The sequence below is a fragment of the Stegostoma tigrinum genome, chromosome 22 (genome assembly GCF_030684315.1).
Source record: "Stegostoma tigrinum isolate sSteTig4 chromosome 22, sSteTig4.hap1, whole genome shotgun sequence".
Taxonomy (NCBI): domain Eukaryota; kingdom Metazoa; phylum Chordata; class Chondrichthyes; order Orectolobiformes; family Stegostomatidae; genus Stegostoma; species Stegostoma tigrinum.
The window spans coordinates 38,958,000-39,102,178 of NC_081375.1; the positions used below are offsets into that span (position 1 = coordinate 38,958,000).

Sequence of the window (144,179 nt, forward strand, 5' to 3'; positions counted from 1 at the left end):
GAAGCTGACTGCATAACTGTAATCAATTTTTCTAAGGGTCGGTATGGAGATAAAGGAGGACATACCATGCCTATAGTTAAGGCTCTCAATGCTATGGCAGGGACATAAAACTATTTTTTAATGTAAAATATTTATATCTCTAGATACCATTCAGAAGTTAACCAGCCTCAGCTTGCTGCAGTCCATGTGATAATGGGAACATTGTAAAAAAGGAATAGGAATTGGAATAGGCTATTCTTTCTCTTAAGTCCATGACAGCATTCAACAAAATCATCGCTGGTCTACCACCTCAACTTAATTTTCCCACATTTGCAGAAGGACTGACATAATCAACTGTTAAGCAGAGCACATTAATGAACAGTCAGGCAAGGCTTTGTTTTATGCTGAGAGATATTCTGAGCCAAATGGAACAACAGACTGGGGGAGGAAATAAAGGAAGAAGCAGTTTCAGAAAAGCCAGCTGAAAGAGCAAGGTCAGAGGACAGATGGTAAATATTGCAGAGGACATCTACCAAAAGAAAGCCTGCTGAGATACGGAAAGCAGTGATACAACTCCGGGAAGCTGAATCACTTTGCATGCAAGGAAAGAAGCAAAATGAGTCGAAAGAGATGGGTGCTGGAAAGATATCAGCTGATGATTCTAATGAATCACTTTACACCATCCATAACTTGGCATCATCAGTTCCAAAAGTGATTGTTCAAATAATGACTGCAGAAGTGAAGAAATAAACATTAGGTGTCACATAGGCACCAGTGGTTCCTGCAACATCATGAGTTTTACAGACCTGAAAGAAATGGTTCAGCGTCGACACCTGAAAATGAAGCGCAAAAGTAAATTTGTGGCAATAACGAAATGATACTCTTCCTAAGAGAGCCCGATGCAGTGAGGAGAGTGAGTGATCTGGTGTTCCAGGGAATAGGTGTTAAACACTATCTTAGGTTCCTTAACTTTCTGCATAGGGAGACTGCTCTCAACAGCAATATACATTGCTGTTGTATATAATGAAAGCTAATGAAAGTCTAAAGCTTGGACTGGTAGCAGTAAACATACCAGAAGAGATTTGCATCATTTTGTGCTCCACTAAGCCATTGTCTGCTAAACTGATCCTGAAAAATTCTAAAGATTTTTAAAAAGTCTTGGATGTCTTCCAAGTGAATATCATCTTGAATTAGATGAAAGCACGACATTAACACAACATCAGCTGAGGACAGTTCCAACTGCCCTCCATCCACTCTGAAATATGAGTCTGAAGTCTAGAAAAGAAGGGAGCAATCAAAAAAATGGGAACTCCCAAAGAATGGATTATCAGCATAGTGAAACAAACAAAAATTGAGAGCATGCTAAGATCCAACAGTTCTCAACAAAGCTTTGAAGACATGTCTCTACTCTATGTCAATTACTGAAGAAATTTTGCTGCAATGAATGTGAGGTGTTGGATTTTGATAAGGTAAGTCAAGGCAGGGCTTACATAGTTAGTGGTAGAGCCTTGGAGTATTGCTGAGGAGGCTGAGCAGTGGAGGTGCATAGCTCCTTGAAAGTAGAGTTGTAGGTAGACAAGGTGATGAAGGAGATAGTAGTAGGAATTGCAGATGCTGGAGAATCTGAGTTAACAAGGTATACAGCTGGAATGACACAGCAGGCCAAGCAGCATCATAGGAGCAGGAGACCTGACGTTTCGGGCGTAGACCCTTCTTCTAAATTTGGATTCACAAACTATCCAGCAAAACTGTTGCCGAATTTGTTGCCACAATGTCAATTGCTGTGCATGTTCACATGCCGTTGTTTTGGGACACACAACAAGATACAGTTTTCACTCGAATCAAACAGCACTGACCTTGTCATCACTAGTTGAAAGACCAGAAAAAATATGAACAGGAGTAGGCCGTTTGGCCCCTCATGCCCATTCAATCAGATAATGGCTGATCCAACATTCCTCACGTTCACTAGCTGGCATTTTCCCCCATAACCCTTGATTTCCTTACTGATCAGGAATCTATCTATCTCAGCTTTTAAATATACACAAGGACTGTTACTCTACAGATCTCTGTGGCAAGGAGTTCAAAAGATGAAATTCCTCCTCATCTCAGTCTTAAATTAGACCCCTTTATTCTGAGAATGTCTTCTGGTCTTAGACACTTCCCATGATGGGGTAACATCCTTACAGCGTTTATCTTGTTAAGCCCTTAGTAATCTTAAGTTTTAATGAGATCCCATCTCATTCTTCTAAATTCCAATGATTAGAATCCCACCCTGTTTAGCCTTTGCTCATAAGACAATCCCTCCGTATCAGGGATGAACTGTTTCCAATAGGATTATGTCTTTCTCAGCACTCCAAATGGGGTCTCACCAGCACCTTGTACAGATCCTACTCGTAAACTCTGCAACTCTCTAGATAATATTACGACATCAATGACAAAGCCACCGTAACAATGTGACGTCAGTGAAACAAGCTTGGAGCAATCCTTTTGCAGCAAGGACAGTAAATTGCATTTGAATCCAGGATGCTGGCACATTTTGAACGGTGCTATGCTTAGATAGAGAAAGAGTGTCAGATTATTGTCCTTGTTTGTGAGCATTTTAAACAATGCCTGTTTAAAAGAGACAAGGTGAGACAGTGGAATGTGGTTGCCAGCTGTTTCAAAGCATCTTCTTCAAACTGCTTCAATCTGCTGCAAAGAAGGGTACTTCATCTGCAGAGATACCACCGGGATGTGACATGCAAGCAAGAGACAGAGATGTATATTGCTGTTGAGAGCAGTCTCCCTATGCAGAAAGTTAAGGAACCTAAGATAGTGTTTGAAATCTTCCAGGTTCAACGAGATGCAATACCTTAACAAGCTCTAAAAGGCACGAACCCTGCGGATGTAGTGATGAAAGAATAACCTGAAAGCATCAAGAGCTCATCTGTTAAGACACTATTGGGTATACAGTGATAAATGACAGCCCAAGATGGAATATTGTACAAAGGGAATACAGCCATTAACCCTAATGAGATTAGAAAAGAGGTGCTGAAGCACATTTACTCAAGCCATCAAAGAACGAGTTTGGTCTGAGGAAAATGAGCATAGTGCTGAACTGGCCAAACATGAGCCATGAGATTAGAGACCACATTTCAGACTCTGAAATGCTTGTAACAAATACCAAGCAGCATTAAACAAACTGAAGAACCACTCTAGATTCATGATATCACAGATAAATCACAGGCAAAACTTGCAGTAGGCCTTTCACATTCACAGGAACCTGTTATCACTGAAAAATATTCTGATTTACTGGGAGCTTAACCAGATGACAACTGACTACGCTGTGATTGTAGAATATCTGAAAACAAGCTTCAGTTGATATAGCGATGGCTGTCATTTCGCAAGTGCTGCTCCTTAAAGAATTGGGGAATTCACCGTGATACATCATTTCCATACTATCCCCTGTCAAACAGAAAGCCCAAGACAGCAGCAAAAATCAGGGCATTCACAAGGAAGTTGAGCAAATCCAGCACAAATTTGTAGAAGACAATCCTAGAGTGGAGAATTATACCCAATGAAGGTGTGGAAAGTAGTTGAGTCCAAAGGTTAATGTCCTGCATACACCCAAACTACTATCCCAAGAGAAGAAATAAGTCTTGAAATAGAAGTATTAATGGCACAAGGCACAAAGTCAAGGTTAAATACAGAAAGCAAAATTTCTCTTTGATAAAACTGCCAAATCTTTGCCAGGGCTGAGTATTGGAGAGCATCAGAATATGAATGTCGACGCTTTTGCTAGAAGTCAGCCAACAAGTCACTTTGGGATCTACATTGATTGGTTCTCATCCTGATCATATGCAATGAATGTGAATGGCCAGATACGTCACACATGCAGACGTCTATGAACAACTGGAGAAGCTTTTTTTTACTGCAGGCAGTTGATCAGGAATATGTGATCTCACTACAAGCACAGAGCAGAGAACAACCATCAGTCCCACTGTTCCCTGACAATGGAAATTGACCAGTAACAACAGTTACTATAGCAACAGCACTCACCACTGTACACTCACCACAGAACGGCACTCCTGGAGAAGGAACATCACCCTGAGAATGAGCATATAGTAGATGAACAGTCAGTTTCAACATTCACACATTAGAAGGGAGTCACTGGTTAGACCAGCATTTTTTGCCCATCCCTAATTGCCCAGAGGATAGTTAAGAGTCAGCCACATTGCCGTGGGTCTGGAATCATGTGTAGGCCAGACCAGGTAAGGATGGCCTTTTTTTTTCATTCGTGAACCAGTTAGGGTTTTTCTGACAATTGACAATCGAATCAACATTAGACTTTCAGATTTTTAAAAAATTCAAATTCCACCATCTGCCATGGTGAGATTTGAACCTGGGTCATCAGAACACTATCTGGGTCTCTGGATTAACAGTGCTGTGATAATACTACTAGGCCATCATGTCCCCCATTAACAAATGATAATTTACTTTATGGCCACATATATTGTATAATTTGGATAATTTGTAATTGTAAATGATAATACGTGCAATTTTGCTTCGCTCTTAAAGAAAATGGAGATGTTTGGGAAAATGCAGTTGTATTTTGTGTACTGGCTGGCCTAGCATAGTCATGTGGCCTCTAAGCCTGCTGTAAGTGGCTATGTGCAGTCTGTGGCACCCATTAGACACAAATCACTTTGAACTTACTTGATGACTAGGCCTTCACATAACCTGGGACTTTCATGATTTTTACTCAACATTGATGATTATTTGATTGTATAGAACAAGGCCAGAATTTCCTGGAAAACTGAGTATGGATTTTGGAGAAGCTAATGCATTCAATGGCTTTGAAGAAGGAAAGGAAAGGAAACTTGGAGATGTGGGGCACTAAGTTTACAAGACCTGAGGAAACCTGAGGGTGAGGTTGATGACAGTGAATGGAAAAGGAAGGGAAAGTACCTGAGGAAAGTGATCTTTAATCAATAACAAGCCAACATGGCTGACAGGCATGAAGATTGGAAGGGTCACACATTTAGTGAGAATGGGATAAATCAAAGAGAGAAGGTGGTGGATCTTTTGGACAAGATAAGGCATAGTGTGAAGCAGAAAATAGAGAATCATGGGTTTCGGACTAGGGGAGGTGGGAAAGAAGAGGAAACTTGACAAAATGGCCTCAAGTTTACTGAGTCTGCGAGCTCTTCATACTTCTTGTTGATAAAGTAATGGAAGCAGTGGGAGGATTAGTGGAGATAGTTGATCATAGAGAAGAAAACCAATGGGTATCTTTTTTCTACATTATCATCCTGAAATAGTGGCTTTGATGTTGTGGAGTAAGGGCCAATCAGATTTGACACTATCCAGCTGATTTGATGGTGGATGGTTAAATCAGTTCTGTGCCAAATTCACTCAGGTCTGTGCCCTTGGACAATAGGAAGAAGAAGGGGATTGGGCCAAGGAAGATGGCTAGACTAGCGGTGAGTAACACTATTGGATACATGTGTGGCAGATTGAGGGGAAAGAGTGATTATCCAAAGTGATGTTGACAAGGTGAGAGAAAAAAAGGTGAAAGGAGATTCTGAAGGAGCATGAACACTTGTTGGGTCAAGTGGTCAATTTCTGTGCTCTTAATACTTTGCAAGAAATGACGCAAATATTAAACCTCTAGGCTATGACTGTGGCCTGGAATTTACTGAATATTTACTTCCCAAAATACATGTTAATAGAACGCTAATATGTGGTCTAAACAATCACAGAGGTTTGCTTATGAATTGCATGTGTAAAGACAATTAAGATAAATTTAGTCAAACTTTTAGGAACATCTTTTGACACTTCAACCTGAACACATCTAATCGAATTACAATGGCCCTGCTGACACCTAAAAGAGACTTCTTTGCAAATTTCCTGCAATTGTGCTTGCTCAGGCTCCTGAAATGATGACCAGATTTTCAGACACATCAGAAAACAATTTTAAAAATGTATTTCATTGCAATTTTATAGACCGTTTTTAAAACACCATCTCCTTTTCTGTTATGGTCTTTCACAGTGAGATTGCCGTCATTGCTTTTTCATTCTTTACTCCATTTCCTGCAAATAGTGACTTTCATCATCTCAGTGTGCAAAGTAATTTACAGACTCAAACATGTTGCAAAGAACAAAGTTCTCCTAGTAAGATATATATGAGGAATTGGGAAGCGAATGTGAAGAATCCAAACAAATTTAATTTGTATAATATATATGATTTATTGGCTATTAATATCTTATTAGGCAGTAAATTAATGTATATCGGTGCCACATATTACAATAATGCATTCCCATAATGTTTGTTTTAACATAGTTCAGGGGTGTTAATTTATCTCAAGCTGCCACGCTGGGAATGTAACTCATAAATAAAGGGCCGGTATTAATCATGGGGGTACAATTACGATCCTTGATTATCACACTAAATCAGCCTGCCAGTGACACTTATAGCGACTTTCAAAAAATAAATAAAACTGGCTGTGAAATGTACTGTGGGCTGATGGTTATTGGTTTTGAACAAATTAGTCAAATCAGAAAACATATGTGCTGTGCTGGCTGCGGTTCAGTTTAGAATCTAGCCAGCCTCGGTTAGTGCAAGCATGTGAAATAAATGTTGGATATTCTCAGAGGAACCAACAATCCTTGTCAAACACCATGATAAACATGAGAACAGTCCATACAGTAGTGGTCAATATACAGTAAGGTGCAGGTCAAGTGGTTGAACTGAATGGCGCTTGACCTGATTTTATATTTTTTTACTGTTTACAGACAGTCAAATGTGTTGTAAAGGATGCTTGCAGAAAGTGAGTTCCTTCACACTCTTTTTTTTCCTGGATCTCTGCCTTGCCTTTTCAAGTCAGAGTTCAGTTGCCAATAAGACTAATATTTAGTTAATGGATTAAATGACAACATTAATACAACCAGGTAATAAATTACAATGCTGTTGGGCATATTATAAATTTATTTTAAAGGAGTATCCTCATTCTTCCCAAATTGTTATTTTATATTCCCCTCCATACTTGAAACCAGTGATACACAGTTAGGTCCTCTAAGTTGTAGCATTTCTCAATTAATATTTTTAGGAAGCAGTTTGAGCTCTTGACCTCATTACAGCCATGGTTCAAACATGGACAAAAAAGCTAAGTTTCAGAGGTGAACTGTGATCACTGCTCTTGACGTCAATATCATATTTGACTGAGCATCAAGGAACATGAGCAAAACTGGGGTCAATGGGAATCCAGGGGTAAACTCTCTCATGTTTGGAGTCTTATATAGCTCAAAGGAAGATGGTGGGTTTTGGAGGTCAGTCATCTCAACTCTAGGACATCTCTGCAGGAGTTCGTAAGAGTAGAATCCTCAGCCCAACCATCTTCAGCCTCTTCATCAATGACTTTTCCTCTGACCTGAGATATCACCTCTGGTATACTGTTTAAAGCCTTAGTTATCTTGGGGTAGTGACTTGAAAGAAATTATGGGATTTGCATATTAATCAATCAAAACTTGCACCTCCTTTTTAACTGATTAAGTACTTAATAGTCATCTTAGGTTTGTTCAATACATTTGCGTCAGTTCTATGACCCTTTATTTCTTGAGATTATAAATTCTATGTCTGATGCCACCTCTCTCACTAACACCTGAAGAAGAGCAAGATTCCAAAAGCTTGTGTTTTGAAATAAACCTGTTGGACTATAACATGGTTTTATGTGATTTTTGATCTTGTCCACACCAGTCCCACACTGGCACCTCAACATCATGGCTTGTCCTCCATTGTAAGATTAGAATTGGGGATGTTTGTACAATCATCAGTACTGTTCAGTACCATTTGTGATTTCTCAGATTCTGAAACAGTTAACGTCCAAATGTAGATTGATCTGGATAACACCCAAGCTTAGGCTGATGAATTGGAAGGAATATTTGTGTCATACAAGTGCCAGGCAAAGACCACCTCCAAAGAGAGAGAGTCTAACTATTGCTGCTTGACATTCAATGGTATGATCATCACTGAATCCCCTACTCTCAACTGCCTGAGGGTTACCATTGTCCAGAAACTGAACTGGACCAGCCATATAAATACTCTGGATGAAATAGCTGGTCAGGGGCTCGGAATCCTGCAGTGAGTAACTCATCTACTGATTCCACAAAGTCTGTCCACCATCTACAAGATTCAAGTCTGGAATGAGAAGGAATACACTCCACTTGCCTGAAAGGACATAGCTCCAAGAACACTCAAGAAGCTTAAACATCCCATTTGATTGGCCCTAAATCACAAACATTCACTGTCTCCTCTGCTGATGCTCAGTAACAGCTGTGTGTACCATCTACAAGTAATCCAAGGTAAGTTGGAGTAGGAGATCGCCATACACTCAGGTCACTTGTTTTGAGACAGTGATTATGTCATGCTAATATCACTTAAAAGAATATTGACATACTAGCCATGAGACAATATATCATTTTCTGCACCGCAGAGATTCACCAAGGCACCGTAGGCAGCAGCCTTCAGCCTCACAAACAATACCATCCAGAAGGACAAGGGCATCAGACATATGGGAACACCACCTGCTGCAAGTTCTCTCTGAGCCTTTAATGATTCTGGCTTGGAAGTATATCATCATTCCCTCAGTGTCACTGGGTCAAAATACTGGAATTCCTTTTCTAACATTATTGTTGATGTATCTGCACTAAATAGATTGCAGTGGTTCAAGAAGGCAGCTCAGCTTTCAACTACTCAATGGCTATTAGTGATAGCCAATAAATGCTGGTTCTGCCAACAAAGTCCACATTTTGTGAATTAATAAAAGAACGAAACCATGTTGGTAATTCCTTCATTTAGTACTTGTAATAAATTTGGTCATTTCGGGTTTGTAGTTTCAGCTCAGGGAGTATAAGCATTACATCAATTTAAATTGTTTTTGTTGATACTAAGTAGCACAAATTGCATATCCATACCCTGTCCATACCAATTCTTTGAAGCTTGATAGCTATGTGACACAATCAGTGTTCATTTAGCATATCACAACCACCAGGGATGATACTACACAGCACCTGAAGTTGAACTAAACTTGCTTTCCATACAATAATTGGAACCATACTGGGCAATGGATCCAACACAGGCAACTTCCCTGTTAAATATGTGTTAACAGGGAGAGTGGTGCTGCACCCAACATTATTCTCAAACTTTTTACTACAATGTCAGTAACTTATGACTGGCAGCCTCCCTTCAGGTGTGGTCATAACTTTTTGCATTGATAAGTATCATTGATAAGTATCCTCTTCTGTATGACAAATGTTTCATGCTTATGATTTACAAATTTCTGCTCATTCAGAAGAACAATTAAATGACAGATTTACTGTGGTCAATGAAAACATGCGACTTACAATGAATTCCTACATCCTCTACCAGCCTGACACTAAGTTTCCCCCAAACCCCTTCAACTGATAATCTCAATGCAGTGTCGGAATATCTCTCTCCTCATTTCTTAGAACAAATCTAACCAAAAAGGCTGTTGGATGAAGAGATACATCACTGAATCAAATATGAGTTTCAGCTTAAGATAAGTTACATATGTAAGTTATTAAAGAAGCATGATACCAAGCTTGACACTAAACTCAAAACATTTCATACAGTCAGAGTTGTTACAGCATAGAAAGAGGTCTTTTGGCCCTTCGTGTTGGTGTCAGTTGGTCAGTGGTTCTCCCCTAACTTCTCCATTGTGCTGAAACTTGGACAACTTATAGCCTTAGTATCAAAGTCCTGAAATGACATTATCATCACTGTCTTGGGAACAGCTTCCAAATTCATATAAATTTTCCAAGATGCAGACATGCCAATTATAGAAGCTATGATAACCGCTTATCACCTAAAATGGACCGGACCTGTCATCAAAATGCCCAACTCCTGGCTGCCCATCAGGGGCTCTACTTGTAGCTACACCAAGGAACATGTTCCCACAGGAGCATGGTTAGTTTGCTAGCAGGCATTTAAGAAACTTTAGCATGACATAATCTCTGTGTCAATAGCATGTGACCTGAGGGCTTAGAGATCTCATGCACCATCCTACCTTAGATCACTTGAAACACAATACTCAATGGAAGCATGGTGGTCTTGTTGTAACGTGGAAGCTTAATATTATCCTAAACAATTGAGTGCCTGAGAAATGTAAATAGGAAGGTAACCTCACCACAGTTGTACCAGGCCATAGAGTAGGTGAGAAAGAGATGACTGGTGGTGCTTTCACCTGACAGTCACCATGTCCCAGAGAAAGAGAGAGGTTGAGAAAGAGAATCCTTCATGCTTACCTAATAAATGTAATGTTTATACATAATAGTTAGTTGCAACAATTATTTATTCTTCAAATGTACTAAATAATCAAGGGGAAGAAAGGGAGAAAACGAATACAAAGCCATCACTAGAAAAATATACTGGTGAAAATAATAGGACTAAAGGCCATAGGTCCCCTAGATCTGATGAATTATATTCTACGATATTAAAGAAATCAGCTACACAGATGAATGAAGCAATCTTCCAATAATCCTTGGATTCTGGAAAACTGCCAGTACATAAAATACACTATTGTTGCAACACATTTATTTCAACAAGCGAGTGAGACTTAAACTATAGGTTTGTAGCACAAAATCTGTCATTGGGAAAGTGCAAGAGTCTAATGTAAAGGACATAACAGCAGAGCATTCAAAAATACATAACCTAAACAATATGAGTCAACATGACTCATAAAGGTGAAATCATCTGACAATATTTTTCAGGAGGCAACAAGCAGCATAAATAAAGAGAAAGCAGTAGATGTGATATATTTGGATTTCCAAATGCAATCAATACAATACTATACATAAGGCTGTTTAATAAAATAAGTGCTCATGATGTTGGGGGTATTACATTAGCATGGATAGAGGATTGGCTAACTATTAGAGCACAAAGAGTTGGGATTATAGGTGCATTTTCAAGATGGCAACCTGTAACTGGTTCTCCTGGAATAAAAGAAAGGGAGGGATTGAGTGAGCTCAAGGATGGTGAGATGGCTGTTGCTGCAGCTGGAGGTGATGAGGTGTTAAGAGGGAGTGAGCAGGCAGTGCAGAGGCCATACGGGGTTCGCAGTTTGGGAGGTTGGAGGGAATGAGAAAAAGTGAGAGAAGATGTTGCAGGCAATAGTGCATGCTCCTTGGTGGGAGGTGGGTACAGCAGTAGAGAGAGTGAATGTGAGGCATTAGACCACTCCTGACCACTAGCTAGCAACTCTGATCGAAATTTACTTGTGATGTCAATTAGTACCGTCTAGGCTTAAACTATAGATTTGATCAGTTTGGGCAATACTGAAGGTGATAATTAACATGGCAGATGGAATTTTGTCCTTTATTGCTAGAGGGATCGAGTTTAAAAGCAGAGAGGTTATGTTACAGCTCTATAGGGTGCTGGTGAGGCCACAACTGGAGTGCTGCATGCAGTTTTGTTTCCCTTATTTGAGAAAGGATGTACTGGCACTGGAGGTGGTGCAGAGGTGATTCATCAGGTTGATTTGAGTTGGGAGGGTTGGCTTATGAAGAGAAACTGAGTAGACTGGGATTATATTCATTGAAATTTAGAAGAATGAGGTGAGATCATATACAAATGTATAATATTATGAAGGGAATAGATAAAATAGAAGCAGGGAGGATGTTTCTACTGGCGGATGAAACTAGAACAAGAGAGCATAGCCTCAAAATTAGGAGGACCAGATTTAGGAGTGAATTGAGGAGGAACTTCTTCACCCAAAGGGTTGTGAATCTGTGGAATTCCTTGCCTAGTGAAGTACTTGAGGCTTCCTCATTGAATGTTATTAAAACCAAGATGCATAGTTTTTGAACAATAAAGGAATTAAGGGTTACAGTGAGAGCGTAAGTAAGTGGAGGTAAGGCCATGAAAAGATCAGCCATGATCTTACTGAATGATGGAGCAGGCTCAAATGGCCAGATGGCCCACTTCTGCTCTTTGTTTCTTATGTTATTATGTGACTACGAGCCCCTAATAAAAAATATATCAATAGGACTTAAGAATTTATTTTTTCCGTTTAAGACTGATAATTCAGCTGTGAATTTTGATTGTATGTTTTAATTTGCAAATATTTAATGTTTCTATTTATCAATTTGTTTGGTGTGCCAGCTTGAAAACTGAAACTTGGAACAGAAAAACAATTTAATGTGCATGCTGAGATTTAGATCATAATATCGATATTACCCAACATGAAGAGGTTGAAGACAGTAAAGTAATGAAATCAAGACGTAAATATTATACATATTTTTCATTCAAGAACCCTAATTTTGTTTGAATGTTTCACAATGCATACATTCACCAGGGGCTGAATTTTAGCATGAAATTAGACAAGTGTCAGCTTAGGCGAGTTTCATGGAGGGTTGCTCTTCCCGAGCTTTAGCAAGTTTTCTCATCTAATCTTCCCAAAAGTCACCTTATTATCATGTATCATGCCTCTTTTTCACTCTGCTTCTTGCATTCTCGCGCACACCATCAGCTGACCTGCTGACTGCGCCAGATCTCCCAGGATGCCTGGTATGCTGCCATCTTTAAAGGCCAACTGTGCAGCCAGTCAAGTGCTGCCATCTGCAGCTGCCCTGCATAGCTACTGCCAACTGGCCCCAGACTATCAGGCACAATTAAATGCACACCCTGCATTGCTGATCAGGACATAGGGCATGCCCCATCATCCACCAGGATCCCAGAGATATTGGTGCCCCTGGTGTTCCAAGATGGAGGCCAGAGGAACAAGCAGCAAGCTGAAGTCAGCAGTTATAATGGGAAATGCAGATGCTGGAGAATCTGAGATAACAAAGTGTGGAGCTGGATGAACACAGCAGGCCAAGCAGCATCTTAGGGGCATAAAACCTGGCATTTCAGGCCTAGACCCTTCATCAGAAAAGCCTGAAATGACAGCTTTTGTGCTCCAAAGAAGCTGCTTGACCTGCTGTGTTCATCCAGCTCCACACTTTGTTATCTTGAAGACAGCAGGTCATTGCTTTGACTTGCGTGGTGGCTCAGTGGTTAGCACTGCTGCCTCAGAGCACCAGGAACCTGGGTTCGATTTTATCCTCGGGTGACTGTCTGTGTGGAGTTTGCATGTTCTCCCTGAGTCTGCCTGGGTGCTCCAGTTTTCTCCCACAGCCCAAAGGTGTGCAGACTAGGTGGATTAGCCATGCTAAATTGCATGTAATGTTCAGGGGTATGTAGATTAGGTGTGTCATAGGGTGATGGATCTGGGTGGGATGCCCTGAGGGTCAGTGTGGACTTGTTGGGCCGAAGGGCCTGCTTCCCCGTTGTAGGGATTCTGTGAATCGTTGTCAGTTGTGTTCTTATCCAGCAAATTGGAAACTGCACACAAGTAATATTTTGGATTTTAATTGATAGACCTTTCACTGCAAAGTTGCAAGAATCTCATCTTGCTATTAGCAGCTGGTTCATAAATAGACCTTCTTGACCTGAACACTGACAATCTCCTTCACCTCAAATGAATTTCCCAACTTTCTTAGCAAGGCTCAAATTGATCACTGGCTGGGAAATTCAGTCTCATGAATTTTATAAGGCCTCCAGACTAAAGAAATGATTTAGTCCTACCTACATTTTACGAAAGAAATAGTCCTGCAGATAATCCAATGCATGTTTCATGGAATAGAAATAGAAAGGTGAAAATTGGCACCAAGAATTTCTGTAGAGAAAATTGCGTCAAAATGGGTCAGGGCTGAATGGCAGAGTTCTGAAAGCATGGGTAACATGATAAATTTTAAGGAAGTCTTGAAGCTTGGGTGAGATATAACAAGATGTTGTGGGTTCAGAGGAGATTCTAGAAAATAGGTTAAATATGGCTGGAACTCTCACCTTCTTAGACACAACAATGGGTGGAAACCTCGGACTTAACAAAAGGAAGAGGCCGTTCGGCCCTTATTGAACCTGCCATTCAATAAGATCTTGGTGATCTGGTAATGAGCTCAACTCCACTTTTCCAACTGCCCACTATAATCCTTAACTCCCTTGTCTGTCAAAATCTACCTAAAATAGAACATAGAACAGTACAGCACGGTACAGGCTCTTTGGCCCACAAAGTTGTGCTGAGCTTTTACCCTAAACCTAAGGTCTATCTAACCTCCACCCCTACCTTATACTATCCAAGAAATTCAATGAACTGGCCTCCACTACTTTAGTTGAAGAAAATTCAGCAAACTGATAGTTTTCAAGTAAAATATATTCTCCTCTTCTTCATTAAAAGGGAATCTCAGTTTTGTAAATGTCTCATAATTCTAGTCACCCTCACTTCATCCTGGTATCCATGCCTTCAAAACTCTTCAGAACCTTATGTTTCAATAAGGTAATCTCTTTTGAAGATACCACAATATACTTTAATATGTAGAGGAGCTGGGAGAATAGATAGCATATACTGCTGTGCGAGATTAAAAACAAATATAAACACAGGAAGAAGCAAGGCAGTAGGAAACATAGAGTTGGACAAGGATATTGGGTTTAATAAACTGGGACAAGAAGATTGGAAAGTAGCAGTGATGGTGCCTTCGCAGGTCTTAGTGACAGACAGTGATGAATTGCTGGAGATGTACACTTGAAGTTTATTCATGCAAAGAAGGTGAATATAAAGACAAAAACATTATTTGATTTTAAATGGTTGCACAGAAAATGCAATCAGTGTTAAACTCCCACTTTGAAACCTCTTCATATCACAGCAGAAAGATTGTACCAATTGTACAAAGATTGTACATTAGATATTGGAATAATTTAAGCTCCAAACTGAAGTATATATTTAAAACTTAGAAAATAGAGTTTTTACTTCCACCACTGAAAGTTATTTTTGAATTCCAGTTAGCCTGCTTTTCTATTAAAAAAAGTCTCAGAAACTAATGGATGGATGGGATGTTACCTAAAACTGATTTGATTTGGAAAATGCAGAGCTAGATCTGTATCCAAGAATTTTTAAAAGGATCAGTTAGCATTGAGACAACGGAGGAACTGTCTTTTGTTTAAAATGGTGCTATGGGTTGCTTTATTTTGGATATTGTTGTTTGCTTTAGTATATGAACATATCTATTGGGGCAGGAATAGCCCATCAGTCCTACAGACCTGCTCCACCATTTAATAAGATTATGGCCTCAACTTCACTTTCCCGCCTACGCCTAGTACTCTTTGATAATCTTGTTACTCTAGAATTTATTACTGTCCTAAAAGTATTCAATGACCCAGCCTAGATAACAAGGTATGGAGCTGGATGAACACAGCAGGCCAAGCAGCATCTTAGGAGCACAAAAGCTGATGTTTCGGGCCTAGACCCTTTTTCTGATGAAGGGTCTAGGCCCGAAACATCAGCTTTCCTGCTCCTAAGATGCTGCTTGGCCTGCTGTGTTCATCCAGCTCCATACCTTGTTATCTCGGATTCTCCAGCATCTGCAGTTCCTATTATCAATGACCCAGCCTCCACGGTTCTCTGGTGAAGATTCTTTAGCGTCTGTGAATGATTTCTCCTTATCTCTGTCTAAAAATCCCTTTAGTTTAAACTGTGTTTAAGCAAAAATGAGCAGTAGTGGATAGCTTGCATTGCTGAAATAATAAGCCTCTTGCACTGCTGTGCAATACTCACAAGCATAAAAAGTTGTGTTCCCAGGTACCACATCCTTTACAGCATTTGAGAGTTTGAATCAGTTATGAAATGCTACATGCGATTTCTGCCAGTTAAGCAATAAGACAGATGTGTGAATTGTTATTTTCTTTTAATCATTTGAGATAATTATTGAAAATAATCATCACAACCACAGAGTTAATTTTCAAATGATGGAATCTACCTTGCTCACAACTCAAAAACTTAAGAGCCCAGAGAGGAAAAAGGCAAAGCTTCAGAAAGGCAACACTTTTCTCACATGGGGAATTGTCTGCCCACACAGCCTAAAATATTTAAGTTACATAAGTCAAATTTACTGTGTCCTTTTTCGTGGCCATTGAACTCTGCAAATCCAAGTAAGCTGAAAACAAGAAGTACCTTGTAAAATTCTAACAATTTGTAAGCACTTTCTTCGTTTCAATTTAACAGCTGTTTCTGCTTTATCGTTTACAAGCAGCAAAAAGCTTTTAAGAGCCACACAAGCTGCTATTTAGTTGCTTAAAAGGTTAATTGTAAGTCTAAGAATAAGACTATTGTTGAACACATGTTTTTAATCACTGGCCCCTGTACAGTTTACACTGCCCCGCTTCAAACTCTGTCACCTTGTATTTAGTCTCAATGGATCTGAGAAAGGCCGGCTGAAAGGTTACTGAGGGACAAAAATATTTCCGTCTCCCTTTAATGTCTTCAATATGACCAGTGCTCAACGTTAAGAGAAATTTAATCACCTGCAGCTGAGTGAGTGACACTTTTATTGAACTTCTGGCAAATCTCTGGTGTAACATGAGTTAACTGCATCTTTGAAATGTCAGATATAGTTCAATGAGTAACAACTTAAAACTAATTCTTCTCTTCAAATATAAATATGAAAAATACTAGTTTGCCCAAATTTGATAAGCTTCAGCAAGCAAAGTGGCTGTAAAAATTGCAACTGGTCGGTCCATTTCCAGGAGGGACAGTGTCACTTCTGTGCTGTTTCCTGTTCATACTCATAGATCATTCAAATATAAGATGATTCTCTATTTCAAAGTGTATATTGAGCTCATTACTTATTCTACAGGTACACTGTGTAATAATAAAGAAGTAAATGAGACTTTTCTTGACAAGTTTAATCTTAATGGCTCTGAATCCAGAACAAATCTGGTCCTCAAAAGGTTTTTCTTTAGGGGATAATCTGTCACAAATCCATTTTTTTGCATTGATCATGCTCTGTTCCAATCAAGTGCAAGAATGGGCAAACCTGTCAAAGTGAAAAATTTTCCAATAGGTATGTCAAATCCCTTGTTCGTTTTATTTTTCTCCAATGCTTTTATCATTGTATGGGTTATATTGAGCAAAGATTAGTTCAATAGGATTTGTGAATTTGAATTAGTTGAAACATTTTCTCAAAGTTATAATCTGAGATTTATACCCCACCCTTAAACTTACAAATTACACTTTTTATTATTTCTTAAACTGAATCAACCTTAACATGTGCTAACAGTTTAGGACGAAAGTAGAATCATTTATATCCACCTGATCCACATTATAAACAGTTGCTATGATAATATGGCCTGCTTAATAAGAACTCCCAGTACTATAATACATGATTTAATAGAGTATGAACATATAGTAATAATAGTTGTAGAGGGGATCCCTGGGGATTAAACATTACCCCTTCCCTAGGTTCAGGCGGAGCATGAGCATAGTAGCAGAAATTAAGCAGTTTATTTATAATAGGCAGCAGCAAACCTGATTTGCCCTTGACAGCTGACAATGTAGGCCTACCACTTTACAGAGCTCCAGTTCAACTGTACAATCATGAACTCTGGTCTTACGGATCCCATTGGACTTTTCCTATGTTTCTGTTCTGATTTCAACCACTGGACTTTAGCAAATAGTTTATTTAAAATCGTCATCATCAATTCTACAGAGCATTATTGCTCCACATACAGCAAACACCCTCTAGAAATTGATTTTAACTTGCAAAATCCTGAGCTCATCCCAGTAGAATTCTGCGATGTTCAGGTTGTAACAAGTGTCTTTACATTGTCCACTTGGAATTGTAAGAACATAATGATTTCATGTCCTTTCTACCTCACAAACATCAGGGATACAATTCGTCCTGTGCACCACTACTTAATTCTTTTTAATTAATAAAACAACAAGTCATTTTTCAAAGCCTGAGCACAACAAGCATTTTCAATACATTTGAGACACAGGCTGAGACAGTTAGAGTAAAGCATATTCTAATGCAATAGAGACTTATGTCAAGTATTGAACTCTTCATCATGCTGTTCTCATGAAGGACTTAAAACTTAAAACAGGATAATAGTCTAAGATCAAGTACATTAAAAGAGAATTACTCCTCTCCCTTCTAACTTGCCCAACTAGTGGTTGTAAATGTCTGTTCAAACAGCAGCAAATGAAATTTGCATCATTGAACTCCAGCCCAGAAAAGAACCAGCAATTCAGGGCAGGCTAAAGACCAAACCTCTCCAAGCTGGCATCTGTAATATCCGCTGTTGCGCTTTGAGTTTTTCAGTATGTTATTCCACATAACATATGCCAAATACACCCAGGTTCTTGTTGAGACAATGTCTTGAAGTTTATTTGCAACATTAACTCTAACTATTTGTGATAGTTCTACTGAACAAGTCAGATTCCAGAATGAAAATTTGCCTGATACTCCTTTTTAAGCATCGTAATCTATCACTGAAACATAAGTGCATGAGACTACAGAATTAGTTTCAATGACAAAATACAAGTTTATTACACACAATATAAATCAAAATAAAATAAATCAAGCCATATTATCTAAATATTTCACAGTTTGAGAGATATGAAAACACACAACAAAACAAAGCCCATGCAGCTCCCAACATCATCACTTTATAGTTATTCAAAAACTAGAGAAATGTCCCCTCCTTAAAAAATTCATTGGTTAGATTTAGCTGCTTGTCTTCAATTCCTGTCCATTTAGTGAAAAGCCTTTTCCTTGAATCCTCATGTAACTGGCATCATGGACTCTTTAAGCTTTGAATAACAAGTGCAGATTTCTAACCAAACATTTCTTGTTTGGGAATTTTCACAAATTATACTATTTTACTAAACTAACGTATTTCCTTAAAGGCCTGAAAGAATCTTTCTGTTCTCAGAGAAAATGTTCTTGCATTTGACTTCAAACCGGTTTGTCTACAAACTATCCATTAAATTTCCAATTTCTGGATGTTTAAAAGCTAAGTTCAATCCTGGACTATTCTAAACTCTATCTTTCAAAGTTTCTGTCTCCTGTCATAAACACCAAGCTATAAACAAAAAGATAACAAGGTGTAGAGCTGGATGAACAGAGCAGGCCAAGCAGCACCAGAGGAGCGGGAAAGCTGACGTATCGAGTCTGGACCCTTCTTCAGAAATGGGGGAGGGGAAGGGGATTCTGAAATAAACAAAGAGAGGGGGGAGGTGGATGGAAGATGTATAAAGGAGCAGATAGGTGGAGAGGAGGCAGACAGGTCAAGGAGGCAGGGATGGAGCCGGTAAAGGTGAGTGTAGGTGGGTAATTAGGGTGGGGGTTGGTCAGTCCAGGGGAAGACGGACAGGTCAAGGAGGTGGCTGGTTTAGGGATGCGGTCGGGCGCGGAGAGATTTTGAAGCTTGTGAAGTCCGCATTGATACCATTGGGCTGCAGGGTTCCCAAGCGAAATATGAGATGCTGTTCCTGCAACCTTCAGACGGCATCATTGTGGCCCTGGAGGAGGCCCAGGATGGACATGTCGTCCAAGGAGTGGGAGGGGGAGTTGAAGTGGTTCACGACCTGAGATGCAGCTGTGTGCCTTGAACCGAGCGTCGGTGTTCCACGAAGCGGTATCCAAGCTTCCTGTCGAGGAGGCCACATCAGAAACAGCGGATACAGTATGCCACTTTAGCGGATGTGCAGGTGAACATCTGTTTGATGTGGCATGTTTTCTTGGGGCCTGGGATGGGGGTGGAGGGGTGGTGTCGGGGCAGGTGTAACACTTCCTGCGGTTGCAGGGAAAAATGCTCGGGGTGGTGGGGCTGGAGGGGAGTGTGGAGCGAACAAGGGAGTCATGGAGAGAGTGGTCCTCCTGAAGGCAGATAAGGGTGGGGAGGGAAAAGTGTCTATGGTAGTGGGGTCAGGTTGCAGATGGCAGAAGTGCCGGAGGATGATGCTTTGGATCTGGAGGTACGTGAGGATAGGGGATTCTGTTTTGGTTGTTATTGCGTTGAGGGGGTGTGAAGGATGAGGTGCGGGAAATATGAGATACGTGTTCGAGGGCATTTTTGGCAACTGTGGAGGAGGATTTACGGTCCTTGAAAAACGAGAACACCAGGGATGTCCGGGAATGGAACGCCTCATCCTGGGAGCACATGGAGCAGAGGCGAAGGAATTGGAAATAGGGGATGACATTTTTGCAGGAAGGTGGGTGGGAGGAGGTGTACTGTTGGTAGCTGTGGTAGTCGGTAGGCTTGAAATGGATACCAGTTTCCAGGTGGCTGCCAGAGATGGAAACAAAGAGGCCCAGGAAGGAGGGACAGGTATCGGAGATGGTCAAGGTGAACTTAAGCTTGGGGTGGAAGGTGTTGGTGAAGTGGATGAACTGCTCGAGCTCCTTGTGGGAGCACAAGGTGGCGCCAATACAGTCACTGATGTAACAGAAGAAGAGGTGGGGCATAGTACCAGTGTAGTTTCAGAAGCTACATAGCATGGTGGCGCAATCTGCTGCCTCATATGACATGGACCCAGGTTCAACTCCAGCTTTTGGTGATTGTCTGTGTGGAATTGCAGGTTCTCCACATTTTTGCTGGATGCTCTGGTTTCCTCCCACAGTTCACAGATTTGCGGGTTAGGTGGATTGGCCGTGTTAAATTGCTCGATAGTGTGCAGGGACGTGCAGGTTAAGTGGATCAGGTAAATGTGAGGTTATGGGGATTGAGCCTGGATGAGATGCTGTTTGAAAAATTCGTGCAGACTTAATGGGTTTTGCGCTGCGGGGATTCTGTGAAGTATTTTTGACAGGTTAAAAAATATGTAAACAATTTTTTTTGCAATATGCTCACTGTGCTCTTGTGGAATATATCTCAAGGAGAAGTTATCTTGATTACAAAATTCAAAACCCACGGGCTTTAGAAGTTAATGAAACATTAACACCTTTTTAAGTCAAAACAAAAATGGAAAGAACTGCGGGTGCTGGAAATCAGAAACAAAAACAGAAATTGCTGGAAAAGCTCAGCAGATCTGGCAGCATCTGTGGAGAGAATTCAGAGTAAATATTTTGAGTCAAGTGAGCATTTCTCAGAATCTTTGTAAGTTGCTTTTGTCTTGCACTATAGGCATCTTCTGTATCTCAGATATGTTGGTATAATCAGAACTGATAAAATTGGCTGTAAAGTGGTGACCAATTACCCATGACAAAGGTCTCCTGCCCTTCAACAACTATGATTGGCTCCCGGGTGACCAATCAACTTTAGGGAGTGTGAATGTTCAATCAAATGTCTGGAAGGGAAGGAGCTGCTTTTTCTCTGAAGAGGAAAAAAACTCAACTTGAAGTTTGTTCCCCTCATCAGTTGCTGGAAATTATGACTTACTAATTAATAAGTGAGAAGTCTCTATACATGTAAACCAGTCACTCAGTGCCTCCTGCAAACAAATGAAAATATCTGGAGAAGACAGATCAAGAAACAATATTTCGATCAGCAAAAGATCATCTTAGCAAACATTGTGGATAGGGAATTCTGAACAGCCTTCCGAGGCTTTCCCCCAAAACATCCATTTTTGTGTGTTTGTATATGTTTGTACAGGAAGAGTTTATAAGTGGCTTTGAGTTATAATGAGTAGAGTCAACTCAAAATTGTCTATTTGTAGTTAGAACATATGTATTTGCAAAAACTAGTCATTCCTGTTAAATACAGAAACCTGGTCCATATGTGCTGTCAAATGAATCTAAATGACAGGTAAATTGAGGAATGCTTTTTAAAATCTTCAGCTTTTGTGATGCCACTGGGGATAGCACAGCTTGATTTCATAGAACAGGAGATTAATAAGACACATAACTGTTGAGCTGTGCACTGAATCAAACTCTTCAAACCCAACACCTTTGAACGTCAATGATTCTCATTTCAACTTCAGTTCAGAGTTTCTCCTGGGTGGGTCTGCAATCTACTGCATTACCTGACTTGCCGCTATTTGTGTGTTTTAACCTAAAAACCAAAAGCATAGCAAAGGTAGGGAGATTTCCCATATGAAAAATTCCTTCTTGTGTTTAATACAATTTTCTTTGGCTTGTACTTTTATTTGCACTACTTTTTCTTATTACATTCTCCCTTAACATTACTTTATTTTTGCCTAATATTTCACCTCATATCTGCAATATTTAATTTATTCCACATGTGCATCCTTTGTGGTTTTACAGTGATATTCTCACATAACTTGTTGCCTTTTTTTAATCTCTCAGTTCATTCTGGTTCATTATCAACACTTGGTTTGTATGTTTGTTAATGCATTGCCTTTCAATTTACATTCAGACAATGCTGTGGGCTGCCAAACTGACCACATAGATTATTCAATTTCTCCAACTTTTCTGTAATGCAATTGGAAAGGTCCTTTACGAGCAAAGCAGTACACACTTGTTGTAAGTTTGTTACTGACCCAATTTTCAAATGTTTGCAGCATTCAGCAGTGACATTCACAATTTGTATCATTTATATCACTTAAGTGAGTTATTAGTTGCTTGAGAAGTGTGACATAATAACAATTACTTACGATATGATTGGATCATTTTCCTTTCTTTGCACTTCCTTACACGTGATGTGAAACTGCCCACAACAAAATGGTACTCTCTACCACTTTGTGAGCTATTGCAATCAATAACAAATGCCACACAACTTTTTAACATAGAGAAAAATACAGCCTACATTGTGTTATAAAGTTCCTTTTTTCTCTATATGCTGAATACCAGTTTACACAGAAAAATATCTTACCTTTTCTATTGTCTGTTTCTGAGGTTCAATGTTATTCCTCAATAATTTTCTTTTTTCTCCTGTATTGGTTTGCTATTTAGTTCAAATACATATTCAAATTAAATTTCTTTTATTTTAAAATTTCATTGGTATAGTCTTCCTTTCCTTTCTCAACCTGCTTTACATCTGTTATTTATTTTCAAAACATGCTCACTTCCAAATTTATAATTTCTTACTGCCCTTTATCAAAGTTCAATCATGTCACATCCTCTCTGCTTATTGGGGTGTATCTGAAAAAGATTGTTCTGAGTAAAATTATTGACGGAAATAGTACATCTCATATATACTGTAGTTCACACTGTGTTCTAAACTCTGAAGGAGTGCAATTGATTTATTAAGGTTGTACACCTCCTGCTGGACCATTGCTTTTGTCAATATAAAAATGCACGCTCAATGGCCCACAGAACATGAAGTAGTCAGTCGTTTTGTGTGTGTGTGTGTGTGTGTGTGTGTGTGTGTGCGCGCGCGCGCGCGCGTGCCGTTGTGGAAAGGTGAATATCCGGAAATAACAATCAAAATGAGTTGTGAACAAAAGTTGGCATGCTGCATCAGCAAAGGGAACAGAGATTAAAATTAAATTGTACACAAGGATATGATAACCAGTTAAGTAACCATTTGATTTGTGTGCGGTCATTCCTGTCACGTTTGATTCTGTTAAATTATGCATGTCCTAAAGAGTCATTTTGTCTGACTAAATAAGTAAGATATTGAGAGCAAGTCTTTATGACAGGCCACCAAGAGCACAGCAACATCCACCCTAATAAAACTGGAATTTTCTAGAAGCAAGATATCAAGTGTATGTAAATAAAGAAATACGAATATCTAATGAGTCCCACTATTAACTTGTTTCTTTATTTTTTGGCAGAAGTGTCTCTATGAGGAGAACCTGAAGTAAAGAGTCATATTATCATTGGGTTTAGTTATGTGGCAGTTAGGTTACTTGATTGCAGTGTTGTGGGCTAACGATCCAGAGAAATTGAACTCGTATCCCAATTTCCACTGTTGGGTTAGGAAACAAACAGGGGAACTATGGATTAGGATAGCCAGGGATGTGGGGCCCTACAGGTCTGTGTCCTGTACAATGGCTTGGTCTCTGAGTCATGCTGTTTCACTCTCACATCAGTGAGTCTTATAACACCCCTTATAGCACCCTCCCCCTCAGGTCAGGTGACTCACACTGCACAATCCAAATGTAGGCATAGCCATTTTATCCCCCATTATGGCACGTTGGCTCAGTGGTGAGCACTGCTGCCTCACAGCGCCATGAACCTGGGTTTGATTCTACCCTGGGGTCACTCCCTATATTGAGTTGGCACATTCTCCCTGTATTTGTGTGGGTTTCCTCCAGGGGCTGTGGTGTCCTCCCACAGTCAAAAGATATGCAGGTTAGGTGGATTGGAACTCTAATTGTGCGTGCTGTTCAGGGATGCGTAGGCTATGGTGATTAGCCATGAGGATATGGGCAGGGAGCTGGGGCTGAATGGATGCTCTTCAGAGGGTTTGTGTTGACCCAATGGGTCAAATGGCCTCTTTCTGCACTGAAGGTGTTCTATGATTACACACTTTTCGATTTCCAGCGTGATGAAAGGCAGCAGTGAGTATTCTTCAGTCAGTGGATCCCAGCTTCTGTCTCTACATAATGGTGAAATTCCAAACATCCAAATTCCCTTCCTAGGAAGTCCTGGGCTTTGCACTTCCCCACGTCCCCATCCAATCTGCTTGCATGAGCCCTCCCACATTACTCCCACCCCAGCGCCTGTCATATGAGGTGACCATGCCAGGTGTGGCCGTACAACACACCCCCTTGAAGCCTTGCATGACTGCCTTCCTGTCCATGCTTTACCGTAGTCCCCTTGCAAATATCATTGCTGCCCTTCACAATAGGAATCCCCCATGCATTCCCTCATCTGCAGCCCCAAATCCTAAGGGATAGGTTGCCGAGTCTTCCTCTCCTGATAGCTCACAACACCCCGCCCTCTTGTCCCCAGCTCCACATTTCCCTCTTTCCTTAGCTACTGTGGATGGACTTGACAGACTGTGGCCTGGCCCCTGGAGCAGCCTAACTGGACAGACCCAGTTGAGAAGAGCTGAGATCCAAGACTAATGGCTGTACATTTCCCGATCTGTATTAACCCCTACCTCAGACTGACTGCAGTGAAGCCACAGGACTGACTGTGAGCCAGAGTCATAGACCTGTTGATCAAGAATGCCTGACTGGATATCCAGCAGAGTTCAATTCCCTGGAGACTTCCCCTGACTTACTGAGCTAGCGATCCCCACACTAGCAGAAGCCTACATGGTCTTCAGTGAGGACTACTCCCTTAAGATTTTGGGGCATTGTTGCTTGCTTGCTGCATGTGCAATTTGTTTGCTGCAAAAGCTGTTGGCACATGGTGTCGGGTTAAGACTGACATAGCACACTGTGATACAGCAACATATACAACCCAGTCTGAGAGCTGCTGAGCAGTACAGAGAGCTATATGGTGTGTCACTGCACTCATTGGTATTTCAAAGGCAAGGCGAAGCAAAGAAGCTGTGAGCATACAGGGAGGTGCTAGGTAACAGAATAGTAATACAGCAAGCAAACAGCCCTGAGATCCACCCTGGTCCAGTCTCTGAGCTGTCCCTCCTGCAGATGTCCTTGTCGTAGCTTTTCAAAGCTAGTTGCTTGAGTGATTAGCAGGTGTGTTAGAGAAATGCCATTGCAGTCATGAGAGTGGCAAGTGCCAGAAGGCAGCTTCCATGGATGAGGGCTGTGTAAGGTTCATCCTGCGGATCATACCTTGAGATACTGTTTGGTGCCGAGCATCATGAATTTTCATAGACAGAGTGAGCTGAAGTTGCTGGGTATCCACACTGAACTCCGTATACAGACTCTCCGATGTCTGGCTTATTCATTGGATCTAGTAAGATAGGAAGCTGAATATTAAAGAGTCGGGTTGGGCCTCTTAATATGATGCTTAATAAGCAAAAATTCCCCTTAATGGGCAGTTCATCATTGTCTAGCAAGAAACCCGCTTTGCTGCTTGGCAAAACGTAAAACACGGACTAAAATGCTCCTGATATCAAGTCATGCCTTGCCAGACATCTTATCTAATCCAACCACAAATCTCACCATTGTTCATGTCACTCAGACCTCTGCAGGAATTTGTCCCATATATTCAAGAGCAATGTCATGGCTTTGGGAAAACTTGAGGAAAGTTCATTTTGTGGAATTGCCTGACCTACGGTTGGCACAACTGACTCCAAGGAAAGATTACAGCTCTATAAGTGTATAACTGATTTTTTGATGCAGCACGTATTGTCAATTTGATACTTGACAATTTCAGAACTTTCAAAACTGCATTTGAAAATCAGTTGTGTATTTCATTGAAACGTTGACAGTTACTGCTCTTCTCTGCCCTGAGTGAAGGTAATATTTATACAGTTACCTATTACATCTTGCTACTGCAGGCGCGGTAATAAACTCCATGGAAATAAAGAGTGCAGTGAGCACGAACCTTGGGATTTCAAGCTTGTAATGGTCTTAACATGAAATTGACTGGTTGTGAGAACTTGACAGATATACTGAGGGCTCTTTACAGATGATATTTTCTCACACAAAGTATACTGTGTTTAATAAAGTTGGCTCCTGAAGAGCAAAAGCCTTTAAGTAGCTCAACTTTGGAGTCCACGCATATATTTTACATTTATTTCTTTTTTCAGTGGGTTCCCCAGCAATAACACATCATAATTTTACATGGAAAAGTTTGTGGAACTTTATTGCTCCCTTTATTTATGCAGTTTCCTCCCAGTTTGTAAAAGTCTGTCCTTTGTTTGCAATGTCTGAATTTTTTCTGAAGAAGTTAGACTAGAAATCCAGTTCCTTGTTAAAATGAATCAGAATAGATGTTGAACAGTTAGATTTGAAATTGACAAATTAACAAATGACTTCAAAATCCTAACAAATAGAAATTTGAAGAAGAGTTTACACCATTTCGCAACAGAGATTCTGTCTAGAGTAGCAGAGCCACACCATGATTTAAAACTAAAAAAAATGCAAATATGAAATATTATGCATGCATTGTCTTTCAATCAATAAATATTGTGCAACAAATTCAAATCACTCAGTGTAATAAGCAATGTTTTATAGCACAGTGGCCAAATTGATTGTCTGGCATCATGAAGACATACACCAAGCTCTACCTTTCTGCAATTTTTCTTCATCTATCCAATGCTGGCCTCTAAGTGGTCAGGCTGCTTGGTTGATATCCAGTCTGAGATAAGATGATTTCTTGCAGTTAGATTTTGGGAAAACCAATGCCAGTATCTTCATTCCCCTTGCCAATCTTCTCTCTGGTTTGGTTTGTTCCAGACCATCCCAATCAATCTCATGTACTCAACATTTTCATCTTTCTTGGCTTCCCATCTCTTTAACTTTCTCCACCTTTGTAAAAGCTTCCAAATCCAGAAGTTTGTCTTCGGTAATGTCTCACTAGTGGAGGCCACTGTAGGCCTGAGATACTGACATTCAATTTCTAAACTTCTCTGTCTCTCTCCCTCTCTCCCTTTAACAGATGTCCAGAAGTCGACTTCTTGATCAAACTCTTGGCCACTCATCACAATGTCACCACCTTCATGTCGGTGTCCATATTTTTAACAACATTTCTGAGAAACGTGAAACATTTTCCTATGTTCCAGCACTACCTAAAAAAATTCCAAGTTATTGTTGTATGTTATTTCTAATCCTTTCAGTCACTAGTAACAATTTATCATTATCCAGTCTTTCCCACCACTACATTATTTTAATCATCCATATCAAAATACCCTTACTGTCCTCTCTTTCAATTTTTAAGTCTTTCTTCAGATTTCTGTTTCCTTAAACTGCACAATTAAACATTCTAAAAGCAACAATTCTGAGTCTTCATGTCATATCAAAGATAAAACAAACCATGTGCCCAGGAAATTCAGATGATGGCCTCAAAAGGAATTAGTTACATTCCTCCAATAAACACCCAAGTAAATCAGGCAGGTGCCTGCTGAAGGAACACAGGGAGAAATAAATATTTGTGAAATATTATGACATGTATTGACGCCAACTCTAAAGAAATGTGGAAATGTCTTAGTCAGATTACTCTTTAGAGCATGTATACAGAAAATGAACAAATCAAATTGAATAAAGAAATGAATTTCTTTGTGGCCCCCAACATATTCAGTGATGATATATTTTGATTATTGAATTTTGTTTCATATTCAGTACGGAGCCTTTTTGTCTTCTGCCTCTTTCAGAGGTATGACAACCGTATTTAACAAAATCATATGTCTATTTATAAAAGTGTATTTGGTGCAACCTAAGTCCCAGGGGATTTGTCCTACTTTGGTCAATGTATGATACTTGATTTCCAGAAAATCAAAATGTCACAAACTACTGATGAAAGCCAAGAGAAGTTGGTTGGAGAGGAAAGTGGAAGATACTCAAAGCAGGCCGAAGTCAGGTGAACAGAGAGTTGAAATTAAGTTACAGAAATTGGAAAGGTGGTGTCCAGGAAGGAACTTAGGCAGCAGAGAATTTTTACTCTGAGGTGTTGGGGAACTGGGATTGGGTAAAAGGGCAATGTTTAAGTAATGCTCCTGATCTTAAAATTTCTGACTGTATTTGCGTGACATGGCTAGTATTACATACATCAGAATAAAAGAAAAATCACCAGTCTTACCAGACAATAGGGCTGCTCTTTCATCACAGAGAGATGACTGGTGGTGGTTTAACCTGAGGGTCACCATGTCTCAGGCAAGGGGAGACCTTGGAAAGGTGAATCCTTTATGATAGCCTCAGCCAGTGTGGGAAATGAACCCACACTGCTGGCATCACTATTTATTGCAAACCAGCCATCCAGCCAACTGAGCTAACTGGCAGCTTAGCTGAATTACCCCATCAGCAGAATGCTATGGACTGTACACACATTTTGTTGTAAGTGCCATATTTGTAAACATGGCTGATTTCATCAAATGAACGGGGTTCCAATCCATAAACATGCAGATCATCCCTAATTATCACTACTACATCCTAGAAGTATGCACCAAGTACCTTGGACCTTGATAACTCTCAGGTTGCTGCTTCATTTCATGGGCTGGATGCCTTAAAAGGATGATGGCCGGGAGACAATAGTTACCCTCTGTAACCATGGCTGATGGCTCAACCCCTGACTAAGGCTGAGAATAAGCACTGTGCAGCCTATTCTTCCACTAGCACTATCACAGAACAGATCATAAACCTCCTGAAGGTAAAGTTCCAATGCATGGATTGGTCTGGAGGGGAACCTTGCAGTGCACTTCCAACAATGTGCTGATAAACCCATGCATTCTGAAGTAGGAAAAGAGTGGATGTAATGGATGCTGAAGAGAGCAACAGCAGTTTTCTGAAGAGGAAGATGAGGAAACTGAGCAGGAGAGTTTGACCTGGGCCACAGCTAGACTTTAAATATGGTATCTGTGTTGTGGTTGAGTGTACCATAGTGTAAGCATAGCACTACAGAGGTCCGATGCATACATAATGAGGTCATCAGCAGAGAATTGTGTGAGAACTCATTAGAGCCCACAGTGAGAAACTCTCCATGAAACTCTCGGAAATTGACACCCAACAGGTAAATTTCAGCTTTTTGCAACTGAGCCCAAGCTAATGCTTGAGTATTAGCTGAATAAAGTGACTAAAGGAAAGAGTCAATGACTAGGATACAAATTTAAATTCCCACCTCTAGATAATTGCATGGTGGGGCACCTATGTTTTCCCCTTTGAAAAAGTAAATAAGCAGATTGCAATTCACATAATGCGGGCACATCTACTGGCATGACATCAAATAGAAATAGATTTTATCATTTTATAGACATATTTGACTTGGAGGGAAGGATTTTTTATTTGTTTATTTGGAGAGCAGGAAAACTGAGTGTAAATTGCTTCACTGAGTTCCTGCAGGCACCAACAATAGGAAATGATGTTTATGTTAAAGAATACAAAGGCATTTTTATAAGAGGCTGCTTCCTAATGTTACTTATGTTCACAAGTTATCTAAAGGTCAGGGTGCTAACAGTTAATGAACACCAGACACTACACTGATAGCTGGCCACTAAAAGCAGTGCTTGAGATTTTATAGTACCGGATCAATGTGCCATATCATTAGGTTTATGAGATTGAAACATTTTTAGTCGAAGGCCATGCAGAAGTCCTGGTCCATTAACAGGCAGGTTGTTAGCAAATCCAATGAACATCAATATGGGTTCCAGGAGATGAGTGACAACTCTCCAAAAGCATCCAAGGAGAGACAAGATAATGGAAGATTAGGGACGGACAGAAAGATGATTCAATAATCTTCATTGTTCGGGTTTATAGCTGATATTTTGTTGTCCATCAGCGAAGTATTTTTGAAATCAAAAAACTAGCTGGTTGGATCCCTGAATTGAGATTCAAGTTGTGAAAACCTTGTTAAGGACTAGATGTGGGATCTGCCATTTCTTTGTGCCATTCAAAAGATGATCTGCTGTGTGGGAAAAAAACCTGTTGTCTTTCTCATGGGGCTGCTGGATCATTGCAACAGACAGTGACAGATACGCACACACGTGCGATTTGGATGATAAAAGCTTTACGTTTTGGACAGGCGGATTTTCATTGATTCATCTGTGAGACTATGAAGAGTTGTAATTTCCAAACTCTGGGTTAAATTGTCCAGAGTTCTTATTCATGTCCTCAATCCAGTGACCCATGCTGGAAAGTACACAGTCGTAGCATAAAGTGAGAGGTTCAGGCTTAGCCTTTAGCAAATAGCTGGACAACATGTATTTTCAAATTACATGACACAATTTCTTGGCCAGTGCCAGCATTTAAGTGTAGGCTTCCCAACTTTTCATTCACCACTAAAGTATTTCAGAAAACTTTTTCCTGCAAGCTTCTGATATGACTGGCAGTAGGGAACAACCCAGTGGTAGCAGTGTTAATGTCATATCACAGCAAAAGTAACGATTAAGTTAGCTCACATCATTAAAATCTAGTTGTAAACAATGTCTACGGTCCTCAAATAATTATACTTCTCTATTAATCTTCCTATGGCTGGTGTCTTGAAATACACAAAATTTTTTCTTCCTGCTGTAGTATCCATTAAAGCGAGTATGCAACACCAGTCAGCTCTGAATGAGTTAGATTCAGCACATCATTTTCCAGGAAGGATTTCACACATATCAAGGTATCAGCAATATGTGAGCAATTTGATGCAATTGAATTAAGGCAGTTGGGGCCATAAGTATACTTATGCTCAAATATTTTTGCTGGAGCAGTGTTTGAAGTTGGATGGGTTCTGGCAGGAAAATGAATGAGACAACTAAATAGTAATGCTCATTTATCAATTTCACCGCTGCAGCTGTACCCACAGAGCCTTTAAACCTCTTCAAATATCTTTTTGATGACTTTTTACAAGCATTCTTAGTATTATTGAGGACTCCATTTTCTGCAAATCTTATCCATTACATACCCATCGTTTGAATGTATATACACACAGGAGTCACTTGGACAGCTTCTTAGCCAGAAGCTCCAGGTTCAAGTTACACTCCGGTATGCAACGGTCACGGAGAGTGTACTCATTTTGTGGCCAAACAGGTTGATTGTCAACATGTAAATACTCCAAATTGCCTACGGTAGGCAGCATGAGTATAGGAGTCTCATGGTCAGCCATGCTTATTTGGAATGGCGCTTATTAAGCTGTAGCCTCTGGTGTTAGGCAGGTGGCCTATTCCAGGAAAATCTAACTATGGAATCAGAAGCAAGTATGTGCTCTTGTGTCTTAAGCTACTAGACATGAAAAAGTTGTAAGTGTATTTTTCTTTTTCTGTCATGAAATATATGCATATAGGTACACAGACACACACACATTCTCAAAAGTACACAATAACAAGCGATTCACCAGAATGGGGCACAACAGCTATATAACCAAGGTTCTGTGGTGCTGACAAGATGTAGCAGAGGTTACATTTATATGGCACTTCATCACCTCTCTCTAAAATGGGTTCCCAGATGATGAATGACACTTGTTGTGAAGGTCAACTCTGCAGCCATCTTCCACACATAACCTATAAACAGCAAAATGGTGTATTTTAGCTCATTTGTCTTCAATGGTAGTCGTTGAGGAAGAGCTATTGTTTAACAATGTACTCTTCTTTGAAAAGTGCAATGGAATCTTTAACTTCTGCTTGAATCATTGTGATAGCCTCATGGTTACTCAATTTAACAACTCATTAAAATGTCAATACATAAGAATGTATAATGCACTCAATACTGCACTGAAGTGTCAACCTGGTTTATGCATTTAAATCTTACATTTGGATTTGAACTCATGAAGTGTTAACTCAAAGTCAAGAACTGACATGAACTAAGGTAAACTGCCCCTCCAGAATGGCAGGAAGAGGAAATAAGCAGAACAAAGTGCAAATTAGCCAGGTAAGTACTTCCAAAATAAAAAAGATTACATTGCGATACAACATAAGACCCAATCAAAGGAGCTCCGAGGTGACTCAGGATAGGGTGTAAAAGAAAATTACTAAGAAAAACAGTCAAGTGGCCAGGATTCAGATGAGAAGTGATCCTTATGCAAAAAAAAGTTATGATTAGTAACAAAACACGACCTCGTTTTGATATGAATTTTATTGTTCAACTCATAACTATTTCTGTCTTCAGGGTTATAGTCAGATTCAAAATGCTGTTGGTTTAAGTAGAAATGCCATAGGCCCATCTGTAGTGCTTAAAAGATCAAAGTATGGATCAGTCCAATGTAGCCTTTAGCAGCAACTCTGGAGAATCAGGAACAAAATACAACATTCAGCAGAACAATTTCAATGAAGGTTTTGGAAGAGATCTAAAATCTGATACATCTTTCTTTCGACATATTAAAAAAAACTCACCTGTGGTGTTCCAAGTACTATGATTAAAAGCTTGCAAAAAATCATAAACTTTATAATTCCATTACTTCATCAGTACAAGCCTGTTCAGGTCAGGACAGAATATCTTCTGAACACCGTTAACTTCTGTCAGTATGTGCTGCTAACTGGAATTTTCACTCGTGTTTGGTACGGGCAGTCTGTAACATGAATGGAATGCAATACATCTTTATTTTTCCTGTTGCAATTATATTTATTAACAAATTTTGATAGTTTGCTGTAATACAAATTATGCAATTCTTTTAATGCCTGTACTGAAGGCAATTGAAATACAGAAAGTTGCAGATTTGTTTTCACCAAAATATTTTGCTTTGAGAAAATTGCTTTAAGGTTTTACTTGCAGATGCTTCAGAAAAATTTTAACCTGTTCAGGCAATTTCAGTTCCTCATAGATGTTTTACAATGTTTGTGTTATTTTACAGAACTAATCTTTAGGGGTGATTTAATCACAAAATTATGTAAGCAGCATTCCATCTGTGTGTTCTCTGCATTATTTTCCTTTTAACTACTTCAGGTTTAAATCGTCTTATTTCCCGATGATTTGTCAATATTACTTTGTAACAAACCTCTGGAATGCACATTAAAATTACAGGCATTAAACGTGAATCTATAGTATTTCGGGGTAGAATTCCATCTCTCTTGGCATGTTTCAAGGCGGAAAGTCATTTAATCATATGAGAGGGTTGCATGACTGAACCCCACTTCTTTTCTATCTCCATCAGAATTGGGAAGGTCAATGCTCAGACTTCATGCCCCATCAGCAGGTAAAGTCTGAAAGTGGCAATTAATGACTGCTTCAGGGTCTCATTCTGCCACCACTAGTATTTTTATACACACATCTAAGGGTTTAGGTAAAAGACAGACTGGTCAAGAACTGTCTTAAGGCTTAGGCTTCTTTAGAACTCTATTTAGTGCATATTAACATAGAATACAATTGTAGATGGTTACCTGAAACATGCTGGACTGTTGCTTTATTAAGACTATTCCCTATATATGTTTTTTTCACTTTCACTTAACTCTACTCTCATCTCTGCCCTTTATGCGAGTGGGGAGAAACTCTATGATATCTTTGCAAGGTTGCTCTAGACCTTACACAACTGTGTAACATCCTCTCAACCTGTGGCATGCAACTCAGAAAAACTTGTACGGCCTACTTGTGGTCGGTCAGAACTAGGACTCTCATTGAAAGATGTTCAATGCCCATACAGTGGGTGCAACAATCAGGGTTTGAGGTGGCACTGGAAGACAACTGATGCTTCCATAAAATTCAGCCCTCATTGTTGTAGGGAATTAGGCACTTTGCTTTCTCACTATGCCTCTGGCTAGTTCTTTTGGATTTATGCATTGAATATCTGGAATTCAATTGGTGGTACCAAACTTGTCTATTGCTCAAAAGAGACATGTTGCCAAAACTTTTCATCACACAGTCATCAGGACACCTGCAAGAATTTCAATTTTCAGACTATCTCAACAATTTGTACCACAGAAGAAAAGGACGCTGGCAAGTTAACTTTGATTGGCTGGAGTATTGTCATGGAGATAGCACAAGGAACTATAGACTACCCAAGTTCCTGGATAATGCAAAAAAGTACAAGACTTAGATATATTACTTCTGTTGCAGAGAACAGATCTCTGCATTTCCTCATCAAATCTAAAGTTGCAGGCATTGAATAATCCGCTTTTCCTCACCTTCACAGCACAGCTAAATGTATAAAAAATATTTTAAATGTTTCAACTTATTTGTCCAAGACAATTGGAACCAGCTCCTGCTGACAATCTTGGAAAAAAATAATTCCATCAGATATGAGTTGGGCCTTTAGTGAAAGAATTACAGCTTAGTATTTCAGATTACCCTCAAGTATCCATTCAGTCATTCCAATAGATGGACAATCACAGACTGTGTGTAAAATATTTCCAATTTTTTTTTAATCAACCCATTCAGAGATAGTATTACACAGTTCTGGAAGAAGTGGGTCTTGAACCCATGCCCCTAGCTCAGAGGTAAGAACACTACCATTGTACTACATACTTCAGCAAACAAGACTGAGAGTCAAGAATACTTAAGCCTAATCCATTAATTTCCCAATACAAAAATGCTGAACATATTCAAACAAAATAATCCAAAAAATCTGCAAAAGGGCAAGTTTTGAGTTGCCCCCAGCCTCTCAGCCTAGGAAGGTTTTAAAAAAAATGGAGTAGTCTATAATACAGTGGCATTACTTGATTTGCTCAAAGCCACCTGTATGTCCTGCCTTAGTGTAACTGATTAGTTCCAATTGTTTTGCCAACGGACAAACTGTAATATTCTAATGACCTATAATCTCCTTTCACTGGCCTGTTTCTATAAGGGGCCTATTGTATTTGAAAGGTGTATTTTTCTACCACCCCTGCCTGGTCGTCCATATACACCCCAAGTCTCCATTTTCTGACCTGGTGGACCCAGATTCCTAAGGCTATTTAGTGGTACATCTGAGCCAGGAGACCCGGGCTCAAGTCCCACCTGCTCTAGATGTGTGTAATAACATTGCTGAACAACTTGCATAGAAAATGTCTGCATTTAGTGATGTCACGTCCTTTTGAGGGTTGGAGACATGGAAAGTTCCATCAAAGGGAGTCCCCAATCATTCCAACTCAACCTATTCCAATGGCCACGTCCAGCGTGGATTTTGTCCCTACAAAGTTTGAAAGTAATGCCAACTTAAAGGATAGGACTAGATTGAACTGAATTCCAATGCAATTTCAGAATTTACAAGTGTATTTCCACAAGAATTCTCATTAGTGTGTCAGAATTAATATAAATGTTTGGCCCCAACCTTTCCAGCACAATACATTCTCACAGAGTATAATATCAGATGTGCAGAATTAGTAATCATATTTATATTCACTTCAGCAATTGATTTTCTTGCTAGCTCAAATAGAACATCCAAAATAACCTCTACTAGCACAATGAAGTGGATTTACACAGTTGGCTCCTCCGTTTGTTTCAGTATTCTACAGCTCTTCCCTGTCACATGAAACTTCAACATTAAAGTTTATATCAGCAGCATCAGATGTTGCTAATGGCACAGATTCAGTTTCAGAATTAAATTTTGAGTCACTCGGAGTTCCAGCACAGCTCAAGGCATATTGCTGCACTGATCTGTATCTGAGCTATTTCTTTCCAATAAAGCTTCAAAGTAACGGCTTGCATCATGTTGCATCAATTCTACACTTTAACTCTTACTGTCCTCAGGTTACTCTGTTAGCCATGAGAATTAGTCTCTTCACCTTGAACTCTCAGTTTCTTCCACTTTTATCAAGACAAACATTTGGACAGCTTCTCCATCAATCCAGGAGAGAAATGAATCTGAATCACTGCACTTCTATGCAATACATTCTCTTCACCTGCTGTTGCATGAATCATTCTGTATACTGGAGTATGAGTGTGCCTCTGATTTATGGTTGCACAGAGACTTTAGGAACTTAAATTTGTTGGAAAATAGAATCATTGCAGTTTATGTGGCCACCATTCAGCCCATTGTGTCCCTATGCTGGTTTCTTGTAACAGCAACTCAGCAACCCCACTTCACTGCTTTTTTTAACGTAGCCCTGCTTTTTGTTTATGGGTATTGATTCAATTTCCTTTCGGAACCATGGTTGAAGCCCTCTTCACCAAGATTCTCGGCTGGTGCCTTCCAGATCCTCCCACAGGCGAGTAAAAGGAAAAGCTTTTTGTCACACTGCCTCTTATTCTGCCAATTGCCCTAAATGTGTAAAAAGTGAAAGAACTGTGAATCCTCTACTGAAACAAAAACAGTAGTTGCTGGAGAAGCTCAACAGGTCTGGCAGCATCTGTGAAGAGAAATCAGAGTTAATGTTTAGGGTCTGGTGACCCTTCCTCAGAACTGGACCCAAAATGTTAACTCTGATTTCTCTTCACGGATGCTGCCAGATCTGCTGAGCTTTTTCAGAAAATTCTGTTTTTGATGCCCCTAAATATGTGTCCTCCAATTCTCGACTGTTACACCATCAAGAACACTTCCTCTCCACCTACTCTTGTTTAGATGTCCTCAAGGTTTTGAACACCTTTATCAAATCTCCTCTCAACTTTCTTTTCTCTGAGGAGAAAAGTCCCAGTTTTTCTCTTCTTTCTAACATTCTACAACTGGCTCTCATCTTTAGAAGCATCCTTGTTCAGTTGTCAGCGCCCTCTCAATATCTTTATGTCCTTCCTGAAGTATAATGCTTACAAATGAACATAACACTTCTGGCAAAACCAAATGATGCTTTATAAATGTTCACAATAATCTCCTTACTTTTGTATGCCATTTATAAATTCCAGTAATGTATATGAGCTATGTAGATAGATTGGAGAACCTTGGATTGTTCTCCTTGGTGCAGATACAACTGGGTGGAGATTTAAAACTATGAAAAATTGAAGGATTTGGGGTAAGTTTTGAGATGGTGTTTTCACTGGTGGCATGGTCAGTAACCAAAGGAAACTGATTAAAAATAAATGCCAAAATAGCCAGAGGAAAACGAGGAGAAATGTTTTTACAAACTGGAAAGTATTACAATAGAAGGACAGTGGAATAATGTTCAGAAGTAACTTTCAAATGTGAAATAGATGAACACACTGACCTGAGTCCCAGCACTCCTGAGGAATCAAAACAAAGGTGGGTATCATGGATTGGGAACAGGGGTAAGCTGGTGAGGGGTCATTGAGGAGGACAGGGAATCACATTCAGTACATCCTTGCCCTGATGCCAGGTCCCTCATTCAGGCACTGAGTGCCTTTGAATGAGGAATGCCATCTGGCAGCTTGCAAGCTTTCCTGACAGGAATTTGATTTTTGGCCTTTCCCCAAGGTCCCACGTCCAGTTGATTTAGTAACAGTATCAGAGGTACAATACCCTCAATTGGGCATTAATTGCTCAAAAGAGCCTCAGTTGGTTGTAGGGTAGGAAGAATGTCTATGAGTGTTTCCACCTTGGACTTAACTGGGACAATCATTGAAAGGTGGGCAGGGTCCCTACTCACTATCCTCTCACCTGGTTAAATGCCCCTAATGACCAACCTTCTAACAGGAGAGGGGATCAAATTCTACTCTGGTAGTGAGACTGAAATTAATAGCCTTCTAACTCAGAAGTGTGAATGAGTAGTTGCTCTTTGAAATTGGTGTAGTTCTTGATAGTGAGGAGGATGGTCTTAGGCTCCAATCTGATATTAGTCAGCTGGTACATTGGCTGGAGGGCAAATGCACTTGGAATTTAATCCTGATAAGTGCAACGTGATGGATTTTGGGAAGACAAACATGGGAAGGATATACACAATGTTTAATTCTGTGACAAAATGAAATCTTGGAAATAGAGTCATAAGTCTCTAGGGAGTATTGAGGAACAAAGGGACCTTGGTGTACAAGTCGATAGATCCCTGAAGGTGTCAGTGCAGGTAGATAGGATGTTGAAGAAGGCATATGGGATGCTTGCCTTCATTAGCAGGGCATAGAATATAGGAGCAGGGAAGTCTTGCTTCACCTTTGTAAAACACAGGTTCGGCCACGGATGGAATATTGTGTCCAGTTCTGGTTGCCACACTATCAGAAGGATGTGATTGCGGTGGAGATGGCACAAAAGAGATTTACCAGGATTTTGCCTGGGATGAAAAGTCTCAGCTATGAGAGAGACTGGATAGGCTGGGTTTGTTTTTCTTGGAGCAGAGGAGGAAGGATGTGATTGAGATATACATAATTATCAGAGACATGGAGTAGATTGTGAGAATCTCTTCTCCATGACAGATGGGTCTAAGATCAGAGGGCACAAGTTTAAGGCAAGGAGCAAGTGGTTTTGAGGAGATCAGAGGAAAACTTGATTCACCCAGAGGGAGGTAGAAATATGGAAAATGCTGAGAATGAGTTTGAGTTTGATTCATTGTTGTCATGTGTCCCAAGATATAGTGAGAAGTGTGGTTTTCTATGCCATGGAGGCAGATCATGCCATACAAAGTGCATCAGGGTAGCAGAACAGAGTGTAGAATACACTGTTACAGCTGCAAAGAGAGAAATCACAGATCAGATCTGCTGCCTGGTAGAATAATGAAGGGCAGCACTTTCACAACATTGAAGCACCTGGATGAGTACTTATAATGTCAGGGCATAGTAGGTTATCGATCAAGTGCAAATAAATGGCATTAATATGATTTAGTGTTTGTTGGTCAGAGCATCCCTGGTGGACTGAAGGACCCGTGTGATTCTATGACTCTATTTCCAAGACTCCATTTTGTCTCAGAATTAAACATTTATACAACATCTTTTTTAAATACTGACACAGGCCTGTCCATTAAATATCTTGTGAGATGTGTTAATTGGTGATTTTATTGAGTTTATAACAACATTAATCAACAAGCTTTACATCCACCACTTAATAAATTAATTCTATGTGGTGCAAAAACCATGCAGGGTGGTTTGGAAATTGCACGGCAGTCACTACATTTTCTGACTGTAGTATAAATACTGGGTATAATATTTTGAATAGAAGTTATTTCGAAACATAAATTTTGACTAGAAATATTCCAATATGGTGGCAATGCGATTTAAACTATTGACATTAACCTAATCTTAATGAGACTGCACAAAATTATGTTTTTCGTACTATTTCCTCATCTTTCAAACGTATCTGCAGCCATCGTTATCTGGGATAAGTTGAATATGGCAAAGTAAGTGACAGTCTGAAGAATCAATACAACACTTCTGCTACTTAAAAAAATTGACATAGAGTGGATACATTAAAAGCCCCATTATGCAGAAAGGCAGCTGTTAGGGATTTGCTTCAATTTGATGAAAATAAACTTCACTTAAAGAAACTGCACCCATCTGGGGCTGGTACATTGAAGTCACTTCACACTGAGATAGCAGTTAAACCAAGCATGCACCACATAACCTCTGACCTATAATTTCTCACAACTGTTTTTTTTAAAAGAGAAATCATCCCTTGCCAGTTATTTGTACGTAGCTTTCTGTTTCTCTGAATTTAGGTCATTAGAATTTTATACCACACCATGAGAGATATGGTTGATCTACTCATATTTTTTAAATGCTAACTAATTCTGGTATCCAGCGACATCTTTCTGTTGAAATACAAGCAGAGATGGAAAAGTAAACATTTGCAGCCAATCTTCACGTCCAAACCATCAGACTCAAATGTGTGGCTGATGTAACATCTATGTAACTGTAGAATTTTTGAAAGGTTACAGCACAGAAGGAAGTTATTCTGCCTGTCAAGTCTGCATCAGCTCTCTGCAACATCAATTTAACTGGTTCCTTCCCTTTCCCTATAGTCATCATTTTTTTCCTCAAATCTATGCCCACCGGTTCTCAACTCTTTCACCAATGGGAAATTTGTCTGGATTCCACTTGATTTTGAACACCTCTATCAAATCGTCTCTCAGCTTTCTTTTTAAAAGAGAACAATGTCAGTTTCTTCACATCTATCTATATAGCTGAAATCCCTCAACCTGAAACCATTTTCATGAATCTCTTCTGCACCATCTCAAAAACCTTCATGTCATTTCTAAGGTACGGGTACCCAGAGGCTGAATCGGTATTTTGAAAGAGTTCGCCACAAATGGACATGAATTGCCCAAATTAGGGATATTAATTGGGTCACGTATAGGTGGCCTACCTGATGCTTCCTCAATGTCTGTAAAATCATGGGATTTTGGGGTAGGTTGATGGTGTAAGGCACTCATTTATGGGTCCACCCGGCAGCTTCCTTGTTGGTGGGGGGCCTGTAAAATATAGTCCCATACGTATTGCACAGAATCTTAGGTATCACACATCCCTCAGTGTTTAACAATATTATTGGTTAAAGACAACACAAAGGCTTAAAATGTCATGTGTTTGTTCAAACTAAGGCTGGAGTTAAGCATATACATAGACACCAAGGGACAGTGCTCCTCCCTTTCAAACAGATTAGCAAGAATTAAGAAAATAGTTCCTCACAGTTAACTAGGCTATGATCCCACTCCATATTTAGAATGAAATGGACAGATGGCTGCTATAATGCTTCGAGTGTTCTGTCTACGAAGACAATTAACTTGTGGAAAAGCAAGCATTGCTCAGAAAGACTGTACACCTGAGCACATATGAATGGATATTGTATTCAAAAGGACCTGCACCCTCTGTATGACTCCTGGTAAACTTGGATTGTTCTGACTTCTAAAAAGAAATTTATTTTAAACTGGGTAAGATTCCTGAATTAAACTGATGGTTTTTCCCATTCTTTGAGGATCAAAGCAAAACAATGATGCACTTTTCTTAATTTGAACTGAGGCTCCTCCCAAGCAATTACAGAGCAACATTATCAAGGAGTCCCAGAGGTGTTTGCAGTCTAACCTCTGGAGCTGGAACAAGTTACAGGCTGGCAAACTGTCTGGAAAAGGGTGAGAGTATAATAAAACTGAGATTAAAAATTAGTAGGAAAAGAAACTGCTTGTTTCAATTGTGAGGTAAGGGATAATGAATAAGGCAAATAATAGTAAAGAAACAAAAACCCTTGAACGATTTACTTATATGTCAATCTTAAAGTGATCTCAAACTATGGCAGAAGAATCTCACTGCTGTTTAATTCTTACTGCCTAGAAATATCTACCTTGAATATGTTCAGCACAGCTGCTGTAGGATTTGAATATGAATAAAATGCATGATGACAGATCAATAATAAATGTATACATGCATATTTCTAGTTAGTCAGCGGGAATATATCAAGCCTCATTTTAAAAATTAACTAACAATCAATATCCTTGTCTTTTGCTTCATTCATCTCTTTTACTTTTTGTTGTTTTGGTAAACACTGAGAATTGATGACGTAACTGAGGAATATCTGATTCCGAAAGGCGTTTAAGGGACTAAAGCTCTCACTAGCTGAGATATCTCAGCAATGAACTGTGCGCGAATTCAACTACCTCAAAAACAATTTTCATTCAGGTAAGGAATTAACATTGTCTCAACGGTTTGCAGAGTTCAAGATGGGTGTGGAAGGCAAATGGGTTTTCTGCAGAATTATTAAAGGGAAGAGACATGAACAATGAGAAGTATTTATGGAAGTTATTTTAGAGTAAATCTCTGTAGTCTGGTAAGTGGGCCAAACAGTTTGAAGAGTCATGGAAGATAGTTGGTCTAGTCACTCTTCATACAGGACCATCTGGCTACCTTACTCAAGAGGTGGGCTCTGGTCAGTCCTGGGATTTTGTCCATTAAACATCAAGGGGGATTTATCAGCGGCATCTGCAGCAGAATATAAGCTGGGAAACTTACATGTGAGGTTTGGAGTCTAAATGTTGGGATGGAAAGGGGAATACAATATTGAGAGGGGAGATAACAGAGCATGGAAGGGAAAGGGATCATTTGGAAAGGGGGAAAAGTCTTCAACAGCCTACAGCAGCTTCAATTGGGGCAGTTTAATGACTGTACCTGGCACATTTACTAGATATGCCTGGAGCTGGGAGATGTAATATGAGAAAGTGAAGATTTAGATCTATGCATTCGGTGAAGACATATGTAAGTTCAAAGCCTATAGGGTAGACGGGAAGGGTTACCAACAGGAAATGTGTACATTTGGGTATTCATCAAGATGTCGAGACGTGATCACTGTTGCCTTCCATTGTGCTGTATAAAACAAGTGGGCAAATGGAAATAAAAATGGCTGGTACCACATCCAGAATTGGATGGCTAAGTGTTTCCTCCCATAAGGAAGGAACCTTCCATTCTAAACAATGATTGGCCTTTTAAAATAAAAGGTGCTTCTCTAAATGAACAGAGAATAGCAACTTTTCTGTAGCAGTGTATACTTTTACACAAAACTAGCAAGTTAAACATTGAGACAAAAATAGAAATTGCTGGAAAACCACAACAGGTCTGGCAGTGTGTGTGGAAAGCAATCAGAATTAATGTTTTGGGTCGAGAGACCCTTCCTCAGAAGATAAACACCGAAATTGCCTAGATGACCCATAATTCTTCACTGAATTAATCACAACATACAAATCTCACACTAAAGAAGTTTTAGACCAGTCTTTTCAAAAAAGTTGGACCAATATGAACATGTAAAAATTGAGGTTTTGATAAATTATTCAGTATGGATTATTGAGTTATGATGAACAGGTGATTTGAAGATATAGATCTACAATGAGCTAACTGAATGATTGAACAACACAAGGATCTGAATGGTCCATTCTGGCCCATTCTGTTTAGGGCTTCTCACTGAATTAAAAAAATTAAAATATTTGTAGGTTCTTGAAAATGTCATATTTACTGTTGTATTTTGCATCAACAAATATTTTGCAAATCTACCCTTTGTCCTCCTTCATGATTTCTCCTACAACTTCTAAAACTGTGTTTTCTCTACTATTACTTTTCCCTCATCGTATCAACTCATGCGACATACATCTGTCTGAGCTTCGCAGCAGCTAGAACTTCCATCCTTTCATTTGCTACTCCTGAATTAATTTTTCTAATACTTCTTCGTCAGAAAACTCCCTTCCTGAAAACTTCACGTTATGTGTAAATCTGACGTTTTTATTGTAAGCCACACACATACGACCACCCTGCTAATGGACTAAGCTGTTTGCATTGCCTGCACCAGTGCTAACCCCCGCACTTAGTGAACTCTATCGAGTTCCATGTTAGTACTTTCTTAATTTTAATGATCACATCCTTCTTTTCAAATTCCTCCAAGACCATGTTGTAAAAGGGTGTGAGGGTCTGAACAGGTTAATGTTGAAGGGTGCCTTGAGAACGATCCACTACAATCATGTCAAACAGACTTCAGTACAGAATAGCTTAAGATCTCAAAGGAGGAAAATTTCTTCTTCCTAGTCTCCACAACAATGTCTATGGAATAAATGTAACTTGTACTTAGTTGCTGTGATTATTAACAACCTGAGCCTCTTCTTGATAGGCGACAGAATGTTTCTTCCTCCACCACTTGAGATTAAGAATTGCCTGTAGGGACCCACCAGGAAAGAGGGCTATTGGCAGCTAATCTACCAGCTAACTCATACATGAAGCAGCACGATGGTCAACAGACATCACCTCTCCTCAATCCTCCAGTTCCTACAAATCTCAAAATTCTCCACATTCCTCCAATTCTTGCTCATCTCTGATTTTCGCCACTCTACCCTTAGCAGCCATGCCTTCAATTTTCTGAGCCCTCTACTACGAAAATTGCCCTACTGTCTCTAGCTATCCCTCTTTTAAGATGGTCTTCTATGACTGAGTTTCAAGCCTTTTGTTTTGCACACATCCCTGTAAAGCATTTTGTGACATTTCACCACATTAAAAGCATTATATAATGACGTTGGAAAGTCAAGTTAGTAATCATTTATAAAACAAAATGATAACAAATGAAACTATTTTCACAATGTATTCAATTTCAGTACCTTAAAGGTCCATGCATAAGGTATAAATTAAATTAATCTCAGTAATAGTGGTTATGAAATTATTATTGATAATCGTAAAAACTCATCCTGATTCAGTAGTGTTCCTTGGGGAAGGAAATCTGCTGTTCTTACCTAGTTTGGCCTAAAAGTGACATTAGACCAATATCTGCATAGATGACTCTTAACTGCCAGCTAGCCATTCCATTCAAGAGCAATTAGAGATGGGCAACAAATATTGACTTTCCTAGTGACACCCATATCCCATGAAAGAATAAAGATTTTTTTTTAAAAAAAAGAGTTAATTACTACACCAGTAATTGTTTTTAATCCTGGGTGCAGAGATGCCCAAGTACACCAAGAATGATTTTTTCTGAAGAACAGGGAACATTAGTTCAGCATGAGGGCATTGAGATTTTAACTCACAGTTTCAGGTACTGAGTACTAAAAAATATACTGAATTCAGTACAATTGGTTTTTGATTTTGAAATTGCCTTAAACATACAGGACTAGAAATTCCATTTAGCCTATGTATGTGCTCCAACCTATATCTCAAGTCAAAATTAACTACATAACATGGATGGACAACTGTGCTATTTTTTGTCATACATTTCTGTCAGCAGAAAAGATTTTACTGTGTGACTATAGAACTAGACAAAATAGCTGTGCCTGCTAAAGATCTGCAGGAGTTTGTTTTAATGTCCATTTGTGAACATAGTCCGTTAGTGTTTGTGGATTGCTCAGTTGCAGATGGTTCATTCTCACCTGAAGTCCACAAGCATAAAATAGGGCAGTGACCCTCTGCTGGAAACATGGCTAATTCTTCCTTCCTTACTCCAGCTTCTCTGACAGCAATTCAAGCGTATCTACTCCCTTGCCAGAAATCACCGTAGTAAGCATATGCTGGGGATCAGTCTTGTGATTTTTCAAATCTAGTCGGTTGACTTACTCCCTATTTCAATACACTAAACTGAAAATCCTTCTTTAAAATAAAGTGAACCAATAACTTCACATGCATTTTGCTTAATGGATCACACACTAAAGTCTGAGCTGGCTCTCATTCAGTTTTGGAATCCAGACACAGTGGTTGAGTTTAGGACAGAATTTTGAGTCCACCTTGGAGTTACGAATATGTTGCATGACCTTCCAACATTGATTTGTTAACAGAGAAAACTTTCAATTTATTAGATGGTAGTGGATTGCATCCACATGAATAAGTGTGAGCGAAGGACTGACTTGCATTTCAATTGGTCTTTTTATAATACCAGGATGCCCCACAACTTCTTACCACCAATTAAGTACTCCCAAAATGTAGTCACTGCTGTAATTCAGGAAATAGACCATGAAATCTGTATACAGCAGGGTCCCATCAACAGTAATGTGATAATTAGCAGATACATCTGTTCAACCAATTTGGGTTGAGAGATAAACATTCACCAAGATACTGGGAAGATATCCCTTACTCTTCAAATAATTCCATGGAGCTTTTATATCGAACTGGGAAGACAGATGGGAAAGATAGAAGGGTAATAGAACATCCCAGACTTCTATGCCACACAGTCCTTCTTCTGGAATGATTGTTGCCTTTTGTATTTAAAAATCTTCCACTGTCTGTTGTGCAGTATCATTCACTTGATCACTCAGAAATGACTTATTCTTTGATGGTATGCTATGATTACTATGGAGTTGAAATGATGAAAACTGGTCTCAAATCTGCAAGTTTGGCACCTAAAACAATTTATACACATGCTATTTGGTAAAAACAATAAGATATGGGTGTAACACGTCTCACAGGTATCCATAGTTAGTTATACAATGACATTGCATTTATTTCACGTGCAGGTCCAACTTATGAAGTCCACATCTCCTGAATGTATAAACTAAAACTCTTGTACATTTCTTAAAGGTGTCATGTGACTTAGCATTTACATTCATTTACAGGGTGCTAGAATAAGCTTTTAATCACTTGCTATCTTATGTAATAAATTGAAAAAGCAAAGTATATACTATGTGTCCCCATACTGTGCTATACAGCTTTTAAAAGAATCAACAAACTTTGGTGAATATCATTCCTAGTACCGTCTACAAGACATGTAAAATGTTAAAAAGATGAAGTGATTGCTGAAAAGAAGTACACGGGGTAAGGATTTTAAGGCTTTTGGCTATGTGATTATCTAAAATGGATATATATATATATATATATATCCATTTTAGATACATAAATAACGTCAAACTGGAATTAAAACCAACTCACTGTAAGAATGAATTAGGAAAGTTCATGTAAATAGGCAGAGAGCCATACCATATCATAATAATCAACAGTGCAAATTCCTTTGATTTTAAATAAAGTGGAACAATTCTTTAAGCTTTGGGCTTGATTTAGATAAAATCTGAAATGTTTCTCATTCAGTTTTGGATTTCAGGCAAATCAATTGAGTTTAAGACTCCATCCCATTTTAATTACCCGCATTGAGATTCTCCTCTGTCCCAAAAAGCTGGAGTTAAGAAAAAGAATATCTCAACAATACAAAGTTTCCAAGCATATAATCAGTAAATAAAACCTTCATTAACTGAATAATAAGGTGCTGTGCTGAACTAATTAAACTGAATGGATGTGCTGATTAATTACAACAGGAAGTTTTGTAAAACCATTGGCCAACTGCTGGGACGATTGCTGTCAGATGGCCTGGGAACTGTTCCTGAGATAGACCTGAAACCCACATCATTCTGTGCAAATGTCCAGCTTCAATTAGCCTCTGTGATGCAAAATGAAAACAATCCCCCATTTTCTCATTAAAAGATGAAAGTGTTTTCTTTATATACTAGTGGTAATTCCATTGCTGTGAAGAAGCCAATTTCCATTCATGGGGACTGATCAGGAGCAAGACAATAGGATTGTTTGGAATGGAACAGCAGGACATAGCTACCCTCTACCAGCTAAATTGTGGATGAAAGAGGATAATGGGAGATTGATTAGGGTTAATAGACTTATTTTTACAGGTCATGCAGCTCAGCACTACCTCACACTGTGGGTTGCTGTAGTCAAACGCATTGTATCACAGGCAATAAATCAAACAGTGTAGGGAGATTTTGTATTCTTTCCCAAAATTGCTGGCCACAATTGGTTTTTGTTTCAGAGTTGCTACTGCCTTTCCAGCTGAATAGTTTTCTATTTTCACTGACATTTAATTGCCACAGTCAAGCTGTACACAAAAATACTGCTCTTAACTTGCCAGAAAAGTTAATTGTTTCTGGTAAATAACTATTATATAGTCTCATGGTCAATTAATCTGCATCAGTATTTATTTGTTGATCTGACAACAGTATTTGTAGCTTCCTTTCCAACACTTTTAGCATTTATACAATAGGCTTAATTTGAAGATCAGTGCATGTTACAAATCTAAAGAAATAGTATAATAGAGTCTGAGGGACTTGTTGACAGAAATGCATAAAGTAACAGACGGGAGGTACTGATTTGTTGCCATTGAAATTTGTACCAAAATAGAGGACCATTTTCAAAGATAATGAGATCCAGGTATTGTTGTGGGAGTAGTGAAGAGTTTTACCAACTGGAGGAATTAGAAATATGAAGAGCAAATGTAAAAGGAACTGTATCAAGATTTTCAATGCACTATCTTCCCTAAGGAATCTGAGATCATGATCATTTTTGTCATTTAAAAAAAAAGCAATGCTTCATCAGTGGACTTGAAGTTAACACAAGAATAATATAACAGCAGAAGTCCTCCTGTTGCAGTGACTAGAAATGGATAATACAAGTCAGGAGGCTTTTTTTTAATGTGGAGACAGGCCATCATTTTGAGAATGCAGCTTACAAAAGAAGAACAATATTTTAGTCATGACATTGCTTTCAATTTATATTCGGAGCAAGATATAACTTAGAATGTGATGGACTCATGTATTACTCATTAATTGGAATGTTACCTTGAACCACTTCATTCTGGATGCTGAGATAGTAGGATTTGCCGATGCTGGAGAATCTGAGATATCAAGGTGTAGAGCTGGATGAACACAGCAGGCCAATCAGCATCAGATGTGTTCATTCTGGATGCTGTTTACAATAGTCATCATGTGATTTTGTAAGTATCCAAGAATATGATTCAGAATCTTTTAACTGTGAAATATGGTGAGAAAGCCTATTCCTAAACAATTGTATATATTTTCTACATAGACACATGCAAACTTTTTTTTTAATCACAACAACATTGCAACAGTAAAATAAGCCCATGGTTCAATCTAAAGAAACAAATCAATCTGTATGTTGGCTGATCAGTAATTCACCTTCTTTTTCTCCAGAACCTTTACTGTTGAAGAATCCACGATCTTGGTCTACATTGTGGCTTAACATACTGGCAAGTATTGACTGTTAAAGCAAAGTGCATGAACTTCTTTTTCATAAACCTGCAGATTTTATTTTCCTTTTGAATGAAATGGATAATTGTTTTGAAAATGATTTATTTAGACTTGTGTGAGAAACAAATAAAATGTATATTACCCAACATCCTCAACCAGCCCGAAGGTTTGCGCTTAGGTATCATTGAATACATGTTGCCTCTACATTTCCCATCTCAGTCACGGGTTTGTGCACAATATTTTAAAAAATGAACACACAAGGGTGGAGCAGTTTACCTAGCCTACCTCGCCAGCAAGACTCATTTCTGATGTTCTGGTGATCAGTTCTCCTCTCGATGCTGAGTCCCTTTATGGGCTAATAAAGTAGAATTGCCATTCTAGGAGACTCCCACGCTGACTTGGAACTTCCCTTCCCCCACTTAAATGGCTTTCAAAGATGTCAATCTCTGCCTCTAAAAGGGTGAGCAAGAATTTCCAGTTAAGTAAGGGACCATCTGTCCGTATTCCAAGTCACTACAGTAGTAAAACAATCAAGAACATTCAGTCACATTTAATACAAAATGGGAAAGCTAGGACAAAAGAACAGTAGGGAAAGAGGACTTCATTGCAAAGAAATTAGAAAGAGTCCAGCTTCATCCAACTGCTAAAATCAGCATTCTTTGCATTGGTTTTATATCCAAAAAAAACCCCCATATTTTCTAATTCTCGGTCTTTTTAGCAAGTTAATATTAACCTCAGCTAAGTCCTTTTTGGCATTTAGCAAGCAATAAAAATGTGTTTTTCCCCCACAATGTCACAATGATAAGCTGAAGGTAAATAGAATAAGCAGGAAGTTCCCCACAAGCTGCTGGCAAAAATCAGGTTAAATTATTGTTTCAGTCAGTAAATATGAATTTGAATAATTGTTCCAACCAACTTTCCACTCATAACAAAGTAATCGTGAGGAAATATAGTTAGTCCTATAGGATATAATTAGTGGGTATCAACAACAGTAGAAATTCTGAATAATTTATTATTTCTTCCCATGTGTCTCTATAGGACTTCCTCCAAAAGCTCTAATATTTCCTTTGTGGAGCACTTCATTTGAGTTTGAAATATTGTGATAGGATTCCATTGGGAGAAACACAGTGCAACGGTATTCTAATAAGATCAGCTGCATTTGAAGAGGAGCTTGACTTTTGGAAGGAACTAGACCTCAACAAAGCCTATTTTAAATGTGCTCAAGTGTAAATAGCTATGCCTCAAATTTTTGAACTTTATATATGTATACTATTGAAAAAAAAAGTGCAGAACAAATCGTAAAATACCTGAACTGCACATTGCAGCCTCTAACAAGAAATGTGACAGAATGAAAGGGGTAAAATTTATAACCTTGCATTAAATTTAAAATTAAACATTTGAATGCACTTGGCAACAAAATGAGACAATAAAAGGCAGGAATCACAAATCAGTAATGTTGAAATGGGATCTATTTGAAGCATAGGAAATGAGCCGACATTTAAATAGCCATTAACCTCAGCCTTTTTTTATGTACATGCAACAATGGAGCTTGCTTAATTTAGAGATTTTCAAATGTCCATTCCACGATCATTATCTTTTCCACTTCAGTTAAGCTTTCCCTTTTTAAAGAGGTTTGGTTGGCAATTTTTTTTTCATTACTATAGGACCATTACAAGGCTGTTGGAACAAGTTAAACAGTTGAATATCAGTGAGCAGAAATGGACAGACACTTTAAAAATTATTAATACATAATGTTTTACTACATTTTCATTTTTCTGTGAATTCAGATTTCTGACACTATATAACTCTTTTCTTCAGTCAGATTGAAGTTACCTGTTAGGCACTGCAGTGTAAATCCACTGATAAGTAAAAAATTAATGAACAAAGCCAACCTTCATAGTTGCTATGAGGAAAGTGAAATCAAATCTTTGCACAAAATATAACTTTGAAAATCAATGGCAGTTCTCAGGGCTCACTCCATTATATGTGCACTTAAAGTGTTGTAAAATAAAGTGGCATCCTAACTTATAGATTTTCATTGAATCTGCCTGTCAGCTGTGAGGAGATGGAACTTTTGCTTACCACTTGGTAAACCACCTGCAGAAGGGATGATGATCCTCCCTTCTCCACTTCTGGTCTTTTAGACTCTCACTGAGGTCTGGACCCCTGATGGAAGAGAGAGGGTGTTCTCAGATATTCCAGTGTCTGCTCCTTAGAAAAGCATTGAGGAACTTTGGTGTCAGTCTTGTGTTGCTGCAGTGGTATTGAGGGTATAGTAAGTAGGTCAAGGGTTTGGGGAATCTGGCGTAGAAACTAGGAGCATGAGGAAGCCATTCAGCCCTTTGAGCATGCTTTTCCATTCAGAAGCATCATGGTTGATTCTACATCTCAATGCCACTTTTCTGTTTTTTCCTCATGCTCCAGGATGCCTTTAAAATCTAAACATTTATCTGTCTCTTGAATATATTCGGTGACATGGCCTCCACAGCCTTCTGTGCTGGAGAATTCCACAAGTTCATTATCCTTCAAGTGAATAAACCTTTCCTTATCTTGTTCCTAAATACATTGTATCCTGAGCCGGTTCCCACTCTCCCCTCCTCACTTGTTCACCCCATCCCAGTTCCAGGTGTCCTCAGACAAGGAACATACCTTTCCTGCACATGGCCTATCTAACCACTGATCCACATGCTACCCAACGAATCACTGCCTGCCACATGGAAGATTCTTGATTCATTCTTAATATATCACCCAACGCTTTAACTGTACCTGCTGACTTCTTCAGAGGGCCCTTATCAAAAGCTTTCCAAAACTCCAAATACACCACATCCATTGATTTTTCCTTTATCTGTTCTAATAATTACATCCTCAAGCAACTCTGGTAAATTTTTAATCATTATTTGTCTTTCATAAACTCATGCTGGCTTTGACTATTCCGTTAATGATTTTCTCATGTTCTTATTTATAATAGATCTCAGCATTTCCCCAGTACTGATGTTAGACTAACTAATCTGCAATTAGATTAGATTAGATTATATTCCCTACAGTGTCCCTTCAGCCCAACAAGTCCACACCGCCCCTTGCAGCATCCCACCCAGACCCATCCCCCTATAACCTGAACTCTATTGTCTGTTTTCTTTTTTTCTCTTCCTACTTTTTTTAAATAGTAGTGTTAGATTTGTCAATTTTCGAAGTTGACCGCTAATTCAACTAATATACCTGGAGCTACTTCCTTCATTACTATGGTATGTGCATTCGTACCCTGATATGTAATGTTACGAAATTGGGTAGGAGAATTATAAGGTGGAAGGCAGGAAGGTAAAATGTGTGGTTCCCTCAAGAGATTTGAGATTTGTGCGTACTCAGGAATTTTAAAAAATTGTATGTATGTGAGCAGCAGCTGAAGTTGCTAGTAGAAAGCATCAAACAATAAAACAAGTGTATCAAGAAAGCCTTTCAGAGGCAGTAGGAACTGCAGATGCTGGAGAATCTGAGATAACAAGGTATTGAGCTGGATGAACACAGCAGGCCAAGCAGCATCAGAGGAGCAGGAAGGCTGGGCCTAGACCCTTCTATAGAAAATATTCCATCAAAAAAAGCCTTATAAGTAGCAGGCAAAACAGCAATCTTGTTTTGATGGTGTGACATTGAGTTTGATTATGGCCAATTAATTTAAAAGCAAACTCAACAATTCAAAGCCAGTTGAATTTAAAACCTGATGGTGTTGACAACCTGAAACTGGTTGTTTTACAAGAATTTGATTATGTTATTACAGGTATTTAAGATGAGGGCATTTGGATTTTTTAACTCATTTACAGGATGAAGACATTGCTGACCAGGCAACATTTATTGCCCATCAGAAGGTTCAGAGTCAACCACATTGCTTTGGGTATGGAGTCACATGTAGGTCAGAGCAGTTACCTTCCCTAAAGGATATTAGTGAATGAGATTGTTTTTTCCTGACAATTGATTCATGGTCATCAAGAGACTCTTAATTCTAGATATTTATTGAATTCAAATAACATTATCTGCCATGGTGGGATTTGAACCTGGGCCCCTAGAATGTTATCTGAGTCGCTGGATTAACATCCCAGTGATAAACCACTCGGCTGTTGCTTCCTCTTAGGAAGGGATCAACTGCCATTTGAAAGAGAGAGTCATCTGCACTTGCCAGAGTTAGTACCCTTAGCTCTCAGAGAAAGCCTGTCTAATGAGACAAAGGTACCACGGTATTTTAACTCAAATTCCTCATTGAAGAAATTATAGAGATAAAACATCCCAGACAGCAGAATTAATGGAAGAAAGGTGTTTGTGAAGAGAGTGGAGATGACAGAAGATTTTAGATGGCAGTCTGCATGAACTTGGAGTGATTAAATTGTAATTTATTGCTTCTTATTAATTGGGTTTATATTAGTGGGACTTGTCTTTAATCAAACAGAATTCTAGTAGAATTTAGGCCAATTAGGAAGTAGTTAGTAGTCGAGGGAGGAATTGTCAGCTTGTTAGTAATTGTGTTAATTTGTTCATTATTGAGTTAAATAAATAAATTGTTTCTTGTTACTTATGAAGTGGAGATCAGGGATTTTCTTTTTTAACCAATCTTTTAACAGATTATCGATGGCAAAGGAGATGGGTGTTTAGGGGGGTAATTATTAGAGGGGAACCCATACTCCTGTCGTAACAGTTTAATTATCAGAGTCAGACATGTTCCCTGGTGTAACAGTAAACACTATTTCCCAAGCCTGGTTGCTTGACCTGCTGGGGCTTTTTTTTTAAATGGTGGATGAGCTGTTTCAGCCAAAGACATTCCAGGCACTCACAATTTACAAGTAACTGAGGGAACCACTGCAGAGCAAGTCTTGGAATTCTCAGAATCTATTTCCCACTCCACATCCCACACTAAGGATTTTGGGAGGCAAAATTTAGGTCAGATTTGAGCAAATATGACTACAATCAATCTTAAATTGTAGAGTGAACAAGCCTGTCATTTCAATGCTAATCTTTATTATTCTGAAGATGGCAGTGGCAGAGTAGATAGCGTTACATCTCCTCGGCTCAGGGCTTGTCTATCCATCTGGTTTTTCTCCCTTTTTTCTTCATCTCTCTTCTTTTTCAAAGATTTTAACGTTTTTTTCTTCAATAAGAACATTTACCTTGGAGCAGCTGAGAGCTGGAACGGTGTGGGTGGAGGCATGGAGCGGTGTGGAACAGCTGAGAGCCGGAGTGGAGCAGGGACAGTTGTTGGACTGGGGTCTGGTGTGGGTGGTCGGCCGCTGGCGAGGCTGGTCAGACCTCGTGTGGAAACCCCTGTGCTGAGCTACTGCAGTGTAATGTTTATCTGTATTTTTTTTTATTTCACTGTAATGTTTATCCTTTTAACTATGTCTTATTTCAAACACAGTATGAATCAATTTAAGGTAATGCAACTTTTTTTATTCCTCTTTTGTATCTAAGATGCATACATAGATACTTTGTACCTAAGCTGGTGCCATGAGCCACGACATTGTAAACTTTTCACAGTTCTCCTGTACTTCTGTACTTGAGTACATATGGCAATAAAGGATGTTCTATTCTATTTTATATAATAGATACTAAATTGCACTCACCAATTCTCTGGTATTATCGCCAATGTGTCAGGTAAGAGGAGGTGGTTTTCAGTGGTATTATTTGCACTGAGGAGTTTGGTTTGAGGAATATTTGATATAGTTTAAATCTGATGTGACTGTCCTATCTGTGGTTGCTACATTATGTTGTAACTATCAAATAAAACAAAGAAATGTAGAAGTTGGAGATCTAAAACAACAAAGACAGAAATTGCTGGAGAAACTCAGCAAGTCTGGAACCATCTGTGAAGAGAAAACAGAGTTAAAATTGAGTCTGGTGATTCCTCTTCAGACTGCTCTGAAACAATTTCTCTTTTTTATGTGATAACTATATTTGGAGTCAACTATGGCTCCAGCAATGATGGTCCACTTAAAGCATTCCTTTGCATGTTCCCTCACGACTTCTCTTTTTACTTAGTTGGATTTTTTACAGTTCACCATGTCTGCAGTGGCCTTTATTAAAGGGCATTTATTGATGTGTGATCTATTTCAAAACTGAAGCTGGAAATACAATGAAATCTTTCTGTACTCGGATAATGCAAGTAATTACAGCCTTCACTGTCCCACATATGCAACATAGCAATGTCATGTCATTAGCTACGCATTGAGTCATTGAGTCGTAGAGTCCTTCAGCCCAAACTAGTCCATCCACAATAACCCCATTTCCTTGCACTTAGTCTATATTCTTCTAAATCTTTTATAACCATGTATTTGTCCAGATGTCTTTTAAATGTTGTTAATGTACTCACCTTAACCACTTCTGTTTTCAACTCATTCCGTATGCATACCACCCTCTGTGTGAAAAGGCTGCCCTTAGGTCCCCATGTATTCTTGCCCCCTTACATTAGGCTGATACCTTCTAGTCCTCGATTCCCCAACCTTGGGAAAAAGACTGAGTACAGTGACCCTATCCATACCTCTCATGATTTAATACAATTCTATAAGATCCAGGTTCCCCCACCACCTCAGTCCCCTATGCTCTAAAGAAAAATCCTAGCTTGTCCAACCTCTCCCTATAACTCAGTCGCTTGCGTCTTGGCAACATTGTTGTAAATTTCTTCTGCACTCTTTCCAGTTTAATAACATCTTTCCTATAGCAAGATGACTAAAACTGGACACAATACACCAAGTACAGCTTCACCAATGTCCTGTACAAGTGCATCATAACATCCCAACTTCTACACTCAATACCGCGACTGATCAAGGCTAGTGTACCAAATGCTTTTTTCACTGCCCAATCTACCAGTGACTCCACTTTCCAAGAACTGTGTACCTGAACTCCAAGGTTCCACTATATTGCTGAAGGACCTACCATTCACCAGGAAACTCCAACCATGATTTGACTTTCCAAATTGCAACACCTCTCACTTAACTGTATTAAACTCCATTTGTCATTTCTTGGCCCACTTCCCTGCTGATCAAGACCATGCTGCAATTTCTGATAGCCTTCCTTACTGTCCATGATACTGCCTATTTTAGTGTTATCTGCAAACCTACTAATCATGCCTTGTACATTCTCATTCAAATCATTGATTTAGATAACAAATAGGAATGGGCCCAGTACCGAACCTTGAGGCATACCACTAGTTAAAGGCCTCCAGTCCAACAGGCATCCTTCCACTATTACTCTCTGCTTCCTACCTTCAAGCCAAATGTGTATCCAGTTTGCCTGCTTTCCCTGGATTCCATACGTTCTAACCTTCCAGAGCAGTCTAACATGTGGAACGTTATCAAAGGCCTTACTGAAATCCATATAGACGATGTTTACCACCCTGCCCTCATCAGCCTTCCTGGTCAGTTCGTCAAAGAACTCTAATATATTTGTGAGCCACGCACAAAGCCATGCTGACTACTCCTACTCAGACCCTATCTTTCCAAATGCATCTATACCTTATCCCTCAGAATCTTCTCAAGTAATTTACCTGTCAAGATGTTTCACTTACTGGTCTATAATTTCCAGGTTTTTTTCTTAGCAGCCTTTCTTGAATAAGGTCACAACATTCGCTACCCTCCGGACTACTGGGCCTCACCCGTGGCTAACAATGACACACATCTAGCAGCCAGGGCCCCTGCAATTTCTTCTCTAGCTTCTTGCAGGGTTCTTGGATATATCTGATCAGGACCAGGAGATTTATCTACTTTCATACATTCTCATCCTTCCAACACCACCTCTACTGTGATGTGGAGTGTCCCTGAGATATCACCACAAACTTCCCCAAGTTCCCAAGTCTTCATGTCTTTCTCCACGGTAAACACAAAGGAGAAATATTTATTGAGGACCTTGCCCATCTCCTGCGGTTCCGGATAGAGAATAGGACCCCTCATGGACCAAAGTGGACATGTACATGTGGTCTAGAGTCACATATAGGCCAGACCAGGTATGGATACTGGTTTCCTTCCCTAAAGGACGTTAGTGAACGAGATGGGTTTTCCCAACAATCGACAATGTGTTCATGGTCATCATTAGATCCTTAATTCTAGATCCCACCCCTGGCCAATCTAGTTTAAACCCTTCCTTAGAGCACTAGCAAATGAACTTGACAGGCTATTGGTCCCCTCCAGTTCAAGTGTAACCCATCCCTCTTGGACAGGTCATCCCCATCCCAGGAAAGATTCCAATGATCCAGGAATCTGAACCCCTGCCTCCTGCACCAATTCTTTAGCCACACATTCATTTGCTATGTTCTTACCCTCACTAGCACTTGGCACTAGAGATCACCACTGTCGAGGTCCTGGTTTTTATCATTTTTCCTAGCTCTCCATAATCACTCCGTGGGGCGTCATTGCTATTTCTGCCTATGTCAGTTGTGCCAGAGTACACAATTACTTCTGTATGCTCAGCTTATCCCTTGAAAATGTTTTCTGCAACTGTTCCGAGACATCCTGGACCCTGGCACCCGAGAGGCAACGCACCATCCTGGATTCCCATTTGTGGCTATAGAATCTCCTGTCCGTTTCCCCTAACTTTCAAGTCTTCTATCACTAAGGTCCTGTTTATCTTTACCCTTTCCCATTGTGGCCCAGAGCCAGTCGTAATATCCCTGACCTGGCTACTGCTGCTTTCCCGTGAACATTTATTTCAGCGACACCCCCACACCCCAACACCCATCCAACAGTATCCAAAACGATACACTTGTTTTCAAGGGGAATGACCACAGGGGATTCCTGCACTCTGTGCCTACTCCCTTGTCCATAAATGATACCATAACAAACAAGTCAGCTGATCATCATCTTGCTATGCTCAAACTGACTGTAACAGTTACTTCCATAACAACCAGAAATACACTGAAAAAGTAAATTGAATAGTTTTGAAACACTTCAGGATTCCAAAAGATATTAAATGTTTATCATTGCAAGCTCTTTGCTCTTCTTTTTCTCTTATTAAGGCTTATTTCAAAAGTCACCTTAGCAACTTATTTTGGGCTGAAATATTCATGAATATAAAGCTGTTAACACAAAATCCCAACTGTGCTTGGTTTATTTAATTATCGTTATCATCACAAAGTATGTACCCTCATCCTTCAATAGACACTTATGTTTACTTCTCTCCACCAAGCAAGGAGATCATTTTAATTTCTTAATGGACAACCCTCCTTTCTCCTGCTACTTTTCACTCCTTCCTTCACCTTTCCCTTTGGTGATAGTTCATGGGGTTGGTATCACAGATGATGGATATCTCTGGAAGAATCCAGGTGAACCATTATCAATAAATGAGCTGCAATAAGCTTTCAAAAGTCTGAAAAACAGCAAAGCTTGCCAATGAAATTACATTCCAGCTAAGGTCTTCAAAGTTGGTGGACTTTTGTTGACATTAAGATTCCATGCACAAATCCTATGGATTCTGGAGTATAAAGCACCCTTTATCCCCATCACTGACTTCAGGAGTATGGTGATCATTACTATGAGCATTGCTGAGAAAACACATATTTTTCAAAGTCTCTTGTCTTGCACTTATTGAACAAATCACAAAAAAACAACTCAAGGAGGAAAAGTAACATCTACAATGCATTAAAGGAGAGTACTGATTGTTGATGGATGGAGTCCGATTGGTAGATGCATTGATGTGGAGAATACACCCATTAATGATAATTGACAGGTAGCTCAGAGGGTTTGCTTTAGTTTTAAATATGCAAGTTGACTCTGATTGGTTAAGGTATTGCCCTGACAAATGAACTATGAGAAATAATCACCTTACCTGAGAAGTGAACACCGCTTCAAAAGCTTGTGATTTCAAATAAATCTGTTAGCCTATAACCTTTTATTGAGTCTACAATTGCCAATCTCCACAAGTGTATCGGATTGTCGCTGGATGGAAAACTGATCATACAAGTGACAAGGACAAAATAATATTCTGAAAATAACTAAGCTATTCTTGTGATTTCAAATAAACCTGTTGGACTATAACCTGGTGTCGAGTGATTTCTGACCTTATCCACCCCAGTCCAACATTGGCACCGCCTAATCATGTACTATTTCACATCGAGAAATAAAGTATTACAGCAAAGAACTTTACAGCCTTGTAGCCTGCCAGTATAAATACTGGGGACAGAGTGTTAGTATTTTTTATAGTTCTAATTTCCCCAGCATAATCTTTGGTTCAATTAACATTAATAAGAGGCTTTTTAATTTCATTTTAGACTCAAGTATCTTCTTGAAACTTAGTTCATTAAGTTCACATATTTGATGTATAGTGTAGGGAAGTGTCAAATGAACTAATAATTGGCTTTCCAACTGTTCAATTTAATGCTTTGTTTCTTCCATATGTCAATGGAGAGTTGTGCAAGGTTCTAGTCAGTGATTAACAGCTTCAGGCCCTTGATATAACCTTACTAATATTATCAGTTTTATGAATAACTTCAAAGAAGCTCTGAAAAATTCCTCATCATTATCAATGCTAACAAATCCCACTAAACGGAAACAAAATGGACCATTAGGTATTTTGTGACGAAAAAGAATGAAGGCTAGCCACCCCTTAGATAGCATAAGAAAATTATAACAAGGTCACAGATGGAGTAACGGAACTGAGTGGCATAAATTGGGCTGTAAAATAGCCTTGCATTTAATTTGTACTTTATTGTGTTTTGCCAGCCTTCACTTTAACTAACAACCTGATTAGACAATATTGTTATCTGTTTGATTCTAAGTCAAGGTTTGGACTTCAATTATCCATGATGAATATTTCTTCAATTGTGATTTCTCACTATCAAAAGTATGCCACATAATTACAATCACTTAGGATTAATTCAGGGTTTTATGCTGCACAGTTAGAACATAGACGATACGACTATATGGCAGATCCATGAGCCGACTAAGTTAAAACATTGTACATTATTATTTGATTTAATCTTTAACTACTTCTCTTATTAGTGAGGTGATACAAAGTAATATGGAATTTATGTAATTGGGTAGTCATGATTCATTGTTTAACTTGCTTGAATATTTTAAATGAGTGGTCATTTGTGACTGGATTTGGTTAGCTGGAAAAGCAGTGATGTAAATACAAAGACAAACACTGAGTGTTATATCACTTCTTTCTCCCTAGAATGATTCAATGACTCACAGATTTCCATTTGCAGAATTCATTGTGTTTATATTAAGTTGACATATCTGCTCTGTAACAAATCGGTTTATGCAGCTAACTACTGCCATGTAAATTGGTCATTAAAACTGAAAACGGAGGAATATATTGAAATTTCTGGGTGTTTATATGAGTTTTGCACTTTCTAATTTTTGTTTTCTAAATGGCCATGTTTGGAACTTTTCAGAACATTCATTATGGACAGACTCTAATGCACTTAATTTGTAACCTCGAAATTAGTTTGTGAATGTACTGTTCACAACTTAGTTGTGAATGATACTCCCGAATCTGGACATACCTTGCCTGGCCAAACCTTTCCGATATAGTTGAAGAAGCTGGCAACTTAATATTACGTTTTCATCAGTATCATTCTAGTTCTGTGGTTGGTTTTATCTTCAAACTATTTTTTTGTTTCATATTATTCTTCTAACTAAATAGCTTCCCCGCTCCCGACTTTTGTACAAAGGGTGGCACGGTGGCTCAGTGGTTAGCTCTGCTGCCTCCCAGCACCAGGGACCCACTGCTTTGTCAACTGTTTGTGTAGAGTTTGCACAATCTCCCTGTGTCCGTGTGGGTTTCCTTCGGGTGCTCTAGTTTCCTCCCACAGTCCAAAGATGTGCAGGCTAGGTGGATTGTCCATGCTAAAGAGCTCATAGTGTCCAGGGATTGTGCAGGTTAGGTGGATTGGCTGTGGGAAATCCAGGGTCATAGGGATAGGGTTGGGGGATGGGTCTGGGCAGGATACACTTCAGAGGATCAGTGTGTTCTCTGTGGATCGAATGGCCTGCTTCCACATTGTTAGGGATTCTATGATTCTTCACATTGGCCCTGATTTTGCAATGAGAAAGACTGCAAGACTATTAGCATTGATCATCATTGTGACTGTGAAACAGAGAGCAACTTCAGTTTTTAACTGACAAAACTCCACTTTTATGCTGCAACATCATTATTTAGCAAATGCAAAATTTTTAGATGTATTTAATGAGTAAATAATGCCCAGAATCTTCCTCCTGAGACAGGTACATGGAGTCGGAGAATCCCATTACTTGGAATGCCTGCCTTAAAGGTCAGTGAGGTGGGAGGAGTGGACAGGTGGGGGGGAAGATGGACAGGTCAAGGAGGCGGGGATAAGAGGGGCTGAATCATTCTGCAACATACATCTACGTAAGGTAACGGAGCTCAGCACTCCTTATCTAAGCATGGTATTGGTCTCATTGTGAAGGCAAGCCTCCAATCCACAATGTGTGAGATATCTTGTGACTGATGTGAGGGAGTACCATTACTAGTCTACATTTTCAATCTTCTCCACGGATCACCTGACAGCTCATCTGAGGTGGAGCCAGTGCTTGGAGGATTCCTAGTGGCATTGTTGACCGTGAGACGATAGCAGAGTGAACATCAATTAAACCATTGTCAGTGAGCTCAGCAAAAACTGGAATCTTCAGCAGCTGCCAACAGCCTTCAGTGGGAGAACCAATAGCTGAAGTTCTTCCTGCTTTGTCCAAACAGGAGGAGGATAATGACCAGATTCTGGAAATATCAGACTCACTGTCATTATCTATAGCTATTAGAGATCCAGTATATAGGTGCAAATTTCGGATGTCCTGGGCCATCAACAGTGAAATGGGATAATCTGCTGGAGCAGGAATTGTGCTCGGAAGGATCAGGAGGTAATTTATATCTTTCCCCTATGACGAGAATTGTCAAACAGCACAGGCAGTGAGATTCTCCAGCATTGCTGGTCTGCCTGGGGTCAAGTCTGTTATAACACCCATGGTGTCTTGCTTGCCCTGCCTCAAAGGGGTTCTTTCACCGAAACTCCCTCATCAAGTCTGTCTCATCCTGCAGCACCAAATCCAGAACTGCCTGTTCACTAACAGGCTCTACCACAAGCTGCTCTAAAGAAAACAACCTTGGAAACATTCCATGAATTCCTTTTCTTGGTATTTGCTACCAAGCTGATTTTCCCAGTCTGTCTACATACTGAAGTCCCCATGATTAGTATAATAGTGCTTTTCCTACATGCCTTTTTTATCTCCTGATTTATTTTCTGTCCCACAGCCTGACTATTGCTAAGAGGCCTGGACATAACTCCCATCAGGGTATTTTATCCTTTGCAATGCCTTTGGTCAATCCTCAGTATTTGTGCATCTGTTAACTTCTGCAATCCTTGAACCATCTTGGATCAATAAGTGTTTTGTTGTCTGTTTGATTCTGTGTATGGCATTTTCAGCTGATCCCACTGTAAAGAGTATGCACTTTATAGGCTCTCGTTGCCATTGAGGAGACAGCAGCAGTCAGTGAGACAGAGCAATAACATAGTATGGTACTGAGGTCAGATGGTTTTTTTTGGAGATCTCAACCACCTATGAAATCAGTGCTGTGAAATGTAGTCCTTCAGGCTGCAGCACGTTGTGAGCAGTCATAAGGTATCTCTTGACACTTTTCTATTATTCCATTTCAGAGTTTACCTCCTGGCCTTGAATGGCAGTAGCCTCCTTGTAAAGCTGAAAGACAGAATGCGATATTGCTTGTGGAGATGAGTGGACTCAAAGGTTTTGGAGTAGATTTGTAGCTCAGGTTGTGGGTGTTGAGGTTGGTTGTCTCGCCGAGCTGGTTTGTTGTTCCGCAGACGTTTCATTACCGTGCTTGGTAACATCCTCAGTGCAGCCTCTGATGAAGCGTTGGTGTGTTTTCCCGCCTGGTTTTTAAACTCTGGGGTCTTTTGTGACGGATTGCCTCTCTTCCAGGTTTCCTCCGTAGTGGATTGTATATGGGGTTGAGTTCAATGTGTTTATTAATAGCCTGCTTCATGTAGTGCCATGCTACCAGCAATTCTCGTGCTGGTCTCTGCCTAGCCTATCCCAGGATCTTGGTGTTGTCCCAGTCCAAGTCGTGGTTCTCCTTGTCCACGTGGATTGAGATGAGTGAGTATTGGTCACCCCACTCTATCCACTCAGCCCAAGAATTCCCCAACTCCATCAAAGACATAAAGATGGAAGGCGAAGAGGCCATGATATCGTTTGATGTCACTGCCCAGTAAACATACCACTAGCAAAGGAAACAATGGCAACACTACTTGAACAAGAACACGACTCCAGTGAAACCATCTCCAAGGACAACATGCTTAAACTACTGGGCCTACGCCTGACCACCCACTTCACCTTCAACGGCCAAACATACAAGCAAATCAACGGGACACCGATGGAATAGCCTATCTCTGGACTCAGCAGGAGCAGTGATGCAAATTCTGGAAAGGACTGCCCTTCCGCAAATCCAACCTAAACTATGGATACATTACATAGTTGACACTTTTGTCATCATTAAATGGGCCAAATTAGAAAAGACACACAAACTCATAAACAACACCCTCACTGGAATAAAATTCACCAGAGAGGAGGAGAAGAACAAACAGCTCCCATTCCTGGATGTCGTGATAGAGCACAAGACAAATGGGGAACTGCAAATGAAAGTACACCAAAAAGCCACACACACAGGCCAGGTACTGAACTTCAATAGTAACCATCCCAGCACACACAAACAAGTTGCATGTGAACACTATTTAAAAGGGCAACAACACACTGCAGCAACATGGAACTACGCCGAGAGGAGGAGGAATACCTCTTCCAAGTGTTCAAGGATAATGGATATCCAAAGAACTAGGTCAGGGGATGCCTACAGGAACAGTATGACAAAGATACTGCAACAATATCAAGATCCTGGGACAGGCTGGGCAGAAACAAGCACAAGAATTCCTGGATAGAGATAATGGGAACTGCAGATGCTGGAGAATCCAAGATAACAAAGTGTGGGGCTGGATGAACACAGCAGGCCAAGCAGCATCTCAGGAGCACAAAAGCTGACGTTTCGGGCCTAGACCCTCTAGGCCCGAAACGTCACCTTTGTGCTCCTAAGATGCTGCTTGGCCTGCTGTGTTCATCCAACCCCACTTTGTTAACAAGAATTCCTGGAAGCATGGCACTCCATGAAGCAGGCTATTAACAACCACATTGAACTTGACCCCATGTACATTCCACTACGGAGGAAACCCGGAAGTGAGGCAATCCATCACAATGGACCCCAGAGTTTAAAAACCAGGCGGGAAAACACACTGATGTTTCATCCAAGGCTGCACTTAAGATGTTAACGAGCACGGTAACAAAATGTCTGCGGAACAACAAACCAGCTCGGCGAGCCGATCAACCTCAATGAGTAGACTCACAACTGATTCTGTGCTGTCACTTATAGGGTGGTATAAGTGTGGATGAATCAAGCAGAGTAGGAATTGCACAATCCCTACACATTGTCAGTAACCTCAATATAATCCACATTAAAGTGCATCGCCTTGGCTGCAGTCATCAATGCCAAGATTCAAGAACCTTTGATGTCAAATGCTATTTGCGGCCAAGGGCTGGGTTATTTGTGAAAAATAATCAATGTTCTTTCTTTGATTCTTGGGATATCTGAAGATGCTGCTTATCTTGTTTTTTGCTCACGTCTTAAATGGATGCAGTCAGATCTGGTCCAATTGCCACAAAGAGAGAGTGCAGCAGGTATTTCAAAAATAATCACGAAAATATATTTACAAAACTGCAAGATTACCTACAATCAAGTGGCACTAATTCCACCCATGCACCCTAGTTAGGGTTAAGCCTTCCTTCCACTCCCACTGTGTCTGAGTGATGCCCACAGCTACAGGTGGAAAGAGCCTACTCTTGAGGGCCTGGAAGACTAGGCTGGTTGTCTCCGAGGCTATTTGGTCTAGACAGCTTAGGACCATTGAAAGTACTTTGTCCAGTGTTGCACACACTCCTTGGCTTGGAATTCATCAGGCTTCAGCATCACAGGTGAGAGGAGCTGAAGGGGCAGTACACCCCTGTAGTGACTTAACAGGAGCTTTGAGGGGAGGTGTGGATGGGGGCTATGTGTGACTCCTCCTTCCCATGGGTGCCAGCTGCTACCAATGGTCTCACTGAGAGGAATGGCCATCTGGACTGAAACCCAAGGTCCTTATCCCCTACCAATTTCCCAATGATCCTCAGCACCAATGACAATGGCTGAATTACATTATGATTTTTTTACAAAGTCTACAATGGCCAAGATAATGTGACAGCTCTCTGCCTGGGGATAAGTATGTCCCTCGTCTCCAGCAGACCTCTGAGTGTCAGAAACTTGCTATGTTTCTTCCTTGACTAGCTGCTGAGCTGTGCCAGCAATACGCCAACCAGATTGTGCTCCAGCGTGTAATCTACAAAGGAATCCATTGAGGTGAAAGCCTTGGAGCTGCTGGGGCCTACAGGTAAAAACCTTGCCAGTGCATCCTCTGAGGGATGAGTGGCTTCCTCTTCAGAGATGGAGTTTGAGCTGAGAGTTGGTGGTGCTGGCTTCCTTCCCATTAGAGTTTGTTGGTCCTGCAGCTCCTGATTTTTTTTTTGTAATTTGCTCGTGGAATGTGGGCATTTCTGGCTGGGCCGGCATTTATTGCCCATTCCTAGCTGCCCCTGCAGAAGTGGTAATGAGCTGCCTTCTGGAACCACTGCAGTCCATGAGCTGTGACTGGACTTAACGTGCTCTTATAGAGGGAATTCAAGGCTTTTGACCCAGTGACAATGAAGGAACAGTGATATTTTTTTCCAAATAAATGAGTGGATTGGGTGGGAATTTGCAGGTGGCAACGTTCCTATGTATTTATTGCCCTCGTCCTTCTAGATGGAATTGGTTGTGTGTTTGAGTGGAGTGGGAATGAATGGTGATAAAGGATATGTTTCCCTCTGGAGACTCCAGCGACCCAGGCCATTACTTTGTCTAGACTGGCTGCCTCTGGTGACGTGACCTGCTTTGACAGTTTGGAGTAAATGGTACCGCTGATTCCTCAAACACCTCCATCCACCCAGACCCTCCAGGTCCCTGTCATGAAAAAGTGTCAATTTCCGATTCTGAGCCATTTGCTGGGGCCAGGACCACAATGGCAGGAGCAATCCCAGGCTTGCAGTATCTGATGCGGTGCGGATTCAAGGTATAAATATCGAGGCAGCAGTGTCCCTGCAGCGGCCAGCACTTCTATTACTCCTGCACGTTTACATGAACTGGGCACTGAAGAACCTGAGTGCATGATTAATAGCTGCAGAGGGAACCACTGCATGAGAAAAATCAACATGGGCCATTGTGGACCACACACCGTGAACCTCACCATAAAAACACTAACATAAAGTGGGAAAATTGAACCCAAAATATTCTTAAAACATGGGTTTGAAACAAATCCTTTCTCACATTACTTAACTTCAGTCAATGCATTGACAGATCTTCCATCCTGGTTTTGTGAAGCTGCATAGCTGCAGACATTTCTAAAACCATATTTCCATTTTTTCACTTCAGTGAAACAACTTATGAACTGCCACACACCATCTATTTTAATGCTGTCAGTCCAAGAAAATGCCTTAAGATTGATCATTCTGCATTGGTAAAAGTTGCAAAGTAATTAAAAGCTAGGAAATTACATGTTTAATAAGAAACAAAGAAAAAAAATGGAAGAGTAAATTATTCCCCATATATTCTCCAATACAATTAGGACTGAATCATTCTGGTGTTGGACAACCTGGCAAGGTGTTACCTTTTTTTTGTATTTTACAGCATGCATTTTCCCTTCCTTTCATGCTAACAGATACTGGAAGGAATGTAATACATTAATGCATTTGTTGATTGGATAATGACTACATTTCAGATATCCTGTCAGCAGACCATTAAAAAAATAGGTCAACTATAAACCATCCAAGCAGGGCAACCCCATAGAGTGCTTGCCTCCCAGCCAAAGGTCAGAGATTGATGTCCCTAAGCTATCTATCACTTGAGTCCATCTGCTTTAGTAAGATGAGTTTCTCCAGTGCTCAGCAAACCTGATAAATATTGTAGCTGATCTGTTGCGAGCATGAGGAACAAGACAGTTGAGCTAACTACATGTTTGTGGAACTAACCATATTTTTGTGACACAGGAAGTTGTACTCTTGGAACTCAGAAACATGCTTCGGGCTTTGGCGGGGGGTAACATAATAGTTAGATATAAATCAGGATTTAAGTACATTTTCTTTAGAAGATTTTGTTGTCTACAACATTTACAGTGTTATTCTTTAAGAAAACGTCTTTGAGACCTCTGAAAGGAAGAGGAAATTAATCTGATAATTCTTTGTTTGGACATTTTGTTCTAAGTGAATTTACTTCTTTCTATAAGTAAAAAAATTGACTTTAGCCTATCTGTAATAAATGATCATTTCTCTGCCTGATATTTCAAAGTAGTGATAGGCTATAAAGTGGTAATGCTGAATATGTGATATTACTGAGAAGGTTTCTGCAGTATCTACTGGGTTGAAAGAAGAACTTGTATAAAACATTGTACAAATAGTTTGCCAGTAAGAATTCTAAGTTAAGGGATCTGGTGGGTGCAAAGAGTTCTCTGGTTTACTCTTGGGGTTTGAATTAACAATAACTAACATAGAAAAATAAGCCAAGAACATCACAGTACACAAACCACAATTATGGTATTAAAGTCTCATTTATCTGATTTTATCAGCAGAATCACATCTTAGCAGATCATTATTTTAATACTCCAAGTTGAATAAGATAGTGAAAAATAAGAATCCATCAGTTGTGGCATTTTGAAGAGCACATGTGGAACTTATATCACGTCTGTGCCATTAATTGGTTTACACAGTTGTACAAAATGTTTACACTGAGTTTTCTTTCCACCGTTGCCTCAGGCGTCCTGCTCTTGTCCCACTGCCAGCCATCTCGGGCTGTCTATATTCACTCTCGCAGAACAAAAGATGCCCCATTTAACAAAGCTGGCAAGATATGGCCTAAAGAACAATATTCTTTGAAGCCGTGTTGCATTCCTGGCAAAGAACCTTGACTGAATATTTCAACTGGAAATTTGTTCTGGTTTGCCCATCTGAAAATAACCATGTACAAGGCTTTAACAAGGATTGATTGCCAAGTTTCACCCACTTGTTAACAATAGCCTTTCTGGAAACTAAATAATTAGGTTATTCCACTTAATTTTATTGATCAGAATACTTAGGTCTTTTGCTGAAATGCAACATTGCCAAATCAAAATTATTGTACCATCTCGCTCTTTCCTCGGCTATGTAGGAGACAGCAACATTTTGCAAGTGGATTTCATCCATGCAGAGAGCAACATAACGTCAAGTCAAAACTTTGTTTAAACTGAAGCATGATTTACAGAATTCAGACAGAGTGCTATTGATTGGTTAGTCAGAGCCTATTATAAAAACCTATTATGAAATATATGGGAATACTTTTGTGCCTGTTTTGAATTCTGAGTTAAAAATTAGACTTTAGGGGGTTAACTTTGGGGGGATTAACTTTGCAAGAGCAACATGAATTAAATATATATTGTTCAACTGTTCAATTATCAAAGTCCATGGAAAATTATTGTTCTGATTTCCAGAACTGTTTTTATACTTCACAATAGTTTATCTAGTCTTTGGGAATAGACTTGACTTCTCATTTTTACTGAGGAGGGAAAGAGACGATTCAAGGCTCAATTAATTTGACAATACTATGTATAAAGCATCTGCCAACTGGGACCTTACAATAATCTCTCTCAGCCCATTCGTACACAACAGGCATCAGAAGTATGCTTGGAAACAGCTTATAGTTGTTGTATCTGAAACTGTTTATTTAATTGGAAATTAACTTATTTTCAACCTCAAAGAAATGTTAACACAAAATCATAATTATAAGTTCTAAATGTGATACTTTGGAAAGTTTTCATGTAATAATAAACTCTTGAACAGTTAACTCTTTTAAGACATGAAAAGGAATCGGCAGATGACACTCTGTCAAAAAGAGCTCTAGCAAAATGCTAATCTCTATTTGATGTTCTTCTCATTTTAGTTAAAAGTAAAATGGTTGCTTTATTCTTCATCTCCTTGTTCTATAAACAAACACTTTGAAAAGGTATTTAAGCTTTTTGATTCATAATATTAAGTAGCAATTGTATTTGAAATACCAAATCAATTTCAGTTTTCCAAGCTTTTTCTCTAATCTACTTTAAGCTTGATCTTTTTCCTTTCATATATAAATATTTTTCTGCCGATAACAAGAATCCATAATTGTCTCTCGCTGAAGAACAGTTTTTGATACCTTAGGAATTCATCAATCCATTAATCTGTAGACTAGGATTGTCATTCAGATTTGATTTGCTGTATTAAGTCACAAATTATTTGATGTTTTCTCAAATTTTTTCCCAAATGAGAAATGTTGATGTTTCCTTGGTTTGGATGCTTTAACTTGAGGCAAAATGTCAACCTTTGCAAGAAATAACAGTAAAACTTAGTAAACATGTAGCTATTTTACACTGGATCATACATTTCCATCAATTCCATTTTTATTACATGCTTTAACTCCCAGTCTTTTCATATTATCATCCTCCTCTTCTTGATAAAGCCCTACTTAATTTTGCATTCTCTACTTCTGTAGCCTTCTGCAGTTCTAGAGTCTCGAACTTAACCAAACCATTCCTCTGCATTTTCTGCATACGCATTCTCCATAGTAATACCCAGAAATTCCCAGGCTGAACCTAATACTTCACCTTATTTTTCTCCTTTATGATTATCCTTAAAATCACATTATTTGCCCAGTATGCTGTCACCCAATAATCAACTTTTCTTTTGACTAGTTGTTTCTTTTCTTATGCCTCAGAAACAGCTTGTGATCTTTTCCCATGCTAAAGATGCGATATAATGGTGACATTGTTAGAAAGAAATTCTCTCATTGAATGGGAATGTTAAAATACTGAGGTCAACTGCTCATGAATTTTGTAATTCTCCAAACAGTTCCCTCCTTGTCCTATACTTTGAATTACTCACAATTATCTCCCGATAGAAACTGATTATTGCAGAAAATGGGTTATACATTTCTCCAGGAGTTAGTGTATAAATACATTCACAATGGAAGGCTCATGTGTAAATGTCAAAAAGATCCTAAATTGAAATCTGTATTGAACGAACAAGCTCTAAATATGGGAAAGCTAATGGGCTCCTCAATTCACTTCAGCATTCCTGGATTATCAGCAATCAGCCTAGGCTTTTGCTCCTGCTTGTTAATCAAAGTTACTTCTGCTGAAAGATGTGTGAATATGTTGATATAGATGAGAAAAAAAATCAGATGCACCTGTAATTTCTTTTGCAATTTGGTGGCGCACAATTTAGATGCTGATAAATGAAACTGCAACAAGACAGCAAAGCATTGCCTTTGATTATTAAATGGTATTCAACATAAGTTGTGAAGCATTAGTCACAATGTCATAGAATGAACTCCATGTATTTATACTATTGTGAAGGTACTCCTGTTATTAATATTTATGAGGAGTTCTCTTTAAGGTGTCTGTGAGAATTGATTAACTTGAAAAATGGGAGATACTTGGACTTGATTTTGTTTTGAAATGGTTATTAATAAGCCTGACTAGACTTTTATTTTCATAAACATTTACTGGAAGAGACAATGAAGCTAATAGCCAGGGCCTATTGGATAATGGGGGTCAATACAGTGTGGAGCTGGAAGAACAGGAATGTCAACTATCCTGCTCCTCTGATGCTGCCTGACCTGCTGCATTCCTCCACACTCTGTTGACACTGACTTCCAGCACTTGCAGTTCTTGCTATCTCCTGATGGATAATGGAACTGTTTGGACTTGTTTACAGAGAATTCATGCATCCGAGTTTATGGCTATCAGGAGTTTTGAGTTGCTTGGCTCTACTTAGAAAAGTAAGTCATGGTAAAGCCTGCATACCCCCCTAAAGAAACATCTATCTCACTCTTTCCCATGTTTTTGAGAAAACCCTGCTATCAGGTCTGTGCCATTAATTGGTTTACCAATCTGTACAAAATGTTTACACTAAGAGTTTTCTCCCCACTACTGCCTCGGGCATCCTGCTCTTCTCCCACTGCCGGCCATCTTGGGCAAAAGCAGGAAAAATGAAGCAATAATTTTTTTGAGAAGGTATTCTATATTCTCCATCTCCTGAACAAAGTACTTCTGAAAAAATCCACTGAGAATCACATGTGTTTGGTGACACCATCAATTTGTATCTTCACACCAGACTGAAAGCCAGCTGGAACATTTCACTGTCAATTTTTGAAGACAAAGAATAAAACATTTGGCCAAAGTTTGTTTTAAAAATATTAATAACCACAGAGGAAGTCTCTTTACTTTTTCTGTGTGTTAGGTTATTTAGAATATTTAATTTTTGTACTTTCATATTTCACACTGTTAATTAGCTTTGCATCTCTGTTGAGTAAATCTTGATTTACAATAAATACATAGAGTTATTGTTAATTTAGGAAATTTTTTGGACTCTGAAATGAATACAGATAATACATTTAATTGGCCATATTGTTAACTGGGTAAAACATTTAAAATGTATGTTGTGACCAGTTGAGTGGAAAAGGAGAAAGCCAACGCACTGCTGTAATCTTGATCTTAACACTAGGAATAGGCATCAAATACATAAACTTATAGTCATACAATTGGCAGCATTAGGAGGCGAGGCAAATTTGGCTGCATATCTGAAATAGGACTTTGGATGCTAAGATGTTTGGAAATAATCCTGTTCAAAGCAAAACAAATAGAGAATTTGAGATTACATATAAGCAAAGTGTGCAGTAATAGTAAGTGGCCAAAAAAGCAAGTGAATAATGGGGCTCTTGTTTTACACATCAGTGTCCATATTTTTTTTAAGCCAAGCATTGAATCAAATAAATGAATATGGAGTGGTTAAAATGAAAAGAGATCAGTGGGGTCAAGCAGATACAATTCCAAATTACCCCCTGGGTGCTAATTTGAGGAACCGTTTAAAGGCACATTAAAAGCAAAATGCTGAAGTGAGCATCAATAAACATCAGCTGCATGTTCCGAGAGGTTCAGTAATTGCTCTTTACAGTCACCATATCATGGTTTAAAAGTTGGTTTGTCAGGTCAATACAGTCATAAGTCATGACTTCAGACTGCTGACTTGATCCAGTTATTTAATTTCAAGAGCTTCCTATGATATATTGATTCAAATTAATACTTAAATATACAGGATTTGATGTGGTTTCTGTTCCTAGTGAATTCTAAGAATAACCAACAGTGGGGGGGGGGGGGGGGGGGGGGTGTGGATATAAGATTTATATCAGGACAATAGTTTGTTCTGTGAATTGCTGTCCTGTATTTAATTTATTAGTCTGACATGCTGTCATGCTGTATGAAATCCACAAAATCTGCCAAGGGTAATGTTTCCCAGCCGGGCGGACAATTACATTTTGGAGAGGACCATTACAGCAAGAATCTCTAAGCACTCCAAGTTCTGAATATCTTAAATCCAGTGAGCCCATGTAATTACACTGTTAGGAATGCATTGTGTTTCTTTATGCTTTAACTGGGTAGATAGGTGGAACATCTACCTCGTTAAACTAATGACCTGTTGTCCAAAGCCAGAAACAACTCCCATGTTTTTTGGAACAATTACAGTATTTCAAGGTTAGATCAGGGTTCCCATTTGAGCACCTCTGCACACTATCTACCACTGTTCAATTTCAAATTACAATCAGGTGTATTGATCATTGCACACACACACACACACTATTACCCTTAAACATTTCACACCTTCTGCACATTGAAGACTGATACCAGTGGCCTAGAGATTATGATAATGAACTCGAGCCTTAACGGTCTCAAGACCTGAACACGCTATAGGCAGTTATGAAATTGAGTTCAATATATCTGGTAATGACCATGAAAGCTGTTGGATTGTCATTAACAGCTAAATGGTCAACAAATGTCTTCAAGGAAATGAACCTGTCACTCATATCTGGATTGGCCTGGGTGTGTTTGATTCTTAAATACATTTGGGGCAACCAAGGTTAGGCAATAAACACTGCCCACATCTCACAAACAAATATAAAGAAGACTATAATACTTGTGAATCCGAACACGTTTTCTAAAATGTTCCAAATCATTTTCTACACCAAATGCTACTGTTATTTGTAAATTAATCCACTAACAGTCTGGGTTATTACTAAGTCACTGCGTTCTTTTCAAGAGAAAATTGAATAAGTATTTGAAACTGAGCAAGATAGTGAAATGTTCAAAGTGAACTGGTCTGTGAGCTTTGTTTGGGATAGCTCCTATCAAAGGATGAATGCTGAAAAACTGGGCCAAATGGCCTCCTGTTGTATTATAAATTTCTGCTGTTAGAAAGTGTCACCAAAGGTTTGAGGCTAGATTTTGCTATTCCTCAATTTCGAAATAGCATGTGTTCAATTAAAAATGGCAGGTTATCAACAGGCTAGGACATTTCTTAGCAATTTCATCCTTCAGCTAAAAGATACACCAGTTCCAGAATATTGCTGTGTTTTATTTCTATTTATACGTGGTCTTGGATACTCAAAGACTGTTGTCATTGAAAGCTTAAAAGTTGTGTTTTAATATATTTTGGTTTCAGATTCCACAACATCTTACTTATAGGAAATAACCAAAGAATGAGATACCCTGAAACAACTATTGTGTGTGGCACCAAGTATTCAAGAGCTGAAAATCTGGAACAGGTATCTCCATTCATTTCCACTTTGATCTGCCTTCTCTTTACTTAACCTCAACCTGACCTTTAGAATGTTAGGTCATGTAGGGGTTACTGACATAAGTATGCCCCGCTAACAGGAAATAAACCTCTGCCTGTCAGAGAGAATATTCTCATTCAATTTATAAAGGAATTTAGCATACATCAGCCAGACTGAAGTATGCTGCGGTACTTCTCAAACAACTCCTTGCTTTATGTGAAAAAAAGAGGTTGTAACCTTAAATATAAAAAAAAGCCTGTTGTACAAATACCATTGGTACATTGCTAGTCCATGGTCAGTTCTCTTGGAAAGCAATTAGCAAATATGTAGCTAAGCAACACCAACATGAAACAATTTCCAATACTCCATCACTCTTTGCCAGCGACATGACCTAAAAATTGACATGTCTTTATAATCAAATTTACATTAAAAAAAATCATCTTGTATTAAATTATATCATTGTCAGGCCATCTTCCCTTCAGGAGGCAGGAGGCGAGGGCACAGTAGCACCTTGAAATAAGTTAAATGAACACATTGCTTACAAATTTTTACTTTAAAGGAATTTGAGCAATGATCTATCCCCTTCAATGAACCTTTATTGCTCTTGGGACTTCAAGCTGATAAAGGAACCATTAGTACATGTGATTGCATTGGCTGCACTGAAAGCAGCCCGTATCATGACAGGGCTGGGTAAAGGATATGGAAGAAGGTGTTCAGGCCCTAAACTTATTCAACTTGATTTTGAGCCTTGAAGGCTGCAGGGTTGCCAAGTGGAAAATGAGATGCTATTCTCCCAGCTTGCACTGAGCCTTGCTGGAGCACTGCAGTAAGCCAGAGCCAAAAATGTTGGCCAGAGAACATGGTAGTGCATGGAAGTGGCGGGGAACCAGAAGCTCAGGGGTCATTTTTGCAGACAGAATGTAAATGATCCAGAAAATAGTTGCCCAGTTTACATTTTATCTCCGTAATGTAGAGGATACCACATTGTTGAACAGTGAAGTAAATGGGTTGGTGCCATACCTTCTGCAATTGCATGGGAAGGTGCTGTGGGGATGTGGGAGGTGTTCGGAGTGGAGGGATGTAAACCAAGGTGTCCCAGAGGGCACAGTCTCTGTGGAATGCTGACAAAATCAGGGACGGGAGTATGTGCCCGGTGAGAGCATCCTGCTAGAAGTGGCGGAAATGGTGGCTTATGATCCTTTGGATATGGATGCTGGTGGGAAGGTAGGAGAGGAACAGAGAGCCCCTAATGTCATTGTGGGGGGTAAGAGACAGCTAAGGACCCTGTCACCCAAAGTGGCAGGGAATCCACAGTTGAGGAAAAAGATGGAAATTTCTGAGACCTTCCACCCCCACCCTCCAACCATTTGAAGGTGGCATGATCAGAACAGGAATGGAAAAAAAAAACTGGGAGAATGGGGTGGACTCTTTACAACAACCAGGGTGGGAGGATGTTCAGTTAAGGTGACTGTAGGAGTTGGTAGGGTTTGAAATGTATATGGGTGGCCAGCATATCCCTAGAAATGGAAACAGAGATGTTGCGGTAATGAAAGGCATGAGCCGGTGATGGACCAGATGAAGGTGAGAGCCGGGTGGCATTTGGAAGCAAAATTGATAAATCTTTCCAATTCTGAACAAGAGGGGGAAGCAGTACTGATAAGTCATTGACATAATTAGATGAGGATTTTTGGAACAGGATCAAAGTAGGATTGGAACAAGGAATGTTCCATGTACGCCACAAAGAGACAGGAATAACTGGGCCCCACGTAGGTACCCACAGTCATAGCTTTGACCTAAAGAAATTGGGAGAAGTTAAGTGGTGAAGATGAACTCAGCTAGGTGGAGGAGGCTGGTGGTGGATGTGGAAAGTTCAGACCTTTGTTCCAGGAAGAAGCAGAAAGCCCTGAGATCATCCAGATGGGATATGCTTGTTTGAAGGGATTGCACATGCTTAATGAAAAGAAGGCAGCTGCTGCCCCCAAACTGAAAAGTCTGAAACTGATGGAAGCTGTCAGTAGAATCACAGATACAAAGTGGGAAGTGACGGGACATGAAGACAAAACGTCAGGTTGAGGTAAGAGATAAGTTCCATAGACAGGGGCAGACAACAACAATGGGTCTGCCTGGGCAGTCCTGTATATGAATTTTAGAGCTTGAGTTTCCTTTTATAAGAATTGCAATTCTCCGCTCATATTGTCTCTATGCCAATCTTTATTTTCTTTTTTACGTTCACTCCCCACTCATTGTATTTATTCTGGTCCTTGATGAAAAATTCAGTCATCATGTATTGTACAGCCTTTTACTTCAAATGCTGTCTCTTATCATCCAAGGAATTGTTCCTCTCCATTTCACTGCTGTGCGAATGCACTGTTAATTATCCAGTATCTGAAGTAACCCCTTAACGATCATCCAATGATGTATGAACAATTCTTACGGCTGTTGTGCCATTTTTCAAACCAACACACATTTGCAACATCAGACAGTTTTTAACACCGATGGGAACCCATGCTCTAGTAGACTTCTCCAACAGTACAGAGCTTCAAACAATTGATACACTAATCAGATTATGTTACAATCATTGCTGCCGACTACAGGAATGAACCATTTCAGGCATGGAAATTCGGACAATATAACAATGACACAGCACTTTGTGTAATCTCATTAAGCAATGGAGGAAGCCATTGTCATAACCAAATGGCCCAGATTACATCCCTTCTTCCCCATCACAGGGGAAAAGGTTTTACATAACAATCAGTTTAGGAGGCAGAGATACCTCATCCTGATGAAATATACTGTTTAATTGTAGGAATAACATACACACAGTGCCTGCCTAGGACAGATGTGCAGGATCAAACTGGGTGCTTAGCCCCAGTCATCTAGCAGAATGTCCTTAGATGTGATGGCAATATTGTTTTGATATTGATATTGTCTACTGGGACAAACTGTGCAACTCACACAGCTGTCATGAGGTTATTTTTTGCACTTTATAGATATTGGTAATCAACTTGTTCAGAAAGGTTATAACATACCTATTGAACAGGTAGGACTTGAACCAGACCACCTGGTTCAGAAGTAGGGCCATTGCTGCTATGCCAGAACAGTCCTTAGAATAAGACACTGAACAAAGAGACCTTGGTGTGCAGGTTCATATTTCCTTGAAAGTGGAGTTGCAGGTAGACAATGTAATGAAGAAGGTGTTCAGCACATTTGTTTTACTGGTCAGTGCACTGAGTATAGGAGTTGGGATGTCAAGTTGTGGCTGTGTAGGATATTGGTTAGGCCACTTTCGGAATACTGCATTCAATGCTGGTCTCCCTGCCAGAGGAAAGATATTGTTAAACTTGAAAAGGTTTAAGAAAGATTTACAAAGATGTTGCCAGGGTTGGAGGGTTTGAGCTGAATACAAAGAGGCTGAGTAGGCTGGGGCTGTTTTCCCTGCTGTGTCAGATGCTGAGGGGTAACCTTGGAGAGGTTTATAAAATCGTGAAGGACATGGATAGGGTGAATAGCCAATGTCTCAGGAGAGGGCATAGGTTTAAGGTGAGAGGGGAAACATTTGAAAGGGACCTAAGGGGCAGCTTTTTCATGCAGAGGGTGGTGCACGTATGGAATGAGCTGCCAGAGGAAATGGAGGAGGCAGGTACAATAACAACATTTAAAAAGGCATCTGGATGGGTACATGAATTGGAAAACTTTGGAGGGATGTGGGCCAAATGCTGGCAAATGGGACTAGATTAATTTAGAATATCTAGGTCAGTATGGATGTGTTGGACTGAAGGGTCTGTTTCCATACTCTATGACATCCAAAGTACTGCTCAAAACAACCCTGAGATTAAGTTTCATGGTCTATTAACAGAGCTAGCCATGCCTCTCTTTTACACTTTGTAAGATCGGCAACCAATTTGCATGAAAACCCATTTTCATCAGCTAAACATTTATTCTATTTTGCCTGGCTACATTCCCTCTCAGCTCAATGAAATGAAATTTCATAAAATCCAAAGTAGCTTTGTACATTGTTCCTTGCCCTTTTCTGTTTTGAATCTACACCTTATGATCTTAACCCAAGTGCTCCTCCACAGGCATTTTTAGTCCACTTCATCCTCAGCACTACATCCAACAACATCTCCTTCCTAGTTGGATGGAGAAAATACTGAATAAGAATACTCATCTGAACAGTTTTTAGAAGTTTGACCCTTTCTTACCCTTTAGTCTAACGTTTATTACAATCGCTACATCAATAATTGTTGAGCATGTCTCAGATTAGTCAGCAGATTGTCCATCTCTCTCTTGCTATTTGGAGACCTATTGAATACCTTCAGTTGTATAATAATACTCTTTTTGCTTCTCAATGCTAATCAAATAGATCCTGTCTTCGTACACTCAGGAAGGCTTTTGTTTTCAAAACTGTAATGCCTTCAACAATCAGCACTACAACTCAATTTCTATTTGTTATCTTTCTCTATTTTATCTGTACAGAAGTGGTGGCCTTATGGCATTATGGATAGACTATTTATCCAGAGACCCAGGTAATATTCCGAGGACATATGTTCAAATTCCGTTGCAGCAGATGATGGAATTTGAATGTAATAAAAATCTGGAATTAAGAGACTTTTGATGACTATATAAGCATTGTCAGAAAACAAAATCTCTGGGTCACTAATGTCCTTTAGGCAAGGAAACTGATGTCCTTACCTGGCTTGCCTTACTTGTGACTTCAGACCTACAATAATGCGTCACCTCTGAATGACCAACTCGACATTAACGCCGTCTGGGAATAGATCTTTAAAAATCTTTTGACTGTGAACATTAAAGATAAAATCCTCAACATTTTTAGCTACATTTCTGTTACACGTGAAAGGAAAGCAACATTTATCCTGTATGAGAGAGGAGCGCTGACTGGTGGCAAATGAGTTCTGATTGTTAGAAGCAGTGCTACAAAAAACCACCTTCTGCAAAATGTGTCTTTTCTGAGGAATAATTTGGTGTTGTTTCCCTTCTCTGGTGCTATCCAATACTTTTATGCAACTTACTTCTACTTTCTGCTTCCAAATGCTGATGTCCAACCCTCTGCCTGGTTAATTAAACACCTCCTCCATGCAATCCATAGTTTTGCTTGAGGACAAATATCACTGCTAATCTTTTGCCACATACTGGTATCAAAGCAAATTCAACAATAACTTTAAACAGGAAGTGGATATACGTAAGGAAAACATTTGGGGGGTTATGGAAAAAGACCAGGGGAATGCAACTGGTTAAATAGTTCTTTCAGTAAGTGAAACTACGAAATGGTCCCCTTTTACCTTGTAAGATTCTATGTTTTCCTGAAATGTCTATACCTGGGACTATTCACTTTTGTAGATGCTACTGCTCAGTTCCGATAGTTTCTACTTTAAATTCAGATTTGTGACATTTGCTGTTTTTCCATCAGGTCATTAATATTAATCTTGTTGGCTTCATAGATACACCAAATGTTTGAATGGCCCAATATTTGCATATCTACTGAAATTTGGCAGCATAATATTGGAAAATCGTATGTCAATGCAAAAGTGACTGGCATATAAATTGGTGTTATTTTATGATTAATCCACTATTAATCTAACAAAGAATCTGACAGACTTCATACGAAGGCTGAATTTTCCCATATTCTGGCAGTGTCAATTTCAGGGCATTTCATGGGGGATTTCCCTCCATGAGCTCTGCTTACATTTCTCACGTGATTCTGCATTGCTCACCTTATTAATCATCCCTTCTGCCACCACTCTGTCATAATCTTGTAGTTGGCAGTGGTGGAAGCGCTTCCCAGCACTGGGACCTATCACTGTTTATGTCACAAGAGTTATACGTAAAGGCAGGCATGCACCTGTTGAGAATGCCCTCCAGTATTTCCCCTTCAGTGAGTTGCTATACATTCACAAAGGCCACACTTGAGAGGGGCAAATTGGCACCCCCAGCTTGTCAAATGGGATTTGGAAATCTTGGCGGCTTCAGAGGAGGGCAGTGGTTGGGAGGTAGCCAACTAGGTCATCACAGAATCCATGAACAGGAGGACCATGTTTGTTGCAATGCTGCAACTAGGTTAGTGACATTGTACACTCTGCAAAGGTAAATGCTATTGTCTCTCTGCTACCTCTCACTCATTCTAACTTCTTTACTCCAACCACCTCCCAGCAAGGTTCATGAGCTACCACCATCACATGCAGCATCTTCCCACAGTGGCCCTCACCTAGCCCAACCGCTCAGATTGATAAACATTCCTGCTCTCGGTTTTTCCTACACAGTCACTCAGGTCACCTTTCCTTTACTTGCACTGACACTGCCAGCTGTGCCACCCACTTCTATCATATTCAATCCCTGCCTTTGTCTCAGGGGAGGAGAAAACAGCCTACAATAGGGCTGAAAGAACCAACGGTGGTGGCTAGACAATCGTTGAAATCGAAGAGGACCAGTAATGTTTCGATGATGAGACACCCAGAAACCAAGAAAAATTCATGGCTCTTTGTGCTACCACACCATTTATGGCAGCTTCCAGAGTACTTGGTGCAGATTTCTAAGATGTGGTACTCTGGACTTTGACTAAATGGAACCTTCTCCTGTAGATGGGATCAGCTGCACAATGATAAGCAGCGTCACTGCAAAGAATGCACAGTTTATAATGTCCTACACATGGTGGCAGGGGGATGTCAGCTATGTTGCCAAAGCCTACAGCCCAGTTGTAGCACTAATCGCTTCACAGGGAAATGAAATGATGTATCTGCCACAGACTGAATGGTAACTACCTTGATACATTGGTAGTTTGAGGATTGAGAAATGCCACAAATGTCCCCAGTGGATCTTTGGAAGCAGTCAGTCACAGGTGGCCACCTTGATGGCCATTCTCTCCCACACCTTCAAAGTGTAAAACCAACAGATGACAGTTCTGTAATGGTGTCCCAAACCATCCTCATTCAGTGGCAGATCTGAACTTCACTCACCTGGAGGAATCGACAGCAAGCTCTGTAAACTATTGTCCTCCAGAATCTCTTCCACATCATCAGGGAACCTTCCATTTAGACTTCTTCTTGTGGAAGCTGTTCATAAGCTGCAAGGTCCTGGGCTTCATGACATATTTATTCCTCAATTTCTGTGAGCCTTTGTTGAACTAAGGCCGTAACAATGATAACATCTATGGTAGCTGGATCCAAATGGGGCTGTTCCAGTGATCCTACGTGGGGAATATCAGAAACAAAACAGCTCCTTATTAATTCAAGCAGTAAAGAGTCACAGCACACACAATTGAGAGCTAATCATGGCCCTCAATGCTTTATTTATGGGTCATTCCTTCCCTAAACTCTATATTCAAAAGGCTGACCGTCTCTTTTCTAGTCCATTGCCTCCTCTCTTTAGATGTTTATGATATTGGGACTACTTTGCATGTCTGTCAAACTGCCTGAAAATACCAAGTTTTGACAAAATAATGAAAGCTATGCAGATGCTCTAGCTGTAGAAATCTTTGTTATTTATCATTTTAGGGGACAGTCAATAGTGTACAGCATGCGTGATGAACAGGAAACGTGACCCACAAGAACATGCATCACTCCAAAGACTTTGTTAGTGAGTTAACATTAAGCTAATCCCCAGTACTTTTTTTTTACTGTGACAAGCACAGCTAGCACTTCTAGTTGAACCTGAAGTTCTTCTTTGAAAAATGAAAATGTTGAATCCAATCATCTTTTAAAAAAATTAATGGGGACATTACTCAAATACAGGCTAACAGGAATCAACTGAGTGCAAGCTGTAATCTCTCAATACGTTGCTTACGTCATTGATGCACATTAAGAGGCTTGAATGAGATTTCTATATTTATCCAACTTAAACTTCTGCCTTTTACCCAGAACATCAGAACCCTTCTTATGTAAGCAAAAGCATTGAAAACTCTGTTTGAAAATGTCAGAACATGTAGGATTCGGTTTTGCATTACTCTTCCTTTATACAAAACTGAAATCAATCCACTTTCTGGCAGCTTTCCTACACATTTTAGATAATGTTGGCAGCAATCTGACCATCAGTCAAATCAGCGATCTGGTGCATTAGCGTAATAAATTTTTTCTCATTATTGCACATTTGAAAACACACCTCATTGGTGCAAAGCCTGTCATACAATTGGACAATTAGGTTTAGCATATGATAGCAATTAGGAATGGGCAATAAACACTGGCCTAGCTAGCAACACCCACATCTCACCAAAGACCAAAAAGCAAGACACTGAACCTACGTGATTTTTGCTGACATGAAAGGAACGTAATCAGCATTGCTTTAAAAATTTCTTTACTCCGCATTTTAGACTTTGGCAGCTTCTACCCCTCACGAATGTAAAATATAATTTCTAAAAATAATTAATTGTGTACATGCACACCTCATTCCCCAGGTGATATAGATATTTCCGACAGACTCTCTTACATGATTGCAAAGACCATAAAGAACCAATATAGGCACAAATAAATTGGTCAATCACCAAGGATTTACAAACCGTACAACTTAAAATGAGAAATTATCCTGGTTACAAAGTTTCACACTGAATACAACAAAATAGGTTTTTTGACTTTTAGAAAATACATTTCAATGAAGTAGACAATATGTAACTTTTGCAATTTCTAAAATATATTAGTGTGAAAAGAATTTCCTGGAACTTCAGAAGGAAAATGTTAGAATTAACTTCAAATAAATCTGCAAACACGGCAGGTTTTAAAATTTTAAAATTCAATGAATAATTAAAATCTATAACCCAGTTGTTTCTGAATAATAATTTTTTTGACAGTTGATAAAAGGATTAAAGTGCGCTTCCAGTAAGAAGCTGACTGTTCAGTATTTGCAGTCTGCACACATACATTTAAGAAGTGATTTGAAGTTATTCATGTTACCTGGAAGCATAATATTTCAACAATAATAGAATGAAGTATTAGCCATTATTCCACCAACTACATTCATTCAAATGTCATGGAGTTTCTTTTTCATAAATATGGTAAGTTACAAAGATAACTCTACAGATGGACTTGGCTAACAGGAAGAAAGGTAATTCTGAGGGACATAGATTTTGCTGGAATTACCAGCCTTATGTTGAAAATTTAAGATCTACTGAATACTTGTCATTAGACTAGCTGTTTCCTCCCTGAGTGAGCAGCACCAACATTGCTTGCTGAAAATGTTGTTCTGAAAATGCATCCTACATTTTAGACTTTAATGATATAATACTTAGCTTTATACAGCGTGGCTATAACCTGTTGTTAATATTCCATGAACAATTTTGTAAGGCATTAAATATTTATCCAACACTGAAGACTTGCTTAGGCAAATGCTAAATCTTTAGCATTGCTCATTCATGTCTCTGTACTGACACCTGGAATGCTTCTGCTGATTTATGGCAAGATTTATCAAGAGCCAACATGCAAACCTTCATGACATTTAGGATGGATGTGTTAAATGCAGGTGATGGTGAAATGATGTTTGGAGAAGTATCTGTCGGACACAATGCATAAGGCTGGGTGGGTGGTAACCATTTCAGCTTACAACAGTGTCAACAGGTAATGGCTGCAAAGGGTTACTAAAATGCATGCCAATAAATCATTCTTCACTCAAGTATTGAGACCTATAGACTTACCATTTTATAACACCTCATGTTTGTGATACAACTATCCCAAGTCATAGCTTTTGATTTGTTTCAAATGCCACACGGTAATGTTTTTTTCAGGTCTGTTTATAGACATAGAGAAATACCTTCCATTCTGTGCCTCTTTTCTGGATGTACATGGGAAACCCTATAGAAATGCATGTTATATTCTTGGACATTATGACAACAATATTATTGTCATTTGATCATTTTAACAGAAATGAATGGAAAGCAAATTATGTCAGATTTTCTACCAAGAGAGCTTGTTCCTTAGGCTTTACTGACAGATAGCTAGGCAATAACAATTCATCTGCAATGACACGCATTTTGTGTGCCTCGCATGGCTTAACAGACATTTAGCAAGTGAAGTAATAGCCAAAGACTTTAATCCTCATCTAGTGAAAAAAAATGTAGGAAGTTAAACAGACCAACATTGTACATCTTAAATCAGGATCAAGGCCATTTCTGGATTTTGAATAGCATGATATGAGAAACACAACATTTGTGTCTCATCCACCTCTGGGTTTTGAAGTTTGGGACAAAAGCAAACTTCCATTTAAGCTTCCAAAGTTGGATACATTGCCTACTTGCGTACAAGATGTTGACACTTATTTCAATTAATATTTCTTCCTTGTAATAATTTATTTAAACTCGGTGAATTGGGGTTTCAGCAGCTGCATATTAAGCATAAAGATTGGAGAACAACAACCAGAAGGCTTTCATTAGAAATGAAGCCCCTTTTGGGGGGTGCAGGGAGGGTGCAGTGAGTGGGTGGGGGTATAGAAACATAATAAAAATTACTTGCCCTCAGGTCTTCCGCCCTTTACTTATTTGGAAAATAAACTTGCAAAGATTTCTTCCACTCCAAAGGGTAATTGCAGATCAGCTGTTGATGCAGCTGGATTTAAGTGTCCCACTGGATCTGACACTGCTGGAACCTCTAAAACGTCATTGTTGGCTAACGCTAATATCCCCATTCTACAATTAAACCAATTCAGTCAAAAGTGATTTGATTTTTAAAGGCTGGCATTTTGGGTTTAAGCACAGCATCACTGATTATCAAGTCACTATATTCAGAAGCAGTTTAAAACCTTTTGTGAAAGATTCATCTGTGGAGGTGACAGTTATGTAGGAGAAATAGAACCAACCAACTTTCCAATGGATGCAACTGTGCTTAGCTTTCTCCCATTTTTCTGCCAGTTTTTCTTCCCTGCTTTTTCATGGCAGCAATTTTTTTTTGTAAACAGCGATTATCTGCTATCATATCCATGTGGCCTATTCTTATCTGCGAGTCTAAATTATGGTGGGGAGCAACCAAGTTAACAATGTTGTGACCCACTATCCATGTTGTCCAATTTCAACTGGCGTTGCTTGCTAATGCATAGGATGAGAATCCCTCTTGGATTTGCTTGTTAATACATCTGTATCACTCAGTCTTACTTCCAAAAAGCTGGATCAATACATAGCTGTGTTCAGATCTGGATTTTATGGACATGTTCGATTAGGCAAAACTACAAAACTAAGAATTATGAGTGATAAAATAGTCAAAGAATTGAGTTGATTATCTATTCCCAAATTCATTAACGGGATGAAGACATTGCTGGCTAGGCAGCATTTATAATCCATCCCTACTTGACTAGAGGGCAGTTCCAAATCAACCACAGTGCTGTGGCTCGAGAGTCACATGTAGGCCAGACCAGGTAAGGATGGCAGTATCCTTCCCTGAAGGACATTAGTGAAACAGGTGAGTTTTCCTAACAATGACAATGGATTCATGGTCATCACTAAATTCTTAATTCCAGATATTTTATTGAATTCAAATTCCACCTTCTGCCATGGTAGGAAAGACACACCTTTGTGACTTTCCATCTTGATACTTAAGTGAACAATCCTTGTGCCCTGTTTGCTGTGTTCCCATTTCTGAATCAAGCAGACCACACAAATTAAAGTGAACTCTCATTCTTCTGAAGCAGTACACAGGTTACTCTGCAGTAGTTGTAGTGGGGGTGTGCCAGAATTGAGATTTTGCACCTGGGTTTCTATATCAGCTTAATAGTGATCAATCATCGCTTATAGCAGCTTGCTGCATTGTCTGTGGAAATGCACATAAAAGAGATACTGTATCAGTCACATTAACTCAACTTCAGTCTGTGCCATGTTATTTAGATGGTTCATATCCAGCGTGACACCATTAGTTTTATTTACCATTTCAAGAACCAGGTGGGCTTCTTAAATATTACCTTCAGTTAAGGTGTTTCTAACTGAAAAGGCCTTGGGCTAAATAAATGGCTGGTAAACAATTTTATGTTGAATGAGAAATGACCAATTTTTCATCAATGCAATATCTCTTAAAGCTTCTAATGTTGAATAAACACAGTTTTCAAACACCTTTGCTAAAGTCATGTCTTCAGTGGTTCACAATTATGATAATAGATGCTACATATATCTGGATGAAAAGGAAATTAGCCATTGAGTCAAAGAAACAAAAAAAATGAGTTATAGGATGGAAACCTGCCAACACTCCTGTAAGACATTGCTGAATCAATTGGGAAAATCAGGGCGAGATTGACAAAAATAAGATTCTTGAGACTGAGGAAATGATTGAGATGTATAAAATTACAAGGGACAGATTTAAGAAGTAACCTTTCCCCTTGGGTGGAGTGATCAATGATCAGAAGCATAGATTTCAGGTAAGGGGCATGAGGTTCAGAGGGATTGTGAGGAAATATTTTTTCACCCAGAGGGTAGTGGGAATCTAGAACTCTCAGACTGCACAAAAGCACCGAGCTCGCTAACCTTGGACTGTAAGAATTTCTGCATTCAATCGAAATAAAAAGGTCCCTATGTCAAAGGATGCATTCTACGGCCCTCCTTGTCCCAGTGTACAATGCAAAGCTGTCACTTGACAGCCATCTGCCATCATCATAACCAAATCATAAAAGTCTGTGTCAGGTATTCAGGAGCTGCCCATGATGTCTTTATCCTTGATTACTCCCATGTCTCTGCTGCATTTCAAGGATCAGATGCCTTACAAGGATTGTTAATGGGAGATGAGTTTCTGCAGCTATGGCTGATGTCTCCATTACACAGCCCTCTCCAGAGGCTGATTGTAGGTTCAATGCTTCCATTCTCCCACCAGGGCCTTCACAGACCAGGTGGCAGGCCTGCTGATGCTGATGTTCCAACCCTTGGATCACTCTGGAGGGACCTTGCAGTACCCTCCATATAGGGTGTGCTACGTAATCCTAGCTTGCTGTGCTAGCCACAACTAGAACAGGTAAAGATGTGATGGAAACTGAAGAGCTGGGATAATGGTAGCTGCCTTCTGAGGGGGGCTATGAGGATATTGAGCAGGAGGAACATCACCTTCAGCATGATAGAATGCTGCAGTGTTGAGCCAACATCTCAGACAGGCCCTACTGACACCTAGTTCTGGAAGATGATAGCTGGATGTAGTAATCACTGATTGGCGGTACATTTGTTGATTCTCAAAAGGCAATTGGTTCCTCAGGGTTTGAGTAAAGATTTGTAGCTCGGGTGCTGATTGTAGATGTCGGGGTGCTCACTGAGCTGGGAGGATTGATAGCAGATGTTTCGTCACCTTATAAGTGACATCTTCAGTGCTGTGGAGCCTCCTGTGAATCGCTGTTATCTAGTGCTCGTTCAAATTTATAAGGTCTAGTTTTTCCTGCTTCTGGCTGTGCATTGCAATGGCAGGTATATCAGGTCTAATGCAATGTGTTTGTTGATGGAGTCTGCAGATAAATGCCAAGCATCCAAGAATTCGCTAGCTGTCCTCTCTTTGGCTTGCTCAATGATAGTAGTATTGTCCCAATTGAAAGTGTGGTTTTTCTCATCTGTGTGTATTGAAACCCTGCACATCTGGTCGTGTTGTTTCATTGCTAGCTGGTGTTTGCGGATGCGGGTTGCTAGTTGTCCGCCTGTTGGTCCCACATGGTGTTTTGTGTAGTATCTGCATGGTCTATTGTAAACTACACTCGTTCTGTCCGTGGTATCTCTTGAGTCTTTAACTCTGGTCAGTTGCTGTCTTAGTGTAGCTGCCAGTTTGTGTGCCGTCATGATTCCTAGTGGTTGGAGTAGTCTTGGCTGTCAGTTTTGAGCTGTTCTTTATATATTATTTTCCACCCTACCATATATAAGGAAGATGTCACCTAGTAAGGGGACGAAACATCTGCTGTCAAACCTCCCAGTTTGGCGAACACACCAACATCTGCAATTGGTCCCTCTTTGCTCCAGAAGCCAAGACGGTTTTTGTTTGATTTTTTTTAAAAATTCACTTTTGCTGTTGTTGAATGAAAGTGAATGGTTTCAATCATTTGACGGCTTTCCAGTATGTGACGAACCTATATTGAGCAATGAGAGGATTTGGGTACAACTGGGCATTGGGAGTAACACTCCTTTAGACAGGGTTTAAGTTAGGACTACACAAAAGGACACATAACCTGTGGTAACTTGGTTCTTAAATTGCAATATGTTCACAAATCTGCCCCTATATTTGTAACGATGTAAAAGCTGTCCCAACGCTGTGGTCTCAGAAGCATTTCTCCTTGCTTCCCCTCCCATTACAAACATTGTGAAGGGCAAATCGTGGCTGGCAGTACTTGCTAGAGTACATGGATGAGCTTTAAAAAATGGCAACAGAGCTGGAAATCCAGGGGGATGCTGGCAGTGGTGAGTACTTCTGCCTCTTGTGAGAGGGAAGACAAGAAGAACCAAGCACCATAAAGGTATAGTCATTGGTAATGAGGCAAGTTTCGCAGAACAGAGTGAGAAAACTTATTATGGCTTGTGGAGAAAAGCACTCCCTGAAACCTGCCAAAATTGACAGCTCATTTCTGGTAAAATTCAGCCCTTAATGTTCAAACTAGCATTACATAGTCATATTTATTCTTCTGTTCTCCACAAAACTTTGGAAGGTTACAGTTTTTAGAAATCATTGTAAAAAAATGATGCAGTGATGGAAATCTACCAATGCTACACCAACACCAAAATGATTTTCCTGGAAGAGGGGAGTGCAGCCTATTTTAATATCACCCTTTTTACTGGTCTAAACTGCACATTTAAGATCAAGCACATTGCTATTCTTCAAGGTATGTGAATGAGATAAAGTCTCCTTTTTGCCAGTTATTGGCCTCAGTCAAAAAGAAGTTATAAAACATAGAACAATACGGCACAGTGGAGACACTTTGGCCTGCGATGTTGTGCCAACCTATTATCCTACTAAGATCAAACCACCTTGCATACCCTACATTTTACTATCCTCTGTGTGCCTGTCCAAGACAGACTTAAAAGTCTCTAAAGTATCTGACTCCATTACCACGGCCGGCTGCGCATTCCACACGCCCACCACTCTGTGTAAAGAACCTACCATTGACATCTTCCCTATACCTTCCACCAATCACCTTCAAATTATGTCCCCTCATAACAGTCATTTCCGCCCTGGGAGAAAGTCTCTGGCTACCCATTCTGTCTATGCCTCTCATCATCTTGTACACCTCTATCAAAACACCTCTCATCCTTCTTCGCTCCAATGAGAAAATCCCTAGCTCTTCAGCCTTTCTTCATAAGACCTACCCTCCAGTCCAGGCAGCATCCTGGTAAATCTCCTCTCCACCATCTCTAAAGCTTCTACATCCTTCCGATAATGAGGTGACCAGAACTGAACAGTATTCCAAGTGTGGTCTAACTAGCGTTTTGTAGAGCTGCAGCATAACCTCATGGCACTTAAACTCAATTCCCCTGCCAATGAAAGCCAACACACCAAACGCCTTCTTTACAACCCGATCAACTTGGGTAGCAACTTTGATGGATTTATGGATGTGGACCCCGAGATCCCTCTATTCCTCCACACTGACAAGAATCCTGTTTATAAGTTTGCTTTTTATGCTATAACTTCTCTGTTCAATTGTCTGCAAATATCTACAGGAAAAGTAAACCCTAAAACAGCATTCTAATAGAATTTTAATACCAAAATGTTTCTAAAGTACATTATTATTATAATAAAGGAATTTTGGACATACTAAGGTCATGAATAGTGCTTTAAAGAATGTAGCTCTTTTTTTCCCTTTGTAAAGTTACTGACAGTAGAATGTGAGGTCAGAGAGCAATCCCACCTTAGCCACCGTGTTGCTGATCTCAAATGGTTGGGTGCTGCTCTCCTGGGATTAACTTTTCTTTTAACTGATAAAATTGACAACTTACAGTTTTGTTTGCAACCTGGTGCTCTGCATTACATTGTCAACTTCTCAAACTAAGCAAGATTAATTTGCAGGAAAGAAAATATCCACAAATATGCTTTTTGTATTTGTCAATGAGAATTTGGAAAGTACAACTTTTGTTGTGTGAAAGTTCTGAGCCTGACAATTCAGAAAATGAAGAAGAAAGTGATAGATTAACTGTGTTGATAGAGAGGGGTAAACTATTCCATGATTATAATGTAAAGGTCAGGCTATCTTATAAAATATTCATGTAAAGAAGTTGAAGAAGTCAATAATGGTTGGGATATAAAAATTCAGAAAACTAAGCAAGAGCAATAATGAGGGAAAGGATTGTTTTCACTTCAGGTATTATTGGGGAAGGTTAATTTCATGGATCGTATGTTCCCATTGGGGAGACAAACTTCAAAAGGAGTCATAGGTGAGAAATCAAGTAAAAATATCGTTGTAATTTTAATTCTCTAGTCTAGACTCACTTCAAACAATCAGAACACAAGATCTATGCGTTCTCTCTTGCGTTAGTGACTTTAGATTTAACATTTGTTCCCGAATATGAAGGAACATTAAAGAAACCCAATAGGTAATTGCTGTGTAAAAATACAAGACAGCCAAATCAGTTAACATATGTTTATGAATTTCTATTGCTTGTTTGTTTTAACTCAATAGGTTGTGACACGGTGCACTATGCATTATGTGACCCAAAGCTGAACTTTATTATTTTAAGCAACTTGCTTGTTCATAAATTTATAGCGAACTGTTTTTTTTCCTTCTTTAACAGCAATAAACCAACATCCCATTCGATGATCCATAATTTAATGGAATTGCTCTGTAAATCTGCAGTGACTTATTACATGAATGACAGTACAAGTAAAATAAGCCTGAGGTGGAATCACTAGATGTCATATTTTCTATTGAAGCAAATAAACGAATTAGAGTCAAAGCCAGAATGATTCTCTGAAATTTGTGTTGTGATACTCAACTATGATGATAATTACTGATTTGCTGACGAGCTAGGAAGGAAATTTCACACTGGTTAGCATTAAACTAAAATACTAGTCTTGATAAGGATAATAGAAAAACGTCATAAAACCAAAATCCACAATGTTGAAATGGAATATTCTTTTTATTGATTTTCAAATTAAGGGACTGATAAATATTTTAATAAAGCTGCTCACTTCAGTAGTGCCATTGCTAGTATGGTAACAGACTGCATCTGCTAGTGTTCAAAGTCATACATTTTGTGTCTTTCTCTGTTTTACTGATCCTGCAATGCTTTGTGTACTCTTGTGGTTTCATTTTCTGTTCTAAGGCCTCCAGTCTATCTTCACCTTGCCAGGATTGTCCTGCCACCCTGTCTTTCCTTCCTCTGATAATCTTCAGGCCTTTTTTAAAATCAAACTTGATGGCACCAATTCTACCCCATTCTATGCTGTCCATCATTATTGGCTAAAATATAAAAAAAAATGTAGAAAATCAGGAAAAATCAAATACTGTCCTTTAACTTTACAAGGAGATGGCAGAGAGGACTAATAAAGAAACACATCATTTAAAATTTATAGAAATTGCTATGCTGGGGTATCATTTAACGTCAAGAGATGGATATTAAGGCAAGGCTACAGGTTAAAACGGAGGATAATGTCATTCAAAACTCTAATGCCCATATCCCTTTCCATCAAGGTCTGTGCATAAGGACATTAGAAGTAGAGCAGGAATAGGCCATTCAGCCCCTCAGCCTGCACTGCCATGCTGCAAGGTCATACTGATCAGCCCTAGGCCTCAAGTCATCTTTCATGCCAGATCCTCACAGTCCTCAACTCCTTGATGTTTTAAAACTCTACCTTATCTTTTAAATACTGTCAGTGATTTATGTTGCCTTCACAACTTTCTGGGTCAAGGAATTCCAGAGATTTACTACCCTTTGGGAGAAGCAATTCCATTGTATCTTAGGTTTTAAATGAATGTCCCCATTATTCACTACCTATGTTCCCGATTATGAGGCTCACCACTATTGGAAACATCTTCCCAACAGCTACCCCATCCAGGCCGCTCAGAATCTTGTATGTTTCAAACAAAATTGTCCTTGACCCTTCTAAACGCTAAAAACACCTAACCTATTTATCCATTCTTGGTAAGTCAGTCCATTGTCCTCAGGAATCAGCCTCATGAATCTCTGAACAGCCTCCAATGCCAGTACATCCTTTCTTAATACAGACATCAGCTTATTGTGCTGATCTTCATTCTCTCAGACTCATATTAATCCAGACACCCAGGTAATATTTCGGGGGGGGGGGGGGGGGGGGGGGGGGGGGCAGGTTCGAATCCCACCACGGCAGATGGTGGAATTTAAATTCAATAAAGAATCTGGAATTAAGAATCGAATGATGACCATGAAGTCATTATTGATCGTCAGAAAAACCCATCTGGTTCACTGATGTCCTTTAGGGAAGGAAACGGCCATCCTTATCTGATCTGGTCTACATAGGACTCCAAACCCACTATTGTGTAGCTGGGTCTTAACTGCCTTCTTGGCAATCAGGAAATGGCAATAAATGTTGGTCTGGTCAGAGGTGCTCATATCACATGATTGAATGATAAAAACACAAAAACAAATTGAAAATAGAAACGTAACTCGCCTTATCGCTGTAAACTTGTCGAGCAGTTATTTTCCTTGCTTCTGAATGCTGTATTCCACAGAATTTGGCCTCTTGTACATTCCCTATCTCATTTTCTCCTAATTTTAACAGCTGTATTTTCAGAAACCTAGGCCCATCGTCTAGAATTCACTAGAACACCACAACTCTTAAGTGAGTTTTGAACATGTAATCTATGATTCAAAGCCAAAAGCCAAGTGGACACTATAAACAGTGAGCTAACAGAATTTACGAGTCAGCCTATGCATTTAAGAGAGAAGGCGGATGAGGAAAAGGGAAAGGAAAGGTGAAGTACATCAGCAACATTTTACAAATGCAAGTGAATAAAAGAAAAACTGTTAAAACACATCGAAGCGCAGAATGGAATTAAAAGAGTAAAGTAAGCTTTGAAATTACGCAAACATGGCATCGCACTGCAATGAGCTAATTCTACAATGCTGAAGAGTCATCCTTGGTTCAGCAAGCGTCACAAATGTTTGGATCGCATTTAATGAGAAAGAACTTTTGACAAAACACCTGAGCTCAGTGAACAACCCCCTCGAAAAATGAAGTTGTCTCGTTGCTATTTGTGATATTTTGCTCTGTACAAAATGTGTGGTGTTGCAATATATAAGATTCTGAGGGGGCTTGACAGGATAGACATTGAGGCATTGTTTCCATTGACTGAGGAATCTAAAAGAGACTCTTGTGATGAAAGGAATGATCATTTAAGACTGAGATAAGTTTTTGTTTCCTTTTGAGGGGGTTGTTAAGCTTTGGGATTCTCTATTCTAGACAGATGTGAATGCTTCATCATTGAATATATTCTTGGTCTGAGATAGGCGGATTTTTGGTCTCTCAGGGAATTGAGAGATATGGGGGGAAAGGGGGTGCAAAGGTAGTAGGGGGAGCAGTGTAGTAGAACTTAAGCCCAAGATCAGCAATGATTATGTTGAGGAACAGAGCTGGTTTGAAGGGCAGTGTGGTTTATTCCTGCTCCAATTCCACTTCCATTTACAAACAAAGCAATCACAAAAAGTGGGCCAAAGCTTGAAAGACAGCTAAAAGTCAAGAAGATCGAGTTCAATCTGGATAAATGTGAGACATTGCATTTTGGTACAACAATTAATGGTAGGACCTTAGGCAGTGGTGTAAATCAGCATGACCTAGGGGTGCACATACATAATTCTTTGAAATTGCATCACATATAGACAGGGTGGTTCAAATGCCATTTGGCACACTTGCTTTCATTGCTCAGGCAAAGGCTTTGAGTGTAGGAGACAATAAGGACTGCAGATGCTGGAAGCCAGGCCTATAGGTATGAGGCTGGAAGTGCAGCATCTGAGGAGAAGGTTAAGTCAACTTTTCAGGCTGAAACTCTTTGTTGGGACTGGAGAGGGGATGGGACTTTGGGAGGGGTAGGAGGGATGGTGATAGGTGGATGTGGGAAAGGGGGTTATTGTGATTTGTCCATGGGAAGGGTGGAGTGGATAGAGGAGTAGGAAAATGGACAGGTTAGGTCAGGTCAGGGAAGAGAAGGCTGGACATGGGATAAGGCTGGGGGTGCAGGGATTTTGAAGCTGGTGAAGTCAAATGTTAAGCCATTAAGGTTGTAAAGCTTCCAAGGTGAAACATCAGGTGTTGTTCCTCCAGTTTACTTCTGGCCTCACTCTGACAATAGAGAATACCAAGGATGGACATGTCACCAGGACAGTGGGAAGGGGAATTAAAATGGATGGCAACTGGAACGTCGGGTTAGTTGTGTTTAGAGCAAAGATGGTCCACGAACCGATCCCTGAGTCTGTGTTTGGTCAAAAGGTGTAGAGCTGGATGAATACAACATGCCAAGCAGCATCATAGGAGCAGAAAAGCTGACGTTTCGGGCCTAGACCCTTCTTCAGAAATTGGGGAATGGAATCCCCTTCCCCTTCCCCATTTCTGAAGAAGGGTCTAGGCCCTAACCTATTGGATCTGTTGCTCCTGATGTGGTCCCCTCTATATCAGAGAGACCAAACACAGACTTGGGGACTAGTTTGCGGAGCATCTGCTGCATGCACCAACTAACCCAAGCTTCCAGTTGCCATCCATTTTAATACCCCCTCCTATTCCCCTCATGATATGTCTGTCTTTGGCCTCCTCTGCTGTCAGAGTGAGGCCAAACGTGAACTGAAAGAACAACACCTGATATTTCACCTTGGAAGTTTACAGCCAAATGGCCTTAAATTGACTTCACCAGCTTCAAAATCCCTGCACCCCCAGCCTTATCCCATGTCCAGACTTCCCAATCCTGATCTGATCTAACCTGTCCATCTTCCTACTCACTTACCGCTCCACCCTTCCCACAGACCAACCATAATAACCCCTTACCCATATCTCTCCTACCCTTCCCCCAGTTCCACACCCCTCCCTCTATTTATTTCTGGCCAACAGCCCCAGTCCTAATGAAGGATTTTGGCCCGAAACGTTGACTTACCTGGTCCTCTGATGCTGTGTGGCCTGCTGTGCTTTTCTAGCCTCACACCTATTGACTTTGAGCAGAGGAGTTGGGAAGTCAAGTTCAGGTTGTGCACAACATTGATGAGGCGTCATCTGGAATGCTGTGTCCAATTCTGGTTGCCCAGTTACAGGAAGAGTATTATTAATCTGGAGATGTTTCAGAAGAGATTTATCAGGATGTTGCCAGGTATGGAAGTTCGAGTTATAAAGAAAGGCTGGGACATTTTACACTGGAGCGTAGGAGGTTGAGAAGTGACCTGCTAGAAGTCTATAAAATAACAAGGGGTACAGAGTTAACAAAAGTTGTCTTTTCCCGAGGATGGGTATTTCAATGCAAAGAAGCACATTAAGGTGAGAGGACAGAGATTTAAGACATGAGTGACAAATTTTTTTTTAAAACACAGTGGGTGGTTTGCATGTGTGGAATGAACTTCCTGACAGGATGGTGAATGTGGATACAATTATAACGTTTAAAAATCTTTTGGATAAGTACATGAACAGGAAAGATTTGGTTGGTTATGGGTAAGGAGCAGGTGGGTGGGACTAGTTGGACCAAAGAGCCTGTTTCCATGCTCTATTACTTTACTAGGAGGAACAAACAATATTTAGGAATTGATGTGATATGGAGTCTGCAGGATGCTCTCCTGTAAATGACTGAAACATTTCAGACAGCCTTCAATAGGTTATACAATTTTACGTAAATGCAAATACCCATTTCTTTTAGAAATTATTTCTCAAACTTAACATTTCTCCTGTACCTTCTTCAACGTCATTCCAATAGATATCAATTTCTGACAAATTCATCAAGGTGTTCTGTCCTCCAACTGAATAATCAGAAAAGTAACTGCAAAAATACAAAAATAAAACACTGTCCACGATAAAGGTCTAACCTTAGAGTCGCAGAGATATACAGCACAGAAAAAGACCCATTGGTCCAACTTGTCTATGCCAACCAGTTATTCTAAATTAATCTAGTCCCATTTCTCAGCATTTGGTCAATATCCCTCTAAAGACTTCCTATTTATACACCCATCCAGATACTTTTTAAATGTTGAAATTGTACCAGCCTCCACCACTTCCTCTGGCAAGTTGTTTCATACTCGCACCACCCTCTGTGTGGAAAAAGTTGCTCCTTAGGTCCCTTTCATATATTTGCCTTCTCACTTTAAACCCATGCCCTCTAGTTTTGGACTTCTCAACCCCAGGGAAAAGACCTTGGCTAATCACCCTATCTATGCCCTTCATGATTTTATAAGCCTCTTTAAAAAGGTCACCCCTCAACCTCCAAAACTCTAGGGAAAATGTCCCCAGCCTATTCAGCCTTTCCCTATAGTTCAAACCCGCCAACCCTTGCCACAGCCTCAAATCTTTTCTGAACCCTTTCAAGTTTCACAACATTCTTTCTATCGCAGGGAAACCAGAATTGTATCCATTATTCCAAGAAAATGGCCGAACTAATGAGCTGTACAGCTGCACCATGACTTCCCAACTCCTATACTTAATGCACTGACCAATAAAGGCAAGCATACCAAATGCCTTCTTCAATATCTTATCTATCTGTGACTCAATTTTCAAGGAACTATGAACTTGTGCTCCAAGGTCCTTTCACTCAACAACACTTCCCAAGACATTGTCATTGAATGTCTAAGTCCTGCCCTGATTTGCCTTTTCAAAATGCAACACTTCACATTTATCTAAATTAAACTCCATCTGCCACTCCTTTGTCCATTGGCCCATCTGATCACGATCCTGTTGGAGTCTGAGGTAGCCTTCTTCACCATCCACTGTTCCCCAATTTTACTGCCATCTGCAAACTCACTAACCATACCTCCAACTTTCACATCCAGGTCATTTGTATTTAAATCGATGAAAAGCAGTGGAACCAGCACCGATCCTTCTGCCACATCTGTGATCTCAGGACTCCAGTTTGAAAAGCAACCCTCCACCACCACCCGCTGTCTTCTACCACCAAGTCAGTTCTGTATCCAAATATAACACAGTGTGGAGCCAAAGGAACACAGCAGGTCAGGCAGCATCAGAGGAGGAAAGTTGATATTTTGGATTGGGACCCTCCTCAGAAACGAAGAAGGGTCCCGACCTGAAACGTGAACGTTACTGCTCCTCTGATGCTACCTGGCCTCCTGTATTCCTCCAGGCTCCAGACTGCATTATCTGACTCCAGTATCTGTAGTTCTTACTATCTCTCCGAACTAAAATAGCTAGCTCTCCCTGTACTCCATGTAATCTAACGTTGCTAACCAGTCTACCATGAAGAACTCTGTCGAGCGCCTTACTTAAGTCCATACAGAGTACATCCAACGCTGTGCCCTCTTTGTTAATTCTCCAAAAGACTTAATCAAGTTATTGAGACACAAGTTCCTACACACAAAGCCATGTTTATAATCCCTAAATCAGTCCTTGCCTTTCCAAATACATGTAAATTCTGTCCCTCAGGATTCCCTCCAACAATTTGCCCACCGGTCTATAGTTCCCTGGCTTTTCCTTACCACCATTCTTAAAAAGCGGCACCATGCTAGCTAACCTTCAGTCTCCCTGCATCTCACCTGTGGCTATTGATGATACAAATATCTCAAAAAGGAGCCCAGCAATCTCTTCCCTCATGTCCCACAGAGTTCTAGGGTACATCTGATCAGGTCCCATGGATTTAGCCACCTTTCTGTGTTTTAAGATGTCTTTTAAAACTAAGTATTGTTTTGTAAACTTCATATAACGACCAAAACTATTGCATCCCCCAGCTCACCCACGAAGAGCAAATCAGATCTACGAATGCAGCTCCTGGACACCCTGTCTGGATTTTCAGTGGAAATCCTAGTGAGTGCTTACCATCGACCTTATAGAAAGCAGCCCATGAAGACTAAGTGATCTCTTTAGTGTCCATTTCCCCATTTTGGGCATGAGTTTGAATTTGGCACCTAATTGAGGGATCAAGCAATTGTTATGTCATCACATCATGTAAACAACAAGCCAGTAAGTATTTGGCCATACCTCAATTTTAAGTACATTTTACCGGAAGTGAAAAAGTTAATGAGACATATACATCAGATTAGGTTGGATGCAGAAATATTGTAAACATTTTTTATAAAAGGTTTATTTCTAAAAATGTGAGCTTTGTTAAAATCAAGGACAATGTTGACATTAAACAATATAGTCAGTTTTCATGAATAGTAAGGCTATTCAACAGTAATTATGAACTTAATATGTGATTATGCATTTTTTAAACAAGGTGTAACCTTGTTAAGGGTTTTTACAGAGAGCCTTTTTACATAAAGAGCAAGCTCGTCAGGTCAGGTTTCTAACTGATTGGTGATTACCAAATTAGGAGATCTTCAACAGTACACAGAGAAACACAGAATCACTGACACAGTTTTGCGATTTCCATGTTGAACTAAACATGGAACTTTAGAAACTGCCTTTAGTTTCTGGTTTGGAAACGTCTCTGAACGTTAGCAGTCTCACTGTTATTAGTATCAAAACGTTGCGTCAATAATCTTTGTTTGTGTTCATATGCTATGCACAGTTCTAATCGTTGTTTAGCCTGGTAAAATGTAAAATTATATATTTTAGTATTCAGCTCAATAGTAAAACCTGAGGCTTCATGTAGGACAGCAAAACCCATGCAGCCGTGATGTGTTGTGCTGGTATGTCATTCAAGTCAGTCAAAGAGTTTCCATGTGCTCCCAGTCAGGAGGGATAAAAGAACAGCCACTAACAAAATTAAACAGCTGAAGCAGTTCAAAGATAAACACAGCCTGTCATTTTGTTGCCGGAACCTATTTTCTCAATTTATTATGTGAGCAACCTAATCCAGAGAGCGATGCTCTTTTATCCAGTTTGTTGTTTGAAGGGATTTTCAGCTGAATAAATAATCCTAACTTTGAACATAAATCACCGTGGTAAAAGGTTGATAGATGCCTGCACTTTCTTATGATAATTCCTGATTAGGCACTGGCTGTGAAAAACGCCACTGGCTTATCACTAGGAACCAGCTTACTGAAAGATATCATTCAGTAGAGATGATGTGTTAAGAAACATTTGACTGAAAAACCTGCATGCTGCTCTATCACACACAACTATGCTGATAATGGATAAAATCAGCAGCAGGTCAAATGTCCATGATGCAGTCTGATGTCGTGACACGGCAAGATCCTGCAAAGTGGACACAAATTTATGCCTATGTGATTTATAGAATAATGAGTCTTTAAGTGGCATTTTAAAGGCTCGTTAATTCTGAGCCTGTGTGGGATGTGTAGGAATACTTGGGCACATGTATCACCACACAGACACATATATTTGTGATTTAAGACTGATACAAAATGTACAAACAAATTAGATTTCAGTGCAGTGGAATGAATTAAATTCCATTTTGTCAAAATCAAGAAAAAAATGTGACAATATCTACCTTTGAATTTTAGTACTTGCTTACTTGGGGAGAAATAACGTGATGCGACAGAGAGGCAACAATAATATTATTTAATTTATTGTCACACATATTTTGTTACAAAACACAGTGAAAAGTATTGTATCGTGTTGCCAATCTCCAGTGCCATCTAAACACACAGAAAAATAAACCAAAAATCTTAGGATATAAAGGCAGAAAAATCAAGGAATAAAGAAAGTGTCCAGCTTTACAGTGCTTCTTACATTATCTGTCATAGACCATGGGCCTAGTGGCCAGCCATGAGACCCTTTGCTGTGTCACCATGGCTGGAATGAACGTCACCACTTTGGTACCATCTCACCTCTATGCTCACCCTCACCTTCCTGGGCCTCGCTAATGCAGACACCACTGATGCTGCCAGGTACAGCACTGGCTCAAACTCAACTCTATCGCCGGCATGAGTCCACTTTGGCCCAGGCTCACTGATGTACGCACTGCTGAGCTACCAGATCTCGTACTGGGCCCAAATGTGCCTTCGCCGCAGCCTCCATTAAACCCTGCTGGAAGTGGACGCTGCTAGGAACCCAAACTAGCCTCTGCAGTAGGATCCATGAGTCAGGATTAGGACCACTTCAATGACGCAGAAGCTGCTGGAAATCCAAACTCACCTCCAACGTTGCCACCATGAGACCGCAGTGCTGGGCCTATAAAATCGCCCTGGGCTCAGAAGCTCTATTACACTGGTATCTTACTGGAAGAAAGATGAGATAAAGGAACAGGTCAATCAGACTGAAATCTCCATCCAGAATGTTTACCTCAATAATAAACATGATCAAAAAGGAACAGCTTCATGACTTTTGCAAATCTGAGCATACACAGAAAATTTTCTCCCAAAGACCATCCTGTGTGGAATTTCCACAGGGGAATGTATTCTGGGGAATCAGCAGAGCCATTGAAGAAACAGGGAAAATTGTGGAAGAGTGGATTTGATGATGTTTCTCCACTGGAGATATGCTTTGAAAATCCAAATGAACGTTCAGGACTTTGATGATTAACAAATAGAAACAAAGACAAAGCATTTTGATCAGGCTCTAGAATTTCAGACAGGTTGGACTGCTTCTTTTGTCAATGCAATTTGCCCAACATCATTCACAACAACAACACCCAAGGATCAAAGACAAACTAAACATGGTGCAAAACCAATTGTTCAGAAAATTCTACATAGATTTTATGAAGAAAATCACACTTGAGATATGACCCACATATAAAGCACATCAAATTGATCTCTATAAATTGGATTTCTGTCAATTCTGCCCTGTTGCAAGCCTTCAAGGAAACTCTAATTTTAAACAGTGCTGTGATGCAATTAGACACTATAAATACAAAGAAGTTACTGAATGCTGAATCTTAGCTTTTTCAAAAAAAAGCTGAGTCAGAGTTGTGTTCAGTTTTTTTTAAAAAAAGAGTTTCTCACCACAAGGCCCAGTGGATTGTCTCACCTTATCTTACCAAACTTCCACATTCATTTCCGACCACACTTCTATGGCATCTCTCATCTGATTGCCACCTAATTTTACCACACACCAACTCACCATTCAGCGCGTATCCACCAAAATCTGGCATCCCCTGTAGCTGCGCTACCTTTAAAAAGGTCATTGCGAACACTGTTACATTACAAAGACAGACAACAGAAACAAAATCAACCTTTCTAACTCTGTATTCACAACACTGTAAAATTGAAAACATTCAAATATCCTCAAAATTGATCCCATTTGTCGCTAACCAGACTTGTTTTTGAATAACCAATCCCAGACTCTGTGAATAATCAATTCTTGACATCCGTTTAAACAAAAGATATCGCAATTTGTCAACAATGCAGTAACTTTAGCACAGCAAAATTAGACATCAATTAGAATACATTGTGAGCTATGTTTAAACTCAATAACCTTTGTTTACAGCACCATCCACACAAAAGACTGACAGACAGACAAACACAGTTAAGGGAGAAAATAACAAAATTGGTCAGATTACTTATACAGTTTTCAGAAAGCCATGTCCAACAGGAATAGAATATTGTTTCTTGGTTTGCTTATTTGAAAATATCAAACAGGGTCATCTTTTCAGCTCATTCCGAGGAAGCCAGCAATACCAATTACATAGGTGATAGCGTAAGGTTGGGTAGGGAGCTATCAAATTTTTGTGCTGTACCATCAATCGCTAAATCTCTTCCTCATTGAAAACACACTCCAAAGTCCAGTTCAAATTGGATAAACAAATGGAAAATAATGGAATATTGCAGGTTAGATGGCTTCAGTTTGGTTTCAGAGGTCAGCACAACATCGAGGGTCGAAGGGCCCGTACTGCAGTGTTCTGTGTGCTATGTTCTAAAATTCTGGCCTCTCCCTGTCAGACTGACCATCTCTTCACAAGAGATAATGGGAACTGCAGATGCTGGAGAATCCAAGATAAAGCGTGAAGCTGGATGAACACAGCAGGCCAAGCAGCATCTCAGGAGCACAAAAGCTGACGTTTTGGCCCTAGACCCTTCATCAGACCTCTCTGATGAAGGGTCTAGGCCCGAAACATCAGCTTTTGTGCTCCTGAGATGCTGCTTGGCCTGCTGTGTTCATCCAGCTTCACACTTTATTATGTCTTCACAAGATCCCAGTTACCATTCAACATCTGCCATTTGCTGGTTTCTGGTACTGGCCTCATTAATGGACAACATCTACTATTTAAACATAATGCTCTCCGATGGGCTTAAAGTGTCTGGAGGACTTTCTGATCAAGATCTGACTTGCACTAAATGTCCTGGCCTGGCCTCACAAACAAACCACAGCTTGTTTATTCTTTCTTCAAATGCATGCTGCTGCCCACAGTCCAAAGGCCACTTTCAGCTCACAGTTCTCAGTTCACAGCTCCAAAGCAAAACTAATAAGAGAATAAAACAAAACTTATGGGGAAGAAAAACAGGAAGGGTTCTAACAACCCAGACAAACACCGTCAGTCCAGAGCTGCCCTGCAGTTCCTGATAGCTGCTCCATGCATGGCATACCGAGAGCTCAATTTTTCCCCCTGTGTAAGTAGAGGACTGGGTGTGCTGCTGGATGAGGCGATGCTGACATGGGATTTCTTTCTCCCCAGAACCATCGGAGACAGCCAGGCTGGCAGCTAGTCCATGGTTGCCACCCAGGTAAATGGTGAACTGCCCAACATTTGGCTTCTCAATCCGGAGGTTCCTAGTTGACCCAAATCAGGCCCTGGACAGATATCAGATTTTTTCCTTTACTTATTGTGCTGGGTGAAGGCTAACCCTCCTGATTTCACTGGGGCCTGCCTACAGCTGGTATCTGCACTATGTGACAAAGCAAGACAGCAGTAATATGAGCCTGCTCCATCTGGCGAGGCGGCAAAGCGCTAAAAGGGCAAGGCAAGATAATGCAAGACATCCACATGGTGCATTCTTACTCTGAACCTGTAACCACAAGCAAAGAGCCCAGAGGTGCTCCTAGGTCCAGTCTATGAGCTGGATGTGTGTCACTGAGCACACAAAGTCCTTGGTGTAACATTACAAAAGATAGTTTTGGTGCTGCCTGTGATGCAGCATTGACTTTCAGATGTATGCTGTAAATAGAATGGAGATGAGCAATCAGGGCACTTATAGACTGGCACACATTAGATGCCCATGTTTTTGGACATGAGGTGCATGTGTCAAATGCCTTTGGAGAGGCTGATACCTGGTTTCTGGCACGGATGTGATGTGAGGTAAGTGGAGAGCTAAATCTGCCAGGTGCATGCTTTGTTTATTTTTGTTACATTTTCACAAATGTTGATCTTGTTTGGCAAGTTTAGTAAAATGAGAGGCTGAACAGTAATGAGATAAGTTGGGCTGTTAACAAGGCATTTCACAAGCAATAACCACAGTCAACTGGCAACTTGCCCCTGCCTAGCGAGAGTCTTGTCACGTCTTGTCTGACTCTGCCATGTCGCTCAAACCCCTGTCAGATTTCACCCTCAGAAGTTGGTCACCCTATGCCAACTAAACAAATAAATGGTGTAGAATTCTTAAAAACTTTGCCTGTCTGCAGAAAGACCTGCATGGCATTCAGGCTTAGATTGAAAATGGCAAGGACATTTGCATTATACATGCTAGACATTGGTCATCTCTGTACAAGAGTGAATCTAACCTTATCCACTTATTATTCAATAACATCCTGGGGTTTACCAGTTGGAGACTTTATCTACATAGAAATATTAAAACTATAAGAGGCATTAGTCAGAGCACACTGAGATTACTGTGCACAGTTCTAGTCCCCCTTATCCAAGGAAAGATATCATGGCATGGAGACAGTACAGAGAAGGTTCACGGCACTGACCCTTGGCAGACAGGGATATTCTTATGAGCAAAGGTTGAGTAGGCTGGGAGCAGGTTAATGCAAATGCTGGAATCTGTAGCAAAAACAAAAAGCGGTGGAAATCACAGTCAGTTCATTCATGGAGAGAGAGCAAACTAACATTTCAAGTCTAGATGACGCTTCTTCAGAGCTGATATGCAGGGGGCAGCGTTTCTGCAATAGTAGGGGTGTGGAGTGCTGGCAGGAGAAAGGATGTTGATAGTGATTGGAATATGAGAATGGCAGACCAATGGTGTGTCTAAGTGCCAGACTGAAAAGGACAGACAATGCCACTGGAGTGAGTGGAGGGGATAGATGACATGGTGACAGAGAATATAACAAGTAAAGCTAAAAGAAAGGAAAGGAATGGGCACGGGCTTACAATCTGAATGTATTTAACTCAATATTGACCCCGGAAGGTTGTAAAGTGCCTTCTCTGACGATGAGATATTGCTCCTCCAGTTTGTGTTGTAATTTACTGGAAAATCTTTACAACCTTCTGGACAGTTGCTTCAAGCATAGATTAGATATCAGAAATTCTGTGCTGAGTAACTCCCTAACTCACCATAGTTCGCTCTTCATCTACAAAGCACAAGTCAGGGGTATGATGGCATAATTCCCACTTGCCAACCCACCAACAACACTCAAAGCTTGACAGCCTCCAGACAAAGCAGCCACTTGATCAGTTTGTTATCCACTTTGAACATTCACCTCATCCACTACTGACGTGCATTTCTGCAGCACGTGGCAGCTACAAGATGCAATCCAGTAACTCACCACACCTTCAACAGTGCTGTGCTTTGTCTTGCAGTAGATATGCAATATACCTTTAGGGGACATGCTTTAGAGGACACCACTTTATTATAGCATGTGACCTAATGATGTAAAGCTGTCAATCAATATCTTATGCAGCTCCGTCCTCTTGCAACATCACATGCTGAGTGAAGTAGGCTACTGTATATTCAAATTGCTTAGCTTGAACCCAGACACACGAGTGCCTTTGACTGTAATGTACAAATGCCGATAGCAAGCACTAACAAAAAAGTTTACTGAATTCTTCTTGAACCACATCACATCCTAATGCTTTGGGAGCTAACACCAATATCACAGCTTGGTAACAGCAGATCATCAGTACGTCACGGTCATGTCAGACACGACTTTCCAAACTCACAACTTCTACTAGAAAGACAAGGAGAACAGATGCATGGGGATATCACCTCCTGAAAAGTTCCTCTCCAAGCCACACAATCCCGATTTGGAATTATATCCTTGATCCTTCACTTTCATTGCAGCAAAAACCCAAAGTTAAAGCATTAACAAACAGGATGGCCTACATTGGCTGCTCAAATCATCTTAAATGCAGTTCAGATTGGACATTAAATGCTGTCTGGTCATCAACACTTAAATCTCATTAAAAGAATAAATTGAGATACACAGTAATTAAAAAGTTTACTTTTTGTGATAAAACTATTTTTGAGATTCCTAAATAAAAAACTTCACCAGGTTATCACTGTCAAAGATATCAAACAGTAACTCTAATCACAAAAATACATGTATTTTCTAAAATATTGATGGTTAACAGGTTTTACAATCAATAATGCATAAATTAACAAGGTGAAAACTGAGAAAGAAACAATTGAAATTAGTATACATCACGGTTGAGTTCCCAAATGTGCCCAAAAGTGAATTGAATTTTTTTTAAAACCACCAAATAACCGTGTCACTGATAAAAAGAACTATTATCAAGCATTACCCACCAGGAAAAGCTCAGCAGGTCTGGCACCATCTGTGCAGAGAAATCAAACATGTCATGTTTGGTAAGCCTTCCTCAGAACTTCCCTGAGGAAGAATCACTGGACATGGAACATCAACTTTGATTTCTCTTCACAGATGCTGCCAAACCCGCTGAGCTTTCCAGCAACTTCTGTCTTCTTTTCTGATTTACAGCATCTGCAGTTCTTTTGGTTTTTATTACTCATCAGGAGCACTGCAACAATAATAGACATAGGGAGAAGCCCAAAGATGAAAATCAACTCCCACCAGTAGGTAAAATGTGTACACAATCTGCTTTTGCTGTTCCAAATTTAAATGCTTTGCAGTTTTGATTTATTGAGGTCATCTTTTTAGTAATACCTGGTTGGTCTTTAATAGAGGAATCATTTATGCAAGGTGAACAATTCATAAACATATGCGAGCTTTCTCTGAACATCCTCATGTTTGCAAAGTTACAAACCATGGTGGAGCCACAATAATCACAAATCGATACCTTTAAAACCAAAAGGTTGAACTTTTCAGTACTTAAACAATTGTCCAGATGGACTTAACAGAATCTTTAGCATAATTGGGAAAGTATGACTTATCATTTCTGAAGGATACGAGGTCAGTGATGTTTGGATCACGCAGGCAACCCATATTTCAATTCACACACCAGAAAGCAAGCTTGGAATATTCTTAAATGTGTCAACACTATTCTGCTCATCACGTAAGTTGAAGGAGATGAAGGTTGTGAGTACAGAAACATTAATGCACAACTTTGAGACGTTTGATGGAAAGGATTTGGTGAGTGAGATCTTTTCAATGGGGTTTTCACATACCTTAATTAATGTGAAGAGTACTATGCAAAAAAATGGAGAATACAGTATCACCTGTGATTGAGATAATGGGAACTGCAGATGCTGGAGAATTCCAAGATAATAAAATGTGAGGCTGGATGAACACAGCAGGCCAAGCAGCATCTCAGGAGCACAAAAGCTGACGTTTCGGGCCTGGACCCTTCATCAGAGAGAGAGCGCATCTCTCTGATGAAAGGTCCAGGCCCGAAACGTCAGCTTTTGTGCTCCTGAGATGCTGCTTGGCCTGCTGTGATCACCTGTGATTGTTAGCTTTGTATTACTTGTAGATGCTTTACTACAATAAATGGTTAAAGGTCACTTTGTGATACTCGTGGACATGCAACACAATCTACTCACACATTGATTTAGAGATCCACACACATTGAGATAACAAAAAGGTCCTCAATGCAATCAATCAATCTCCAGCTTAACTGGAACCCACATGGCCAGAAGGGTGAGATGGAGTGCGCATTTAGCATAGATTCAATAAGAGGAATACCATCTGTGAAAAAGGTTTGCCTTCAAGGTAAGGCCACTGGAGCATCAAAGTCAAACCAAAAATACTATGCCCAAATAAGTAAGACAACCGTGTAATAGGTGCAGTATTTGCATCTGTTTGTAAACATTTCTCAATTTGCTGTTGCAATTACATTTATATCCTCGTACTCAACCATGTTCTATAACAAAGGCTCTGATTACAAGGCGTTTTTTTGAAATTATATGTTAAGATGCAAAAAACCTCAAAGCATATTTTTTTTTGTGCCCAAAGCTCGACTTCAATATGCAATGAATTAAAATAAGACTGTGGTTAATTGTTTGGTACGGCAAGTGTTTTGCACATGTAGTTATAACTTTGCTATGTAGTGAACCACATGTGCCATGTCATTTCAATTAATTTCAGAATAAAATTAAATACACAGTTGTGTCTTTGTTACATTGAGACAACTTCATTTCTATTTTTATTGAAAAGTTGGATATACAGAGATCAGCATTTAAGAGTTGATAAATCGTTCCAAATAGGATTTCATGTTATGATCTGTAGTTCCACATTAATGTTAATACATCTCCCTCTTTCAAGTGCTGACATCATTTGACCACTCAAATAGAATGATCCCAAGTCTTCCAATTGTTTCTAACATAACTGTAGTGTTTTCACCTCCACAACTTTCCTTAGCATCTTATCCCATGTGTATATCACTCTGTATGAAGAACCTCTTGACATTAGTTTTAAGTTCACCCTTTATTGGTTTGAATTGGTGTTCATACCCTTGTCCAATTCTTGTATTTTAGATTGAAGCAATTTTCTGAGTTTACCCTTACAAAGTCTTTCTGCCTCTTCTCAAAGCTGAAATGTCTACTTTCTTTCTCTTCCTTCATTGTCTACTGATCTGGATAGAAGAGAAATGGGCAGAGTTAAATGGAAAAGATGGGTAAGTGGGAGGAGAATTGCTCTTGCAGAGAGCCAACACACACATGGCTAGCCCAACGGCCTACTATTCTAATATGTAATCGCTGACATGATTCAATTAGCTACTGCCTTATGCCTTGAAGGAAATTACATATTTATGGCATGATCTGATCACAACACTGTATAATTTGAGCATAAGCTTTCTAATGGGCTGTTTTGCCTGCACAGTTCAGTATTATATTTGGTATTCTGTAATGTTGAAAGAAATCAACTGCACCTTCTACAAAATGGAGTATTAGATACCCTGTTTCTTCCTATATGTGGAACTTCTAATTTTATGCATTTTAAATTTTACATGCCCTCACTCTGCCAACTTAATTTTTTTGGTACCATTAGCCTGGAATTTATCAAGTTTCCTCCTCAGAAAATGTTTGATAATTTGCATACTTTATCATTTGCATTGTGTTTCAAAATTCAAGTCATTGACGTAAGTTAGAAATGTCAAAATATACAGTGCTAGTCCCTGGAGCACATTATTCAGAACATGACCTCACCAACCCTGAGTGATTCCACCACCAGTCTGCTATCCTTCAACCAATAATCATGGTACTTAAATGTTGATTGGGATGATTGCAGATTATTTTATTTAGGGCAACTTTGCTAACATTGAACATATGCTTTTTTATTTGGATGAGCTTTTGCACTTATTTCAACTACATATTTATACTGTAAAGTCACCATAGTGCCAAGAGCTGCTCTCTCATTAAAGAGCAATGACTTGCGGTGATTTAAAACAAAGGTAAAGGCAGAGGTTGAGAAGGCAGGAATTTCATAGTGACCTCAGTGCAGTGTGGGAACTGAACTGAGCAGTTAGCTCAGTTGTTGGGATGGCTATTTTGTGATGCAGAGTAAGGCTAACAGCAGAAGGTTCTCAAAAATTCTCTGCTCTGAACAGTGCCATGACTAGTGATTACAAAGAGGGCGAAGAAGATATTTGGAGGATATCCTCAATGCCTCTGAAAAAATGCAACGTCTCTACCAATTTGTGGGAGTCTCCTACCCAAGATCAAAACTGATGAAGTTGTATCCATAAAAAAGGTGCCAACCACTGACCATCTCCAACAGGCTAGATGGAAACCAAGGGCCAACAGCTGAAAGAATATGACAGAGTCAAAGAATCCAGCCCATCTGATCAAAAATCACCTTCCTCACCCATGACTGGGTATGAAGATCCAGCATTAGACAGATTAAACTCTTCAGGACCAACAAATCTGGACCAGAAGGAACTTATCCTCAGTCCAAGAAGAATAGTGAAATGTATCTTTTTACTTCACAGGAGCATAATGAAACAAACACAGATGCTGAGCCAGGAGATATGTGATCAGATAACTAAAAACTTATTTTAAGGAGTTTCTTTAAAAAAAGAGAGGAGGAACATGAGGTAGAGACACAGAAACATTTAGGAAGATTGTGGCCTAAGCAATTGAAGGTATGGCCATCAACCCTGGAGCAATTAAAATCAGGAATGCTCAAGAGGCCTGAAGTAAATGAGTACTGATCTCTTAAAGGGTAGTAGATCTGTAGGCAACTCGAGACAGGGAGGTGCAAGCCATTGTGGGACTTGAATAACAGGAAACAAGTTTTAAAATAATCCACTGCTTGATCCAAAACCAATGTTAATGAGCAAGCATAAAGTTTAAATAAGAAATGGGGCTTAACTTTGTGTTAAGACACAAGAGTTCACCAACTCTGAAATGGAACACCGTGGACAGTGTCAAGGTCATGCCTAGATCAGGCACAATATTGATAAGATATGGGGTTGATACCTGGCTTGGGTGTGGAAAATAGCTGACAGGCCATTAACAACCTGTTTTCACTCAGATTTCTTTTTGGAAAAAAATTGATTGGAACATAACCACTGAATCACCATTGGTCAAGGGAAAGTACACCTGCCCCTTGCTTCTCATTTTAAAATCAAACCATTTCCTCTTGCTGCATTACTGTGAGATTTCTACTCCTCGTCGTCAATGGCAGAATTTCTCCAACCTCATTAGTGACACTATGTTAGACATGGGATACGGATTTTTTTCCCCCCATTGAGTGGCTTGGCTTCTTTAAACCTTAGTCCAATAAGCACAAAAATAAATATTCTTTAAATAATGAGAAGTGTGTAATTTTTTTAAAAAACAGAAAAATTATTTAGCCCTTCTCTTCGTCCATTTCACGTCATTTAATCACGCCCAATCTCAGGAGTCAATGCTGAGCAAATCTTTAGTACTAAAGAACGCCTTCCCATAAAAATGGTTGTTTTCAAAACCACAATGGAATCCATAGCAAATTAGCAGATTCCGTGAATTCTATTATTTACCTTTCCCGGGATAATAAAAGGTAATTAAGTCTGGAGTGGCTGTAAACGATAGCACAGATGTCTGCAGTGCAAAAATAAGTTACATTAGTTTCCAAATCAGCTGTTTGTTTAATAGGAAACTGACGCAACTGCTGCCCTGTTAATATCGTGTTACAGTAAAGGAATTAGTCCGGATTATAGATAATGCAGTTGAACCGTCTGTCCCCAGAACTGACACGGTCTTACCTTGCCCGCTCCAAGACTTCTGAGAAGACTAGGCAGCTGCAGGGACTGACTAATTCAGACTGGCCGGCGTCCAGGGAATGGGAGGCTGGGATTAAGTACAGCACACCTGCCACCAGTTTCATCAAAACAGCAGGGAAGAATGGAACCAAATCTGTGCCTCCTCGTATTGTCTAATCCTCTGAACTCCCCGGTCTGTACTAAATGATACCATAAAAATTACAGGAAAATGCAAATATTAAATCCAAGCGAGCTTTCAATAATGAGCCCCGTGATCCTGTTAGTGATATTTGATTACAAAATGATAACTCATTTAATCATCTCTTCATTAGATGCTCCTGCACCAAAGAGGGCGTTTTCTGACAGCACGGCTGTTTTTTTTTAGCAATTACCTGCTGCACCGTTTTGCAAACACAGTTATATGTAATCCATTACCTCGTGTTGCAAGTACTGCTGAATGCGGGTTTGAGGTGCAAGCACCGTAGCAGCAGTCAGAATTGTTTTAGACAGTTGTGTTTTTAAACACTGCTCAGTGCTAACAGTTACTCGAAGGATCATGTATGTCTAAATATCAATGCTTGTCCAGTTCATACATGGCAGTAGCCAATAATTCACTCACATCTGGTGTTATGTGGCTCATCCGAGTCCCTCCTATTCTTATGGATGTTTTAGAAATTAGTACTTCTGAACTATCTAATTTAAAAATTTTAGCTAATTGGAAGATCAATGCCTGTATCTGAATTGCTGATGTATTACACTATAAATTCAAGACATTAAATTCCATCTTAACGCATACTGACATTGAATTATTTCCATAAAATAATTAGACAAATTCCTGAAGCAAATTGCATGCTTACAATGATGAGATATTAAAAATGTACAGCAGGCAAACTGTGCTTATAATGGAGGTGCCACGTTTGTTTTTAACCAGAGATTCCAACATTATTTTCTTTTCATACTGGCATTAAAATCCGAGGAGTAAGTGCTGATTCACCCGATTGCTTTTCATGATGTAAACTCCATGCTAATAAAGTGCACCCACATTAAGTGAGCTAACAATAATGTGATTTTGAGATAAAGGAGTTTACTTGTTAATGTTAGGTCTGAGAACATTGCCCACATGATTTCTTTATTCGTTCAGGGATGAGGACATCGCTGGCTAAGCCAGCATTTACTGTCCATCCCTAGTTGCCAACAGGGTAGTTATGAGTCAATAATGTTGTGGCTCTGGAGTCACATGTTGGCCAGACCAGGTAAGGATGGCAGTTTCCTTTCCTAAAAGATATTAGTGAACCAGATGGGTTTTTCCAATAAGTGGTGGTGGATTAATGGTCATCATTAGACTCTTAATTCCAGATATTTATTGAATTCAAACTCCACCAGCTGCCTTGGCAGGGCTCGAACCTGGGTCTCCAGAACATTACCTGGGTCTCTGGATTAAAGTGCAGTGATAATGTCACAGGGACTTGGTCAGAGATTATAAAAGAGCTTGTTAGCGATGGGGGCTAGTGTGCTTCTAATAATCTGTGGTACTGTAAGTCATTTTACCTGACCTGAAGATAGTTGCTCTTCAATGATCCTTCACTCCAGAGATAATGGAACTAGATGGACCTACTTCCAGGAGCAGTTTTTAAAGAAACTGCACTTTACATAGAACACATCAACATGTGCTACATTCTGCAACCTACAGCACACGTCTACTACACGCATTGTATTTATAATATCTGTGAAACAGAAATATCAAAAATATGGACAGGCATATGCCATTCAGTTCTGTCATTCATAATGAGCATTGCCTTTCATTCGACTCAATCTTTCCCCAATTTCCCCCCAGATCAATTGATCCTTGTCGCCTCAAGTGCTATAGCCAACTCCTTCTTGAAATAATGTAATGTTTTGGCTTTCTGTGGTAGTGAATTTGACAAGTTCACCACTCACTGGGTGAAGAAATTTCACCTCAACTCAGTCTTAAATTGTTTACCCTATATCCTTAGACTCGAGCCCCTGGTTCTGGACTCGGCCAACCATCAGGAACATCCTTCCTGCATCTACCCCCTCTAGTCCTGTTAGAACTAAAGCATTTCTCTGAGAGTTCCACCTCATTCTTTGGAACTCTAGCAAACATAATCCTAACTGATTCAACCTCTCGTCATACATCCATCCCACCATCCCAGGAATCAGTCTGGTAAACATTTGCTGTACTCCCTCTGTAGCAAGGCATCCTTTGCCTTATAAGGAAACTGGAACAATGTACAATATTCCAGGTGTGGGCTCACCAAAGTCCTGTATAAGTGTAGCAAGATATCACTGCTCTTGTGTTTGCATCCTCTCACGATGAAGGCCAACATACCATTTCTCTTCTTCACTGCCTGCTGCACCTAAGGTCACTACAGATGAAGGTCATGACAATCCAGAATTTGTGTTCTAAAGGGGTATTGATAACATTAACCATGTATCTGTGCAGAGCTGCATCAAGCCTTATTTACTACAGTTCACAATGAGCAAACCCATGACAGGACTGAGCACCACAACTTCAACCTTGAGGCTGTAGGGATCCCCAAGTGTTAAGCTATAACAGAATGCAATCATGTTTTTCAATTTATGCACCAGAGCCTTATCCCATCATCTGGGTTAACAAGAATCATACAATACTGTTTTTTTTCCTTCAAAGCTACCTTTAATATTCTATATTTAAGGCAGGCAACAAAGGTGTACTTTTGACCCAACAAAGTTAAGTGTCTGGGTGGATATTGGAGGTCAAGGTTTCCCTGAACTGCTGTAGTTTATAACACCTATACGCTCTCATGGAGCAGCAGCTGAGCTCCACTACAACAGGGTTCATTTGTTATTATATTAAATTGATTAATGGTCCCATACACATCTGAAACATAATTGATCCATTAAAATATTTACATTAACATGAGAACTGTTGGATTCTAATTTGTCACCAACTAGCAATTACTTGAAGATCTTAATTAGTTGTTTATGTATTTTGCCTTTTCCAGTTATTTAGATCACATGGCGATAATTGTCATCTGCTGACTAAGAAAGCAGACAGTTTATTTCCAAACTTGCCATTTATAACATGATGGGGTGCATTGATCCTCTGTCTAGTGTTTCCATTGTGCTTTTTTCCCAGATGGCTCTGTTTAAAAACTCGCTGTGGGGAAATTGTGTGGATAATCCGCACAGTGCCAGTTTATGGTGATATAAATAAGAGAAGTAATGTTCTACCTGAAACCATCGTATCTGTGTCGTGGTTAAAATTAAATTGATTTTTATCACTGCATTGTGTGAAAATTAACATCAATTTCCATTTTGTGAACACACTTAAAGTCTTGGGCAAGTTTTTTTCCCACAGGATTTTTGGCTTGTAGAAAAGATTAGAATAAAATAGAACTATTTTACTTGGAATGGTACCTACTGGAGGAAATAGCTAGTAGTACCCAAAAGGTGGCATGGTATGGCTTTTACACAAATCTTGTGAAAGGGGTAGCTACTGTCTATTCTTATAAACCTTCCAGTGGGTAGCAGTGAGCTTTCCTGTAGAGGTAGCACACAACAGTGGCAATGGAAACATGAAAGGCTTCAGAAAAGACTTACAAGGATGTTGCTGGGCGTGGAGGGCTTGAGCTATAGGGAGAGGCTGAATAAGCTGGGGCTATTTTCCCTGGCGCACGGACGCTGAGGGGTGATATTATAGAAGTTAATAAAATCATGAGGTGCATGGATAGGATGAATATCCAAGGTCTTTTCCCAGGGTGGGGGAGTCCAAAACTAGAGGCCATAGGTTTCAGGTGAGAGGGGAAAGATTTAAAAGGGACCTGAGGGGCAACTTTGCACACAAAGTGTGGTGTGTGTGTGGAATGAGCTGCCAGAGGAGGTGGCAGATACCATACAATGACAACATTTAAAAAGCATCTGGATGAGTACATGAATAGGAAGGATTTAGAGGAATAGGGACCAAATGCTGGCAAATGTGGCTAGATTTATTTAGGCTATCTGGTCGGCATGGACAAGTTAGACAGAAGGGCCTGTTTCTATCCTGCACAACTCTATGACTCTATGAGTATCAAGACACCTGCTTTTGTATGGCTGGAACCACATAAAAGGTGTTCTATCCAACTGTTCAATGTTTGGTTGTGTGTAGTTTAACTTGTCTTGTGTGCACTACTTGTCAAACCTTGGCATGGTTACCAACAGAAAGTGAAACAAAGCTGAAAGGGAGTAGCTGTGAGTTTGTAACTACAGTCATTTAAAAAAAAGCTGTGTTTATGCTGAGAAATTGATGTCATATCTGTATAACTCTGTGTCATAAAACACAAGACATGGAGAATATTTATACTTACCAGCTACAGCATCACTTAATTTTGCCAGTGATCCACCTTTGCCATGGAATTGATGAATTTCATCCTAATTGTTCATGATGAATGGACAGCCTAGATATAACCTTTAGAAACCAGTATCTCTGCATATCCAGGCTTAAAATGCAACAGATTGAAATGGCAAATGGAAATTCTTGGAAATTCCTCCCAATACCCTATCTAATGTGGTCAATTTTTAATAATATAAACAGGTCAATAAAGACGTGTTAACTTCCCATCAGTGTGAATGGCACAATGCAATATTGAAATGCAAAGGTCCTAGTCCTAAGGTCTTGGGGGTGAGTTTAGAATGCAATTAAAAATGCCAGGGACAACCAAGAGGCAAGACATAGAAAGTGAGTGCTGTTTGAAAGGGCATATGGCTGACACGACTGGGCTTGCAATTGACTGAAGCTATTGAGCATCTGGGAACTCAAAAGACCAGTGCTGGTATGTGGGGTACTCATGCCCAACACACATTTTTGTTACATATCTCCTGTCATCTATTGGTTCGTTCTATGTACAAGTTCTGTCATGTCCAGCCTCTCTATTGGGAAGAGGTGTTCTAGGGCCAGTGCCATCACATCAGAGTTCACCACCTTCTACCAGTTTAGGCGCATTCATTTCAGGAGGGCCTCAAACTAGCTTGGATAGGGGAGGAACTGTTTAACTCCATTTCACAAGTAGACAAAAGGGCATTGAGAAAATGAGCACAGCCCTCTTGCCTTCTCAATGTGGGCATCCGCAATCTGCCTGATGTGATGATGTGAGATAATAAGGTGTAGAGCTGGATGAACGCGGCAGGCCAAGCAGCATCAGAGGAGCAGGAAGGCTGACATTTCAGGCCCAGGCCCTAGACCCAAGTGTTGCCTTCTGTGAGATGCCACGTAGGTAGGATTGTAGCCGATTCTTGAAATGACCCAGATGCTGTGCCATGGTGGCCTTGACTGCTGCAGGTAGAGGTTTCTATAGGGTCCCTGAGGTGTCAGGTTGTTGTGAATCAGAGCACAAGTATCGAAGACCAACTGCCTGGATCTCCCACAAGATGTGACACTCTGTCTTTTTCAAGTTGCGGACTCTTAGGTGGTTAACCTCAAGTCTTGGGCAATGACCTTTTCTCCTTGCAGCCACTCATTGTGGTCCTCTAGCCTCCCACTAAGCAGGGAAATACATCGGCCAAGCTTCTTTTTGCCACAATGACTGCTCCCATTTCAACTTCCTTACCTTCTCTTTGGTTTACAAAGATGCCTAAATAATACAGGATCCAGTACCTCTCAGGAATCCAAATTCATCAGGAATCCAAGCCTCCCAGCATCAGCAATATTAACTCTACACCACTGGTTCAACAGCTGCTTTTAAATTTGCATTTCTCACCAGTGGTGACTAGTGCCTCCATGAGTACTCATGGCTCCCTACTGTGTTCATGATAGTAGTATCCTAACATATTTCCAGAACCTTCCCCCCCACCCCTGTTTCCCCATGGCTCCCAACTAATTATAGTCTGCTGTTCAAAAGACAGTTAATAAGCTTATCAAACAGATAAGAACAGACTTGTGGGTTGCTTTATTCCAACACCTATTCTAGCCTCTCTTTGAAAATTGCATCATGTCCCAAAGACATCGGCATTCACTGCTACCATCTGAGTATTTTCAATTCAGACCTGAAATGGTACTAGAAATCCTGCCAATGGCATCTACCAATGTGACAGTGAATTGTGAATGTCACAATTTATGACCCTCTAAAAATTCTAATCTGACGAGTTCTGAAAACAGAACTTGTAACAAAACTATCTGATCATGAGAGACCACCTGGTCAAGTCCAAAACATTTTCCTACCTAATAAATTCACTTTAGACAGCACTGTTTTCCACCTTCTCAATTAATGACATACAGCCCTCATGTGGATTTTTGTTCCCGTGAAAGCATGCAATATCACAAAAATGAGGAGAGAAAAAGAACTTTCTGGACTTTCTTTGAAAGCAGGAAATGTTATAGGCCCCCTGTGGCCACTGGGGTTTTATGCTTTGGGAAAAAAAACTCACAGTCTCGAAAAAGGCATTACTGCCATAAAATTTTGAGTTGCAAATAGATTTTCTTCAAAAAGTTGACCTTATTCCTTTTTTGTGTTCCCTCACATAAGCTATATTAAATCTGCAAGGATAATATGTTCAATCCCAAACTCATAAAAATAGCAAAGAAATTAGCTTTAATCAGAAAATTATGCAAAAGAATAGGTGCACTGCATATTCCACTCATTGTAGCTAGTAACACCGTTAGAATAATACTGGCTATTTTGAAAGACAACTAACAATTAAACTTCATAAAATGAAAACTGTAATGACCACAGGAGACAGCAATAAGATAACATAGGCCTAAAATTATGCACATTTCTTGTAGTTTGAAAGGAAAATCCCTAAATATCTCCTGGGACCACAACTGAAATTTCAGAACAGCTCTTTGCTGTTTTTGTTCAGGCTGAACAGTATTAGCTGAATATTGATATCCAAAATGAGGAAGAATTCTAGGATACATAGGTGGACCTAAACAATAACAGGCTCATTGTTAAAGTTTTTAGTTTAGTTTTAGTCAAACCTATAGCCCCTCGTCTAGTTTTGCTAAGGGGGATAAAACTTAACTGTGCAGCAAATGAAACATGGCATTTGAATTTTTGCATTGCTTGTTTATCATAGTACATTTGAAGTTACATCATTTTCTGTATCCGAGAACAGATAACACAAACAAGAACAACAAAATAAAGGTTAATTTAAAGTAAAGGTTTCCTGGAAGCACTGTATCAATATCTGAGTAAAATGTTTACATGAAAGATATAAACAGAGGCAGGAAGTGAGTGGTTAACAAAATATGTTATTTAGCTTTGGGATTAACAAGGGAGATCAATGACTTAATTTCTCTAATCTTTCTCACACTCAAAACTTCCATTGTGTTCAATAAAAACCAAAAGAACTGCAGATGCTGTAAATCAGGAACAAAAACAAGTTGTTGGAAAAGCACAGCAGGTCTGGCAGCATCTGTGAAGGAGAAAACAGCGTTAATGCCTCGGGTACGGTGACCCTTCCTCATATAAACTGATGTTTTCCCAGCCACCATCAGTTCTGAGGAAGGGTCACCGGACCCAAAATGTTAACTCTGTTTTCCCCTTTGCAGATGCTGTCAGACCTGCTGAGCTTTTCCAGCAACTTTGTTTTTTTATTTCCTTTATGTTCCACTGGCCCTGCCCATATTTCTCTACAGCATAAAGCCCTTCACTTTTCCTCTTCTTTCTTCAGTTTTAAAAAGGAGTTACATCAAAATTGAAAGGCCAACTCTTGTTTTTCTCTCTCCACAGATGCGTCGGACCAGTGGAGTTTCTCTAACACTGTTTTATGTCATATTCTGCTCAGCCACAGTATTTGTTTTGTTTTAGCATGACCATTAACTTGGCAATTTGCCCTTCACCTGACAGCCCATGGAATGTCATTTTGAGTAAAAGAGAATACCAATAGACAGGGGTCTTCCCCCTTTGACAGACTTGTCATTAAAAATGTGTAGAAGTACATTCCGTGTAGAAGCCATCACAAATCCACGTTTTTTGAGGACTATTTCCAACTACATTAATTACCTGGAGAGGATAATGGCCACTTTTATGATCACAATGCTTATTTCTGCAAATTACATTTTTGTTTGAGGTGAAGGCAAGAAAATGCAAGGATATATCAGATTGGGAACCATGCCAAAGAGTAAGTAAAGGAGGTGATAGGTTCCTAAATTGCAACTATTGACTTCTCCAAAAGGTTCATTTCAGATAAAAGTGAAAGCCTGTTGTCACCCTCAGGAAAAGTTACCAAATAAATTCACGCTACCTTCCCAATGGATATATGTTTTGAACAGTCACATAAAATTGGTTTAAGTGACTGCCTGTGGGTTTTACTGGAGGATAGTATTAGACACAACTGTACAACAAATTATTATTGATAATATACAGGTACAAGTGGAATTTGGAGGCAATTTATTTGCACCAAGTCATATTCAACATGCCTCCTACATTAAAATTTCATGTACATAGCACAAAAGATCTCAACAAATCCCAATACTGCAGCAAAAGTGCCAATTAGCCCAGATTCTTGATAATTCTGAATCCAAAAAGCAAAACGTCAGACTGAACCTGCAGTAAAAGAAGCATGTTTTACATTTTGACACTTGCAGTGAAATTTGATCTACAAGAAGTAAACATTTGGATAGGATTAAATGATAAAATGGGCCTGGACTGTCAATCACAAGCAGATTCATTCTTTTCATCTTTATCAATACCATCCCTCCAGCAGCAGCACCTTCACCGGATTCACTTTGTGCAGCTGAATCTCTTAAATCATATTCCCAAGTGCCACTTCTTATACATGCCATTCTTATTCATGCTTGGAGATATCACATTCAGAAAGAAAACACAACATAATTAGGTTACATACTTCAGGCTCAAATGGGTGGAATGTTTGTATAGATATTACGTTCACTTCAACATTTAGATTAAGAGCTAACTTTGCTTTATGTATGGTTTCAGACAGCTTGTTTCCTCTCATTAGCAGGGTGAATTAAAGTGATAAAAAGCCCAAGTTCATGTTAATTTTTTTCTGTTCAATTTTATCCTAAATTAAATGCCCATTCACTTGAATTTGTCTATCCTCAAAACATTCAATCTTACAAGCCATTAAAGTAAATTAATTGGAAACAGAATATCTTGAAGCCTGCAGTAAAACTTCCAAACTGCTTCAAATAAACTGTAAGTTCTGTCTTATTGAGGCAGGAAATCCACTAATATCAACAAGGGAATGCACTTTCAAGAATGACAGCAAGAGAGCTAAGAATGAGGTGAAGAATAACTGCTGTCCTCAGAAAGTTATTAGAATTTGGAATGTGCTGTCTGGGAGACTGCTGAGGGCAAACTCCACACCAGGTTTTGAAAAGAGAGCTGGGCATATATTTCGAAGTGATGCATTTGGAGATAGGGCTGGAGACTGGAAGCAGCTAGGTAGGTTTTTCAGGAGTTGTTACAGACATGATGGGTCAAATGGCCTCCAACTGTACTGTAAAATTCCATGACTCTATGTTTGCACTCAGAATGGGTGCAAAACTGAATGAAAAACCATCAAAATCATCTTGAATGTATAAGAGATAACAAGGTGTAGACGTGGATGAACACAGCAGGCTAAGCAGCATCAGAGGAGCAGGAAGGCTGACATTTCAGAAATGAAGAAGGGTCTAGGCCCGAAACTTCAGCCTTCATGCTCCTCTGATGCTCCTTGGCCTGTTGTGTTCATCCAGCTCTACACCTTGTTATCTCAGATTCTTCAGCGTCTGAAGTCCCGACTATCTTTGAATGTATAGGATCTCATTTGTTTGAGCTGTGACCAAACTTTGCATATCTCCATTCAGGTTGAATCACTGTTGTTATTTTGCATTTGGTAATTCAACCCAAAATCTTTGTAAAAGACCAAAATATATTATGTCTATTATTTGCCACGGTAAAATAGCACACACACACACATACATCACAGGAAACATCCTGTGCAACATTAAATGTATAATAAATTTCAGTGGATATCGGATTTAACCTCAAGTGTTCATTCTGATTACATAAGGCACAGTTTAGCATTGAGATTATTGAAAATGAAATTTACAGCGAAATAAGTAACAGGTATACAGGAGTGGGAGTTCAATAATTTTATTTCAGGAAACATAGTGATGTTATAAACCAGAAGAGAAAAGTCCTGAGTAATTTATAACTGAATTCTGTTACACAGTAGTGGAGTTTGTGGGAGAGTTTTCTTCTGTTGAGACTCATTGTTCTATCAGCAGTAGATGGCAAGGATATTTGCACAGTAAGATACAAAACTTTGATAAATGTTTTTAGCTGAATAGAAGTGATTCCTACATTGCTGAGATGGACAACATCTTCTAAAATCCATTTATTGCTCACCAGCAGTTGACCAGATGAGGCGGTGTTGGACCAACTTAGACCAGAAGACAATAAGACATAGGAGTGGAAGTAAGGCCATTCTGCCCATCAAGTCCACTCCACCATTTAAATCATGGCTGATGGGCATTTCAACTCCACTTCCCTGCACTCTCCCCGTAGCCCTTGATTCCTTCTGAGATTAAGAATTTTTCGATCTCTGCCTTGAAGGCATCCAATGTCCTGGCCTCCACTGCACTCTGCGGCAATGAATTCCACAAGCCCACCATTCTCTGGCTGAAGAAATGTCGTCTCATTTCAGTTTTAAATTTACCCCCTCCAATTTTAAGGCTGTGCCTATGGGTCCTAGTCTCCCCACCTAACGGAAACAACTTCCTAGTGTCCACCCCTTTAAACCATACATTATCTTGTAAGTTTCGCTCAGATCTTCCCTCAACCTTCTAAACTCTAATGAGTACAATCCCAGGATCCTTAGCCGTTCATCATACGTTAAACCTACCATTCCAGGGATCATCTGCGTGAATCTCCGCTGGACACGCTCCAGGGCTAGTATGTCCTTCCTGAGGTGTGGGGCCCAAAATTGTACACAAAATGGGGCCTAACTAGAGCCTTATAAAGCCTCAGAAGCACATCGCTGCTTTTATATTCCAACCCTCTTGAGATAAACAACAACATTACATTCGCTTTCTTAATTACGGACTCTACCTGCAAGTTAACCTTTAGAGAATCCTGGACCAACACTCCCAGATCCCCTTGTACTTCTGCTTTGCGAATTTTCTCACCATTTAGAAAATAGCCCATGCCTGTATTCTTTTTTCCAAAGTGCAAAACCTCACATTTACTCACATTGAATTTCATCAGCCATTTCCTGGACCACTCTCCTAAGCTGTCTAAATCTTTCTGCAGCTTCCCCATCTCTTCAGTACTACCTGCCTGTCCACCTATCTTCGTGTCATCAGCAAACTTTGCCAGAATGCCCCTGGTCCCTTCATCCAGATCTTTAATATATAAGGTGAACAGCTGTGGCCCCAGCACTGAATCCTGCGGGACACCACTCATCACCAGTTGCCATTCCGAAAAAGAGCCTTTATCCCAACTCTCTGCCTTCTGTCAGACAGCCAATCCTCAATCCAATCCAGTAGCTCACCTAGAACACCATGGGCCCTCACCTTGCTCAGCAGCCTCCCGTGAGGCACCATATCAAAGGCCTTTTGGAAGTCTAGATAGATAACATCATTAAGCTTCATTTAACTGCTGCTGCTTGGTGATGATAGTGCTTCCACAGAATATTGTTCACCTCTAATTATCCTGTGAAGGTGATGCTTTCTCTTTGACTCCTCCAGTCTTTCTGGTAATAGTGCTTACACAATGATATATAGAGATATATTGATATCACAGAATCACAGAATTGCTATGATCCTGAAAGAGGCTCCAGTTCTCTGAGCATTTTGACTTACCAATCTTGTGCCTTTCTCCCCTTGTCCTGGGCATTGTTTCTATTTAAAGTATAAGAATGTAGGAACAACGATAGGCCACTTAACCCCTTCCATGCTCTGTCATTCAATAAGATCTTAGCTGATCTGTATTCCTATATTCCTTGATACACTTGCTTAATTAAAATATCTCAGATTTAAACTTAACAATTGAATTAGTATCAAACACCATTTGAGCAAGAGAGTTCCAAACCTCTGCTACTCTTTCTTCTAGAAGTACCTTCTAACGTCTCTCCTGAATGGTCTGGCTCTAATTCTTGGATTATGCATTCTGGTTCTAGAATCTTCAACCGTTGGAAATAGTTTATCTTTATCAACATTGTTTTTCCTACTTAATGTCTGTAAACCTCGATTGGATCAACACAATGTTCTAAATCCTAGAGAGTAAAAGTCTAATTTATTTAATCTCTCCTCATAGCTTAACACTGAAGTTCAGGTATCATACTTGTAAATCTGCATTGAACTCCCTCCAGGGTCAAAACATTCTTCTTAAGTTGTGGTGCCCAGATCTACTTTCACTGCTCTAAGTGAGGTCTAACTAGAATTTTGTGTAACTACAGCATAATGGCTACATCCCTATATTCTAACCATTTAGATATGAAAGTCAGCATTCCAGCACCCTTCTTGATTATTTTCAGCACCTGTCAGTGGCATTTTAAAGAGCTGTGCACCTGATCCCCAACTCTTGTTGGACATCTACTGTTTTTTAACTTTGTACCTTCTAAACTAAATACCCTATCCTAAACATCCTTTTACAGTCTGAAATGGGTAACCTCTCACTGGCTTATATTAACGTGTATATGCCACAGCTTTGTCCATTCAGTTAATCTCTCAATGCCCTGTTATAATTTTATGCTGTTGTCAATGCCGTTGACAATGCTGGCCAATTTTCTGTCATAAGAAAATTTGGATATTTGACTTTTTATGCCTCATCCAGGTTGTTACTTATTATTGTGAATAACTGAGACCCCAACACAGATCCCTGCAGGTCATATTCAAGAAGGCAGCTCACCATGTTAGTGGCAGCTCACCATGTTAGAGTTAGTGATGGGCAGTACTGGTATTGCCAATAATGATCATAAAAGAAAAAAAAACAAATAAATTAATGGACGTGCACCATAGTGTTAATGGTAGTTAGTTGTCTTTTCCCTTGGGTGAGGGATTTTGAGATGAGGCAACACATTTTGAATGTGACAGGACAAAGAGTTTAAAAAGACATGATGAGACAAATGTTTTGTACAGAGGGAGGTTCACGTGTGGGATAAACTTTCTGAAGAAGGGTCTAGGCCCGAAACATCAGCTTTCCTGCTCCTCTGATGCTGCTTGGCCTGCTGTGATCATCCAGCTCCACACTTTGTTATCTGAGGAAGTGGGGGATGTGGATATAATCACAATCTTTAAAAGACATTTGGATAAGTACCGAATAGGAAAGGTTCGGAGGGGTATGGGCCAGACACAGGCAACTGGGACCAATTTAGTTTGGGATTTATGTTCAGCATGGACCGGTTTGGCAGAAGGGTCTGTTTCTGTGCTGTGTGACTCTATGACTGCCACTGTAACTTGGCCTAGCTAGCTACTAAGCTGCCAGGGCAAAAGTAAATAGATATTAAATGTTGGCCTTGCCAGTTCTGTCACATCCTGAATTTAAAAACAAAATCAGGATACTGATCCTGACAATGATGGAACAGTGAATTATATCCTTGTCAGAGTGGTGTGCACCCTAAAGGGCAACTTGGGGAAGATGGCGTCCTTGCGACATTGCTACTCTTGGTCGAGATGGCAACTTGCTACAGCGTATCCTGCAGAAATGTTGTAATAGTGCCACTCCGAGTCAGTGATGGAGGAAATGACTAACAATCAACAAAGTGCTCTGTCCTGGACAGCACATTTTAATAAAACTATTGAGAGATAATTGTGTTTACTGGAATGCTGAAAATACCCCATGAAAATGGGTACATATTCTTCAACTAGTTCCTGTATTTGAGTTACTAAAGTAATGCTGAAAGACTAGAGCAGAATGAATACATTCAAAGTGAGACATGTTCTCTGATTTACCACTTTACAATGAAAGAGTAAACAAAAGAAAAGAACAAAACATCCTTCTCCACCATGCCCACACAAGGTTGAGAGATCTTTATCTCTATCTAACTTTGATGGTCTGAGGCCCATGTCCAGAAATTTTAATACGATATGATAAACTCCACCAAGAATAATTTGATGATTAATGCTCTCTATCCATAACAAGGTAACTTGAAAAGCATCCAATATTGTTGAATGTGTCAGAATTAGAATACATCAGTTGTTTTCATAATGAACACTAAATATCCTGCCATTGCTACTAGGAAGTGGGGAAACAGAAATAAAATCATGTCCATTGTCTACAGATTTCCCTGCACAATGACAGAGGAGTTTAGTTAGTTACATTTGCTTAGTTACGGAATCTGTTGTCCAGTGGACCATTGATATACTAGCAGTACTTCTTCCATTCCTTGCCTTTTCTTTCCTTTTTCAGCTGAATACCCCCAAATTGGTTTTCAATGGTGCACATTATGCAATCCTGTTATTTTCATGTCAAATATGAACAGCTGTAATTCTTTCTTATCCATGTCATTTCAGTGCAACACTTATCTTTCCAATACAACTAACAAAAGTCACCACATCAAAGGCAATAATTCTGAGCAACAAGATGCTGAAAATTCTGTTCAAAACATTAGATTACCTAGAGGTTTTGGCAAGTCGTTCATTCCAATGGGTATTTTATGCTTGTAGAAACTCGCTTTCAGACCTAATTGCGAAACCATGAGCAGTTTAGATGTTACATTGACAAAAAGATGCACACCAGGTAAAAAATGAAACAAAATAGAATGGCATTCCTATATAAACTTTAAAAAAAAATTTGTTCACAGGATGTGAATAGTGCTACCAATATCACCATTCATTGACCAACCCCACTTTTCTTTAAGAATGAAGTAGCGAGCTGCCTTCTTGATGTTGTGTTGATGTTGGTGTAGGTGGACCCACTATGTTGTTAGGGAGGGAACCCTGGGCTTCGACCTATTGACAGTGAAGAGATGGCAATATATTTCCAAGCCTGGCTTTGGGGCAAAATTAAAAGTGTCTTTATGTATCTCCTGCTCTTAGCATTCTAGATGGTAATGAATGCAACTTGGAAGCTGCTATCTAAGAAGGTTTGGTGAGTTATTGTAACTTGCACCATTATTTTGTCACACAGGGAAACCTTACTCTGTATATAAATGTAAGCATTGTTGTGGGAAGTTCAATATATACCCAAATGACAAGTTGTCATTCAAATTAAACTATATTTTAAAGACAACATTCTGGTGTACTAAGAGATAGTAAGATTTTCCGATGCTGGAGTCAGAGATAACACAGGGTGGAGCTGGAGGAGCACAGCAGGCCTGGCAGCATCAGAGGTGCATGAAAGTTTTGGGTCTGGATCCTTCTTCAGAAATGGGGGAGGGGTAAAGCAGCTCTGAAATAAAGAGAAAGAGGAGGGGTGGGGCTGGGGAAGGTAGGTAGGATGGTGATAGGTGAGTGCAAGTAGGCAGTGGTGGGGATTGGTCAGTGAGGTGGGAGGAACAGATAGGTGGGAGAGAATATGGGCAGACTGTGAAACTGGTAAAGTCCACATTGAGGCCATTGGGTTGTAGGTTCCCGAGACGGAATATGTGGTACTGCTCCTGCAGTTTCCAGGTGATGTATTTGTGACACTGGAGGAGGCCAAGGATGGACATGTCACCCAGGGAGTGGGAGGGTGAGTTGAAGTAGTTCACAGCTGGAAGGCATCGTCGTTTGTCGCAAAAAGAACTCAGGTGCTTTACACAGCGGTCTCTGAGACTCCATTTGGTCTCGCCGATGTAGAGGAGGCCACACTGGGAGCAGTGAATGCAATAGGCCACGTTGATAGATGTGCAGGTGAACCTCTGTCTGTTGTGGAAGGTTTGTTTGGTACCTTGAATGGAGGTGAGGGAGTGGTGTAGGGGCAGGTGTAGCATTTCCTGTGGTTGCAGGGAAAGGTGTTAGGGGTGGTGGGGATAGTGGGGAGTGTGGAATGGACGAGGGAGTTGCGGAGAGAATGGTCCGTACAGAAAGCATATAGGGGTGGGGAGGGAAATATGTCTTTGGTTGTGGGGTCGGATTGCAGATGGTGGAAGTGGCGGAGAATGATATGTTGGGTACGGAGGTTAGTGGGGTGATACGTGAGGACAAGGGGGATTCTGTCTTTGTTTTTACTGCAGGGAAGGGTGTGAGGGCTGAGGTGCAGGAAACGCAAGAGATGCAGTTGAGAGTGTTTTTGACCATCAAAGGGGAGAAGTTCTGGGTTTTGAAAGAAGAGGACATCTAGGACATTTGGGAGTGGAACACCCCATGTTGGTTAGCAGATGCGGCAGAGGTGAGGCAGTTGGGAGTAGAGTATTACATTCTTGCAGGAAGGTGGTGAGAGGAGGTATAGTCTAGGTAGCTGTGGGAGTTGATGGGCTTTAAATAGACATTGATTTTGATGTGTACTAAACTGCTGGAGTAATTAAACATTTAACTCTGTAATTTGAAAAATTGTAGAAAATGTGACAGAATTCCCTTCCACTTGCAGGCATGTTATGGGTTTTGGAAAAGCAATTAGGAAATGTTTACTTATTGCTGATAAACACAAAACATATTGATATAATTTGCAATAATCATAAGGCAATCATGGTATTTGTTACATGTGACACACATCATTGTACTTTATTCCTTCACAGTCTGCCCTCATCCTGAATGCAAAGATTCCCTTTCAACTTAGGAGGATTGAAAATAAACAACTGATTGATTGGGACTGTATAACATTTCTGAGAATTGTTCAGGACTTATGAAAATCTGCCTCAGGTTGGAATCTTTTACCCTTATGTTACTGTTGTTGAATAGAATTTTCATAGCACCTTCAAAGTGGAAAGGTATTTAATGGAGCTCAATCAGATAAAAACTAAACAGGAACTAAAAGAGAGGCAATCAAGTGAAGTAATGAAAACTTGCACTAAAAGTGGTGTCTTAAAGGAGGAGGGGCAAATAGAGAGGTGGAAAGGTTTAGGCAGGTAGCAGAAAAATTGAGGAGAAAATTTCAGCATTTGGGGCAAGGAAACTGAAGCAACAGCCACCAAACATTGGACAAAGAGAGTGCTGGGTGCACCAGAAGTCAGAATTAGAGGAATACAGAGTTCTCTCTGCATTATAAATGTGGAAGAAACTATGAAGCCAGGGAGGGAAAAGGCTGTAAAACATTTAAACATGAGATGAGAATTTCAAACATAGGTAAAGTATGATCAGGATCCATGTAGAGCACAGGAGCAATACAAATTCAGGGCTTGAAGTATGATGAGAGGGACAGAAGAGCTTCTGGATCTCTGTATCAGGAGGATTGAGGAACAGAGTCCGGGTAGAAATGAATGCTTTCATATTTCCTTCAGGTCCTTATACTCACTGTATTTCACCGTTTACTTTTCATCACTTTCCTTATATTACCTCCTTCATCATAAGGATACTGACGACAATCTAATGCTAGCTTCCTTCTATTTTACATCTCTTATGTACTGAACTTAATGGAAAGCAATGTAGACTGCCCAAAATAAAGAGTAGTTCCAGGACCTTTAATATGGCTCCTCCCATGAGTTCCCCAGAAAATCCTCCTCTTTGGGCTAGAGAAGTTGAAGCAAATTGCTGTGCTTCCAGCTATTGCACAAATTGAAATTAGTTGATATAGCAGGAATTTGAGAATTTCTAAATCAGCCTGTTTGTGAAGCACATGACATGGCGCGTTTGCTGACTGAGCTATCAAATAAAATAATGTACAACATTTGTGGAATGCTCCAACTTGGTTTTCTTTGTTGTGCTTTTACTGTGCCTGGCCTATGTTTAGAAATATACTTTTGGCTGAGATAAATTCTTGCAATCGTGCCGATCAGGAAGACCTTTGGTTAAACCTGCTGTTGATTCTGACCTTAGCTTTGGTAGTATTTGTCATGTTGCAATTGTTTATAATGCTAGGGGTGAGGGCCAGGAAAAGAATTGGACATAACTCGCCCCTACTGTTCAGGATACTGTAACACTTAGTGGATGTATTTCAGTGTGGATACTCAGTAAAGCTAGAATTGGACTCTGATGTAATATGAGCCACAGTTCAAAATCCACTGTTAAGGGTCCCACAAGATAGAGGAAGTGTTTGATAATGATTCAATTCAGTCAAATGCATCACTAGTAAGAGGAGGGTGGGTGACCAAATTTTAAAGAAAATAATCTAAATCTGAAATAATGTTAGCAGCACATTTTACCATCCAGGACAAAGCAACCTACTCGATTGGCATCATATCCACAAGCATTCACGTCCTCCACCACTGACAATTTGTGGCAGCAGTGTGTACCATCTACACGGTACACTGCAGAAATTCACCAAGACTTGTTAGACAGCACCCTCCAAACCCATCACCATTACCATCTGGAATGAGAAGGGCAGCAGATACATGGGAACACCCCATCACCTGCTATTTCTCCTCCAAGACACTCACCATCCTGACTTGGAAGTATATTGCCATTCCATCAGTATCATTGGGCAAAATCCTGGAATTACACAGCTAAAGGGACAACCTTTGTGGGTCAACCTATGGCACATGAACTGCAGCAATTCAATTAGGCAGTTCACCACCTTCTCAAGGGCAATGAGGGAAACACAATAAATGTTGGACAGACAGTGAAACCTACATCCCATGAGTGACGAAAAATAAATTATAAATTAGATTTACCATAGAAATCTGAAAATCCTAGCAAGTTGTTTCAGCCTCCCAGCTAAGGTTAACATTGGTGAAATTACATTCCATACATTTGTCGTACCTACTTATCATTTGATTGATCATTTTATCTGGTTGTTAAAAATATAGCATGAACTGAAGCGTGGGAATCCAAATCTAGCCATCTAACCTATCTTTATCTGTCTTAAATACACCCAATGACTTGGCTCCCACAGCCTTCGTTAGCAATTAATTCCGCAGAATCACCGCCCTTTGGCTGAAATAAAATCCTCTTCATCTCAATTCTAAAGATTCATCCCTTCACTCTGAGGCTGTGCCCTCTGAGCTAGTTTCTCTATTTGTGGAAACATCTTCTCCTTGTCCACTATACCCAGTCCTCTCAGTATTCTATAAGTTTCAATCACATCTCCTCTCATCCTTGTAAACTCCATCGAGGTCTGACCCAGAGTCCTCAACCACTTGTCATATGAAAAAACCTTCAACTCCAGGATCATTCTTGTGAACATCCCCTGAATCCCCTCATAGGCCAGTACATCCTTAGATATAGTGTTCAAAATAATCCAAATGTGGCCTGACTAGAGCCACATACTATCTCAACTATACATCTCTGTTCTGGTATTTTAACCCTCTTGAAATGAAAGCTAACATTATATTTGCCTTCTTAAATGCCGACTGAACCCATGTTAACCTTGAGACAATCTGGAACTAGGGCTCTTAAGTTCCTTTGTGCTTCAGATTTCCAAAGCTTTTCCCCATTTAGAAAACAGTCTATGCCTGTTCTTTCTACCAAAGTGCATAACCTCTCACTTTCTGATAATATATTCCATCTACCACTCCCCCAGCCTATCCACGTCTTTCTGAAGTTCTCCAGCTCTCAAGATCACCTGTCCCTCCACTTATTGTAGTTTTAACTTCAGCTGTGCACTCAGAAAGACTGATGGGTGACCGATAGAGGATAACAAACTTCATAACTGCCATACACTGCTGTCATCTTTTCAGCTTTTAGGATCCATTTACTGCCACTAGCTAACTGTCACAACTGTGATCACTCACTTGCTGCAAACAGGGTGTGCTTTATGGTTTTCCATTTGCTGATTGCCTTCATACAAACAATAAAGAGATTTTTTTTGTTGAGACGCAATTTAAAATTTAACCAAACTATTGAAAATGCTGCAATATCGGAGACTAAAACATATTATCTTGGTTCAGTGCATACTGATCTTACTGTATATTGAATATACGCACAGCTGACTGACTAAAGACACTACATTGATTCCATGACACAGACAAGTGAAGCAGACAATAATGTCATGTAACTGTCTTAAAGTTATAGTCCTTTCAGGAATGGAATCTATTACATAATGCAAGACATTTGCTTCTCTAACAGCCCTAGAACACTGCGTTCATCTAATTAGCCACTCAGTCAATTGTTTCCTTCCACAAACCACGTCCCTCATCTCCCCCACCTTACTACTCCATCTGTCATAACGCATTTTCTTACATTGCCATTGGCTGTTGTGCCTTCAACTATCCATTCCTGAAGCACTGGACTTCCTTCCCTGATAAATCTCTCTCTGCCCTCCTTTAGGCTCTTATTAAAGTATCCCTGTTTGAACAAAAGTTTGTTTTCCTATCCTATCACCCTCATCAGCTTGGAATCAAGATTTCTCTGATATGCTCATGTGAGTGCACTGGGATATTTAACCACCTTAAAGCATTACCAAATATGAGAAACTTTGTATTATAAGGCAGGTTATTCAGTCCAACAAGTCCCTGCTGGTGTTTCCACTCTACACAAGCTTCTCTTAATTTTTTCTCACCTAACCATATCAATGCATTCTTCTATTAATTTCTTCCACTTGTTCTTACCTTTTAAATGCATTTTGTGCTTTGTTACAGGTACAATATCAATTCAAATATTATGTTTTATTTTTCCAATCATAGTGGGACATGAGAATCATTGGCCAGGCCAATATTTATTATCCCAATTATCCTTCAGGTGGTGGTGAGGTAGCGTTTTGACTCAGTGCAGTGTTTGTGGCGTAGTTTTGCCACAGTGCTGTAGGAAGGGAGTTCCAGAATTTTGTCCCAGGTTTATGCTAATCTTGCCAACATATCATGGAAAGTAAAAAAAAAATCAGAAGAGGTGTGCACCATTTGAAAATATCTAAAAGTGCTCTCTTTTTATTCATTCATGGGATAAAGTTGATTCTAGCGAGGCCAGCATTTATTGTCCATCCTTAAATGCCCAGAATGCAGTTAAGAGTCGACCACATTGCTGTGGATCTGGAGTCACATATAGTTCAGACCGGGTAAGGATGGCAGTTTCCTTCTCTAAAGGACATTAGTGAACCAGATTGGTTTTCTGACAATCGACAATGGATTCACGATCATCATTATATTTTTGATTCCAGTTTTTTTTATTGCATCAGATTCTACCATCTTAACTGGTAAGATTTGAACCTGGGTCCACAGAATATTAATCCAGGTGTCTGGATTAACTGTCTAGTGATATTTCCACTAGGCTATCAGGTACCCACTGGCCCACCCTTCAGCCCGTCACGCTTTTATTGCAGTAATATAACTTTTGAATCTTCAACACTGTTTTGTATGTTCACACAGAGGTAAATATAGAACAAATTTTTCAAAACAGCAATCATGCTAGTTTATTGTTAGATAGAATGTGGTCCCTTCCACAAATATAAAAATTGTTCCCTACCTAAAGCAATGAAAATCTTGAATATCCACCCTCTAAATGCATTGTTTTGTAATTGAGTGAACACTGGAAACTGTGAGCATCTCTCCTACCACTTGCTATTTCAATGTTGAGATTATGTCTTTTTTAAAGCCTCTCACTGTGTTGACATGGAATATAATTAAAGTTGATCTCACATCAGGGTTCTGGCAATCTTGATAACAGCAGCTTTGCTGCAATGTACTCAGTGCTCATGATTCATGGTTATGTCTCGAGGGAGAGGCTTTAAATGAACCACCTTGGGTAGTTTCTACTCAACACATTGGCTGGATTCTCCTTTTCGCTATATTTCCATTTCTAGAGGCCCCAGAGCTATGTGAATCTGCCCTGAATGCTCAGTTTAAACAGAACAGATCACAGACATACACAGCAATATATCTGCCACAGATTAGGTCCTTTCTTCTGATCCTCCAAGCAAGAGATCACCCTGAAGGAAAAGATGATGAGAACATATATCCAAGTATCGAGGTGTAATTACAGCAACATAAATACCCCACAAAACAAAACTGTCACAAAACACTTATCTATAAATTAACTTCCATCAAAGCAAAATGGACTTTTAGCACAGTTAGTATTAACAAACAATCCAGCTATACCAAACAAAACCACATGAGGGCACATGGTACACAGTCATTTGCAGCAACACATTTATGTTAAAAGTTTGGGATGCAAAGAGAACACGTGCTGAAAGGGAAACTGAACTCTTTCAAAGGCATTTTATCAACTCATCATTATTAATCTTTTAATTAGTGCACAAACGCTGGAACACTTTTAAGCAGCAAACTTATCAACACTTGTATTTTTTCAAAAACATCAGAACAGACACTACTTAAGATACAGTTATCCACAGCATTTAAGGAAAGTAGCAGACTGTTCCACAATTTCAGGTGCAAACTTTAAAATAATGTGATTGAGACGGGATCAGCTACATTGAGTGGAATTGAGCCTGCATAAAATAAGTTACTATTAATACCGATGTAATCAGGAATTCTTCATTGCACTTGACGAATAAGAACAAAAACATTGGAGTAAATTAGATAGCTCCAGTGAGGGAGGCAGGGAGACACTACGATGGAACAAAAAATGGTGAGATTCTGGAGACAGTTTTCACAATTCTTTAAGAAATTCTGGAAAGATATTACCGAGAGCTTTAAAGAATGACTTGTGTGTAACTAATTCCCAATTATTAAGGAGTCAACTCCTCCATGACAGAGCAAGGTAAAAAGAAAAATTCAGCAACAAGCAAAGGAAGAAATGTACAGCTCACTTGCATCAAAAATACAGAGGAAAATGCAATGAGACACCATGTAATAGACGTCTGGAAATAGTCATGCAAGAAAGCTTTAGAAGTTTAATCCATTTTTATACATTCAGATGCTGTTGCATATATGAATGGATCTGACTAAACAATACAAGAGTGGAAAAGTCATTTCTACAGAATGAAACTAATTCCCCTTAAAAGAAAAATATTCTATGATTCCAACCTAAATGTATTTTTTAATAGCATGCTGTTATGTTTATGATTTGTTGAAATACTTTTCCGCAAATTGCAATGTAGATTTCTTGCCCTTATTTTACTCCTTCAAGATTAATATTACATCACTGTTGTAACTGCAAGTGCTATTGTTCACGATCATAGCTTTGATATTTGTTGGTTAACCCAGACTCTCCTGCACTCACCTATAAGATTTAAATGTGGCCAATCACAGGGGATAAGTCTCCTCTTCAATGAGCTTTTAAAAGTCCTGTCTGCTCTGTTAATACCCTACAGCCACACAGGCACAGAATATAGATAATCCAACAAGAAAAATCTTTCAGATTGTATAAAATCATACAGCCTACGTTGGCAAAGAAGAAAAATGTTGCATCTTAATCAATTCATGTTACTTAAAATATATTACATTATGCTTCCTTCAAAGCCATGTTGGGAGAATAAATAATCACTTTGGTCAAATCTTCATAACATATAGAAATACTTTAATAATTGCCTGAAATATTGCAAGGAATGAAGCCCAAAGGGATGGGGCTCCTAATTAGTAAAGACAGTTTTTTTGTTATCTTCGCTTTAGCTAGACCTTTCCAATGAACTTTCAGTATGATTACCAAGTTATATTTATTCACTCTAAATCATGAGTATTGGCAAGATTAATTAAGTTGAATGAGGAGAGAATTCATTAAAATAATTATAACAAAACCAATCAATTTCCTATTTTTTGTTGTTGGAAAAGCTCAACAGGTCTGGCAGCTTCTGTGAAGAAAATATCAGAGTTACTGTTTTGGGTCCTGACTCGAAACGTTAACTCTGACTTTTTTTTCACAGATGATACCAGTCCTGTTGAGCTTTTCCAGCAACTTCTGCTCTTGTTCTTGATTTACAACATCTGTTCCTTCAGTTTTTATTCCCTATTTTTTGTTTGGACTTTGGTGAATCTCCATTTAATGAGAAGCCCTTTGGTTCACTAGTACAGCATTCTGTCTTATGGTGTGCATCACCAATTGAGTCGGGAACAGTTTTCATAGTGGAAAATTTTGAGAATCTCTCTCTTTTGGCAAAACTGCACCTGACACCCCACCATCTCCCTCCACACTCATCCTGAAAAGTCAATACAGTACTGAGGGCTAGATTTTCTGGTGAGTGGCTATCTCACTCAGATTGGATGGTTGGGCCTTGCATGGGGTGGGGGGAAGGGGGTAGTTGGGGGGGGGTCATGTCTGGCGGAAAGGAGGATCTAGTTGGGTTTGGAAGTGGTCTCTGACTTCCAATGGAGGTTGGTCTAGTTGACAGTGTGTTTGGGTGTGAATTGTTGTAAGGGGATTGGGTGATTGGTCTTCAAGGGTTAGAGGAATGTGAAGTCCCAACGTGGTTAGGCTGTCAGGTCACGATGTGAGAGTATAGGGGTCTCAGGCTATAAGTGACGTAAGTATGAGGGCAGTTTAATAATTACTTAGGAGTCATATTAAGTAAATCATAGTCTAACATTTCCTGAGTAATTTAGTTTCATTGAAACCATCCAAAGTCGTCTATTTCATGAAGGCTTTTGTAGAGTTCGAGCCATTGGGGAATTCCCCAGAGGAATTTCAATTTTCTAGGCAATTTCTTTAGAGTCTGCCAGAATGCAGATTCCACAGTATCCCATGCTTGCCTCCTATCTACACTTGATTAATGACTTTCTAGTCAGCAGAAATCCTGCCCTTTAGTATTTTTTTCTGCCATATCCATCTCTTTAACGCTGCACGTTAAACATACCCGACAGCCTCTCCGTCACAAAGACTGCCAATTTAAACCTGTGTGCTGTCATTCACCTCCATCAATGCCTTGGCCAATCATCTGCTAAAACCTTCACCTGGTTCTTTTTTATATGCAAGCTCCCATACGAATGTGCAAATTAGGAGCCAAAATAAACCACCCTGCTCCCTGAGGCTGGTTTACCATTCAATAAGTTCTTGCTTGATTTAATTATTCCACATTAACTCATATCCCAATAACATTACAAGCCTTTGCCTATCAAGAATCTATCAACCTTTGTCTTAAAAATATACAAATACTCTGCTTCCACTGACTTTTGGGGAAGCAAGCTCCAAGAATTCACAAGCCTCCCAGTGAACACTGACCACCATCATTCTAGATTTTCCTAGAAATTGAAACATTCTTTTCAAACCCACCCTGTGAAGACTCCTCATGATATTATATATGTGTGTCAAATCACCTCCTACATTTTCTAAGCTCTAGTAGATATAATTCTGTCCAACCCTAATCTTTGAGTTATCTTAAAAAATTCCACCCAACCCTGATCTTTGAGTTATCTTAAAAAAAAATTCTGCCTGTTTCCTATCCCATATTACATCCTTGCCACCAACACCCCCTCCTTGCTGTCTGATACTGGCCCCTGGCTTCCCAGTACCTCCAATTTAAAATACTCATTGTATTGAATTTCCAACATCCCTTGCTCATCCCTTGCAATTCCTGTAACTTCCATTGACCTTGCAATATCTCGATTTCTCTCATCTGGTCTTTTGTGAATGCTTCCCTTCGTCCATAATTAACTGTAATGTCTTCAACCATCTAGGTTTCACTTCTTTAAATGATTTGCACCTCTCTATCTCTCTCTCTTTTAAAGCTGTCCTTGAAACCCATGTTGTTGGTTGCACTTCTTCATAGATTCTGCGTTGACTTACTCAACATTCATTTCTTGTCATTGGCTCTGGGATATTCTTTAGGTTAAACTGGCAGTAGAAATGGGTAAATTTATGTTGTTGTGGCACTATTTCCTTGCATCCATTTACTGTTCTAGAAAAAGAAGAAGACTTGCATTTATACATCATCATTCTTGGCCTCGTGATATATCAAAGGATGTTACAGGTAGGAAGTACTTTTGAAATGTAGTGATTATGAAATGTACGAAACGCAGCAGCCAATATATGCACAGCAAATTTCTACAAATAGAAGTGTCTAATGACAATGCTGCTCCATGGAGTGTTAATATTGGCCAGGTCAGTGGTGCAACCACCACTGTTCTGTAAAATAATGTAGTGGAATCTCTTTAAGTCCACATGGGAAAGTAGGTGGGGCCTTTATTTAATATGTCTTCTGAAGGTCTGTACAGAATTTTGTGAATGCCAGCCAAGAGTTTTGTGCACACTGGTGGAATCTTAAATGGGCCTGAAGAATGTAGTTTAAAGCAGGAAATGTAGCAGATGCCTACAGAGGCCATCTTAACATCAGAAACAACTTACTGCGTTTTTCAAATAAGTTCCAGGTCTTGACATGAGGTTCTCACCAGGGTGCTATGAGTTACCAATTAAGGGGGATTATTGCTTGCTTACAAACTTAATAACTACACATCTTATCTCATTGATATGTAAATTTCTATTGGATGATCTACTGTTGGCACACCAGACATTGAAGTCAGAATGTAGTGACTTTAGCTCATTGCTCGTTCCAAACGGTTTCGGTGTTGGACACCAGGCATGAATATCACAAGCAATGTTCCATTGTCATGGGTCACATGCAACCCGCATCCATGGACATTAGCTGTGTCATGTTCCAGCATTGAAGGTCACTCACAGCACATCTGATACACTGCATTTCAACTCTACAGCTCAGGGCACAACAACATTGTAACAAAAACAGGTATTGTAATGCTGCTGAATGGACACCGTGCGCTCAGAAACATACCTCACACATAGACTAGACTGGCTGCTTCTCCAGGCTGTTTGCTTGCTCTGTTAGTGTTCACTCACTCAGAGCCTACCTGATTGCTCACAGGAGCCCTACCCTTTCCTGCTTTTTTGACCTCACCCGTCAGCCTCATTTCACTTCTGTGTTGCCGTACCATTTAGTGCAGAGACAAAGCTTGGACATTTGTCACAATTGTTAGGAGGTATCATTCAAATCATGTGTGATACCCTTTTCTCATAGGGTCCCAGCACATTAGTCAAGGGCAGTCTCTGACCAGTCTCTGGTCATTAGCTTGTACACTATCGCTCTGAAGACCACTTGAGGTGGGCAGGAATAGGATCCTGCCATTGTAAGGGGTAAAGATCCAATTATGGGTAGACCACTTTGATTCTTTCTGTTCTATTGTGGGCCATTTCGGCTTGGAATGAGAGAGAGGTAGGTATGGAGAGAGATGAAATTGGGTAGCACAGCTGTAACTGTTTGGTAGAGGTGGGAAATGTGGCACAACTGAGAGTGTAGGCAGCACTGAGGGCATCCAGCGTTAGTGGTATCAGGTTTTGGAGTGAGTGACAGCTAGCAAGGGTGAGACAGAGAAAAAGTGCTGGCGAGTATGGTGGACTATGAGCCTTGGCAGGAGGGGGGTACAGTAACAAAGATTGACTGAGTGTGAGGTATTAAAGAGAGGATGGTGACATCTGCGCTGGTGCATGGAGAAGAACATTAATTTTTGGCCTACGCTGCTCGATATTCCTCCAGACTTTGGAAACCACATTGACCCGGATGGCAACCTCAGACCAGGCTGACATGGACTGGTGTCGCGGCCTCCTCTGCTGGGCAGAGGAGTGAGTGATAGAATGGGGCTAGGATCAAGTAAGAGGGACACAATAGGGATAAGGTTGGTGGTTAACAAGGTAAGATATGGCAAGACACCTTACTAGGTATCATGGCAAAACTCCATCTATGAAACCAATAAAACTGACACTTAGGCAAAGAAAGGTAAGATTCTGCTCCCTGACTCTTAAACCCACAAACATTTAATTCAGGGGTAAGAATCCTGTCCATTGGAGCATAACTGACTCTAAATTCAAGAGGATTGAAATTACTCAGAAAGTATTAACCACTGTAATTCTTAAGAATACATTTATAATCTGACTGCACACAGCAACCGGAACTTGTCTTCCTTCTTCCATTTTGTAATCCCCTCCAAGCTACCAGCGACAAACGGGATTCAAATTCAAATTTCACAGGGGTGCAAATTAGCTGGTGGTGAATTGGTAACTCTTTATACATATTTGGACACATGGTAAAACACACCTGGGGCAGATGGATCTTGAACCCAGGTTTCCTGGCTCAGGGTTAGAGACACTACTATTGTGACACTAGAGTCCTTGCTGTTCTTTATATAACCAACTCAGTTTTCTTTTCCATTAATTTTATCAGAAGAGAAAAGTGGACTAGATTCATTTTGCACTAATCCAAAACTTACATTCCCGTTGAAATTGAACTTTATCCTCCTGGATTTTTGAAACCGCGTAATTCAGGGAAGACCATGCAATTCATTCTACCAGTATTTTGGACAGTGTAAATTTTTCTAGTAGTTGACATTTGAATGATACATTTACCTGCAGATTCATAAAGCATCACCTGAAGGGACAGCAAACACAGTAACATTAAAAAAAAACAATTTTGCAGTGAACTGCATATCAGAACTTGCCAAGCAACCTACTGCTGAGGCAAATTAACCTTAAAATAACAAAGGATCCAGAGTACTCTGACTGAAATCAATAGTTTCTTTGCAAGAAACGGGAGCAAATTTACACCCTGAAGCAAAAGCTGCCCCTAGTAATTATTTCTGAAATATAATTTGTAGCACAAAACATTGCTAATATCACAGGTGATGTCCCCATTAGATATCTCGTGTCTGACCACACATATGGTCTGAGTAATGGAATCATTCAGATCAAACAGCCAGCAGAAATTATCTTCTTGCAGTGAGGGAAAAAAATTCAAAAGGCTCAAAAACCCTTAATTACACGCAAGAAAGCTATCATTTGGCCAAACAATTGTCTGTTTAGTGTCGGTAACCTGTCTAATCAAACATTTTCATTTTGCTGTACCTCGTGTACAGTCTCAGTCCTCAACAAATTTGGACTCTTGGAAACAAAACATTAGCTCTTTTATCAACAGATACTTTTGAAACTTTGGGAACCTCTCCACTTTTTTGGTGAGATTTGGAGGGCAGCCACCAGGATACGGCTAACGAATTATCTTTATTTTCCGCTTTTGTGCAGCTTTTCCACTTTGATTTCATGTTTGCCCATCTCCCTTTCTGAAAGGCCGAACAGCATTCCCTTTTCATCAATGCCCCTAAAAAAAACAATGAATTGTCAGATGAAGTGAAGACCACAGATCGAAGCTTGTGCCAGCTACATGCAAACAAAGGGCTGTTTTCAAACATTATGTGAAAACTGTTTCCATTCTTAGCATCAATGACCCAGATTGTCTTTTTTCCAATGGAATGCAATGTCTTTTGTCACTTTTGGTAAGGTTTTATTTCCTTTTTCTCAATATGTCTCATTTTGTGTGTTTGTGTATATTATTACATATATATTTATTCATTTCAAAAACATAGACATTATTGATATTTTCACTTGCCAAATATATCTGCAAAGTCCTCGATGTTGAACATTTTTTCTTTATTATCAGTTTACTATTTAACCAACTACGCTTTACGTATTAGAGTGTTGAACAAATACAGCTTCAATGTTGTATACTGTGGTCCAGGGACTCCCTGCTGGGAGCATCTCCTTAATACAAACAATACAACACATTTATCCAGGCCTGACCGCACTGACCCTCAAAAGTTTGTTCCCTCCATTTGGACTCTTGGGTCTTTTCATTCCACTGAATAGGACACAAAGCCTCTGTCTCAACTACAGTCTCTTCCAAAAGCAATAGACAAACCCTGACCTACACACGTAAAGAAATTACGGAATTTGCATTTTTAAACCCATTTTCCCTCTCGTATTTTAACATTCTTCCTAAATTCCATTGAAGATGGAGTTTCTGCTCGTTGGTCACCCTGTATCACTCTGATTGAGTTTGTGTCCATGTACTCTGAAGGTTGCCTGCTGAGACTAAAAGGCTCTTTCTCACTGCAGTACTCTGTTTCACCTAAAATTAAAGATTTAACATCCATTTTCTAGGCTCATATAGCCTGATTTCTTTCTTTTAAAATCCCTTGCATTTTTTACATAGTGATCCTTTTCATAAACACAGACGCATGCACACACACAGACGCACACACAGAGACACACACACACAGACACTCACAGACACACACACACACACACACACACACACACACACACACACACACAGAGCACACACACATATAGACACACATCAGAGTTGCAGTTTGTTTTTTATTGTGTAGGTCTTTTGCAGAAATTTGAATTTTTAAAACTGCAAGTGACAGAATGTTCTAGTTTCCATTTTTTATTTGTTATACTATATGTCAACTATTTCTCTATTGTAAACACTGTCATCAAAGCTATGTTTGTATAAGGGTCTGATCAATTTTGTGATATTTAACAGGTTAAAAAAAAGGTAATTTGTAATTAGATATTTTCATGAGGAGTTTGATGGGATTTTGAGTCTTTTATCAAATACGAAACTAAAAGTTCTGCACAATGTCTCATTAATTCTTAATGTTCTTTTAAAATAAAAGCCTGAAAAAAGTCACATAATGGTTCTTAATGCACCTTTAAACAAAGAATGAATATTTGCTAAAGCATGGCACATATGATACACATGTTAAATATTTGCTATGGAGTTCCAATCTTGTAAGGCAACCCAGTGTCGGCAAATAGATATGAACCATGTCTCTGCATGAACTGTGTATCTGGCAGTTACAAACATTTCAATCCAAATCCCACTGGAAGCAACATTTTTGATTATTTCCAAGATCTAATGTCAAGTCTGTTCATTATGTTGTGTTTTATTTTCTTTGGTGGCAGATGTGCTTCAATCATGCATATATCACACTAAAAATCTGGAGAACTAATACTCCATGGATTTAGCATTCATTTCACTGTGTCTGCCTCACGGAAAGCCAGATTCTAATTCGAAAATTCCAAAAACGTCCATTCAATTCCCAAAGCAGTCACGTTTCAGACTGGGCATTTAACTCTTTCAGCAAACAGTTCCATTAGTGTTCTGCGGCTTGCCAAAAGGTTGGTCAAACAAGATATCCTTCTACACAGGAGATCTGCCCAAGGTTTGGATATGGCTCTCCCTTTTACAGAAATCAGCAACTGGAAATGAATGGTATTCTGGGCAATGTAAATGGTGGGAATAGATGATGGGAACTGGGTACCAGCAAAAATAGAGCAGGTATGGGAAGAAATCAGTGCTGGCTCAAGATGGATGAAGCTTTTAATTCCACAATGCTGTTGTAACTTAAAGATCACAATAACAGATATTTTAGTTACTTATGTTTTGGTAAGATGTAGGATAGAGATCAGCCAATGACAATGTCCTAAAGTGCTGTTGTCTTAGTTGACAATGTTATTTTGCAATTTATTTGATGATTCCATTCCCATGATGATGAGTTGCTCTTTTTTTCCCAACAAGGTCTTGAGCTCCCGACTCTCATTAACATGATTTTGTTTATATCCCTTCAACATTCAATGTCTCAAATGATGAGTAATTATAGATCGGGACTGGCAATTAATTGAACACAATTGGAACAATAAATAAAGGGGAGGGGCTTTATAGTTGACATCAGTATCTTGTATCATTAACTCCTAACAAAGGATTACAAACATTTCCGGCAAGGCTTCTACCTTATCACTTTTGGTAATCGTTCTTTAAAGCTCATGTGGGACTATGAAGTAAGGGAAGTACTAGCGTTCACACCACAGTCAAACAATATAGTGACACTCATGGCCCAGGTTTGTACATGGAGAGTCAGCAAAGTGTTAGCGGAAAGAAGTGTTGGTACTTCTGGAATCTATTGCAAATGAATGCCTTCAGGGAGGAGAGAAGAATACCTGTAAGCATAGGCCAAAGGTAAAATCAGTCCAATCTTCATCTCAAACTACTTTTTGTTGGCTTCAACCAGTCAGTGAATAATGATTGATCATTGGTCACCCTTGCCGAGGTACACATAGAGGAAAGGAAAATAAGAACTTACATTTATATATTATTTTTTACATTTTCAGGCAGTCAGTATACTTCACAAAGAAGTAAAAATATGGATTTTACCAAATATGCTGAACTGCCCATTATTTCTTTTGCCATCATACACCATGTTGTACTTGTCCTTTTCTACTTCAGTGACTGATTTCATCGTGTATCCGTTGAACCCATCAATAAGATCTCAACTGTTTGCCTCATATATCCCTACTCTATTACTACACTTGTTCTATCTACTACATAACATCAAGCGTTACCTCCCAATGCTATCTGCATCATTGCTGCTAAGCACTTACACCTCATTCTTTATCTCAGAATGCTTACCTCATTGGTATCTATAAAGCCTCTGCTTCTGCCATCTATTGTGGATCCTATTCACCTTTCATCCCAGCCTGCATTGATTGCCATATCAATTTCAAGTTGACAGTCGTTTCATTCTGGCCATAATATTCTTTGTTCAGCATCATAATCCAAAATCTCACAATTTTACACAGACAGTCTGGCAGAGTTTACCTGTGAATGTGAATTTACAAAAATATGTAGATACCCAGGCAACAGTATAACTTATTCCAGTTATTCACTTAATGGGCTTCAGAATACAGTCTGTATTATAAACTAAACTTCACTAAGAAAAAAAAACAAATCATTCTGTGTTATAATGTTTGCTATGGACTGTATAAAAAGTTTAGCTCTGTTTATATACTTTTAAAAATCTGCAAAGTATTAATTTTTAAATTACAAATTGAGAAGAAGTGCTAGTTTACAGTTTATATATATGAATTCTACAAGGGCCTAGTGTGTATTGCACTTTGATACTGTACTTTATTATACTGTCATACCATCAGGTAGAAGTTGGTGGCATGGCAAACTGTTGGAGGGCACAGCAGCAGCACAGAGTGAGTATAAACCTATTGGAGCTCGGGGATCATGGCCTAGTCAGCGGGAGGCTGTCGGAGGGTGGATGAGAAGCACAGAGTGAGTATAAACCTAATGGAGCTCGGGGATCGTGGCCTCGTCAGCGGGAGGCTGTCAGAGGGTGGAGGAGCAGCACAGAGTGAGTATAAACCTACCGGAGCTCAGGGATCATGGCCTAGTCAGCGGGAGGCTGTCAGAGGGTAGAGGAGCAGCACAGAGTGAGTATAAACCTACCGGAGCTCGGGGATCATGGCCTAGTCAGCGGGAGGCTGTCAGAGGGTGGAGGAGCAGCACAGTGTGAGCATAAACCTACTGGGTCTTGGCGATCATGGCCCAGTCTGCAGGAGGCTGTCAGAGGGTGGAGGAGCAGCACAGTGTGAGCATAAACCTACTGGATCTTGGGGATCATGGCCCAGTCTGCAGGAGGCTGTCAGAGGGTGGAGGAGCAGCACAGTGTGAGCATAAACCTACTGGAGCTTGGGGATCATGGCCCAGTCTGCAGGAGGCTGTCAGAGGGTGGAGGAGCAGCACAGAGTGAGCATAAACCTAATGGAGCTCGGGGATCATTGTAACTGTGAGTAAAACTACAGCGACATCACAGGGAGGCTGTGACCTGATTGGCTGGTAGGAAAACAGCACTAAATATAAAAAAAAACGCAGCAAAGAAGTAGAAATGGATGGATAGGTGACGTGTTATTGCTGTGTGATGTGGGAGCTGGCTGATCCCATTGCAAACAGCAGCGACTACATCTGCAGCAAGTGTTGGTTTCTTGAGGAACTTCAGCTCAGAGCTGATGAGCTGGAATCTGAGCTTCAGACACTGTCCACATCCGGAGAGGGAGAAGTATCTGGACGCTGTGTTTTAAGAGGCAGTCACACCTACTAGATTAAGCACTTCAGATTTGGTCATTGGCCAGGGATAGCCGGGGGGGGGGGGGGGGGGGGGGTGTGGCTGCAAGTGAGGCAGGTAGAGGGATCCTGCACTCAGCACAGAGGAGCCTCAGCTCTTGACCTTGTCCAACAGGTACAAGGTACTTGCTCCCTGTGTGGATGAGGAACAGAGCTGTGCCAAGCTGGGACCAATGTTCTAGCGAAAAGTGTAAATAGGCTGGTCAACTGTACTTTAAACTAGAAAGTGGGGGTTGGAGGGAGGTGGAGAGTAAAACTTCCCCCAGTCGGGAACAAAGCAGCATGTCAATATCTGTAGGGGTGGATTCAACTACATGGAAAAGTGTGAGAAAATGACAGGAAAGGAGAATTCAGGAGAGGATATTAAAGTCTCCAGTACAGACACATATAGGACAGAGTGTTGGGGAAGGGTTAGGGATTAAACCTTCAAGCACAACAGATAAACAAACGACAATGAGAAGAGGGATGGTTAATACAAGACTGAAGTTGTTATATCTGAATACATTCAGTGTAAGAAATAAGGTAAATGAGCTTGTGGCCAAGATTGAAATTGGCAGATATGATGTAGTGGGTGTCACAGAGACATGGTTGCAACGGCATCACGGTTAGGAGCTGAATATCTGACGATATACATTCTATCGAAAAGATAGACAGGTGGACAAGTGAGGTTGGGGTTGACTAACTGGTAAGAAATGGAATCAAATCAACAGGAAGAAATGAAGTAGAGTCAGATGGAGTAGAATCTTGTGTGGGTAGAGTTGAGGAACTGCAAACGTTAAAAAAAAGCATAGTTGGAGTTATGTGGAGGCACCCAAACAGTAGTCAGAAGCTGGGCACAAGGTACACCAGGAGATAGAAAAGGTGTCTAAGAAAGGCAAAGATACTGTGATCGTGGGGATTTTGATATGTGGGTGGACTGGGAAAATCAGGTTGGTAGTGGATTGCAAGAAAAATAATTTGTGAAATGTCTATGAGATAGTTTTTTTGGAACAGCTTGTGGTGGAGCCCAC

At 39.8% G+C, this 144,179-nt stretch overlaps 1 long non-coding RNA gene across 2 annotated transcripts; it reads right to left on the reverse strand.

The window, feature by feature from the left end:
- Positions 1-32,618: 32,618 nt before the first annotated feature.
- Positions 32,619-99,340, reverse strand: LOC125463769 (uncharacterized). 2 transcript variants are annotated; one of them, XR_007249901.1, is made up of 4 exons: positions 99,256-99,340; positions 80,155-80,384; positions 40,270-40,375; positions 32,619-32,751 (listed from the first exon to the last, which is right to left on the reverse strand). It is a non-coding gene; the product is annotated as an uncharacterized LOC125463769 (long non-coding RNA). The 2 variants fall into 2 exon arrangements; XR_007249900.2 differs by lacking the exons at positions 32,619-32,751; positions 40,270-40,375 and adding an exon at positions 68,621-68,893.
- Positions 99,341-144,179: the final 44,839 nt, after the last annotated feature.